We start from the raw sequence: 144,179 nt of genomic DNA, 5'->3' as shown, positions 1-144,179 counted from the left end.
ATGTTAATAATTGAGAAATTTATGAACTCAAACAGAATTAATGCTTCTGAATTATTTGTAGGTGTCTTGTCAAGGACTTTGTTCATGAATTTCTGCTAAACTGGATGATACTTCGTTTCACCTTTCAATATACATTGTCTTGATGAATATGATAATGTCAATTATTTGTGGATGGCAGTTAAGAGATAGGTGTCTTGTTGGGGATAGTTTTGGTGAAGCATTTCAGATTTTAGATGCTACTGTACGGTGGGCACCTTGCTTCTTGATAAAACATGAAGGGATCATGACTTCGACCATACCTTCTGTTAGGTTTAGATAGTAAAACAAGTCGGGATTAATTGCCTTAATATGTTATGTCCCCATGAACGTACATTGCAAGGTGAATTAGCCTTATAAGCAAAAATGGCGTGAACACGTTTCCAATCATACGTGGATGCTATTTAGAGGTTAGATGTCCATTATAGAGGGAAGATAGATCATTCTCATTATGGCACGTCCTCCACTATGGAGTTATGAATCGAATCAGGGGTTCAATCCCTTTATGAACTCGTGTTTCAGTTCAAAGTATAATTCAAATTGTTGACAGAAGTCTTCGAACTCCACTGGCTACAGAAACAGAGTGGAAATTAAATTGTGAATCATACTAGAGTATATCTCATTTCTATACAGGGTGTTCAGCCACCCCTGGGAAAAATTTTAATAGAGGATTCTAGAGGCCAAAATAAGACGAAAATCAAGAATACCAATTTGTTGATGGAGGCTTCGTTAAAAAGTATAATTAAATTCAAAAATTTCAAATCGTTCTAAAAAAATTATTTTTAGCTAGAGGGATCAATTACAATCATTTTTGGTCAACAGACATACCCCCGAAATTCTACTCAGTTTCGAGAAAAAAATTCCTTACCGAAAATATAATTTCTGGCCAGAAATGTCTGCCCGAATTTTTATGCGAATCTTTAAAACGTCATAACTTCTGAACGGATTGGACGATTTTAATGTTTAAAAAAGCAAACTACGCGTATTTTAGTATAGAAGACTTACAAATTGTAAAAATATTCGAAAAATTGGTCCTTGACCCCGCAAAATGGGAAAAACCCCATAAAAATAGTTCAATTTTCAAACAGCCATAACTTCTACAATTGTGAATATATTTCAATGAAATTTTTTTCTGAAGTAGAGCTCATGGGTACCTACAAAAAGTATTACACAACTTTTCTGTAGGGCGTCAAACAAAATTACTAAAAATGAAAAATGAATTTTTAAGAAAAATCGACAGGGGGATAGGTGCCTAAATTTTTCGGCGAATAAAAAAAATTTCAAATCGTTCTAAAAAAATTATTTCTAGGTTCTGGGGTTAAGTACAACCATTTTTGGTGAATACACATACCCCCGAAATCCTACGCACTTTCGAAAAAAAAATTCAGTATGGTCGGAACTTCAAACGTTAATAACTGTTTAACGAAGCCTTCATCAACAAATTGGTATTCTTGATTTTCGTCTTATTTTGGCCTCTAGAATCCCCCATTAAAATTTTTCCCAGGGGTGGCCGAACACCCTGTATATTTTAGACACTATACCTTGTGTCATTATTACACTTAACCGTATCACCCTAACTTGAGGGAATACGTTTCAATCATTCGTGAATGCCAGTTAAAGGATCTCATTCAGGACACCTACGTTCATGCATTTTGGGACTATTAGTCTACTTTTGAACAGTGGGTGCCATGCACCTGAATAGAAGCTTGAAAGGATCTCAGCACCTCTTCGATTACACCTCCCTTTATGGCAGAACCTCGCCCTTTCACTTTGCTTCTTCTTCAATATATCATGTCTCCGTGAATAGCCATTGTACGACGCATAAAGTTGTTCAGTTAAAAGTAAAATTATTAACAAGAATAGTATCAGCAAACACAGTGTGTATAAATTTCAGTCATTTGGGAATACTAAAAGTATAAGTGTCTTTGTTGAACTTGCATTACATATACTAATGATTACAGATAAACCCTCTGTATCTTGTCCATAACCGACCCTCCAATCCGTTTCGTTTCGCTGAAAAGTATTATCATAACGCAAAACTGACCGAAAGTGGAGATTGGAAAGGAAATTGGTCGCGCCAACTAATTTCGTTATCTTGAAGACTGTAGCCGACAGCGACGAGTTGTGAAGCTGCCTGTATGGAGTACACGCGCGCACACGTTTCCATCGTGGCTGTATATTTCAGGACCGCGGGCACGGTTACAGTGCACCGTGCAATATGCACACCGTAGAGAGCAGCTATAGTGCTCGAAGCCTCGGAGTGGCGGCAGGGAGAGGGAAGAGAGGGTGGCCAAAGCAGAAGGGGTGGGTTTTAGACCCAGGTATAGTAGACTGCTGGACTAACTGTGGCTCGTGTTACGGTCCGGGCACTGTCAAACTTAGCGTGCCCACGCTATCGTCCAGAAAGTTTGGAAGCTGTTCGAGGAGCCGATAATCAGCTGGAAATCTACGGGGCGCGAGCCCTTTTCAAACGTCGCGCGTGAAAATGGAATTCCCGTACCGAATATCTGTATTTATCGAAGAGAACTTTTAAGCGTTCTACAATTTTGTAAACTTTCTCAAAAAATAGTTTCTACGGAATCGTGAATAACCCGTTCGAGCGGTTCGAAAAGTCCTGTATCATTTTGCAATCTGAGACTACGTTTTCGAGATACAGGCACTTTTATCAAGCGCCATTTGTAATCCAGTCAGCTGTTCTGATGGCGCCCTCTCACTTCAAAACTTGAAATGTTCGTATCTCGAAAACAAAGGCTCCAATTACGAAACGGCAAAGGACTAATCGATTTCTTTCAAATGAATCATTTTTATTACGTTTACTTTTAGATTTATTGCAGATACTTAAAATCTAATATAAATTAAGAGAAAAGAATTACATTGATTATGAGCGGATAGCAGATTTGAGAAAGATTGAAACCGTTCTGTACTTGAAACAGATTTAAAGAAAAATTGTTTCGTTCGAACTTTCTGACCGTAGTGTATATTCTGTCCAGGGTTTGGCAGGGTGGTGGATGACGACGCGGGTAGGGGGTAGCGAAGGACGAGAGGGCGGAACGAAGCTGGTGGGAGTACACTCTGACCAAAATGTTAATTATTTAACCTCCAGGAAACTCAGCTAACGAGCCAGTGTACGAAATAAGGGATGGGGCGGAGGGGGTTAGAGGCCGCCGGACGAGAAGATTGTGCACGTACCCTTCGGAAAGAGGTGACGGGGGCTTGGGAACTTCCAATTAACAGCAGAGGGAAAGGTGTTTTGAAAAGAGCAGCTTGCAGTGAACGGGGACACCTTGTTACCGGGTTGGAGAACACTTCTTAAGAATAAAGGTTCGATTAGTGGCTTGGGTGGGGGCAAGGGGTAGCAAATACGAACTCGGAAAATGTTCCACGGAACGCAGCGAGCAATGCAGGGTAGATGATGGACGTCGTATTTGTTGTATTCTTCATCTTGATACGATCGAACATGTTTTTACAGTGTATAACTTGTTTTTAAGGGTTGATTTCGATGTCAAATAGAATATTTCGTATAACCACAATCCCTGAATATTTTCAAAATTATTGATTATACACACAGACAACACACGAAGGTCAACTTTGTTTTTTCACGATATTGAAATCAAAAATCCTTTAAACTAACGATTTTTTGCCTTCGAAAATATTTAACATCGATTTATTCAAAACTGTCGCTACATTTTCTACCACCAGTTCGATAACACCCTGTGTATTCTGTAAAATTTATTTTCCTGACCAAAAAAATAAAATAAAACACAAACAATCGTATACCTTTTCGTTTAAATAAGACCAATTCTACCACTCTCATTCGCGTGGGATGATCAAGTGCCCGGCAAAAACGCGAAAGTCGTAGTTTTAATTACTTGGCCAAAAGCTCGGCGAGCGCATCAAGAGTAACGAGACAGCTTCAACAATATGATAACACGATTGTTTCGTTCACCCTTCGCCCGTTCCCTGTCCTCGTCCTTCTCTTTCTCGTCCACCATCTCTCAGCCGGGGTAGCAAAAGGGCGGGTCATCCCCTTGAGCGAAAATAGGGTAAATCGAGGAGCTGAAAATTAGTGCGTGGACGATTTTATTGGAGGTACGGGCGCGTAATGAAGATTTTATAAGCGAGGGGGTGGCTCAATTATCGGTTATTTAACGTCTTCGCGGGCTGAAAGGGACTGGTCCTGTAATTGTTTCGCGTTATCGACCGAGTATCGGGAGCCTCTGGTCGATTCGGATCGGATGTGGATTCGTAATTAGGCAAGCGAGTATCAGACACGACCGATCGCCCGGACCCTTCGACGTCATGGAAATTAGGGTGATGCAGATAGCGCCGGGATTCGCTAATTCTTCCCCGGACCGCTCTCTTTAACGCGTTTTCTCCGTTCGACGAAATACTGGAGAATCGTGCAGTCATCGAATCGTAAATTTTTGATAATTGACCGAGTAGTAAAAATATTTTTTGTTAGCGGTTGCTTAGTATCACCGCCGTATTGTTAAGAATATAGCTGTTTGGTATTTTTTAAAAGCTGTTAAGTATTCTCTTCCAAGCAGTGTTTGACTGCCACGGGTCACGTGGCTTCTAGGATCAAGGAGCTTCCACCATTTGTGTAACAGGATTCACTAATTAAAGTAGTTGGAGGATTACGGTAAATGACTCCGTCAATTAGTACCGTGTCCCATAGTTTGGGAGCTGCACATACTGTTTAAATTAGATGTTCGTTGAATATCTTAGTCCATTCGATTATAAAATGTCCGTGACGACGATTTCAATATCATTCGACGTATTATCATAATATTAAAATTGTTGATCAGGTTTGATCGTAACTTTAGTTGATCCTGCACTTGTTTAAAGGAACTCTGCTAACGTCAAATCTCAATCTTCTAGGTAGGATCTTCTAGGTAACTATCTTCAGCAGACTACAGACTTTAACCCTTAAGTAGATTATTGAAGGCTGTTGCGGCCCTCCTAATTATTTGAAAATGTATGTAATCCTCCATTAGTTCATTACTTTTTAAATGCTTTAAGGGAAAGTTGATTTCCATTAACCAATTCGATAAAAATCAACATTAAATAAAATAATTCAGTTGAGATTCAGAGTCCAAGGGTTAATACCTCTATCGACGCCATTTCTTATTACATCTATCCTGCTACTGTTTCTAGCATACTATAGATAGGGTCACCTCTTCACAATCGCAACTTCCAGGTGACTCCTCGTACCCGATATTAAATATCCAATGTATCCATTGTATAATTACTCTGCAACCACCACCATGGATCTGTAAAGAGGATTCAGTACCCCTGCCAACTTCAAATCGTTATCTTGCACAACAAGATCTCGTCTAAACATCGGGTCTCCTATTAATCACGCAACACGGTTGCCTCCTTGTTTTCTAAAATCACGAGACAAGAAAGCAACCCCCCGGACGTCGGGCTCCATCAAACAGTGGGCGAGTTAGGGCATCGAAGCGTAACGCCGGCCGAGATCTAGATTAACTAACCCTCTGGAAACGTAGCTGCGAACGGTTCGTCGACCGTGGAGGATTCTTAGCCGGAAGTTGGCCGTCCCGTTCCGCGAGTATCGACTGTTCCGTACAACAGGTTCTCGATATCGCGCGCCTAGGCGCCTTGGGTATCGCGAGTCGATGTCCTCGAAGGTCTCTGGACTTAAGTCCGTGGACGAAGGAGGAGCGCAGAAGGTCCTCCGCGATACCATGAATCCACCTAGAGGTCGGGAGCGGCCATTTTACCCGTTCTCTCACCCTCCTCGCTGACTGCCTCTCTATCCCCCCCCCCCCGTCGCCCCTCGGGTTCTACACCCCGCACAGCCCACTAACGGCCCCCAGAGCGTAGTGGTACGAAGGGGGAGATCCACGGGGTGGCTGAGGTGGGCTGAACGAGGGTGAAGGCCTGCAAGCTATGGTATATGTGTATATACGCCTGTACATACGCCCGTGTACATATGTACGCATAGTATATATGGCATATAGATATACCTGGTCTGCCCTCCAGTACCGGAAACAGCTTCGTCCCGAGCTCAACCAACGGCATGGTAGCCAACATGGCGAACCCCAGCGGTGCTCATGTTTTCGTGCGAACGATGCTCACCAAAGCTACCGCCGCGACCTCTTGAACTTATCGGACTGCGCCACGATGGAGAGGCTCAAGGCGCCCGGGATACAAACGGCGCACCGTTGTTAGCCGTTAATGGCGACTAAGGAACGCTGGTAACCGAGGGGATCGTTAGAATTTAGGATCTTTGGGAACGTCAGAGCAAACACTTTGGCACATGGAAAGCTACGTCAGGTAGAGGTTTGTCAGGTATAGTTTGATGCCAAGGTGTGACAGGTGTAATTGTATGTTACTTGGGAAAAGGATTGTTGAGCACTGATATGACCTAGCAAAAGGTTTGGGACATATAGATCTTAGGAAATGGATTATGAGACATATACTACAGTTGTATAGCAGAGTCTAGTATTGCTCAGGAAACGCTTCCTCAAACATAGAATGATGTCACTTAAATATATATTTGCTATTTAGAACCTATCTTGGACGTTCCAAATTTTATTGCACATTTTTGTTCGGCATTAAATTTGATAATCTATAATTTAATACAGTCATAACGCGAATGTTCTATCGTAATATTTATAATAATGAAAACAGGGTTCTTTCAAGCTACTTTAGACGTCCCCATAATTAATATGGCGCGCTATTCGTGCTTCCGTGCTTACAAAGTAAATAAGACCAACGCAACTTCGTCGCTTGTAACACGACGGGCTGTTTACAATATCCTTGTTACAACAGAGGGCATAAACGTGGAAACATTTTTTGAGTAGCACAACCCGTTCCTTTCAAACGAGGCGTGATTTTATTTTCAGTTCACGTAACTGCTCGATAGACTAAGGTGAATCCAGCGGTGCTCAGGTTTCCTTTTTCGTTCGCTTGGATGTCCTCTGATATTCGAATTTTCAAAACGATTTCAATTACTTTGAAATCTTATTGTTAAATAATATTATATATGAAATATTATTGTTTACAACATTCTAAATAATGATTTATATTTAGTTACATTATCCCCACAAGTTCCTAACGATCCAAAATGGAGTATTGCAGTGAAAATTGAAGAATCGATAGTCCAAAATACAAAATTTTAATAATCGAGTCAATGCTTTACATTTACCAAAGTAATCTCATTTTGAAAATTTTCGGGTGTCCTTTTTATAAAGAATATTCACGATATTCGATGCATTTTGTATCATATACGGACGACGTCCTTTTAATACGAACTTATTTTTATTAAAACTGGTATATATGTCTACGGGGAAGCTTTAATTCTATAAATATTGTAGGGTGCTCGAAACTTTTGAGCGTCGGTATACGTAAAAGCGGGAAAATTTTTTCGCGAACCTAATAGAATGGTCGTGATACTACGGCAATATTCGCTGTCGGGCGTTCTCGTTTGCGCGAAATGTACTCGGAGCTTTCAGTGCGTTGGTACATTATTTTTGGGCAGCGTACAGGTAATAGTGTATTACGGCGTATCATGGCCATGTTAAAATATGATACGTTGCGCCGTGATATATTAAATCTGCCTCGGAGTCCAGCGGCGTTCATATTTTCATCCGGCTGGCGACCTCATGAACTTTCTTACCCGCATTCAGCGCTGAACCGGAAGCCAGGCTCCGAGCACTGTGCCGGATATAACCGTTATGAAAGGGGACAGGGAATACCTTAAAAAGGATATTCGACAGAATCATCGACGTTTTAACCCGCCTTTGAATAGAAATACACTTTTAATCAATCCCTATAAATAAACGAAGGAGGATGGAAATAATATAAATTCACACCAAACGTGATAAATTACACTTAAAAGCAAACTAAGACACACAGTGTATACGTGTGTGACGTGCCTTATATCGAGGAAAAAAGAATTAATAAATGGGGTGAATAAAGTAGCTGCTACGAAGAAAATATTTGATAAATGAGTCGTAAAGCTATACCTGGGAAGGAACTAATATATCCGACTGTTATTTCCAATTAATATGACTAGGTATGTGAATGTGAGTGCAAGAGGCTAATTAATTGTAATATCCTCGTAAATCTTGAAACACGATTACTTACTAACTGGTAATGATTCTTAGTAGAAAAACTACAGTTAAACAGAACACAAGGTATGTCTGCGCATGGTCTCGAGATGCTGCTTGAGGAGATCATCAAGGAACTACTTGGAGAACCCAAAGAGAGGGTCGAAACGATTAACAATTAAAGTTTGAAGGAAAATTCGCTACGATTATTGCATTTTGTTTATTAATCTTGCATGTTTATAGAATTTCGTGTATATCTCGACTCGTTCTTCGAGTCTTTTTCTTAATTTAAATAATAAATTATTATTATTTAAAATAATTTTCATCCATAGTACCGAGAATAGCTTCGAAATTGCGTCGGAGGGTGAAAAAAATTGTATAAAATTGCTTTCGCGAGGGATTGAGATATCGAAAAAATAAAAAATGACAACTACAACCGACGCTGCTGAATCGTAGCGAATAATTTCCTGGTAGAGCCCCCGGGTCGCTCTACTTCGGAGACCCTCTTCGGGATTAAATTGCATAAATATAGGTGCACGTATTATGAAATGCCCTGTATGACCATAATCACGAGCCAGTGTGTACCAACAGATGTGTGCATCTGTACGTGCTCTTGCACACGATGCAGATAATGTGTACAAGGCACGCCATTCGTGGGTGTGACGGGACGGCGGTGTTCCACTCTACCTCCTGGTAGTCATACTTTGGCCTCTAGCGTATTCCGCGTGTATAAAACGACGACCAATCAAGAGATTAATAAGGAGGGTACTGCACACACGGACGTTCCCTCCATTTTGCGTAAATTGTCTCTTCGTTAAACGCGTCGGAACGCTGTAAGCGAGAAGGGTGGCGGGTGGAGGATGGTTGGCATTAATTTTTCTTTTCGGCTGGTCTTCCACGGCCGGCTGTAAACGCTTTGAAACCCCTGTCGCTCGACAAACACGCGACATAGGTGCGGTTACATGCTAGGTTCTAACTTCATTTCGGCTAATTTGAACATGATGGCTCAGCTGCGGAGACACAACGAGTCAATTAGCGAGGAAATAACTGCGAATCGCGCGGAGTGGAACACGTAACGCGACCGAGGACTACCTGCGGTGGATCTCTTTCGCGACGCGCAGTAGTCCCCGCGTTCAAGCGTCGAATCCCGCCCCGGATTCAAGCAACGGAACAGTCTCCCCGCTGTTTCTCTCCGTTCGACGCCGATTTACTCGTTGATTCGTGCTGATAATTCTTCTAGTTTCTCGAGTTTGACTAGAACTACTATAATTGTGAGAAAATATGTCAAAGAATTTGGTATCTTTTGAAGTATCTTTGATTATACGAGTTTGAGTAGCTTCGTTGGCCAAAGTTCTCTCCGCGCTTAATCATGCTGTTGTCTTTGTAGGAATTGGAAAAGCTCTGAGCTACGTACAGAGGGGAAGCTCTACACACAGTCGCAAGATACGAACTTTGTAGTCCCGTGTACGCGTATGAGAACGGTGGATAAGTGAGTGTTTGAGCTCGTGTGCTGGAAGATAGGTACTTTCCGCGTCCGGTAGTGTCGGTAAAGGCAAAAGAGAGCTTTTCCAGAAGAAATTGTCTACTGGAGATACGTGAAACGAAGATAGCGATGGGTAGAAACGATCGCGGAAAGTGAATTCAAGTTCTTTTACGCGTGCAAAATACCAAGGACATTTCAAGGTCGTCTGTTCTTATTTACATTTTGACAAATATTCACACACTTTCTTACGAAACAGGTACTCCACAAAATATGTGTTTTAATTTTTCGCTGGTGCTAATTTTGTTTTATGTAACTTTTTAAAGGAATAGTCTCTTTGTGTACCTTCGAAGGAGAGAGTCGAGCTCAAAGGGTTAAAGTTAGGCGACTCGTCAGAGTGCAAGATATAAAGAGATCCAAAGTAAAATTGAAAACGATACACTTTGCAACATTCACGGGTCCCCGTAATACGCGTAAACGTTGCTCCCATCTTTGGGCTCAAGTAGCAAACGCAAACATCGGAGCCACGGCTGCGCGAGAGAGTCTTCAAAGGGAAACGACACATTCGGTCGTTGAACACGTACAGAGGAAGCTTCTACCTTTCACCGAAGACACGGAACCAGGATAACTAGGAACAGGGAGGATCTCGTTCGAGTCGCAGGCCTGTTCCTGGGAAGCTCGAGTAAAGGAGAAGCTTTTGCCTTCGACCCCACGTAGAGAGGCAGACTCGGAGATTCGGAGGGGTTGAGAACGAGCAACCCTCAGGATTCGACCTGGACCAACCCCTCTGCAAAATATCCTCTGGACCAAGGCTGTCTGCAACCATATATAACCGACGTTTCCGTCTTTCTCTATCTCTATCCATCTCTCTCTCTTTCTCTTTGCTTCCGCGTATACGGGTGCGTACATACGTTTACCGAACCATTCCAAACGTTGCCGTAACTTCGCACCGTTCCACAGTAGAGGGGCCACGTACATACGTGTACGGACGCGTAAAGTTTGCGAAATCGTTTGTTCCGTTCTTTGTGTACGCGCGTGTCTCTGCTAGAGCTCGGGCCGTGCACGCATAATGGTCCTTTACCCATCCGTTTATTAGGAACGCTGGCAAAGCGTGCTCACCGGATCCTGATCTTTTCAAACGCGCGAGCAAACCGATCCCTTTCGATTACATGCACTCGTTGGGAATTAACAATATTTTTCTATTTTTTTGCAATCGATGGAAAAGTACTTTTCTTTCAGATTCTAGGTATCCAATTGTTCTTTAAATCTCGGCAGACTCCAGTCGAAGTTATTGTATTTTTTTTTTTAGAGTTGCGAAGCTTTGAAAATTATTAATTTTTAATTGTTACTTCGAGTGACCACTGGTTTTTTTACCAGAGTGTACATAAATGGAGAAGCAGTTCTCTGGTAACGCTGATCACCTAATCAATGAGGAACCTGACAGTGGAAAGATCCGTTGGCTGACAGAGTGACTTTCGTGATTCTCGACAGAGAAGTTTATCACCATTCATACCGAAGTTACTGTTGGAAATGTTTCTGATTTCGTTGAATAGCAGACGGCTACTTGTGTGTATTTGTCGGTTAATAATTATTGCATGACACGCAAAACATCAAGAGGCAATGGACGGTACCGAATAAAATAAATGGATTGTAAAAAAAGAGTATTTATCGCGTATTTCTATTTTCAGCTGTTTGGGTATCGGTATCGTTCGGATGTGGACGCTTTCGCGAAAATAAAAGTCGAATCTAGAAACAGGTAAACGTGAAAGTAAATAAAAAGAATTACTAAAAGCGCAACGCCGTCCTCGAGTAACCCTTTGTCCCGCGCAAAAAGGGAAGAAAAACAAGCGAAGCCATATATTACTTTCTCGCGACGTATTCAATCTGCAGAAAGCCTCGCTGGACCGAACCAGCTTATTGTTCGTAAGTCGCGTAATGGGCGCGAGCAGGGAGGGAAAAAGGATACGCAGGGATAGGGTTGAACAGGGCGAGACGAGAGAGTTGGTGTTTCGTCATGGAGACAAAGAATTGCGTCGCGAACGGGAAGGACCACGCGACCACCCTAAAAACCAGATTGCGCATCGATTCCAGACGGCCTTGAAAATAACCGAGTCATGCTGACCCATTTTCCCCTCCCAAGACTATAGAATAAATCTACCTAAATCGAGATCCCTATAGTACTTCTGTTTCTGTGACCAAAAGATTTATCAAATGGATAAATCCTTATTTATTACGCATATTATTGAGATTAGTAAAAAAGAATGGACTTTCTACGGTAGTTAAAAATCAAAAATTTTTTGAAATTTGCTGATTTGACAATTTGGATTCTTCTTTAAATCGACAGAGTCGGTTTATAAAATATTATAAATCAAAAATTAAACTACTTAAAATTATTTTGAGTATCGTTCACATTCATGTCGTGTTTGGACTCGTTTTAATCAGGAGAACTTCACAAATCTATTGATAATATAATTATAAAGATAAAATGGAAACAGTGAGAATTCTAACTTTTGCAGTCATTCGTCGTAGTGATGTGTACTTTTAAAGTACTTGAACTCGACGGTCGCAGCTCGGAATAATATTTTTTTGCCGCTTACTCTCTCTGTACCTATTCCTCTTCCTTGTCGAGGGACTCGAGACTCGAGCTCCAGACAATTCCTGGAATAAAATCGCTACTTGCTTCGCGAGCATTTCGACACCGACTCTCGATTTACTTAACCTTGGAATGGCACATCGGGGTCTTTCAGGTTTCGCGTGATTTTCGCACATTTTGAGAGCATACAAAATTCTGTAAAAATTCACTGAAACACGTTTGAGTATGCAGTGTAGATACACGAAATTCGAACGTGTAAAAAATGTTAAAGAACCCTTTTACCGTCGAAAATTAGTACTCAATGGCGTATAGTGAATAATAAAAAACAAGACAAAGCTTTCAAAAATTTGCTAAAATAAGTAAGAGACAAGTAATCATTAAATACATAAAATATTTCCGGTTAACTTATATCAATACCAAGTTTTTCTTGCAGGATAACGCTGACCTCAGAAAATAAATTTTCCGTGATATTCCCCTGGTGAGAACCATAGAGGTGGCAAAGAATCAAACATCAATGGCTCCGAAACTTTGGTAGAACTCTGGCAGTTTCGGTTTAAGTTGAATAAAACCTAACCGAGACATGGTGACCCATTTTTCCGGCTCCCGTCGCGACTGTTAATTTGGCACTCCGCGTAGAGTAACGCGCCGGAAGTGATTCTGCATGCCAACTTAAACGGAAGAACGAGACACGGACGCACAGAATCCCGCGAATCGTTAGTTCATACGCGTTTATGCATACGAGCACGCGCGCGTGTGCGTGAGCCAGAGGAAGGAAAGTTCAGAGAATTTATCGCTCGTTACCTTGTCCATACGCGGAAAATAGGAAACTCAGCGCGGTTCGATCGAAACGCGAAGTATACTCAGCACTATGGTGTGCGATAAATCGTCCGTTTGGTACCAATTAGCTGATTACGTTCCCGTCGAGTACAAATGAGCCGGGGGTTAATAAATTCAGGAACTGTGTCACAGACATTGTCGCCTTGGCGAGGATTTGAAGGTCGGTTAAAATTAAGAATGCAATACTGTGGTGTAGCAGTCCAGGGTTAAAGAGATTCGAGGCGATATTTTACTTACTTTGCCCGCCATCAGGTTTCTGTTTGGAAGGGCTTCATAGTTGACAAAACACTTCTCAGTTCTTTGGGACACCATTGTGAATTAAACGTCATAATCTGAAATGAATGAATTTGTAATCTTAAAAATTGAAAAACAAAGGGTAAATGTAAAGATAAAAGTACAGGATGATAAAAATTTCTCTTGTGCAGTATATTAGTAACGAATAGTGATCCGTAATAAATTTAAATTATTTTGTTCTTCCAACATTTCTAAGTCTGAAACTTTAAAGGGATGGTTTCACCCTGTAAACATGAGTTATAGCGGGTGAAAAAAATTCGTGTTGTTCATTCTTGGCTGATCTACAATCCTGTAAAGTTTCATCAAAATCGTAGGGAGGGGGAAGTAGTTCGTGGATGTTCCTTGTGAGTATTATGCCAGTAATACTGTAAGGTAAATAACAGCTCCTCGCGTAAAGTCTGTCGCCATTCTTCCCACACGTCAGCCCCTACAAAATACACCCTTGGCGGACGACAGTTTGGCTCGGCCCAACGTCGTTAATCTGCAGTAGTTCGCATATACGTGCATTGCAAGATCGAGAAATTGCCTAATCGTGAAAGGTTTTGTAAACTAAAAAATCGTAAACTAAAAATTTCTTATTCGGTAGACGTCGGTCCTCTTCCGATATCGCCTTTTCGTAATTTGAAATTTTCCACCGCGAAGGTCGGGTTTCAATTTTTAAAAGAGACCCTAGTCGCTCGGGGCTAAATCTAGGGCAAGCGTTTCCAAAATTTTCCTCGCCGCGGAACGCTTTTCATACCACAGCATATTTACGAAATGCTTACAACCTTTCGTAGTTATTTGGGTTTCAAAGCGAATGTTTTATTTTAAAAGACGGACTCGAAAGAAAAATGTACGTAAAAACAATTACTTATTTGCAACAGGAGTCATATCGAAAACACTGCAGAAAAGTTTAGAACTATTAAACATATTAATAGACACGTATATAATAATGCAGCAATCCTTGATGTGAAATGGACAAGGTAGATGTAGACGGTCAATACCGAGAACTAAACCTCCTCGAGACAGCAAGGATAATAATAATAATACAAATTTTAGTTCAAAATGTTTGGATATATAGAGACGTGAATGATGGATTTTTCAATGATGGAGTTTCTGTACTGTGAGGGTTAATTTACATTTTCTAAGATGGATGATAGTGAGGATAGTGTATGTTTGAGAGCGTAAAACGCGTTATGACAGAAAAAGGGATATTTCCCCGACGGGTTGTCGATGCGTTAATAGTTTGGTATTAGCCCGAATTCTCCAATTTCTGTGGCCACGGTACCGATAGTCGAAACCCGGTTTCCGTCGTAACTTTGACGTCGCAGCGACAGTTTTTCCGCGCTTTCGCCCCCCGTATCCAACCCTCCGGTTCTCGTCTTCTCCCCAACAGAGGACGACGTGGATTTTGAATTCGCCAGCAGGTGGAGCACCGAAGCCCGCAGCAATCGTACCGCGGAATTATTTAGAACAGTGGATACTAGCCACGTTGTAGTTAGGTGGGTTGCGGTGTCCAGGACTACCACCCCGTATCCAACCTACCTTTGCCACCCCACACCACCGACAGAGGCCGGTGTTCAACCACCCTCTCCCCTCGTAGCCGCCCTTCTGCCCCCATGCCAGCCAACCATCCACCCTCCTCTGCCCCCTTCTGCCCTTCGCCAACCGCTGAGCGTACTCCACCTCTAGCCCGGCTTAGTTCAAAGCAGCCCACCACCCTGCTACTCTTCCCGCAGCCCCTCGACACACCTAGCCTCTCTCTAGCCACCCATCTACCAACCACCCCCTCGCAGTAGCTCGACGTACCCTTGCGTGCCTGCCTGCCTGCCTGCCTGCCTCCCTGCCTGCCTGCCTGCCTGCCTGCCTGCCTGCCTGCCTGCCTGCCTGCCAGCCAGCCATCCACCTAACCCAACCACCCATCCCACCTACCCTACAGCCCCTACTACGCCAACCACCTACACTCTGCTCCCTTTACGCCCCATCCCACGGCGCACCGGCTTGCCCGCTACGCCGCAACCACCCCCGAACAGAAAACACAGCTGAGCCAACGTGCTCTCGGGCTGAAATGCCTTCCACCTTTCAGAGGGAAGAGTGTCTTGCCTCGGTCCCCCCTGCCTCCCGCCGCTACGCCTCCGCATCGTCCTCGTCCTCATCCTCCGCTTCTCCCTTTCTCGTTTCTCCGCCAGCTCTCACCCACCCCACCCCACCCCCTTTTCTGCACACCCTACCGCCCAGCCACCCCAGGAACCCTCGTGTTCTTCTCTGCCACTGACGTCGCCTCTCCGTTCCGCGATACATAGTGAAACACATAACTGATAAAATAATTGAAGGCACCGTGTAACCACCGACGACGAACTTTCGCCTCCCGACCCCCCTTTCGCGGCTACCTTGTCTTCAAACCGTGTTGGTCGCTGTTCGGGGAATATTTTCGCCGGCGTAGTTGATGGAACGAATACTCGGATCTGCTTAACCCTCCGTTAACACGGGTGTCGTGTTCTTGGTCCTCGTGCATTTATTAACCCCTTGACGTACGATTCAATTTCAAATAATTTTTCGAACTATTTAATTTTGTTTAAATCTGTTCGTACAATGGCCACGAAAAATAATTGATTTGTTTCGTGAATACCTCGCGAATGTAAAAATTTGTTGATTTTAATATGTAAGACGGGATGACGAGTGAGTAGCCTCGTGATCGTGAAGCTTGACGTCAAGAACCTATAACGAGCCTGGGTGGCGTAGCCTGTGGTGGGCTAAAGTTGTTTGGAAGAACGAATAAAATCGAATTTCAGTCATAAACTGACTTTAAAGATTATTAACTATTGCCTAATGTATAGTAACTTAACACTAAATGGTATTTTCAATTTTTCTATAGTGAGGTAATTTCGTACTTCATAGGCCCTCTAAATTTTCTCTCAAATTTAGTAAAATAAAAACATATTATATTTATTCAAGAACGATCCTAAATATTCTGCTTCAACAATCACCGAGGACTTCTTGTCATTTATGTTGTTTATTCTTTCGTACCTGGATTCGATACAAAATATTTAAGAGAATAGTCGAATGTTTGAGATATCTCAGTTAGATTCTTATTAATTTGATGAAATAATTAAATTCTATTAACGTGAAGGGTCTCGTTTACGTTCGGACCATCTTCGTGGTGCGCTCACGGTTGCATCTTATATTCGTAGCACCCGGTATTCGAGTCCCTTTTCCTACCGTTGCATTTCGTCAAAGTGATGGGGGTGGGGAGGTCGGATCAGAAGTTCCTCGAGTGTCATCGAGTGGTCGTCGATAGCGGACCGTTAAAGGGATGTTTATTTGATTATCAGAACGATTGCTTTCTTAATTAGCCGTGAGGTTTGCTCGCCTCCCTCCCCTCCCTCCCCGTTCAGCCCGTTTGTCGTTAACTCGAGTGGAAAATCCGGAGGACACTTGCATCTAGATGGTGGCCCGTATTTCTTTGTCGCCCGCCCATTTATCATTCAATGAATAATTCTCGGATTTCCTGACGAAGGTCGTGCGATTCCGCTTGGAACCGGTGACCGCTACAGCGGACAGGTACCCAGGAAACTCTGGAGTCATCCGCTGGGTCGATTATACTGGGTGTTCTAGTTCTTTTCGAATTGAATCCTTGGAAAAATATATATATGCAAAATGGAACCCTTGGAAATATAGATACGCCCAAATTAACCTTCTATTCTCGTCGTCGTCAAACTCTATTATTTGGATTTAAAACGGTGTGGCTTAGAGAAAAGTTTATAGCAATATTTTGTGACTGAATTTTTAAGAATTAGATTTGTAAGATTTTTAATTAGCAATTTTTGGACCCCTCTCATTATTCCACAGATGTAACCAAAAATACTTTGGCAACGTTAAACTGAAAAATATTGGTGTTATTAAATGTATCAGAAATTTTATTAATACGAGGAAAATTATTAATAGTATCAAAAGAAAACAACCCTTCTTTCGCTTAGTATAAAATATTGTACTTTTATTCTTCCCCCCATGGTAACGGTGAACCTTTTTCAGTAGCGCGAAGATAGAACCATTTTCTTAAGCATTTAGAATTAAAAATAAATAAAAACAATTCGATTATCCGTTTCTAGTAACGAGCATTTCATATCTCGATCCTCGTTTTTGTCCTTTATTGTAATACGAGGGAAAATTGGTACATTTCGCCAAATAAAAATTGATTTATAATATCATCGATTAAAATTTTCAATTATTTCTGTTCCAGTAAAATGCTAAAGTCGGTGGTTACAAGCGCCAGGGATAAATTTAATTCGAACAATATACTTTTATCTACGCGGAGTGTAAAGAAATATTTTTCCTTTTCAAGCTATTACAAACTTTCCAAGCGTAGCGTTGTTGACCTCCGTTATGGGAGCTTCCCACAGAACATTGACCCATTAAAATTCAGACACCCAGTATACGCTCCGCACACGTTTCCCAGCCGAGGTATTGTCTACTCTTTTCACCGCCACCGGACGCAAAGGTAAAAGGGGCATTTCGCGAGTCGCCTCTGCACCCGGTGATTACATTCCCATTTTTTTCCTGGCTCTTACTGACCCCCCGATCCCCCACCCCCTCTCTCCCTCCCGTCATCCACCCCCGGTGCGTTATCTTTATTATTACCAGCAGCGTTTTTATTTACTTCTCTTTCTCTCTTTCGCCGTGGCTGCATCAGGTGTTCCACACCCCAAGGTTCCTTATTATTTTATGCAAACACATCGTTTCTACCGCGTCTCTGTTTCACGCCAGCGGCGTTAAAACACGCGCGTTTTCACGATCTCGGAGGGCCGTCGCGTTAATAATCACTCATTTGCGTAATTAAGTAAAGAGCGCCCTGTAAACGGGGCGCAACGGCGACCCCCCTGTGGATTCAATGTTCCCGCGTGCCATGGGACCGCCATTTTCTTACATAATAATTCCACAGCCTGAAAGGTGTCAACCGCGACACGCGACCGCAAATACACCAGCGATTCGATCGCCATCGATCGCGGAGACACCACCACCGACTCAGTAGCGGATTAACCTTCAACGAGACCCTAGACCAGGGATTCTCAACGGTAACCAATCACTACCCTCCCCCCCAAAAACGCAAAAAATGTGAAAAAATAATTTGCCAACTGCACCACGAAAAATATTGGCGAAATTATTCGTAGAAAATTCGAGATCTGTGTGTTTGTGTATTCTGGCCACTTGCACTCTGTGTTGCAAGGGTTATCATGAATTAGAAATATCGATATTTTAGAGACTAATCGATGCACGATACTTTTTAGAGATCCAGAGATCAGGCTAACGAGTTCTTTCGATGTTCTGGTAATTACGAAGATCGTCGAGTTGCGACGAAGATTCTAATCGGGCGAGTTTATTCCCCGCGTAAGTTTCCGTGCGAGCAGGAAGTTACGACGACTGCACCACTTTTGGTACTCGTTCAACCGTTGATCCGCTCGAAGGACTCGAACGTCTCCGGGACTTTTAATGATCTCGAAACCCTTAAGATCCATTAACACGCTGACGGAAATGGTAATCCAGCATTAATGGAAAACGGATATAAACCAGATAGCCACTGGACCCTTTACTGAAACTAATGAAATGTAGGACTAACAATAATCCTTTCTATTACTCGATATGTAGAGCGATAAAAGATGTCTTATTCTGAAAATAATACAATTTTCAAAATGTTTCGCACTTTTTGATTATATACAGAATACTTGGAAGAGGTATCTACGGGTTGAAAATAAATTGCAGTGAACAATTCTTTTATACGGAATTGTCATAAAATAAATTATTGAATTTTGGTATGTTTATTTTTATTAATAGAATTAATGAAATGGGAGCTTTGTAAAGGATTGTCCCTGAAATATAATAATTCGTATCTTACGTATTTCTTATATTTTTGCATATGAAGTGAATTCTGTAGTCTTTTAAAAATTAAAATGTCCCATAAATACATAAACATCCGCAGTCTACTAATAGAAATTGCTCTGTTCAATAAATTTACTAAAAAGGAAATCGAAATGTTCGAATATTAATTCGAGTCACTATCTGGCTCACGAAACGGGGGTAGTTTTGATCTATCTCTGGTGTTAACCTAATATTAGGTTACCATATTTACTAAAATGTAATCGAAAATGACTTTTGGACGCCTTAATATATGAATAAAATGTTCCCAAATCGTAATGTTCGAATATTAACTCGAGTAACTGTATGGCTCACGAAATGAAGGTAGTTTTGAATTATTTCTGGTTTCATTCTAATAATAGGTTGCCCTATTTACCAAAAAATCCTCCGAAGTGAGTTCTGGGTGCTTTAATATATTAGCAAAATGTTCCAAAATCGTAATATTCGAATATTAACTCGAGTCACTGTCTGGCTCACGAAATGGGGGTAGTTTCGATCTATTTTTGATTTGAACCAAATTGCTGAATCTACCAAAAAATGATCCAAAGTGAGTTTTGGGTGCTTTAATACACGAAAAAAATGTTCCAAAATCGTAATGTTCGAATATTAATTCTAGTCACTATAGTTCACGAGATGAAAGTAGTTTCGACCTATCTCTGGTTTGAGCCGAGTAAAAAAACCTAGGAAAAAGATGATCGGAAGTGAGTTTCGGTTGCGTGGGCGGGCAAAAGACGTAGAAATCGAGTAACAGAAGCGTGCGCGCGCAGTCACGCATACGAAATCGCGCGCGAACTCCCGTGGTGCGTGGCGGTGGAGGGACGAAGACAACGGGGGCCGAAGCGAGGGCTACAATATTCTCTATGTATTAGCCACGTATCCGGCACATAGGCTACCCGAGTACATGGAAGTAATGTTTGTAAGGTGTAATACATAGGCACCAAGCGTACATACAGTTGCGCCCGTTTACCTTGCCGTTCGCACACGTGCACCGACGCCACATCCACGAGCGTCCTGGCGCTTTGCGGGGGTAGTTGAGTGGGAAACCGGGCTGCCAGGGGTTCGAAGGGATGGGCAGAGGGTCCCAACGCGGCTGACACACAAACAACGGAGCCACCGTACCCCCCTACGCCTCCACTTACCCGTCCACCAGCCCTATCCTACGTTCTTCATCCGCCCACCTTCGACTCTGGCCAGGCTAGACCGTTCTGTGAAACTCATCCCCGTCGGATACAGCTGAATTACGCACTGCGAAAGGACGAAAGGGCGACGGGAAAATTATGAAGGAAACACGTAAAACGTTCCACGACGGTGAAAAGTCGGGCCAAGCGATTCCGAAGTTGTTGCTGTCGGGGGTGGATTTCACTTTTAGGGGCGACGGAGAGCGAAAGTTCGCGGAGGTCGATCGGTCCTCGATCGATCCTGGGGCTCCGTTGGGGGCCGAAGTTTGATGCATCGCCGGCTGGATGGTGTTTGGCAATAATTGTTCTAGGATATCGAGCGGTTAAGTAACTTTTATAAACGTTTGGAGACGCGCAGATATTTCTGTTAACCTTTCGTTGGTCGCTAGGTTGACACGTGTCAGCCATACCTATATTTCTCTGCTCGTAGTTCCGAAGCGATTCGAGTTCGCGACGCCTTTGGTAACTTCTCGAACGGTAGCGTAACAGGAAATATTTTATGTCGTTTCCCGTAAGCAGGCGGCGTTTAGTTTTCTAACCTTTGCGGAAAAGTTTTCCTCGGGGTGGCAACTGTCTTTGCTATTGAAGGATTTACACACCTACGTGAAGCTATTTAGAACAGGGTCACGAGGAAGGCTATGCACGCGGAAGGGTTCGAGAGAAAACTAGCAGAAAATTGTGTTCCGTGTGTGGAAAATTGGTATGCGTTGATCGTTTAGAAGGGGGTTGCTAAATTGCTGGGAAAATTCATTTGGAAAGTATTTTACATTATTTGGGAATAATGTTTTCATCAAAATGTGCGCTGAAGAATTGTAAAATTAAAGAATGAGTTTTTTTATCCTGTTCTTTCAAGTTAAATATTTTATTCCTCGCGTGTTCTATCTATGGATTAATAATATTTATTATTCCGAGGGAGATTCGGAAACCTAAGGCTGCCAGTATCGATTATTTACCGTGCCTTAAAATTTCCTTTGGCAAAGAACAGGGAAAAACATTCGTCTGTTTCTTTATAATTTTCGAAACGCTTCGCATGCCACTCTAATTCCACCCCGGCGCTGGGGTGCGTAATTCAACTGTACCTAACGCTGGCAAGGGGTAGTTTCTCGTCGTACGTGTGTACAGGGTAGCGATATGGGGTGAACTGACGAGCAAAGATATTAAAACAAGTGCAAAGTGCTTTCTCCGATTGGTGAACATTATATTTTTATTACGCTGCAATGTCCCCATAAATTATAATCATTGAAGTTATCGTGTGCACCATAAATTATTATATAAATACTCCATAAATTATTTTCACTTAACCACTTCAAATAAACTCATCTGTAACTCCTAAATATTAGAAATAATTTGAATGATAAAAATACAAAATATAATGAGAATTTAAAGTGAACTCTGTCGAATCAAATAGTGGATACAATAAAAATAGTAATTTAATTGTACTTCTTGCATTTATCTATATTCATAAAATATTTTTAAAAATCGTAAAGCTTATGGAATAAGCATAGATCAAATTTGCATATTTGAAACGAGCAAAAAAGTATATATTAATGAACAGGAGAAATCAAGAGGGTTGGTGCGTTATCTGAAAATTTTCTTATCGAAGCAACCATGTTCCCTTTTTAATAGTTCGGACAATGGAGGCTCTACTGTATTTATCCTCAACTCTTGAAGCATCAATTCAACTATTCAGGAACCATCGTTCTCATAATTCTCCGTTTCACCCACCTCCGCGATTCCGCGATTGCTCCAAAGCGCGTAACTCAAACGCACATAGTGGTTTGAGATGGCACTGAATCGACGGGTTCATGATGGGCTCTGATAACCTCTCAGCGAAACGTATTTCGAAATATACCAGCGAAAGCTTGGAAATACCGCTCCAACGTATTTTCCAAACTCAAGTGCCTTCATCCTGACGTTTAAAAATGATTCAAACTCGAATTTCATCAAGCTACATCGTTAGGCTGTGAATTCGAGCGACGATAGACCTCGAATTTCCTCAAACATAAATGAATGTTCTTTTACAATAATCCCGCAAACATTCGAAAAATTAATTAATTTCATCCTGGTGGCCGATTCTTCCAAATTAACCCAAATTAGGTACCGAATTATTGATTGTTTTCTTTTTAATGCAACATGTCGTTCGGAAATATTTTATTAAAGGGAAAAAATAATTTTTTAATTAGAACGTGTTCTACGAACGAAAAAAGTGATAAATAATTCATATTTTAATTGATAGAATTATTGAAATTAGAGGGTTGTCCTAACCCCTAAATATAATAATTCGTATTTTGCTTTAAGGGGGGAGACTCATGTAAAATGGTAAAACGAGTGATATTTGACAAATTTTACAGCATAAGGGTTTGATAAAACTTTTCGTCACTTTCCACGTATATTCTTTAACATTTCAAGATAAAAATATTGTTTTTTAGTTACGTTTCATCGACTTTGGATGAAATAATAAATGTTATTCCTTATGTGCAGCCTAGTATTGTTTTTCTTTGATCTAGAATAAAAAATCGAACGACATTTTATTCATGATAGTACTAGTCTAGTGATAAATAATATTACTGTAAGTATTTACAAAAACATTGTCTGCCAACCAGAAACGAAACAGTTGGAGTACTTGTGGGTCGTCTGTGATAAAGAATATTGGACTCGAACAATAAAAAATGGATAAAAGTAACTAAATTGCAGAGTGAGCAATTTGTCGATCGATGGATCGAAGACGTCGAAAGACGTTCCAGTTCTGCGGGGACACCCTGTACACGGAAATAAGTCGACGACGTCGCAGAAACAAGTCTGAGCGACGGAAAAGCAATACCATACGTCGCGAGGGTCATTCGGGCTCCGGTCGCAGGAACTCGCCCGGCACCATCGTGCTTTTCATATTTAGCTCATGAAGCAGCATTTTGATCAAGATCAACTTGCCCTTCCCGCCCAGGCACGAAACGTATCGTTATTCTTCTCGTTTGTTTCCATCGTGAGCCGCCCCCTCCCCCTCGAGCCCCCGGGTCTCCTCGTCCCGGGAAGAAGGGGTGGGCAGAGAGGTGGAGGCAGCAGCCGCGAGGGTGGATTTCACATGGATTTCGCACGTTTCAATGAAACAAGGCACGCTGATGTCAACCTACCTGCGTTGGTTGGGTTCAACGCACCTCTAAAGCAACCACACCTCTACCCACCCTCGTGGAACGTTCACCACCTTCCCCTCTATTTCACCCTCGTCGACCGACCTCGCCACCTACCTACACTGCCTACCCTACCTACCCACCCTCGAGCGACCTCCATCCCTGTGAACCCTCTAACCACTCCACAGCCGACCCTATCTGCTGGCGTACCCGCGCGCGGTTCTACATACCGTCCATGTAGCCCCATGTGCTCGGTTACATGCTCGTCTGGTATATAGGCGAGTATGGTATCAAAATGGACGCGAGCTACAGTGGTAGATATAGTGGTAGATACAGCGGTAGATATAGATACGCGTACGCGGCGACGGGAAGGCGAACACAGACGCGTCGACGAGAACCCCTCGTGTGTCCTGGTTCGCTAGTATGCGTGACAGCACGGCTTCGGTATCCGTTATAACGCGGCTGGACGCATATGTGCGTGGGCGAATATGCGTACGTTGGTGAATGCACACGCGGTCCCGCTTACGCACGACACGCAGCGCCGCGTAGTGTGCGCGACCACAGATACGAAGAGGGGTAGCAACCGGGTATCGTCGACTGGGCTGATTGTAAACGCAGAATTAGGCTTCGGCCTACCGTGGGAACACGGGTTCGCGCTGATAATCACAGGTAACGATGCATCGCCATGAAATTGGGCTCCTGTCCAGGACTCCGGCAGCCCTAAAGGGACTTTGAAATATGGTCACGGTTGGTCGGATACATGACACAGCCTCAACCGAGTTCCTAGTGCTTCGCCCGCTACGCCGTGCGCGCCTGGTCGTTCTCGATAATCCGCCACCTACGAATATAGGTCGTCGCCGTCGTCGCGCCAGCGTCCGTGTGTCACGATCTCTCTCTTTGTCTTTGTATGCGTGTCCAGGCGTCTGTGTGCACGCGCGTGTGTGTGTGTCTGTGTGTCGCGGAAATTTTAATGGGCAGCGGGGTGCGAGCTTAGGGCGCGTCGCGCTCCTGAACGCGTACGCTCGGGGTAGCTATCTGGGATCACGCGTTTTTTGTTGACGATCCACCTACGCTCGCGCGGTTGGGATCCTTGGATCCTCTATTATACAGGGTGTTCGGTCACCCCGGGGAAAAATTTTCATAGGAGATTCTAGAGGCCAAAGTAAGACGAAAATCAAAGATATCAATTTCTTGATTGAGGCTTCGTTAAAAAGTTACTAAAAAATTTCAAATCATTCTGAAAAAATTATTTTTGGTTGTGCGGGCCAATTACAAGCATTTTTGGTGCATAGACATACCCCCGAAATCCTACAGACTTTCGAGAAAAAAATTCAGTACCGAAAATATATTTACTTAATGCAATGGAAATAAATGTTTGTTCGTTCTCTTATAGAAAACTACGGTACATTTTCAAAACTCTAGTCGAGTAAATATTTTACAATTCTTATTAGAAATTACAAATCATTTTGACCACTTTCTACAATTCACATAATTTCCAAATGGAATTACTCACAACTTTACAGTTATCCGAATTCATTTCCATCGAGTATTTTAAAAAATTCTAACTTCGAAGCTCCAACGTGTTAATATATTTTTGCAAGATTTCGTAACACTTGGGAAAAAGAGGGAGGACGATTGCATCCAATCTCTGGGTTGACACATAGTCTTGAAGCGAACCCAGACAGCTAATTACCTCGATAATTCCACGGCTCTGTCAAGGACTATCATCAATTCTTCTCAACTGGCAATTATTACGAGGTATCAGGGACGCAGTTTCCCAGTAATTTTTTCGAATCAGAGGCGCAGCTCGCGCCTGTATAAAACACACGCAGTCTCCGTGCGTTCGGCTAAGCAAATTTATTTCCCTGTTTCTGTTAAACCGGGCCGGGACCACATTTCGCTCCGCTCGTAACTGTACACGCGTTCGCAAATACCGTGCGACAATATTTAAAATTTTATCATTCATATTTTATCCGGACAACTGAGCAGGCACAGCCAGCGCAAACATTGTTGGCCGCTGCGTATTGACCGAGCGAGCAGCCGAATACTTTCGTAAATGTTTTAAAGCCTCCGCGGCGATCAATTGTCTTTCAAACGACAGCGATGAAGCATGCCTTTCGACGACCATATTGTATCCAAAATGCAGATAAACACCAGTAATAGTGTTCGTGAAATACTAGACGTCTATAAAAAATTCTGGTCGGTTTTTAATTAAATTCATTCGACCGTGGAAATCTGTACTGCGCAAAGATCGTAAGTTGTCGAGTGCCCACAAACTTGGAAGAGCAAATAGCTCCGCCAAATCTCATCAACTGGTTAATTTGATTGTACAGAATAAAGAAACAATCTACAGAAGATATACTCAAGAATTTAGAAACAAAGATGTTAATGTTAAAGGTCTGTGTTGCTAATTTATTAGATAACGTGCTTAATAGTGGAAGATTGGTTCGCAGAGAATATTGTTTTATTTTATTTGGCCCAATAATCGAAAAAGTTGAGCACCACTGCCTTACACCATCGATCGGGCAGGATATGAATTTCATTCCAAAAAAAATGACACCGGTTTCGAGGCGATAAAATCATCGACGAACTTTTCAACTTTATCCATCGTTTGGGTGCTCGTATTTGACTAAAGCTGCATCGAACTGAATAAATAACAATTTTATGCTCTTAGACCGACGTCTGGTGAATAAAACGAAAGTAGCAAAGGCCCCACAGTCTGAAAGGTTGACCGTTTCCTTGGGCGAAGAAGACATACGAGGGTTGTCGCGGAGCAGGATGACCGACAGGTTGAGATGGCCAGAATTTTATTTGAATAATAGATAACCAATAAGAACGACGTACGACAATTTATTCGTGACGTTTCTGCTTGTTGCTCCGGACGAAAGTAGCAGACATCGGGTAATAAAGAATTTAACACTTTGCGTTTTTGATAATTCGATAAGACTAAGCCAGTTGTAACTTAACATGTGGATTAGAAATCCGATTAAGTTAGTTGTTCAATATCAGAGAATGGCAAAGGACTCTGAAGTTTGAGTTCTCCATAATAAATGCAGAATTGTAATTTCGATGAAGATCCAACCAGGTCAATTGTGACTCAATACCTTCTGTTAAGTCTACGTTAATATTACCCAGCGTATTAATTCACACAAGCATAACAGACAACAGTTATCGACGAAGAATTTAATACTCTCCGACGTTGACATTGAAAGAGAAATTGCAGTATTGGCAAATGCCATACTAGGTCATCTGTGACCTACTCGTTCCTCATCAACTCGACAGAATTACCCGAACGAAGGACCTCCGAACACCTATGTTTCGCATACTCATTCTAGTTTTCTCATAGTATACGTACAATGAATTTTTCAAACTTCACTTCTACTCCTAGTATTTGTTTACTGAGAAAAATATGTAGTCTGTCTTGTCTATCAGGATTGTTCATCTCACCGATTGAACGATCTATATATTTTTTTGTAAAAACTCGGACAAAATTTGGAGAAAATCTTGAATGGCCACTGTCTTAAAATAGTACTAAAAATAGTTAAACTTTGCATACATGCAATTCCGAAGCTATTAATGTTTTATCCATAATTGAGTCGCTGTTAGAAGCGGCAAAGCCTCCCCTTTAAAATGGCTTTTGAATTATGTCGATCCGACTTCGCGTTTTTGAGATATCGTAATTTATATGAAAGGGTAATTTTTTAAAACTTCTGCTATGGCTCTTTCCGTGTTACGGCAGACTGCTAACACGTATTGAAATTACTAAAACTTTAATTACGTATAGTTTCGAAACTACTAGTGTTTTATCCATAATTGAGCCACTGTTAGAGGCGGCAAAGCCTCCCCTTTGAAATGGTTTTTGGTTTTTGACGATCCGACTTTCCGTTTTGGAGATATCGTAATTTATGTAAAAGGTCATTTTTTAATTTAAACTATCTCTGTCTCCGTCTAACGCGTCGCGTCGGACCTCTCTCTCGCGCGTGAGTCGAGACAGTCTCGTGACCAGGAAGTCGTAGTAGTTCCAAGAATTTACTACGCACTGTTTACTATTCATGCGCGCGATCATTGACCTCGCGTCGAAAAGTAAACAAACGCTTCGAACCCTTATATCTCCGGATCTAGTCACCGCATCGACTTGAAATTAAAATCGCCATATCTCCGGAACTAGTTACGCTATCGACTCGTACAAACGCTCATTTTAAAGGGCATTTCATCCTCTATCCGATGAGCATAACTACTTTTATAATTTATGCTGTCTTCTATGTTTATTTTACAATTTACTTCGACGCTACACACCCAAAGAAGTTTCAACAATTCCTATTGATTATACGACTGGTATGCGATGAAAGTGTATTACTTATGAAACATAATTAGTGTTCAAGAGCGTTTTATCTCCTATCCGATGAAAAATAAAAAATTGTGACGCAGTTTTTGTACTTTGTACAGAGTTTTAAAATGCATGCTTTAAGAAAAAATATGCTACACAAAAGAGACAGATAGCTTACGAATAAACTTCAAAACAGAACATTCTATGCATATAATTCAAACGTTACGAGTACAGTGCCTTGATGAAAGAGAAAAAGAAAGGTCGTTTGACCGATCGTAGTGTTAAACTACAGATCGACCGCCTCCGCATTTAACGATCGCCCCGAACGTCTCCGAAGATCGAATACGTGGCACTGTAACCGACTCGAGAGCGTTTTTAACACCGCTCGGAGGACAAAAGCGCAACACCCGGGCACATTTTCGGAAGAGCCGTTTCAATCAGAAACCTAATATTATTTTCCAATTTCGAGCCAATCGATCCAGCGGTCTGGTTGAAATTCCCTTTGCCACACGCACCCAATCTGCACACACCCACTATTCACACGATAAATCGATACCCACCGCGTGCGCGCGGCCGCACACATTCCGCGCGATACGCAACTAATTACCGATGCCGTTATTGTAAATGTAACCGTTTGCAACTATGCGCGGGGCTCTTTTAAATGTCGAATAAACGTACGAAATATCGGATAGGCGGCCGCGTGGCCCGCGCGGGGGTTTTCAATTCGCGGGCAATAAGGGTGGCAGTGTTCGGGACGAGAGGGAACAGGTTTTCGATCGGAAACAGGTGCAACACGTAGGAAACTCCGGGGCTTAAACAAATCGTGGAATTATTAAAATTTTTTTTTAGGACCACCATCACTTTGGAAGGTTTTCATATTTAACGTGATTTTCTTACGCTTTGAATAATGTAAGAGTATATAGGACGTTGGAAATTTTCATATTTTAATTAATTTTTTTGTTACAAAGGAGACGTTGGCTGAAATAATTAATTGTTATCCCTTTCTTCGAGACATTCACTCCCTTTTCAATTCGACCAAATTAATAATCCGAAAGTCAATATCCAACGCAACTAAACGTGTTTTCGCAAGCTCCTTCGTTAGAAAATAGGGGTGGGGGGGTAGAATTTCCGTGGTTCAGGAAGCACCGTCTCGGCGTCGAAGTTTCCCCGGACTTCGTTAGCCGAGATTACATGACTCGCGGCCCCTGAAGGGGATTAAAAAATTAACAGGTGTACGCGATGCATCTATGTTCAACTGTTACAAGCTCCGTACTTTATCTTGCCATCCGTGCGACGACACCTTCGTGCTAGGTGTGTCGGAGGTAACTCCCTTTTCCCGGCAGCGAGGGTTCCGTTAATCTAGATTCCGTGGGGTGAGGCACTAGCTCGAGGGGCGTAGGAGGCCGAGGGGGAGGGGGGGGGGGGAGGGGTGGATCGACGTGAAGAAGAGAGGCACAGAAGGTGGAACGACGACCAGGAGGAAGCGCGAAGAAGAGGACCCAGCGGATCGAAAGAGGAACCAAGAGAAACGCGAAGTTGTCGGAGGGTGGAAAGAATGTGGCGAACGGTCACAGGAGTAACAGAGACGGTGTAGGCGATGGGGTGGGCGGTGGGTGGTCTAGGGTAAGGCAGAGGGAACGAAAGGGGTTCCCAGGACTGGGGGTTCTTGATAAAGGTGGGGTCGGTAGATCCGTTGATGAAGGTTCAGGCCAGAGGGTTGCTCCGGCTCTTCTACTCTGATGGCTCCAGGGGGTGGTAGGCGAGAAGAGGGCGGCAAAGTCGGTGGCAGGGTAGGGCATAGAGGTGGAAGAAGACCGAGGGTGGGTCCAGTGCGGTCCAAGAAGCACTGACTCATCCTGGAGTTATGCCCCTGACGGTCAAGGAAGATATACAACGACGATGTATTTTCGCTGAGACCCTCTTTCTCTCTTTCGCCGTGGCTTTTGCATCGGCCTATCTCGCCCCCGCGCCGTTCGACCTCTCAAAGGGATGAAGACGGAAAAGGAACAGGGTCGATGCAGCCACTGTTCGATAACAAGGACGAAGGCGCCAGCGTGTGGGCGAAGGGGAGGTCGAAAGTGTCAAAATTAATAAGGACCGTCGTGCCCCATTAGCGGTCACAATGCGGCATTCTTCGTGGATTGGTTATTCCGGAGCAATTAGAGGAAATTTTCTTCGCGGTTGGACATTCGGGCCAATCAATCCGACGGACTAATTATAGGAGAACGTTCTAGAGTCTCGGGCAAACAAATTTATACCGGCTTCGGCTCCTTAAATAGCTTTTATATTAATTATTTCGCATAAAATGTTTTCCGATCCTATCGAAACGAATATTTCGATCCACGAATCGTTGCTACTTTATTCATTTTGACCCTGTTTTGATTCTAAATTTCGTGATTTCTGCCCAAAATTATCGTCTATCTTTAGAAGTATACTCGTCATTATCAACGTTGCTACTATTCATAAAAAGTTACATTTTATATTTCAAAGTTCAAGGAACATTCTTAATAAACGAATATCAAAGACCTAGGTTCAAGTTTAAATTCAGCAATTAAAATTTTTGGATTAAAGTATTTACGTTAAATTATATTTGATATAAGATTGAAAACTTTACAATATTTTATTATTCAAGATTTATGTTTAATCGTAGGAAATTCCACGTAGAGTTCGTGTCTATTATCTGTACAGTTTCTACTTGACTTGGGGTCGTTGCAGAAAATGTAGGTCAACATTTTAGGTCTTCGTGGCTCGAACTTCGAAAGGGTGAAAGGAGAACGAACGATCGCGATGTTTCTATCATCCGTGTAATGTTTTCGAGTGTCTTAATTAGGCGATGACAGCGTGGATAAATGATGCACATTGCGCAAAGATTGCCCGGGTAAACTTCCCCCACGGATTTTTTAATCTTCTTAGTTCCTTGCTTCGGCTCTTCGGGTAATTAGCGTCAGGGTGAAACTTTAAAGAATGATTAGGCACACCGAGCCACCTTCGGGGATTTCAACGGAGCGAAGGGTTGAAACGGCCGCAGAGAGGACGCTGGTCGTTGGTAATTTAAGGAAACGTTCGGAATAGACACGCGTCTTCTATCTCTCAACCCTTTGAGGCACAAACTTTTAGAATAAAAAAAGTCCCAAGTCGCATAGAAATCATATTCAATCGTATGCGTATGTTAAACAAATAAGAAAATTTCAATAAATAATAATTCGAATACAAAGCCTGAAATTCAATTTCATAATTCCAATACTTTATCTTATTTTGGCATGCTAAGGCATCGCCTAAAATATTAGCCACCTGTAGGTAAACACCAGAAATGAGTAAAATTCTTCTTGTTTTTTAAATCTATTTAAGACCGCACTAATGTCACAAATTATTAGCAACCACGTTTATGTAAATTTATTCACGATCATATTTGCTTTCGTAAATTTATATAAGTTACAAAACAAATAATTGTTATCAAATAAAAATTTCGAAGGTACAAATAAAATGCACATATATAAGCTGTTGTCCATCCGTTCCTCGTTAAATAAACGTTAAAATTACAATGACAGAAGTAAATATTTCACAATGTAAAGATAAAAAATACGATGGAATGAACGAACGAATACGTTGGTCTTATTAGTTATCTGTTATTCGAAACAAATTTTACCCATCGTAAACGTTTTATACTAGGCAGGAATATATTATTTTATACTAAAGGAAAGTTTGAGCCACGAAGATATTATTTTAGAGAAAGGTTGTGCACAATTGTTTTAAATTTGTATGCACTCGAATTATATCGAAACACTGTAGCAAATTATCGAGAACCAACGCCAATGATTCCTACAAAAGGTGTAATTCCTCATCGTTGGAAAAAATCCATATTTCTTCGATGACGAAGACATCAGTTGGCCGAAAGGAAGGACAGAAAACATTTCCACCCTCCCTGAGTGTACTCACGGAGAAATGGTACGAGCATTCCATCTTGAGCTAAAACCGTGCTGCACGTCAGAGCGTTGTGCGTCTGTATGTGTAGGTGAGGGCTATAGGGTGGCAGGGTGTTTGGAAGACGAAGAGGACCACGGAGTTTCGGAACACCGCATCACTCTGCTCTGTTGCCAACCCAGGGAAGGGTATGAACCGCGACTCTAGTTTAAGAACACTCTTCAAAAATGGTGCAATAAACATCTATGGTGACTAAAATGTCACATAAAATCCAAAAGATTCGCTTGATCGGTTAGGAAGACGTTTGAAAAAATCGTATGTACTAATAATTAGAATTTTTATCGAATATATTGCAAAGGAAATCGAAAAGTCCTGTACCATTTTGCAATCTGAGACTTTGTTTCCGAGGTATAAGCAATTGAAGTTTACTGGTGTGACTCTCTACGCGCGCCATTTGTATTTCAGTCAGCTGTTCGGGCGACGCCATAAGTCAATGGCGTTCTCACACTTGAAAAGTTTAACTGCGTGTATCTCGAAAACAAAACGATGAATTGCAAACTGGTAAAAAGATTTTTCAATTTCCTTTTTGAACAAAGAATTTGTACATTTCAGTTTCTCTGTTTTGAAATACCCTAAAAACGGGGGGCCTGTATATAAGACTAAACCGTGATTTCAAAGAATCCAAAGTCCTTCGTTCGAATTTTACAAGTCCAGAACTCGACAAGTTCCAATTGAGTCGTCAATGTCCTACGGAATCGAACTTCGAAGAAGCAATCGAAAGGTGTAGCTAAAAAATGTCTATAAATCAGATGGTATCGGAACAAAAGGAACTAATGGATAGGTCTCGTCCAGCGATCAGAAAACAGGCCAACGCGCCACGGTGATCAAAGGCCTGCGGGGGGTGGTAATAAGGGCAGCCCACCCTCGTCCCATCACACTGGCTACGAAGGCGCGAACCGTTTATTAATAACGAAGAAAAGCTAATATCTCTCCGACGCCACCCGCCCCTCTATCCGTGCAACTCGGAATTCCGGTCGCAACTTCGTTTCTTGCACGTGTGTGCGTCAGGGTTATATCCGTCGCTACCCTCGGCCGTCTCTCGGGCGCCTTTCCACCCCCGAACGCTCGCCCCTCGAGAAGGTCGGACGAAGGGGTGGATATCTCGGCGTCCTGTCCGTAATATCCCTAGCCCTCCTGCTTCCAGCTCCCAACCCCCCCAAGCCCCGTCTCTCCCACCCCCTGGCCTAAGAGCCATGAGCCAGCCCACGTTCACCCCCGGGGCCAGAGAGTTAGGAGGGTTGCCTGGCGCCCTTCTACCACCCCCTCTGTCAGCCCCTCGCCTCCTTCTCACCCCCTTGACGGCACATAAAGTGCGGACGGTTAGGGGCCGATGGTTCCAGGAGGCGGTTGGGTCAGAATGGAAACGGACCGCAAGTGTACGAATATCTGCACGCGTGTGTTAAGACGAAAGAGAGTGTGGGGGTCTGATTTCGTCGAATACTGGCTGCCCTCCTACAACGCGGTTTCGTTCTTTCAAAAGAAATCCCGCCCAAAGGTGAGATTGCCTATTAGCTGACGTACAGAGCCCCTCGGTAATCATAGTACAACCGTGGGGGTAGTTTTTATTTGTGTAAAAATAAATTGAATTTATTTTTTTGGAAATAATATTCGGAAGCGAGTGTCTTCGATATGAAAGTTTCAGAATAATCGATACCAATTTTCGATCGGCAAATCTAAAACTTTTGCATCGGTAGTTGAATTCGTCCGCTTCTTCTTTCCGCCATGCTACTCGCGAAGCGAGGACAGTTAGGGTTTCGCTATAAGGGGTAGTTGGGTCAAAATGAAAACCGACCGCAAGTGTACGGACATTTCTACGCGTTCGTGTTCCCCCCTTTCTCGTGTCTGCGAAACGGGCTATTGCCGTAAACGTAACCAGAAATACGCCCTGAGACAGCGGCGAGCGTCCTTTGTCGCAGGGCAAACGATTAAATTGCACGTCTTGCGGGAACTGCTGATGTACAATATCACTGATGTCCTCGCCAGGCTCTAGCCTTTGTCGTGCTAATGAAAAAAGGTTTTGGGATCGTTCCTCTATGTTTCCGCTGGTAGAACGATTCTACCGAAAAGGTGCGTCTTTGTGCCCAGTTTCATATTTACCTACCCCAAGACAACTTCGATACATTTTCCGTAATCAAGGTTCAAATTACCATACATTCTCGAAAACGTATCTTTAATACAAAAGACGCTAAAGTACTAGTGAAGTTTGAAGAAGTTTGAAGAAAGCCTATACTGAATTGGACATTGAATTTTGCGTTAACAACAAGCACCGTAGCCCTGTGCAAACGCTGTTGAAGACATAGTCACGAACATAATGGAACCTGGAAGCTCTCGTACCCTAACGCATCGAAGAGTGTCGCGTTACGTTTGCGGAGAGATGATTATCGATAGAAGTAAATAAAAACGCGGGACCTTATCCGTCAGAGGATTGTCTGACGTGTCCGTCCATAAGTATCCAATATCAATAATTACAGGGGTATGTTTATCGTCCCGCAAGAAGGGGAAATTGAATCTCGTTCGGCGCGGTTCCCTTTCGTTTCTCGTTGTAGCCTGGGCATTGCATCTAAGGGGATTATGAGTCCAAGGGGCTTGCTGGCGATGCATTGTCCCTGACGTGCATGTCAACTGGAAAGAACGATCGAGTCCGAAGGTTCTGGACACATCTGGCTTAGCGAGCAGCCTACTGTTTGGAGAAAGTATCGTGGGTTTGAAAGGATCTCTTGGGGGTTTGAATTAGACTCCCGCGGCAAGAATGACCCGAGAGAAAATATCCTTACGTCAACTAGAGTCTAATAGGTCCCCCGTATCTGTTCCTTTATGGCTCGAATAACGACGAGGAGGCTAGTTGTTCCGAGTTCAATAACCCCTAGTGGTGTGTCCGGATACTTTGCTCGTGGTCTTTGAACCTGGGATTTTATAGACTCGCCAGTCTGGGCAATCCTGCGTTGAACAGATATTCACGGTAGGCACGAGAGATGTTAGTGGATCGTGGATTGTTTGACCAAGTGAGAACGAGAATTCTTATGGTAAATGTGGAGATTCCAACTGCAAGAAGCTCTAACCGTAGTAAATCGGTTTGAAGTCTGTTTGATATCTACATGTTTGACATTGTTTGGCAGTAGATTGTAATTTAAGAACCGAAATCGATGGTGTCGACTGGATATCGTTCCCTTCACTAATCAAATCTGTATCAACGTTCATTCTATTCAAAGACCACGTATTTGATACTGTTTGAGCCTAGATTACATTTCACCGACCATCGATATTATTGTTTCGATGTCATTCGTATTAATAATCAATGCAATGATTCCTCTATAGAGGAGTATCGCTTTATCTCCGAGCACAATACCTTAAGAACCTCGGATGGATATCGGTTTGACACCGTTTGACGCTAGATTGTAGTTCTCAGGACGATATAAAAAATGTTACCACGGTATTCCTACGATAGTTGCTCAAACGTCGTCGAGCCAAACAACGGAGCACACGCTCAGCCAAGTAACAAACCACCCACCCCCGTCTCTTTTAATCACCCCCGAGAACCAAGTGATCCCATTGACGAGCGTCCGTGGCCAAAGCAAGATATCCACGACGATACGCTGGTACCCAATATCAGTAATTCATCCGTGGCAGTTTCACGAAGTTTCTCGGGTCACCCTCCGTCCATAAAGCGTTTCTCTCGTCTCCATCCCGTAGAAGGAACGAGCGGAGGGAATAGTGCGCGAGGCCGTGGCGCGCGGGGGTGTGTCGGGAAAGCTTGAACTAGGAGAAGGACAGAGGCATAGACACGCCGGATGTGCCGGTACGAGAGAACGAACAGGAGACTGGAAGCGGGACAGGACGAGAGGGAGACGGAGGATGAACAGGCGCATCCCCTCGTGCCGATCCATACGCACCCCAATATCGCCCCCGGGCCGTGCAATCACGGCATACAGAGAATGGGATGAGATCCAGCCTGAAGAGAGAGGGGGGAGGCGGTGGTCGAAAGGGGATGGCGTGGATCGAGCTCGAGGGGGTAGGGGGCGGGAGGAGGAGGCGAGGCTCGCCCATCCAACCCCCCCGTTGCCAACCCCCGACCCCGGTGCCGCCAATTGTGCGTCGTTGACAGGCCTGCATCGGGGAAAAACTTATTGTTGCGCGCGGAAAACCAAAGAGAACGCTTTCCCCGAGGGAGACCCCCAGCGCCAAAGTTGCGGATTAAATGCCCCGCGATAGGGGTGAGTACGACTACCCGACTTCCTTCCACGTTCCTTTTCGTATCGCGTGACTCTTCCTCCCGCCACTTGATGCACTATTTATGTCCGAATTATTTCGCTGAAAAGAACGATCGGCTTTGCGGGCATCGTTCTCGCGGGTATTGGGGGGTGGCGACCGGGATGAGTAACGACCACAGACTTTCTGTTCTTTTACGCTTTGACGTCGTGTATAAACGGTGGTTATTGGAAACGAAATTTTGGTGGATTGGATTTAGACTTTTGACCTACTTCTGCAGTTCGTTCACTGTCCGCTGACCCACGTATGGGTCATGTCTTTTTAACTTTTTTTTTCTTAACAACAATCTTTTATCGATCGCTCAAAATATAAAAATGGTGAGGGTTTCGTTTGATTTGAATCGTTTCGCGATAGACACTGTTATTAAAATTTAGAACGACACGCACCGAATCCTATATCCGATTAAATTGTTGAAAATATAAGTGCAATAAAACGTACCTTTTGTCGCACGACAAAGGGCGAAATAATTTGAAACATTATTGAGCCTCGAATTTCTGCGAATTTGGTCGAATTTCGACGCGAAATATCGAGCCCGACCAGCGGCCGAATTATCCCCGCGAAATTAAATCTTCCACGGTGAAAAATACAATGTTCGCTGCGCATTTTTACAAAGGAGTGCTGCGAACCGTACAGTGATCCAAGGCAGACGTCACAGAAGAAAAATTTCTCACGTAAAAACAAACGAAATGTTTGTTTCGTTGATTATCACTCGACTCTGGCCCATACTTAAGCAAGGTTTCTACTTTTGTGGCACGAAAAATAGGTAGTTCGTGGAAAATGAAGACAATTGAAACTATTTCGTAACAAAATTAAAAAAACTTACTAATTTGTTGAAATTTCAGTAATGCAAATTAATTTTCATTTTAAAATGAATCCCTTTATCTTCTTTGAGGGAACAAATTCTAGCGAGCAGATTTTTATTCAGAGTGAATGAAAAGAAAAGCAATTGAAAAAATTCACTTTTGGCGGCCATTCGAAGTACGCAACTACTTCTTAACAAAGACTAATATAATAATAATCAAAATGTATAACGAAAAAAATCATAAAATCGAATTTGATTTGACTTCGTTTTCCACCATGACTTCTTTTGGAATTATTTGAAAATTATTAATTTTAGATTCGTACTGTTCTCTGACACTCCAACCGATTATTATATTCAATTAGAATACTATTAATGGGACGCGTTAAAAAGGAATTATGACGCATTCGTCCCTGTTAATTTATCGTCTTTTTCGGAATTCTGTACCATTGTGCTCCGCCTTCGACCCTCCTTCAGTTCTCGCGGCGCATCGGCACAAAAGCAGATGTCAAACTTGGTAAATTGAATGAAACTCCACGGAGCGACATTAGGAGGTGGTGTTTCAAGGAAATTTAGTACTTATCTTTTACATGAAACGTACACCCTTCGTTGAGCATACCTACGGCGCAGAAACGTCGACGGAAGGCGAACAGCGTGGAATGAAATTGAGTACGTCGACGTCAACGATGGAAGCTTCTTCTCTGGGATTTATAACGGTTGATCCCGCGGAGTTTTACAAGGGTAGTGAACAAGAACGGGAGCCCGCGGGTGGCACGATGCATTTTTGAGTTTTTCATCTATCTTTGGCATCCGACCCCCGTTCTGGTCTAGGGTTATACGTTTCTTTTTCAATTTTTTAATGAAACAATTATGGGAGATAGCTTTCCGAGATGAACGTGAATTTTAAAGCACACTGTAAACTAACACGCGTAGACGTGGCATTTTAACATCACCTACACGATCAAAATCATTCAAATTGCACGTAAGACATTCTTTATATCACCACAATTGTATATACAGAGTCTTTTTAAACATTGGAACAAATTCCTTGTAAGAAAAGAAATCGAAAAGTCCTTTACCATTTTTCAATCTGCTGCTTCGTTCTCGAGATACAAGCAACTAAGTTTTTCAGCGTGAGTGCGAACGTGGCGCCACGCAATCAGCTGACTGGAATCAAAATGGCGCGTCAGGAATGACGTCACTAAACTTTAACTGCTTATATCTCGGAAACAAAACCTCAGATTGCAAAATGGTAAAGGACTTTCCTATTTCTTTTTGCACGAGAAATTCTTATACTTCTATGCCGCAAATTTAACTATTTGTATTTGTTATCTTCCACGGATAAATAAATTTCATCTAATATAAAAACAAGCAAGAATATTTTAGATGATTCATTTACAAAAACGATCATTTATTATATAATTGGGTGAACTTGCCTAACTACTCCGTTAATGATTAAAGAAAATCGAAGAAGGAAATTCCATAGTTCTATTTACCGCGCTGTCATAACAATCTAATGGTTGTAGCACCGCGTTGATTATTCCGCTTTAGAATGCCGACCAGTTACCATAAAAGCAACTGTAAAATGTTGCCAAGCTTCTCTCTGTCCATTTGCCGGAGATTTGTTTGTCGTGTCAATAGCTTTATTGGGTAAATGTTGCGCCCGGCGCAGTATCATACGTCAGGTAAATACATATCTCCTTGCGCTTCCCGGAAGCTGTTATTCCTCGAGTTTGCAGCAATGTGCTCGTGTAATAGCAAACTTGAATTACGAGGGATCGAGCACTCGCTACGTATTCTTCGAGAACAGGTCGTTCTTGAAATTTTACTGGCGAGGCGAAAGCGAGAAATATCTATACGATTTTGTAGAACTTACAGAACTTACAGAAGTATTCTACCTTAGAACACAATTTTTTAGTGGTTCTTTGGAATTTTTTAGGGAAGACGATACAATATTTTTGTATCAAGTTTAACCACGAATATTTAAGTCTATATTTAAAGAATATTCACAATTTTTATCATAGAAAAATATTTAATATTTCAGAAGTTACGATAATCTTAATAAAGAATACCTCCATGGCTATATTATAGTTATATAATAAATAGAACCGGCTACTCGAATTAGAAAATTATTTTAAGTAATATGAATTGGTCTAGGTTAGGTCTAAGTATTCTTTCGCGTTACTTCAAATTAGATGGAAGTGCGATCGCGAATTTCGGAAATAATTGAGCTCGGTTCTCTCAGTATTTCTTTCCTGAGCTTCCGAGTTATTTATTTGGGCCAATCGAACAGTTAAATGTCCAGTGAATTTTTAATGGAAGATGTTAAAATAGTTGACTGGTCTGATATTGTAAATTGGCAAAATATAAGAGTCTAAGACCTTCCTAAAGAAAGTAAGACATTAATCCACACTGACGTTTCTCTGTAAGAAAATACACTAACCAAAATAGAAGTTGAAATTTTACAACAATTTAAAATTTTTAATATTAAATCTTCACAAATCAATACGCGTAAACGCAATGGCCATTTGATTGACCTAAACGTGACTGAATCAGAATGATTCCAATGGTCAGGGTTTAATGAAATTAATAAAATAAACGAGTCGAACCTTTTCACCTGCCCATAGATGCTCCACCTGTATCGAAGTCTGGGCGCATTTAAATCGATTCAATTTTTCCGGAATATCAAAACAACGTTAAATGAATGTAGCATCTGTTCTTGCTGCTGCTACGTGTTGTTTTCATAGAATCAGTCGAAACATACCATATAAATTAATTTCATTCAATTACCTTTTATTTGGAGCAGCTTTTTTAATAGTCGTTTATTGTATCGGTTTGTTTCTTTGATTGAAATGCAATTTCGTTCAAATATGAAATTACAACATTCTTGGTAAAGTTTGTATATAATAGATCCTCTACCAAAGATTATCATTGATCAATGTCATTTAATAGTTTTCGAGATGTGTTCTCCACCCTTGACTCTGGAAGCCAGTTTTTACAGCTTTGATAAGTCAACGAAGCAAGTATGCGTTGAATATTTTAGCAATTGCACGATGTTTCATCAAAATCGTTCATTACCACTTCGAGTAGTTCCCTCGTGAATAAGGTTTAGCACGTAAGAAGTAATTTCTTTGGCGAATCACCGTTACAAAAACCTACCCCTGTCTGGGAACGGAGTTTTTCAAGCAATAGAATGTCGAGCGGAGAATTCTAGTTACGATTTAAAACATCTCCCCCCCCCCCCCCCCCCACCGTAGAACGACGGACTGCATCGCTCGAGTTTCCCTGCCATTTTGATTTCATCGTCAGCTAATAATCTCTTCAGCGTTCCACCCCTAGCGAAGCCAGGTGAAACCAGCTGGCGCGGAGGCGCTGTAATTATGAATATAAATCGGCGGGCAATGGTGGTAGTAGCACGAGGGGGTGGATAGCGTGCTGACGAGGGGCGACGCGAGACGAAAAGCAGTGAGGCCCAGGGTGGCGCGGCAGGGGATGAAAATGACGCCGGTGAATCCGACGTTCGCCGTCTTTTAATTTTAATTAAGGGTAGGTACTGGGCCCCTGCTGACGGGGATCCATGGAAAAAACAGTCGTGAGCCATTGCAGAGAAGGGTTGAGTAGCGTTTCTTATTTTTCTTCGATTCCCCGACGGAGGAATATTCTTTGCGATGTTGTCGAGGGTTAGAACAATCGTAGAGCTTGGCAGAACAGTTCTCTTAACCGTCTGAGGACCGAATTTGTCTGAGAACTCTGTTAACATGTCGACTGCCGGAATATTTTCGCGAAATGTAAAACTGAAAAACTCTTGGCAATTTTAATGTTCTCAATTTAAGTCGGACTGTTCTTTTAGCGTACATAATAGCCTTCATAATGGATCTATTTCAATTAATTTCTGTAAAATCTATTTTCTACATTCACCTTTTGTTCTTTTTATAGTTGCGATAATAAAGCAATCGAATACTCGACTATTCTAATATTTTGTGATTAAGTACTGTACTGGGTATTCGAATACAATTCGACTATAATATTCAAATACTCGCATGTCCGGATAATGATACTCAAACACGTTCAAACACCAGTTTCTATAGATTTATCTCGAAAACTGGGCCACGACCCATCGATTCTCGAAATAAATAATAATCAACGGTATCATCGTGTCTGTAAGAATCCTCGAGAAGGAGATACGGTTCGAAGCAATCAATGTTTAACGACGTTGCGTCGCGGTGAATCGCGAACAGCCCCCGAACGACAGCTTCTCCTTCGCCTATACAAATCCGTCAGGTATTCGTTATTCGAACACTCGAACCGGTGAAAATTCGATAGCATTGTGAACCGTCGCGTCGTCGTGTTTCTAAACCCGTCCGGGAATCCGCGTTTCACTTTCTCTGGGTGACGTTGTCAATCGATCGGTGCTCCACTTTTTTTTCCCTTCCCGTTTCCACCACCGCGGCTGGTTCGAATTGCCAGATAAATTTTCAGCCTCGAATGCCCGAACGTCGTCTCTGGCCGCCTTTCGACATTAAGCCGCGCTCGCAGCGGCCATTATCGCTAACGCGGCTGCAGTGTTGGACGGTGTTCAGCTTCTGGGATCGTCGCTGGTCATTGCAACCCCGCTGAAGGAGCAAACCGGGGGTCGAATGCACCCTCCGCAATGACAAACCCCTTGGCTCGAGCAGGTCGATATGCAGTACGTGCACACGGAGCGCTGTGCTGCTCGCACGAGCAAAATTTGAACGCTGGAAACTAGGGCTGAGAATGGTCGTCGAAGTTTTCTGGACTCGAATATTCCAACACTGCGATAATTCGACCGATCGGCGAACGTAATTTAAATATTGCTCGGATACTCGACTCGGAGGAATATTTTATCCAGCGGTCGAGTGCCTACATACTAGGTACAACCGAGTAAAATACTACTTTGAACAACGAACAATCTATTTTAACGTGCATCCTGCCTGTGACTACGAGAATAAAATATTTTATTTGGTTCGAGTATTTAAAATATTATTTAAAAATGATATTTTAGTTCGGAGAATATCAGGAATATTTTAGACTTCATTTTGAAATATTTTGTATCAAGTTTGGAAACTACTTTTGCAAGAAAAAAGATAGATTTACGTACATGTTATTTAAGGAGACCGAATGGCCTTTATTTTCGAAATTCTCAATATTTTCCGCGCGAACGAACGTACCCAGAATTTTGTTACATCGATTGGTCAGCATTTCTGAACAGCATTTCCGCGATTTTGTTGTTTCGCAAACGAATTGTAAATAAATTTAACAAGCACAGATATAAGCTGGGAAATGGTTCTATCACGAACGGACCAGGTCATTTTAGCGATTGAAAATTTTACTTTTAATTTATGGTTCCAACACGAAATTGCGTTCCCTGCACATTTTCTGGTATTGATTTTTTGCCCTTTAATATTTTCTACCGTACTACGCTGACGTGATATCGCCAGTGTAACGCCTGTAGAATATTACACTTTTTTACACACGAGCAAGGACGCACGGTATTAGATCTTATCAAGCTGTTAAACGTTTCTCATCGCCGTTGTTTCGTTTTTTAATTGGAAAGAGATATAAACTGTCACAGACCCATGAATAATGATTGCAATTATATTTCTACTCTCTCTGTTATGCTTAGTAATAGTTTCTAGAAATTTTTAATGTTGTACGTGCACCTTAGAGCAGTGCTTCTCAACTTTATTCTGCTCGAGACTCCCCTCCAAGTTTTCTTTATATTTATACCCCCCCCCCCTCTATTAATTTAACAGGAAGAATTGCTGTACATTAAATTCTATTATTTTAAAGACTAATATACACTAGGCCAGGAAACATTTATTTTACTACTAGCGCCACCAATGAAGATTGTATCACATCGTTTCTCCACTAGTGGCGCTAACAGTAGGCAGAACTATTTCTTTGGTCCACTGTACTTTAATACTTTCATTTGCAAAATGCATACGTTTCCTTCAGAAAAATAAACTTGACTTTCAAACGTTCATAGTTCCTCCACCTAGAATCAAATTTATCAGACGATATCTTGTAGAATTTAGTACCACAAACAGATATTCCTGAAGACATTCTCACCTCTAAATCGTAATGTTACATTCTGTATATCCAAAATGAATATTAACATTCACTATTTTATCTAATTTGCCCATAAAAAATTGGACGTTCTTAGAAAAATGAAGTTGACTTTTAGATATCCTTGCAATCTAGATCACCAAGCGTCTTTTTCGAAGAAAAAAAGAATTCATTCGTTCGGTTTCGTAACACATAACTCACGCGACCAGTAAATTCGAATTTCGAAATCCGCGTTTGTGCAATGGCGACAGGAGGCGAGCCCAAGCTCGGCCCGTCGAAAAATTTGTCGATCGTTTCGAAAATATTGCTCGACGCGATGATATTGATCCGGCAGCCACGCGTGTGACGCAAAATGCTCGCATACTTTTCGCGGAACCAGAAACGCTCGCCCCTCGATCCGTTCGTTTCCCGGTACACCGGGTACATGCGTGGCGCACGTAGATGAATTCACACGTGCGAGAGTCAGCGGTCGGGCGTAATTCAGATCATCTTTTGTGGGCTTGTGGCACACGTGTGCGTATTCGACGGGCAACGTGTGCGAGCGCGGGTGTGTTTGCCGTTGCGTGAGCGAACGGACGTGTGCTGGAACGGGAGGATAGGGATGGCTCCACTATCCAAAGGGGTTCTCAATCCTTTTCCGCCGGATAATCGAGGAAGAGAGAGTCGATTCCGGTCGATTTCATTCGATTAAAGCGGCTGTTAGGACGTTCTTAAGCTGAGTGTACGAAATATGTACAAATCTAGGCGACAAAATCGACTCCAAGTAACTTGCAATAGTCGAGAATATTGTAACAAGTGAGATTGCAAAAAATATTGTTTTTCGGGATAGATTTTCGACAGATTTAAAATTTGAACCTCGATTTGGAATGAAAAAAATTGACTTGCAGTTGCATGTATTTCTTTCTTATTTTTCTCAGATTCATATGGTAGTTGATCAGACGAAAATGCAAACTGGAAGTCTCTAAGGGTACAGTACCATATACAACAACGCCCGCTTTCAAGTGATTTCCACAAATGGAATATTTAAATACCGCATGAGTCTTCAATTAAGTAGCGTACGTTGCCTTTAATTTTGCGCAAATAAAATTCTTACAAACGATTGATTTTTGCGTTTCCACTAACCTACTTCATCTACAAGAGTAATTCAAAATGCGCTGGGGTAGTATCTGCAATAAGGGTATGGATTCCATTCATTGCATAGTCCTTGACTGTTCAGAACCGTGTTATTATCCCCATTTAATGAACTGGAAGTCAAGGATGTCGACTGTTTTGCATCTATACAATGTGAAACAATAATTTTGCCCAATATTACCCCAAAATACAATACACCTACGACTCGTGTCAAAACGAACAAAAAATAATACATTTATTACAGAGGAATGGTAAGCTGAATGAATCGAGTAAACACAATTTTCTTTGAGAGGTTATTCATTCTTGTGATATTTTAAATATATCAATTATGGCTACCGCAACATTATTTTCTAGCTATCCCCAGAATATTTACATTCGACTGACGCTGAAGTAAATGCTCAAAATCAGTGTATATCAAAATGGAGGCTACAGCCCAAGAGAGGGTGCAAACAAGGGCCAAATATTATTTGATTTACGGGGGAGTAAATTTCAATCTTCCTTGTAAAATTAATGCCCACTCCTATCAATGTGAACGGTCGCGCGGGACCTGTGTATCGAATGGCCCGAAAGTGGGTCAAAAATCGTATTTATTTATTCAAAGTGCGCGGGCATCGAGCGAGCAAAAAACCATCGGTGGGAAGCGTTTTGATTCACGTGCGTGTAATGGGACTGTTCGCAATCAAGATTCATAATCGGCACATGTATCGTTGCGCAGTTTCGATCGGTCATCAGTCAGGCTGACAGTCGACGAGATGTCGATGCGGTTCCCCGCGTAATAAAACACACAGATCCGCCGACATTTCGCAGTTTAGTTGCCGCAACGTTTTTCAGGTTGATTTTGTACGCGAGGCGGCCGTGCACGTGATAACACATCGCGGTGCCGAGTATTACAAATAATAACGATCCAGGCGCGGACGCGCATACGGTGAACGCGAATGCACGCCGAAGTAATAAATCTGAAACGTCAAACGACCACTATCGTCGGTATTATAAATTATTTGTCTCCCCCGCGCGATTATTTACGACGGTAACAATAACTCCTTGTTTAGTACGCGTATCGTATTACTTCCAAGACTCGAAAACGACATCGAAGGGAAACAATTGTTTTCGATTAACGCGCCAACGAATTCATCCGGCGAATTTTATTCGAGAATTACGAATAAAAGTTGTGGATTCGCTCGTAAATACGATTCCAAACGAAATTCATCGCGAAAGTGGGTTCGCGAATGAAATTTTACTGATATTATTGTTCATTTTTTAGTGTTCTCCAAAGTATGGAAATTTGAAAATATAGCATCGATATGCAGTATTGACGCCCGTACAAAGAAAGTAACCACTAGACTAGTCAAAATGTTCAACAGGTTAGATTTTCATTGGAACTAGCGCCAAACGCAAGACAAATCATGACCATTCGCGTGTTTGCTTCGTACATCTGTACAGGACAGTGCCAAGACAGAAGCAAAACGAGTTATTGGGGTGCAAACAAGCGTTCTTAAAAGAAAAACTCGATCAACTTCATGGAGTACTTCAAAATGTACTTCTTATTACATTGCTGTCTTGATATTCGATATTACAAAATTTCTGTCGCCAAAGTCATCATATTCCATTGTTACCCTAGGCACGGTTCTGGATGTAACTTCTAAAAATGTCCTTTGAAGAATGAAAAATCATCTCGAGCCGTAAACGATTTAAAAAGACAGTTATTCGAGGGTAACTCAACCCTCGAAAAAGCGATATCCGTGTCTAAAATCACTATCTATTTAATTCAACTGAAACATTCGTGCTCGCGGTGTCGAATTCCACGTCGTCGCTCTTACAAAATCACTAGGCAGAAATAATCACTTTCCCGCTGTTCAAGCGTCCAGCAGATAACAATCTCGATGCCAGTATAATGGATGGTATTACACGAAATTAAATACCCGAGATAGACTTTTAACAAAACTCATATTCCGAAGAATTACAATGGTTCATGCAGGATGCAGCGGTCGATTGGACAGGATTTAAATTAAAAGTAGCGATACAGTGATCAGTGGCGTATCTAGAAGGGCTCAACGGGTAGGAGTAACAAAAAATCACGGAAAAAGTTTTAATTTTAAATAGAAACGTCGAGCACTACGTATCACGAACATTTTTACAATTATATTCTTAGAATGGATAATTTAGTTCTCATTTTTCGTAAATACAATTGTTTCCAATACGTATCTCTATCGTATTGAAATATAGTTGAACAGTGTATCCATGCACTCTAATAAAAGATAAATTAATAGTCAGAAAGCATCACCGTGCTTGAAACCGAGAGAACTGGAATATCGAAACCAGATACTTCGACAGTTCCCCACACTGCGGCCATTCCAAGTTGGGAATCTCACACTCCCGACATCGAATCAGGATGGCCCTGGTCTCGCATTATAATATGTACTTCGAAATATTTCGATAGCATTCAAATTTATTCGAATCACATTTTTTCGATCACGGTCTTCGAATCATTGCTGTGAAACGTCTTAGATTTTTTATTAACTATTTCGTGCATTTTTTATGCTCCTATTGTTATCCTTTCAAATGTCTATGCATTGTGGATGTCAACATGTTCACAATTTTTAATATTCCTTACGAATTTCATCATTACGAAGTTAATCTGAGAAGGATGAAAGACACGAATTTGTGGGATAACCTATAACACTAGCGTGGGTCATAAAGGACCCAAAGTCGGCCGCTCGTGGCGTTGTCAATCGATCGATCATACGAGGGTTAATCCTCTCGTTTCTACCGTCGACTCTAATTACAGTCCATGTGAGGACCTGTGGATACAAATGCCGATCATAGTTCGCATCCATGTAATGAGCCGTGAATACTAATGTTGATTATAGTTTACACTCGTGTAAGGAATACACAGAGTCCGTTTGATCCAACTCCTTGCCATCTACTTTGTTTAAGTATAAGAAAGACGTCCACAAATATCTTGTTTTCACTAGCTTTGTACAACTGTTGACACACTTATGGGATTCTTCGAATATTCCACGAAGTCGGTTAACATTACATTCAACAACGACACATAGAAAACCATTTTATACAGCTACACACGTTACACTATACGGCCAAGCGCATATCCACTTGCCTCTCAGTACACAGACTCGTCTATTGCAATATTTATGTACACAAACTTTGAACGCGTAACAATATCGAATACTTGTTTCGCTCACTCGTTACAAGTCATCATGAAACATAATCCGTCACGAAGTGCATAAGGAATTGCGACGCTTAAAATACCACGGCGTGAGCCTATAATCTCTTCATCCGTAGACCGCAAACACATAATCTATTCTCGTCCTTTTAGAAGGAAGGCAAGCTTTTCCTCTCGGGGTCTTTCCTTCCGAATAGAATCTATTTTTTATCACGAAACCCTTCCAGTATCGTGAACGCGAAAACCTGGATACCCGGGGTCCGAGCAAGTTGTTTTCGCCAGGCCTGCTCCTTGGACGAACAACAAAGCGATCCAATCGTGAGTTGGGGGGATACAATCGTGAGCTGTCGCGCGTAATTCCGAGTGGAACACCAAGAGGGAATAATCTTGGTGGCACGGCTGGCAGGAGGCTTGGACGAGGGGGGGCGAGGCGGTTTTTCTCCGGGGCAGCTCCGGCGTTGACCGCAATCAGCGGTCCTCGGGCGGCGTAGTACAGATGCGTGCGGGCGTATGCCCGGCGTGCACGCGGGGGGCCTGGCGTCGGTCAAGTGTGACGACGACGCAGCCCGCCGCCGCCGCCGCCGCCACCGCCGCCGGCTCACGGTGCTTCTGACCGCAGCGCTCGGGTGCCCGCCTCGACGGACGCGTGTGTCGGCCGGCCACGCACACGCACAGGTGCGTGGACGCATCTCATTATGGAGGAACGGGCAGGCCGCAAACACGGGCACGTCGGTGTGGTCGCGCACACACGAACCACGCGGCAATAGCAGCGTCCGCCCATGCCGCGGCATTCACGGACACTGGTACACAGCCGCGCTATAAATACTTATAATCGAGCACGGGCACACAGAGACGCGCGCGTAGAGAGCCAGGCGCGCGCACACACGTGCACGGGCGTGCACGGTGACACACTCAGGGGCCCTCCAGCAGCGCCGGTTTCCCCATTATCCACTCGCCCACTCGCCCGCCAACAGACAGAATACTCGCATGATGACTATTCAGGGAAACTAGGGGATCGGTACGGGGGACAGGGGTTGGCGGCGTACAGGCACCGGGGGTACATCGGAGTGAGAGAAAGGTGGGAGGGGGGGGGCCGGTACGAGAGGGGTGTACACGGCAGCGTAGGTGGGCAACCCGAGGGGTTGAGATGAGTAGGGGGTGGTATAAATTATACCGTTCAATCGATTTGCTGTCAGAAGACCCTCCACTGGCAGCGAGGAAGCTCGGTGTGCTGCTGTTGCTGTTGCTGCTACCGTTGCGCTACCTCTGTCGCTGTTGCTATCGCGCAGCGACGTCGCCGATGTTGCTGCTTGGGGGTGCGTTTAAGCGAACGAACAGACACGAAGGGGCGCACGTGCGTGCACCAAGGGGGATGATGTGCATCGATGGTTGCAGGGGGCCACTGCGAGAATGGGGTTGCCGGCGAGCACAGGATACGTGGCTGATTCCGAGGGGTTAAGGCTCCCTAGGAAGGGTTCATCTCGCGGTACGACGAAAGGGTTGCTCGAGGGAGAGGCCAGCGGGAACGTCGAGGTGGTGCGTCGATGCTCGAGGAGTCGCCGGTTTACTTTGGGGCCGCGATTAACCTTTTGATGCATCCGCAACCCGTTGACCGATATATCGCTGCACCGTTTGTTTACGAGGCGCAAGAGCCGCGGTGAAGGAACGGCTAGATGTCTCGTTCAACGTCGCCGTTTCTCAATATTCCTTTATATTTTGTCTGAATGGTTCTTTCAATCGAAGGTTCTACGGGCTCGAATAGCTCGCTTGATAAGGGGTGCATTTCCCCTTATTTGTCGTCTTGACAGGATATCAGGATTATACTCGCTTCAGCAGCGTTTTCTATGTATCGAACGTCGGATACGTGCACGTTTGCCAACGTGTATTGTTCTTTTGGTGCCGTACGCTTTGTTGGAAAAGGAATTGACGACTTTCTCGTACAAAATTTGATCTTCGTAAAGATACTTCGTAAGTTAAAAACATTCGAGATAGAACCCGGTTGCGTGGCCCACCCTGTACGAACAACCCGTCGAGAATCGAGACGTTCGCGCATCGTGGAAACTGGCGCCAAACGGATTCAAATCGGAACGCAAACAGACAGCGAGGCCAGGCGGGCCAGAAGCGAAAAACAATTTCAATGAATCGCCACGAAAAGCGCGGGAGAGTTAATCGAACGGGTAGCTCGCAGGAGAGAGGTGGTCGGGCAAAGGGAGGGGATGACGCGTTGCAGGCTAGCGTGAAGGGAAGTAAAAGTTTCGCGGCAACTTTCGTAATGCACGCCGGATAGTTATACAAAATTGAACGTCGGGGCGCCTAGGAAGGCAACAACGCAACACTCCGGGCAATGTGCCGTGTCTGGCGTCGAGAGCGTAGGCGGGGGTCGGTAGCAGCGGAGGTAGGAAAGGCGCTAGTAGCTAGAATGCGGTGGAGCGAGGAGACGGTGCAGGTGGTTGGGGCAGAGTCGAAATGCGGGAGTGTGAGTCCAGAAAAGAGGGTTAGGTCTCTGAGTCCTCGGTAACTCACCCTCCGCTCCGTAGAGCATCGCCAGAACTCCGGTTGTCTCCTCTGTCTCCTTTCCTCGCCCGTGGTTCTTGCGATCTGCCTGCGATCCTCTCCGTCCGACGTTCTCTTTGCTCCCCCCTCTCGATCCACACCCTTACGAGCACTCACCCCCTTCGTTCACCGCCCCTAGTCCGACACCGTACGTTCCTGCACCCGTTCCTCGCTTCAGGGACGCACGACGTGGCCGTAAAATTCCAAAATCCAGAGAAGCTCGCTCGGTCGCTCCTCTTTTCGCGGGCTTTTCTTCCTCCTCCGTGTCTTTCCTTCTCCGCCTTCGCCTCGTTCCTTCTTTTCGTGAAAGCGGACCGGAGCAAAAGTTTTGCACGAAACTCTCCTCCCATCCCCCGCGGGGTTAAGTGTCCCCTCGCGAAGATTCCGGGCATTTTTGAGAGTCCGGAGTAACGACGAGTAGGAAATAGTAAAGAGACGTCGATGAAAGTACGGATGTAATTACCCCGGAAGATTAATAATTTTGATAGACCGTGGAAGTTCCCGAACCAGAACGCGACCTGGCGAAAGGAACTTCTTCGAGTTCACCTTTGTTCCATTAAGGGGGAATGTCTCGAGACGAAAGAAATTATGATATTTGGAAGATTCTTCTATAAATGTTTCGTGCGTGCATTAAAAGCACGTACTTTGATGACCGTGCAGTTTATCGTATTACTATTTAGAATTTTTAACTTTAGACGTTACGGAGAAATTTAATCACCTCATTTCACAACCACTTTTCGCTTTTTTCGCCTTCCTCGTAAAGGGTAAAAACATTTGTAGCGGCAATTGTTGCCAAATGAACGCGCGCTCATAATTTACCACGGTATTCAATGTAAGATACTTAAAATTTAGTGGGGCACATTGTAACCCACTATACCATAGTTAAATAGGTCTCTATTCTTCAATCAGCTCGCATAGTAACGTAACTAGCAAGCATTGTGAATTTATATTTTCCTATAGACACAAAGAAAAAGCTACTCTCTAACACCGAGCTTCCGTGGGGCCAGAAAAGAACTTGACCTGTTCGCCGCTAGGGTAAGGTGTACTCTATATCCATTTCACCAGGGCGAACAATAGACCTTAACACAAAGAGCAACCCCAAGCCAAATATCCCTTTGCATTAATTTCTGACGTCCCACTCATCCGTATAATTGGCGTCCATTACAAAACACGGTGTCATTGGAAAGCGCAAAGATATCTGTGGCACGCGTAAAAGTATTAGGTCATCTCAAACTATTCTCTCAATGCATAAATATAGTTTTAAATATTCCATTAAAGTCCACTCTGATCTAGAGATATTTCAGTGGTTGTATCAAAGACTCGTACGAGAGAAATATAAACTTTTGAATATCGATTATAATTGTGGTTTAGAAAATCGATATTCTACTAGAAATAGAAACAAAACTTGTATATTTGTATCGCGTGGATATTTTTCTATCGTCCAACTGTTTCGTTAAAGTATATGCTCCATATCGACTAAACCATCGCGCGACAGAAAGTCGATAGTATGCAGGTAACGAAAAAAGAACAGGTACCAAAGTTCCAAGCGCCGTGAAAAGAAGTAAAAGTAAGTAAAGTGAAGAAGGTTTCGCGAAACGCGACGATAATTAAGGCGGCCCTATCGACCTCGAAAGTATACTTCTCGGCCCCTGGCTACTACGCCATAGAGGCAGGTCTGTTATCCTCTTTCTCCTCCGTTCTCTTCGTTACCCTCCTCCCTGTGGACTGAAATTCTGCTGCTTGCCACCTTTCCTCCTTCCACGTCGTGTACCATCGTTTCTCCTCGCCGTCGCCACCTCCCGCATCCACCCACACCGACGTTATACCCGACCTAAGGGTTGAAACCACCCTCCATTTCCAGTGGCATCCAAGGCAGAGGCAAGCAGACTCTGGCTGGCAGACTGGCAGGCTTGCAGGGGATGTGCACGTCACCGTCTTACACTATCGTCCCGAACAAACACCCCGTTTCGATCCCCGCGCCTGCCAGCCACCCTACTGGCGCAACTCCGCACCGCCATCGCCTCCTTTCCCGTCGTTCCCGTCTCTCATCCTCCGACTACGCTCCACGGTGGCCCAACCTTCGAGCATCTCTCGCGGAGCAACGACGTTCTACGTACGCGTCACGGGACGCGTAGGTCGTCTCCGGGGCGATCTGCAATCTCTCGGCAGAACGGGCGTGGAATGGAAAATAAAGACGAGAAAGGAACGAACGAAAGAAACGGGAGAGAACGAGAAGGCGGTGCGAGAAGAAACGTCTCGCGCGGCCGTAGTTTAAACGCGAAGAAGAATCTCGAGGTACCTGAAGGATAAGGCATGTTTCCAAGGCTCGAGTAAAATCGCCGAGAGAACTCTCGCTGGCTGCTTTTCCCGCCCTCTCTGTTTCACCCTCGCCCCCGTGTCTGCAGCCACCTCGTTTGCCCTCTGCACATCCGCTCTCCTACGCGTATCGATTCTTACGTAAGCGATGTTTTCTCGAGGTGGATCGCCGTGCCACGTGGGGACGAACGGACAGGATCCGGAGGAACGAACGAGGAACGGGGGAGGGGGATACGGCTGACCTAGGCAGAACCGGGATTCGGGGAAAAACTAGGATCGTGTTCTACCTTGAAGAAACGTCCGTTCAACGGCTGCAAAAGAGAGGATTGTTGTTTTTTCGGCCAACTAGACGAACCTGACGATTTCCGGGGATTTAAGGGAATCGAACGTGCCCGTGGAAGAAGTTTGTAAAGGAAATAGAAATGTCAGTCGATGGGACGTATCGTTTGATTGAGCCACTCCACTAGGGAACCTACTAATTTTTCACTACAAATTAACCCTCTTAGATTCTAGAGTCGGTTGCCCTAATATGGAATACTTTTTTTTATACAGATGTTTCACTTTGCAAAACTTTTATAAAAACTTAAATATTAGGAATTTATAGGAAATTTTATACTCTTTTGACTGATAACATATTCCATATTAGGGCAACTGACCCTACCATCTGCATTCGTTTTGTGGATAACTCAAAAGATGATGTGAAAAATAATTCACATTCTTCACGAATATCGGAAATAACCAAAGGTATTGCTTGTACGGAATTATTAACTGAGAGTACCGAGAGGGCGGATTTAAATCTCATAAACTACTGGACAGATGATCCGATCGGTAGTTACGGGAGATTACTACAATTCATTAGGTAGGACAACAGACAATTAACCGTAAGACACGAGGGTGGACGGGTAAGCCAAATGTAACGTAAAATTCGATTTCACCCTCGGTAATCCCGTTAGCGCCGCAACAAATTTGCGAACGATAGGTCAGGGCCAGTTTTCAAGTTTCTGGGAATCGGGCGTCCCGGCGCGAAATGTTTTTCGATCGATTTCCTGGCCGTCGCGATCGAATTAACGTTCGTCGCCCCCGCCGAGACTCCGAAGTCAAACGGGTTCACCTAATTTACGTCGCCCATCGCGGCTCACCGACCCTCTCAGAAATATTAGCTCCGCGTATAACAAAGGCCAACCCCTCTGTACGGTGAAATCGGTTGATCTTCCGTCCGAGAATCCGAAAAGCCGCGCGTCGACAGTGTGTAGGGTGGATTTTAATTCCCTTGACCCCCGCCATTCCCTTACAAATCCATAAATACGCTTAACCGTACGCCAAATACCTAATTTTCCCTCTTACCACCTTTCCCTCGCTCGAAACAACGAACCAAATACTGGGCGAGACATTAACATAATTATCTAAAATTCTACACTTAAGTTTACTATTAGAAAACAATTGTCCTTTGGTTGGTACGCAATTGAGGAACCCAACTCATTTACACTGTTATTAAATATAATAATTTCGTAAACGCCGCTCATTATTTTCAAAAAGTATGCTATATTAGATTCGAATGAAGGATGCATGAAACTAATTTGAATAGCAGGACCAACGAGTCTAGAATTTTTATTGTAATCGAAACCGAATTCCGTCTAAAAATTTACCCCTTGCGGGCTCATTCAGCCCTTCTTTTCATCCCCTCGCGCGCGGACACGAGAACAAGAGGCTGAAGAGGGTAGAAGGGGGGGTTAGTGTGCGACACAAGGGGAAAGGAAAGAGCTACCTTCGTGCCATTTGCCACCTTGTTCCTCGTATTTATGCTAGCACGAAGATCCGACGTGTTTGCACGAGCTTTAAATCCTCCACCCGCCCAGCGTTCTGCATCCTTGCGGAACACTTACACCTTCGACCTACGGCTTTTCACCTACAGGGACCGGGGGATAACGCATTCACGCACTGCACGCTCGCTGTGATTTACCGGCGAGAAGTTCTCGCGCGGAGACTCGCTCCAGGCATTGGAAGTTAATTGCGTGGAAATTAATTGAGATCGTCGCGGAAACCGCTAGTCACTAAATTTTCTAGGAGCACGTACTTGCGAGCGATCGAGCCGTGTGATCGGGACATATGCAGGCTACGTCGATAGTAATTACGCGTGAAAACATGTTTTTTTTCTACCCTCCCCACTTGTCCCGGTACTTTACGGTCAAATTAACCCGTTCGACTCGTATTTTTTGATTACTCGAGCTAAATAACTTTTTCGTATTTTTTTCTATTGAATTACGAATTTTATTTATGGGGTAAACTGATGGAATTGTTTAAAGTTTCGTATTGGAGATAAGAAAACGAATTCATTGAAAACATCTTAAATGACAATATACTTTACGCATAAATAAAAATTCTTTATTAGAATTTACTATATTAGTAGCTGGGTATTTAAATTTTTTGGTAATAAAACACAAATTTACTTTTCCTTAATATTTTGTTCGAAATGGCTGAGAAAATTATTTTTTCAAATTTATTTATAGATAATTAAATTCATCGTTAAGAATGGCATAAAAGTAGAAATTTGTTAAATTTCATTTTGAAAAATACTGGTAGCTAATTTTTATGTGAATACCCCTCCTTTAACAGTAAAAAGTTATTCCATTATCCTTTCGTTCATATTTCATATTTTTATTTTAATTCTTTATTCAAACATTTATGAATCTGTATTTTTCTTATTTCGTCACATAGTGCATACCGTTAGAATTTGCATAATATATGTAATTGTCAAAGAAATTTTAATTACGCCAGAATCCCGGGCTGAAAAATTTGCGTTTTTGCAAATTTTTATAAACCCGTGTATGTAATTTTATCGATTGTCGATTTATTTCCTAGAAATTCATATATTAGACTTATATTTCACAAGTTGAAATTTGTATATATATTATTATATATTCCATCATATTTGATATAAAAATTACATGAAATTATGTACAAAATAATAATATCTCACGTAAATTTAATATTATTAAATATTAATAATATTTAATATATATAAAGAACTTTCTATCAAGATTGAGTAAATTAAAATTAAAGTAAAAGAGCAAAATCCAATATGTACATTCATTAAAATGATTTATAGGTTATCAGTAAATGAGAACATATCGATATATATTTGTCGAAATTAAATCAGAAAATAAACTACACAGATACACATATTACAATAAGAAATTCGAAAGTGCAGCTCTCTTACATTATATAAAATGACCAATTGCAGAAATTAACCAAATAATTACAGAGAATGAATAATTAATCATATTCGGTACCTTGTATCACTGGCCAGTTCATAGCGAATTACAGACTATCGTAGAGATTTCTTCTATCGACGATTCTACCTGCTTCCACACACAGAAATAACAAAACAAGTCACAATTTTATATTCACAACATAAAATATACTTTTGATAGAAATTCGATCAAGAATCACCAATGAGACAAGACGACATAGCTTGGCAAACGATGCACTTTTCCCACTGCACTTCATTAAGCCTTTCGCCGCGTGTGACGCTGTAGTCGATTACCGAAACCATATAATTCAGAAGAATCGTAACATATCCTGCATTAAAATATAAAATCATGTTGTCCACAGTGTGTTATTAAAATTTTCGCATTCAATATTGTTAATTTATGTTTTACATATTTTGTAATTTCTAAGAACATAAAATTGTACAATGTTGCGCATGTGGTCCAGCCATCGACGCTGCGTGCGAATTATCGACGCTGGATCGCGAGCACAGTCGCAAGCTTGATTCCAAAGGTAAAAGTTATTTGTGGATTATCAAGTCAATAATAGTGTCATAACTACAAAAGCTCGCGATACAACACACCAAATTAAGGTAATTTCTGTATAAATGAAGTAAACGCCACAGCCAGTTAATTGTATCCTTCGAAATATCGATTTAACCTAATCTAACCTCTGTTTCAGCATCGTGGCGTGGCTGTGATTTCGGTTGCAACTGGACGCCACGTGGCGACGAAAGTGTTCTTTTGTGCAAGAAATAATGGTAGAATTGTTTTGTGTGCAGTAATTATGAGTTTACCACCGTTAACAATGAACTGAGAAGACCACATAGTAGAAAGATCGAAACATCCAAGAAATGGGTAAGTAATTTATTGCGTTTAAAATCGTACGAGAAATTCTGTAACCTAACTTTCTGTTGTCGCATTCAGAATATGATTTCCATGATATGCTTACTGTAATTACTGGTTATTGTCGTACATTTTAATAAAACTGGATTCGAAATCTCTTTTATGAACAGAAATAGAAATCAGATATTCCGAAAAAATATTCTGTATTCACTTATCGTAATTATAACGTAATTTCAAAGCTTGATTGTGCACGGAACAATAATTAAACATATTAAAAACGTTCAGTTAGTTTGATTTATAAATGATCTCATCTACCATAGGAACGAAAGTGAATTTGTTGGTTATGAGAGCGTTAAAATCGTGACGCTTTGTTCTGTAATTGACGCTATTAAATCATAATCGTAGTTAATGTTGTAATAATTTTAACTTTAAATTGTAGTTTAATTGTTTACAGCCTGTGTTTCGTATTTCATATTTGATTTTACGAACTATTTGCAATTATTTTAATACTCTGTCTTTAAACCATTTGAAATGCAAACTAATCTATACAAAAATTAACTTTTTACGTCATATTCGTACATTTGTTAAACATTAGAATACAGAATTACATCTGGTGATTAGTAAATACAGCAATTAGATTAACGATCGAACATTTTTCGTTCGCGCGACGAAACTGAAAGACTGATTTGCATTTTTAGGACTCTTTTTAACTATTTCGTGGCTTTTGAAATCTGTTGCAATTACGAAAATCGCGTCGCCATCTACGATGTAATTTATGCAGCAAATGAGGGGCGACTGCTGCGATGCTGCAGTTACGGAAATATTATGGCTGAACGTAACCGCGTGTGTCAAGTGTCGCTCATAGCGTTAAATTTTAATTAAGCACAAAAATTATCTCGTAACGATTACGACTAATATCGACGCAACTATTTTGAACATTTTTTTTTAAATCTATTCTTCCGTTCTCTTTGTTCGAGTCACGGTAGCTATCGATTTTTGAAATATTAATTTCTTGCCGTTGCCTGAAATTCGCGAGATAATATTTACCGCTGAAAAACGGGATGAAAAAGTACAAATATAAACATTTAATAAAAAAAAAAAAATAAATAAATGACATAGTTTCGCGTTGAATATAAGCGACGGCTGAAAAAATTAGGCTTCTAACTGTGTTTCAGTTGTTTGCCATGGTTCTCGGTATCATCGAAATTACGAGAGTGGGATTGAATTATTAATTCCTGAAAAAGTACTCCGCAATTTTAACCGTAGCGAAAGTACATAGGAAAGATAATTCGAATCCACCCTCCAATCGCAATCCCCGTTGAAACACGAACCGTGACTACTCCCCTTTACGCGCGATCACTTTAATCCTCGCTCTACGATCGCCTGTCTCCGGGAAAGGCAAAGAAGTTTCTTTTACGAAACTCTCGTTAGTCTGGATTCGCGACAAACGCCGAACAGGCGATGCGATATACTTTTGCTCTTCGAGTCAGTTTCCCTCTCCGTCGGAGTCATCCCCCACGTATCCGGCTTTCCCCTGAAATCTCGAGCCCGTGATCGTTGTCACGTACAGGAACACCCCTACCGAAACGTCCTTAATGCAGTTGACGACTTTATGGATATTCGTCTATATTGGCTTTCTGTTCTCAAAGAAGCTCGAAAACGCAGTAAAAGTATCTTTACATTTTGGAAAGATTAAAAAATCTTGCGTGACCAAGAACGGTGGTTTTGTCTAGACAATTATAATTTATTTGCACGCTGACATTCGAGGAAAATTTATTATTTGTATCAGTCTAAGAAATATGTAATAATTTCGTATTTATTCTATTTAATTTGCCAATTATGAGGGTTTCTTTGCAACTCAAGTTTAATGCTTGAACTAATAAGTAATAGATTAAGAGAGATTATTAGTCGAAGTACGGCAGATGTAGAATTACGATAAAGCGAACGGTATTTGAATAAAGCAATGTAGAATTTGGAACTCTGTACAGTATGCATTCTGTTTTAGGCTGTCATAAGCTCAGTACCCGAGCAGAGACAACTTAAGGAGGTATGTGAAATGTAATCGCTGTTATCTCTCCAGCTGGCTGGACTTCGTACACATTGGACACAAGGACGAGAAACAGCGAGAGGTAATGCAGAAAACTTTGTGACAACCTGACAGGGAGAAGGTATGTACATATGTATAACAATCTGACCGAATGTATTGCACCTAGAAATGTTTATGTGTAACGGATCGCTTTTAAATCTGCTCAAATTCTCGCAAAGATAATTATAATAATAATAACTAAAAATTATAAAGACCACAATGGTTCAATACTTAGTAAGAATGATGATTTAAGATATATATATTGAAATATTTCTTTTTAGTTAAAGATATACCATGTACTAATTTTATAATCATGGATATCTTGTTTTATATTTGGACAATCTCCATATTTTCTATTTGTATTTTACTCCTTTTTAAACTAAAATACTCAAATAGTATTGGAACACTCATGAATTCAAGTAGTATTCGAATAATGTCAGAGTTAATGTACATTTAAATAATATTTGAGTTATATTTATCAAATATTTGACCCCCTCAAGTTTTTAAATACTTGAATACACAAAAAGTTAAGCTACAGCATGATTTTCCCACCACTGTGGTAAATTTCCATCATGCTGATTTCCTTTCATTCCATCCAAACATGTTAAGATATCACGTTTTTCCAAACTGCCATTGGTTTATTTATATACATATATTGCAAAATTTCCCAACTAGTTCTCTCTATTCTACTCTCTTATGAATTGCTTTTTCCTCGCCGCTCCCTCACATATTCCAGCAGAGTGTAAAACGTTTCTGATGGTTGAGCAGTTCTTTGATGATGAGGCAATGTCAGTGGATAAACTTTGAGCACTTACAAATAATCGTTTTGCGTTGCTCCTATTGCAATATTCCACTTCTCTATCATAGTGAGTACATAGTTCTGGCAGGTCTGATCGTGGCTTTAGTTTCAATACTGTTAGTTCTACTTTTATTTCTCTGACTGTTATTAAATAGAACTGAAGAGAATTGATTCTAATTTAAATTTAACAACTTCGTTTTGAAGTACTCCGAGCCCAAAAATATCCGTTTTGCAAAATTCTACACGTTTGGGGGTGTATAATTTTCGCGTTAGAACAAGCACTGGATAAAATATAGCATTGTTTGCAAAGGTAACGCACAGATATATTGTAATTTTCACTATAAATTGGCCGAAATTGACTCGTAATCGAGAACGATACAATGAACGTGTAAAGGGGCAGCCACGTTTCCGCAAAAAAGACGTCTGTGTAGGCATTAGAAAGCGCGTAAGAAACGGGGGGCAACAAACAATGCGGAACCTTGCGAAAAGTTTCGCACTTGTAAAAGCGCACCGGGGACGGGCTGCGAAAAGGAGATCGAACTTCTCCTCCGACTCCGACCGCCATCTTTAATAATTTCACACTTCAGAAAAATGAACAGACTATTCATAATCCTTTCCCTTGGCGGGGAGGGGGAAGAGTCCGTCCTGACGCCGAAAACCCGCCAAAAGCGATCTTCCAGCTCCCCTCTGGCCCTCGGTTCGTCTCACCCCTTGCGGAACGCAGCCGGGTGCTCATTCATTTAATTTCAGTCATTGCTGGCAGTCGCACCCCTGTCGTGCGACCGACAAAAAATAATTAGTGAAGCCTTACACCCCACCCGGTCTCCTCGCCCGCCTCGCTTCGTCCCCCCACCCCCACCCCCGTTAACCACCCTGCAACCCCCTATCCGACTTCATCCTTCCTCGGTTACGACGACTATGACGGCGACGACAACGACGACGGCGACTCGACGCCCCCTTTCAACCCCACGTGTACGTACCTTGCGCTCGAATCCTCTCTCACCCTCCCCCTTCTATTTCTCTCTCGCTACCTCTCTCTCTTCTCTCCCTGTTCCTCCTGTTACCCTGCCAACCCGAGCCCATCCCCTCGCCTCTCGGTCTCTAACTTCGCTACCCTCGTTCTCTCCTCCTGCACCACCGCCGTCCTCCTTCGCCTCCTCTCTTGAGCCACCCTCCTGAGCAGCCGCCACCGCGCCGTTCTACCGCCAAAACCCTAGCTCAGTCAGCCACCCCCGGCGCGCTCTATCTCCCTCTCCCTCGTCCCCTTTCTCTTTCACCGTAACCCACCGCACGCCCCCCCCCGTGCCGCTCACCCTCGACGTGGCCTCGGGCGGGATGATTCAGGCGCCAGTAGGGCGCACCCACCTTGGGCACGGTGTGTGTGTATGTGCGCCAGTATGTAGGTGTGCGTGTACGTGTGTGTGTGTACGCGTGGGGTGAGTTGGAACGGATGAAGGCAGAGGTGAGGGCGGTGGACGTGGGCAGAGTGAGCGAGAGAGGAAGGGAAACGGGGTGGAATCAGTGACGGTGGAGGAGGGAGGGGGTGAGAACAGAGAACAGAGAGTGTATCGGGGACCTGGAGGGTCGGATAGCTGTGGGAGGGAAGGGGGGGGGAGAGCGCGCAGTTCAGAGGGAGAACTGCCAGAAGGTGGATGGAGATAGAGTGCGCCAGAAGGTGGAAGGGGGGAGAGATACGCGCACACGGAGGGTGGTTTTCCTCGGCTGAGATATAGGCACCGCCGACGCCGCGGTGGGTTATATCCTGGGCTAAGTAATACAAGGAAAAGTGCTACGTGAAGCCTTCCTCCGGAGAGAGCCCTTCGCTCTTTCTCTCCTTCTCTATTTTTTCCCTTTTCCCGCGCTGGCTCCGCGCACGGGATCGTTCCTCATCTCTCTCGCGTCTGTCTGTCTCCGTTACGCTACGCGGGGGCGAGATTCTCTGTTCGCCAACCGTCTTTTCTCTCCGTTGGCGCGCTTTACGGTGCCGCAGTCTCGGCAGCACAGGTGCACGTCGCGATGCATTCTCGAGGGGAACGCGTTACGCGGATACGGGGCAGCTTTGTTGCGCCGATGAACAACGCTGCTACCCCCGCCGACGCGAGAATGAGTATGAAATGAATTACCGTTGGATGCTCGTTAACGGATACTTCGGCGAATTACGTCGCCCGGGTGCACGGTGGGACGGATTTCCTAAAATGCGATCGAAACACGTCAATTTGTCATCCCCTCGCGCTAACGAACGTTCGAATAATTAAAAAAAATACTTTCCAGTTTCTACAAAACGGAATTACATATTAAGGGATTTGTTATTGACTCGATTTAACTTGACTAGATATATTTGAATGAAACTTACACAATATATTTTTACTTTTTTAATTTTAACGTACACGAGCTTTATTTAACACGCAAACTGTTTCCTTCATAGTTGTGAAATTCTGATTTTTCATGAATAATAATACAAAGTGTGCTTCTAAAATTAACGATATTAGTAAATAAAGAAATTACAAATACGATAACGCAAAAATTCAAACAGAAGCCTTGTAGTAAAATGCAAAATAACAAAATTCAGACTTTTGTTTACATGGACGCCACTCGAGGGCTAAACACTAGCCAGATTTAAATGAAATGAATATCGCTACTAACACACTGACGTCTCTCATTATTTTAATATCTTATATCTCAGAAATATTCTGTAGATGACTCGAGCGACGATCGAAACGATCGAATAAAATAGAAATTTTGGAAAAGCGTTGACAAGAATGAGTATAAATAAATAACGTACGTCGGTTTCATCCGAATAAAATGTTGCCCGTCTCTGGCGAGGGTCGACGCGTGGAATAATTATGGAATAAATTATAGTTGGGTGCTCGTTAACGGATACTTTAGCGAATTACGTTACGCGGATGGCATGCGCGAGTCTCGTTTCCGCGGGAAAGACGCCCGCACGCGCAAAAACTGTTGGGGGATAATTGTTTCGATCCTTTCGTGCCTCCGCGCGGTGTTCTTACATTTCCGTGCTTCTCTCGGCTTCGATACTGTTGCGCGCTGATTTACGGGGTGTCTCGAAGTTACTAATAGGGCAAAAAGTCGCGTAGATACCCGGAGCGTACGAACTTCGCTGGTTAATAGAACTCGCGGAGGGAAACAAAAACGGCCAGCAAGTAATGCAGTTGGCAAGACCTGGTATAGAAATGAATATATGATATTACAATATCATATACAGGGTGTTCGGCCACCCCTGTGAAAAATTTTAATAGAGGATTTTAGCGGCCAAACTAAGACGAAAATCAAGAATACCAATTTGTTGATGGAGGCTTCGTTAAAAAGTATAATTGAATTCAAAAATTTCAAATCGTTCTGGAAAAATTATTTTCGGTTGCGGGGGTCAATTACAATCATTTTTGGTGAATAGACATACCCCCGAAATACTGCGCATTTTCGAGAAAAAAATTCAGTACGGTCGGAACTTTAAACGTTAATAACTGTTTAACGAAGCCTTCATCAACAAATTGGTACTCTTCATTTTCGTCTTATTTTGGCCTCTAGAATCCCACATTAAAATTTTTCCCAGGGGTGGCCGAACACTCTGTATATTATTGCAGAATTAAGCTCCCTCATTTTAATCGTTCTATGTAATCGATTTCTTCTGTTTCTACAGAAAGATTTTTTTACAATTTTTTTTCTGTTGGATTAACACAATATTCCAGCTGAAAATTGTGATTATTAGTTGCGTTTTTAATATTTTTAATGTCAAAATATATGTTACATATATTTATCAGTTTTTGGAAACTTCATTTTGTGCAAATGGAAGTACCTAAACACCAGAATTTTCAATGAATATTCATAAACAAACTTCCCAGAGAGCACGCAAACTTGTCACGAGATTAATAGATGCCATCGAATAAATGTCAAGTTGAATTTTGTTGTATTTCAACAAAATAATTTGCCCCCGGGAAAGCTTAATAAAAGTGAATCGCGTTAATGTTAAATTAATTATATAAATAAATTACGCGTCCAATAGAATCAATATCCATTTGTGTCGTAATTAATAAAATTACCAGTCATTTTGTAGTATATTCAATCATATAAAAATAAATTAACTAAAAAGCTGGATGAAATTGAAATTAATTTTCAGATACATGCTTGGTCAAAATTCTTTACTTTCTTTATCAAAGTATTGTTTAAACGTTGCCCGATCTATCAAGCAATCTAATTACGCGTCAAACGCGAATAACTTGGAGAAAGAAAACATTTATACCGAAAGCGGAAGCGAATGAAACAATGTTCTGTGTTTGATATTTTTTCATGGAAAATAACAATGGGGGAGAAGATTATAAAAATACTGAACGCCCTTCAAGAATGGTGTAGTTTGCGCGTCAGCTTGAATCCCCATACGCATTATCACCGAAGACGGGGTTATTCCGTGGAAAGCAAAATCCAGGGGAAAAATGCGAAGGAACCAGCTGAGGTAGTGGAAAGTCGAGATGGTAACTTGAGAGTGGATGGCGCATAGATATAGGTTTCCCTGCCCGTGGCGAGAAAAATGTGAAGCAGAGAGGTTTGCGTAGAGTCGTGTTCGTACAACTACGTGAAACTCGAATAAACGTGTTTTAAGGGGGACAACCACTATTTTTTATCGAAATTCGACAATTTTTTTCACTGTTTTCAAAAGTTCAACTATCGAAAAATATATTCCCCGAGGTTTATTTAAAAATTTTCGGGAAATAAAATAATTGTGAAATATTCACGAGAGTATGACGGAATGTTCAAACGAGTTCAAACGCGATGTTCGAGATAGTTTTCAAAATTTTTCGATATACAATGCCCTTATTTACTAGACATTTTAGTAGTACGTTTTCGCTTTTCTATTTGATTTCCTCCTGACCTCTTTTTATGATTTTATAAATGAAGCAAAAGAAAATTTTGTTCTGCAGAAAAGAGTAGCGATAAAATTAAATTTAATCAAAAAATGAATTTGAAAAGCTGCAATTTGGTTTGGACTGAAATTCTTATTCGCGGAATATGTTATGTTCTCCTTTAATACGATAAGAGGAAAATTTAATATTACTTTCCCGTTATCATAATACAATCTCTAAAACACTAGGTTTTGTGGCTCTATATATTTGTTGCTCGTACTTCGCGATATTGCGTGGTTAGGGCAAAAGTTGGGTGAACATTTTTTACAACAATGGCGCAGCTACGAGTCTAGTATACAGGGTGTTCGGCCACCCCTGGGAAAAATTTTAATGGGGGATTCTAGAGGCCAAAATAAGACGAAAATCAAGAATATTTGTTGATGAAGGCTTCGTTAAACAGTTATTAACGTCTAAAGTTCCGCCGAACACCCTGTATACTAATAAGAGTAAAAAGCTAAATTAAAGCAGAATTTTGAGTTCAAGATGCTTCTGCGACGAGTAATTGGTAATTGTAGTATGCAGAAAACCTTTCTTTTTGGTTAGAGCGCAATTGAAAACTCGAATTTACAATGAAATGCTACGAATATCGAGGATACATGTTAAAAATTGTTTTTAACATTAAAAATTAGTATTTTCTCCAGCAGCTTTAATAATATCTCCCACAAATTTCATCAAAGATTTTAAGGCACATTATTTCTTGCTCGATGGCGTCTTCCTAACATATTCCAAACACGTTCGATGGGATTTAGGTTTGAAATCCGTAATGGCCAAACCTTTCGTCGCATTTCAGTCTCCAAAAAAGTTCGAATCACAATGTACATTGAAATCAGTGAGTAACATTTCGCGTGGTTCCCTTGTATAGTTGCTGTTTCGTAACAAGAAATTGTACGTGTTGCGACACGACCTTTTTTTGCTACATTGCGTCTTCTAGAAGCGGTAGAGCGTCAGTGAGGAAGATTCTATCTGCGCAGACGAAGTTGGAAAGAACTTACGAACGTGAAAGAGTATGGCTTCGTCTCTTAATAAATATGGTTTCCTCGGGAGCGTAGCATTGCAAATGCTTTAACACATGTAAGGCATAAATAAGAGCCACAAAGGTTGCCCGATGTATCTCTGTTACAATCAGTTGAATCCGTAAACTTTTTTCGTATAAAGAAAATTCAATTGTTTCTACATACCACATTACTATACAAAATTAAATTCTATAAAACATAATCCTGGTCGATTGAATTAGAACTACCACAATATAGAAATCATTCAATTTGCAATCTATTGCAATCACTTGTATATGTACATTTTTGGTGTAAAAGAATATTTAATTAATTTTGTACATTATCTGTGTATAATATAATGTATAAGATTTATTTCTATTTATTTTTATTTGACATTATTGTCGACTGTATAAATAACTATCTTGACTGACAAATTTGTGAAAAGAACCTAATTATGATAACTTAATATTTTTATAGACCGCAATGTATTTTCTTTGTTACTATACTTTTGCACGTTGCAAACGGATAAGTATTTTATAAAGTATAATGCACCTGTTTATTTCCACGGATAAAAAGATTGTTTAAGCAGATATTGCTCGAAGTTAGCACCGCGTTTAGAATTCGCGGTACGTCGCCCGCCATTTCTTGAAGTTTAAAGTAAATTCTCCGTGCTTGTCAAAACGTACAACATTATATAGATCATCCCCCACTGCGCCAGCGGGCGAAGCGAAATTAGCAAAAGTGAAAAGTAAAGACACCCTCTGGTGTCGCTAATGCCGCGGTCCAAGGGCGAGCATTCCTTCGCACAAGGGGTAGCCAAGATAAATTACATAACAATATAAGTAGGCGTCGAGAGTACGAGCCTGGAGGGGTGAAAAACCCCCTCCGTTGAAGGAAGAATAAAGCACCGTGCAAACAGTCCTCGTGGAATCCACTCGCCCCTGACGAAACTTGCTTCGAAAAAAAGGTCGCCGTTTGTTTAAAACGTATATTATCCGTGACAGTTTAGAAATGCTTCGAGCTACTTGCAAGAAAGCATTTTAAACGATCATTAGTCTGTAGAATATTTATAAAAAATATTATGAAAATTCGAATAGGGGCGATGTGCTTTTATTTGAAATAAAATACGCGATCTCACGTGATCTCGACGAGCAGGTACTAAACGTTTTTGGTTTCATGTTATTATTATATGAATGCAAATTTATGCATTCAAAAAATTCAAATACGCGACCAAAATTTCTCCCTAATTTGATCACGCTTCTTGCCTTGTGCACGTAACAATGGAAGCTCGTTCCTATACATTCCTAATCAGCGAAGGGTCCAAAACTAAAGAATTAAAAATTTTTTAAAATCTTTTCCAAAGTAAATTTCAATTATTTATCAAAATAAATAGTAACATTTAAAACACCCTGCATATTCGAGATCTATTTCAGCATATTTCAAAGTTATAGAAAATGAAAATTTCTCGTTTCAAGTAATTTCAATCGTCATTTAGAACCAGTTCGTTCGACACTTTTGTGCATTAGTGAAACTTAACTGAAGGTAAACTAAAGTTAAACGAAAGGTGTGTATAACAAGGTGTACGCTCTAATGAAGACATTCACCTAACATTCCCGGACAAAGACTATCGTTTCACGAATATTTTCGTTCCCGTGGCTAAAAAATTCCCACCCTCGTAGACACGTAAATGCAAAGCAGGGTCGCGACTGGGAACGGTGGCAAGGCAAGGAGGAATCCTTGGGAAATAAATGCGTGACAAATACCCGCGACGTTTTAACAACGCCGGGGCGTTCGCGAGAAGCAAAGGACCATTCATTTCAGCCGCATTGTTTCGGTTAATGCGTGACATGTGGTTGAAAAAACACAGTAAAACTCCAACGGCGCACCAAGTGCCGACCCCTTTATCGCCCGGAGAGGGGTTAGCGATTCATCCCTTCATTATTCGGGAATTAGTAACCCCATTTCGTTTCCCTTCCCCTCCGCCTCCGCCCGTTTCCTCGCCCACCCTTGCTGCCGACTACGCTGCTCCCTGACCCTGTTATCTCGCTGGCCGCGTCTGCCTTTTCTATCGCTGCATTGTGCCAAGTAACACGAAAGGGACGTTAAACTGATTTTTACCCCGTTGAAGTTCACCTCCGGCCGACGTCATCCTTGACACGTATCTCACTTTCTTAATTTCCAAAGGGTCTAGCCTCCAGTAGGATCGATAAAAGATTTTACGGTTTAACTCTAACATCGATAATCGGAAGTCACGGCGATCGGTCCAAACGAACTGAATTTTATTCGAATATTTCATTTTTATACGATTGTAATACCTTAAACGATTTTATAAAAATTTAGATTTAATAAAACTGTACAGAGGAAGTATTTTGTAATCGTTGACTTTTCGTTAATTTGTAACGTCAACGATTTCTCAAAGGGGGAGATCGAGTTTAGAGTTCACCAAAGATCGGTGGACGAGGAATAGTGGTTGAAACTAGTAATTCACAGTAATCTGGTATAAATGCAAGTTTATTAAAAAATAATTGAGTTCTTGTTGATTGTCCCTATAGGAAATCTGTTGTCGTCGCGTGTTCGATTCTACGTATTATGTAGTCACTGGAACTCGAATATACAAGTACAAAGACGGTGTCTGATTGCAATAATAAGTATTTTGACGACGCGATTCTTCCAAACTGCGAGTATTACTCACCTGAGCGTAGGAGTAACTTAATGACGGACTCGAGGGTGATAGGCCTGAGAGTTCGTTAACATTACGCGGACGTGCTCGATCCAGAAGACTAAAGAATACAGAGCAGAGAGGTGCCTCCCTAAAGATAGCGAGTCTCGTTTCTAACCTTTAGTATATGATAATCTGGGAGAATATTTCATATTCGCGGTACTTGAATCTGAGCAAGTGCTCATGGATTGCAAGAGAGTCTTATAATTTGAAGAATTATTAAGTACTTTAAATTAACACGATTGATTTTAAGTCAGCAAGAATTACAATTCAAAATTTGAAGTTATACGCGTGACTCTGACCACTAAAAACTCTAATATGATTTAACGCTCTATTAGGCTCAGCTGTTCAGATCAGAGTGTCGATCGATGGATCGACGTCGTGGTCCTTTGGTGGGTTCCCAGTTGGTGGGGATCGACGCTTGCGCATCTACAGGGTGTCCCGTAAATAGTGTAAGAGCCGGAAATGTGGGGTAGCTGAGACGATTCTGAACAACAATTTCCTTTGCAAAAATGTCGGATGGAGCTTCGTTTTTGAATTATTAACGAAAAACACTGACGAATCACGGCGCGTGCCTGCCGCGCGCTCAGGGCCGTCCGAACTAAGAGAGCCACCGTGTCGGGTAGGTAGCAAGATGTGCATCGGAGATACGTCGAGGAACGAATACAAATAATTAAAAATACTACCACCGCAACTGTTACCTCTGCGGATTGAATAAATCAGCCAGCTAAATCGAATTTATTAATTATTTGTATTCGCTGTTTCCAAGGAAGAAGGAATAAAATGTGGGAAGATGCTCTCGGAATTTTTAGGAAATTAATTCTTCGCACCTGAGTAACGCTTCTCGCCAGAGTGTATTAAAATTAAAATAAGAATTATTTTCAGAAAATTAAAATAAATACGGTAAGAACCATTTGTAATCGTTTGTTATTAAAAACTGTACTGGAAAAGCAGGCTGGATTTGTGCGTACCGAAACATTCTTCGCATGCAAGGGGTTAATAGAGAATTAATTGAAATTCGCCTTACCCATTTACTTGCAAGTTGCAATAGGGCCGGTTAGTGCACCCCTGTCGATCACGGAAAGGTCGAAGACCCCAATAAAAATCAGCTGATGGGACGGCCCGGTCACTGCACTCGCTTCTTACCCCGAAAACACTTCACAGCACGGTCACTAGCACTTTTCACTTTTACATTTTCGGGGTAAGAAGCGGGTGCAGTGACCGGGCCGTCCCATCAGCTGATTTTTATTGGGGTCTTCGACCTTTCCATGATTGACAGGGGTGCACTAACCGGCCCTATTGCAACTTGCAAGTAAATGGGTAAGGCGAATTTCAATTAATTCTCTATTAACCCCTTGCATGCGAAGAATGTTTCGGTACGCACAAATCCAGCCTGCTTTTCCAGTACAGTTTTTAATAACAAACGATTACAAATGGTTCTTACCGTATTTATTTTAATTTTCTGAAAATAATTCTTATTTTAATTTTAATACACTCTGGCGAGAAGCGTTACTCAGGTGCGAAGAATTAATTTCCTAAAAATTCCGAGAGCATCTTCCCACATTTTATTCCTTCTTCCTTGGAAACAGCGAATACAATTAATTAATAAATTCGATTTAGCTGGCTGATTTATTCAATCCGCAGAGGTAACAGTTGCGGTGGTAGTATTTTTAATTATTTGTATTCGTTCCTCGACGTATCTCCGATGCACATCTTGCTACCTACCCGACACGGTGGCTCTCTTAGTTCGGACGGCCCTGAGCGCGCGGCAGGCACGCGCCGTGATTCGTCAGTGTTTTTCGTTAATAATTCAAAAACGAAGCTCCATCCGACATTTTTGCAAAGGAAATTGTTGTTCAGAATCGTCTCAGCTACCCCACATTTCCGGCTCTTACACTATTTACGGGACACCCTGTATATACTATCGCGGTGAAGATGTTCTATCCGCGCTATCTCTTGGACTAGACATATCGGTAAACTAGAAACCTACAGGGAATATGTAACAATACCTGAAACAATTTTATAGAAATTTAAGTTTAGTAAGACTGTACAGGAAATATTTAATTTTGGTATCGGGCTTGTTTCTTCATAAAATTAATTTAAAATCGTTTGGACACATTTGAGGGCACTTCAAGTGTCTCACAAATTAAAACCTTGGAGCTAGTTCCATTCTCTGTCTGTTTATTTGCATCATTCATATTTGTATATATTTTATATCCTTTATTAGATTCTAAATTCTCTTAAAAAGTTTCTAAATACAATTGAACAATAAGTCGTCATCAAAAAATGAATAGAAACTTTATTACCGTCTGTTTAATTTCACAACTAGATTGCAGGCTAAAGTATTCTAAACGCTTTAGAATACCAAAAAGGATACGTTATCAAGTTTAACGAGCACGCATTAGAAATGATAGCGACAAAGATAACCACACGCAGGCAGCAGCAGAGAATCCCTGCCACCTCCAATTTGTATATTAAACACCGCCCAAATTCAATTCCCGTAAATCTGCGATCTCTTTGTTACAGGACCCTTCAGAGTCCCTAATTGTCCCTCAATTAAACGCCCAATTATTTACACACAGTATCAATTTAAATGACAAACGAGGCCTTCGAGCGTTCTCGGAACCGCGTCTTCCGGCCAGAAGCTTTCAGCGAGCTTAACCGACCAGCTCAGAGGGTTAATTTCGAATTCGATGCTACATTCTTTGTTCCACGGCGCTTAATCGACTCGAAGTCAAACGTTCTTACAAGGAAAGAGATCCGAGCGTAGCTCTGATTTTTTTATGATCTTTTGCTTGATTATAGAGCTTTGTAAACCGTAGCCAATGGGTACTTGATTTTGGGTGAAGATGGTTAATAGTTCAGGAGATATTTAATATTAAAATTACGGTTACCCGTGATTTTTCCTGCAAATTCCAATTTGTGTTGTTCCTTTCTACTTTTGCATCTATTTGCTAAATTATATGTACCGAAATGTCGCTATTTTAATATTATTTAAAAAGAAATTTTGTTCCCAGAACTTAGAAAGCAAGACAGAGAACTATTTGTAACTTATTTGTCAAGATTATGACGATTAGTAATATTATTTTATAAAGTAATGCATTAACTGTTTGCAAAGAACTCGATTTTAAAATATACTTTACAGGTTTATAAGTGTAGCATAAATTTTCAAAAGAAAATGAATAATTACATTATTTACCGATAGCTTTCGATTATATCCACTCGGTTTCAAAGTCCTATCATAATTAAATATTCGACTACTTACTCTTTCGAACAATATTCAAATTATATTTGTATATGAGGAGTAGAACGTTGAGATATTCGAGGAACAAATAATTCGTGTAGAAGTCCCAGCCCAGATACAAACTGTACAGCTCCGGAGTACCCAAATACCCCTATTATCGAACACCGGTGAACATTTTGGTTATTGACACAAGGGTTAAAGTTGCATCATCCGCCCCCTGAGAAGGCGTCTATCCGGTGCGGAGGCCGGCGTCAAAGACGCGCGTCACCTAAACCCGAGAAGCATCGCGCCGATCAGCGAGATCAACGTCACGCCGAGGCACGACCGAAATTATTTATTTAGATTTAAACAAGCCAGCCGCGGAGCCTGGCGCACATAGCGTACATACGTACCCCACCGTACATAGAGGCAGAGAGAAAGGCCGACACCTCGGCGCCGAACTCACCCTCCTGAGACTCTGCAGACTCACCTCCATCCCCCTTCCATGCACCCTTTCAACCACCCCGCGGGCGAAGCATCCCAATGGCAGCCCCCGTTTCGCAAACCTACACCCTCCACATCCTCCCAACCTCCTTTCTCCTCTCCTCTCCTCTCCCTATCTCTTCTCTCATTCGCTCTCACCCTCTGTCTATCTCTATCCGGGTCTCTTTCTCCCTCTATCTCGTCCATAGCTCCTGCAGCCCGTCTTTCTCGTTCTCCGTGCTACTCGTCTCGACCCGACCATCCGCCCGTCCAACCACCCACCTACCAACCTACAACTCCTACGTACCGAGCGACCCTCGAGCTATCTCCAAAATCATCCCTTACATTCTAGAGCTCGGCGCGCTATCCTCCATAGAGGATAGAAGCGAGTGGAGTCGGACGTCGTCGTCGACGAGGCTGAAAGGGGGAGCCGGCGCGGGTAGGAGGGTAGCTTGAAACGAGGGTAGACACTAGCCGGGATATAGGTAGGTATACTGGATACTACGGGAAAATAAGAGATCTTCCCGCACGACTCGCGATACGAATTACAATGGCCGGCGGGGGTGGCGGCGACCTCTCCGCCCCCGGACAGCTTCGCTAGCCACGGTTATGCTTTCTTACGCTGTTTGAGCCCGTGTCGCGATATTCCAAATTTAAAATCTCGAAACACTGGCGGGGGAGAATTTCCTACCCATACTTTCCCGCCTCAACCCCTCGTTCTACGATCTTTAGTATCGTTGTTCAAAGCAAAAATCAAAATATTGTAATATCTAATTCAATTTTAATATTGATAGATTCCCTTTCCAAACCCTAGTTCTACGACTTTTAGTACCATTTCTCGTTGACAATTCAAATAATCCCTACACTGAAGCTGAATCGAAAAAATATTGTAACATTTACTCAAAATCTAAGTTACAAGAATACTTCCCCTTTTCAACCCCTCGTCGTACGAATGTTTACTGTCATTTAACCCCACTGTTCAAATAATTGCTACACTGAAGCTTCTCAAACTAACAGTCGAATCATTTGGAGAAGTCGTATGGATCGCGTTATATTTTTTTTTCAATCGTGTCATCAAATGATCGCGATCGACTCCGTCCTCGGCGATCGCTCGTAATGGAGTTGCACGATACACGGCAGCCCGGATATTTGTTAATAACTAGATTTACACCCGGCGAGTGCATTAGCTTTGAGCTTGAGGTCGGAGTTTGTGCACGGAACTTCCGTCTGATTCCGTGCTACGGAATATACAGGGTGGTCGACAATTCTCCGGACGAAATTGAACCGAACTGGTCTAGGAGGCTCAAGGAGAGACCTTTTGTTTTCTTCATTTATAAATGGGGTTTTCAAAAGGAAAACTATGTACTCAATTTTAGCTACATTTTGGAAAATAATATTTAAAGTCAATTTTCTCTGCTTTCTATTCAATTGAATCGAAGAGTTTGCTTTCTGAGAGGCTCGTATAACAATACTTACGTATAGGTAAAGCGGAGAAGGCAAAAACAACGCCCTAACAAAATGGCCGCGCTTCTACCCCTCCAGTGTTCTCGACTTACTCTCTTCCTTTCGTAATTTGTGAAATCAATAATAATTCTCTCAAAATATACTTCATCCACGAGGTATACCAAGTTTTTCGAAGTTTATCATTTTTAGAACAACAATTTTTAACATTTTACATCCCTTAAACTGTGTCTGTTCGATACGTTAAATTTATGATTGACGTGTTTGTATCAGTTGATTTGAATCTAAATGTACATGATCCTAAAATTGAACTTTCTTTTTAAATAAATAAAAAGGGTAAAAATAAATTTGCAATAAATTCGTCACCGCGAACTGTAATAAATCTTCTATTCTTTGCTCCGTAGATCAAGTTTCTTTTCCGCTTTAAAAAGACAGTATGAATTTACAGTGATAAATTCACTGCCTGATACTATCAGCGCCATTTTCGAAGTTCGATTTGTCACGATCCACGCGATGGCGGATCGATGTCGTCGCTTAAACACCGTTGAAGCCTAATATGTAGATATCCGCGGTGACGAACGAATCGAGCCCAGGCATTGTCGAACGGGCGGACAATTTACTTTTTTTTTTTTCCTACCCGGAGGAAGCCTGACACGGAGATCACGAGGAGCTCCCCGAAGAACAATGGACGTCACGCACGGCTCGCGAGGCGGGCCGGGCGAGGGGAAAATGTTAAATCGCCGTTCGATCGAGTTACGCCACTTAAGCCCCGATAATATGGTCACCGGTCGGGGACGCCTTAATCAGCGAGTCAAACCGTTGAAAACGAAAGTCGAGAGGCCCGAACGCGGGAAATAAATGGCGGAACGCGACCAGAGACGAGCAAAATTTTATTATTAAAATAAAACGAGCGTACAACAATTTATTCTCAATCCTTATTCGATCAGAATGGTTCAATCTTTATTTAATTCTTTGTGATAGTTGGACGATGTTTTATCCAATATGGCAATCAATTAGAAAACAACCAAAGATTAATTAGAAGGTTCAAAACACAAATTTTTTTAATGAATCATGAAATATTAAACGATAGTACAGAATACAGTTAGTGATTGTAAGAGTGTGGCTCGATTTTGTCGTGTTTGACAGGATATTATAAGGCGAAGGGTTGATTTGAAACACGTTCGTTAATCGTTTTCTTGCTCACATCCGATGAAACGAATGAAAAATATTTGCAGTTCGGTCATTAGCCAAGAAATGATTTTTGTTTAACTGCCCGGTCCACTGTGCGTCAAAATGGCTGCCGCGTGTAAGAACGCGTACGCGTACCGTGAGGAAAGTGTAGCCATTCGTTGAAATCTCCGGTCTAGTTTCGGCGCATCTTAACGCATCACAGGTCGCGCGACCAATCGATACGCTTATTACCGTTATAAATTTCGTATTGTTAATCCAACAAATACGAAGCTCAGAAAACCACGATTTTCTGATCATTACTTAAACTATATTATTATTAAGGGTTGTACGTACTAAGTATCATCATACTTAGTCGATATTGTTGGTCAAATATGTCGAGTTGTTTCTACATATTTTCATTTTTTTATTATTGGAGGATAATATCATACCGACAAAAATATAGGACGTGTGCTAACAGCGCAACGAAACAAGAAATTTGTCCGCCTCTATTACTCTAAATTAAACAGATCAATAATACGTTAAAACCTGAACGACATTTAAATTGGAAACGATTACCAGAAATGGGTTAAATCCTCCTGAATTATTCAAATATATTTTAATTAATTATACCGTTGTAATAAGGTAATATTTCGAGGAACAAGGATTAACATTAAACCCGAATAAAATAATAACATTTACCTTTGCGCATTCCAAGTCAATATATTAAGAGAAACTTGTCAAATTATGACAGCTAATCGGATAAATTCCATATAAAAAATATCACTTGACAACGAGAAATGTATTCCTTTTATTCGTATTATTTTGGAAAATTAATCTAATTATACATTATTTATAATACTAATTGCTCATACCGCGGCGGAAAAACGGGCAAGAGAACTATATCCGTTCGTTGAAATCTCCACCAAATTTCAATAATTATTCTCGATGGATCGTATTGCAAGCATCGAGAACGAGGCAGCATTACAACCGCAAACTTTCCAAATTACGCAATAGCTTTTAGAATCCGTACTCTACCCATTCATAATCATCTCGATACTTAATATCGTCGAGTAAACAGTATATTAACACCACTTCAATGCGAACATCTGCGAGTCTAATATCGACAAAAAAATATTTAAACGTTCAAAGAACGGCTGAAAATACTATCAAAAATAGGTTGCACAATTGCTTGATATAAAGAAACATGTCACGATGAGGGGATGTGAAATATACTGTGTGGAATTGTGTTAATGCAAACGCAAGGGTTTCAGAAGCACTACAAATGTCTGATTATGTAAGGAACCAAGGAACAATCACCACAGTGACACGTTCTTTGACTCATCAGACTTTAGTTTAACACTACACTTCAACATTCAGAATCAAGGAATAACGAACATAATAACAAGAAGTTATTAAATGACATCACCTTGATCGAGTATGTTTGCTTGCAAAGCCGTATTTTCTTGGGTCTTCCTTTGAGTCAATTTTTGTCAACCCATAACCAAACCTCAACATGATGAGTGTTCTGCGTAACAACACCAAGTGCACCCTAGTGAAAAGCCTATAATCACACATAATCCAATGATCAAAATCCAAGGATCTCGTCAGAGTCACCCTTCACGCTACGGATCATGGAAGACACCTCGACTCCAGAAGTATAATCGACCGTCAGGTCACATTTTCTCCGGACCGAGTCTATTTATCATTAGAAAACCGGTCCAGGGGCGTGACCCGTCCAGCAAACCTCAACATCCAGAACCGAGAAGTAACCAGGAAAGTCAGTGTCCCGTGTTTCAATAAAAAAATCTTCGGACGCCAAGGGAGCGGAGACACCAGTGGCCGCGCGGTTGTAAACGGGAAGGAAGAGGAAAGATACTCCGGGTTTCTTAGAATCCTCGTTATTCCAGATGAGCGAAGCTGGCCGTAGACGGGGAAAGCCACGAAATATCCGAAGAAAAACACGTTTCCAGGGCCGAATCGATAGCAACAATGCCATGGCAAAAGCTCGGGGTCTCGCAAGAGGACGAGGGGGGCACCGGGACGCGGGGACGAGGGAGGGGGCTTCACGGCCGTGCTAGAGGGTAGAGGGAGTCAACGAACGAGGGTGAGAGGACGAACAAGACGAGAGAGAAAGCGAGTGCCTGGGGAACGGTAACAGACAGAAAGAGAGAGGGCGGAGAGAGCATGGTACGGAGGCAGCCTTATTGGAATCGCGGAGAGGGAGGTTTTCCTAAGGGCAGAGGGAGAAGCACGAAGAAGACAGGTGGCGCGGGGGAGAGTAGAATAAAGGGTACCGGGGGGGAGAAGAGACAGAGAGAAAGGGGGTCTTAGAGAGAGAGACGGGTGCACCAGTTGATGGAACGAGGCCGCTACAACGCTGGCAACAGCCAGATGGGTAAAGGCTGCATTACCTATGGTGCCTCGAAGAAACGATCCTTACTGAGAGAGCAGGTAACTTGCCTCCGCTTTCTCCTTCGTTAAAGGGGACTCGATGATTCCGTCCTCTTTGTTCGTGATATTAAAGTACGCCGAGGCGCCGGGACGACCGACTCACACCCCCCCTAGCCCGTAGAGCCAGAAGTGTCAATTGCGTTCATTGTTCGTTCATAGACCGGAGGATCGGTCTATCTTTCTACGGTCTTCCTCATTTTCCTTGCGAACGGCTATTGCCAACGACGAACGTACCTCGTTTCGATGCCAATCCTATTTCACACGGTCGCCAGGACGGGGTCAGCAAGCGTAACTCACGCTTTTTAATGTGCTTTTGCGCGATTATGAGCCTGGGGGCACCGAAGCTAACGATACAAGGCTCTGGACGTGGAAAATCAGGTTTAAAAACTTTCAAAAATTCAGTCCTTAACTTTTAATAATAAAAATGGAATTTTTTACAAGGGTGGTTTGTGTCGTTAACTTTGGTATTTCAAGCATTGTCACTGTGCTAAGGTCCATCGCAAAGTGACTGACTCGTTTGGAGTCCTCTCCATGGTAGCCCATATGTTATCCAACACCCTTTATGGATGAAATATCACCATAGGCGAGAGACTCTTTTCGGTGAGGTTTCAGCGCTTCGGACTGTTCGAAGGAACCTAAGTGGCAGTCGTAACAAGATGGTGGATCCTTTGAGGAGGCTTGTTACGTCTGTGACAGCTTCTAAAGGTGCTCCTCCACTGGAAGGCAAACAGCGACCAGAATGCTCCAGTGGGGAGCACCTTAATCGATACGGTGTTTTTCCTGATTTATTCCCATTTTCGTCGCTTGAAAGCGAACATTATTCTTATTCTCTATTCTCTACTCTCAAGTTGTCACAGGCGCGTGATCGAGCCGTGACGACACGAGAGTTAAAAAAATAATAGAAAACTGTACAACAGTGATTGTCGCATATATTCCTAGCACGATTTCTCAACGATAATATTAAAACTTTTCATTATATGGAGGCTCCCAACTCAGTAGACTATACTAGTCCAAAAATCAATAACTAACCGTGAAAGTAGGGGTAGAAAAGCGAAAGAGAAATTGTTCAGATTTTGTGATCTCATATATTTTCCCATCTGGTTCGTGTGCAATTTTAATATAATAAAATAATAATTAATAATAGTTATAAGGATAACTGTCACAGTAATCATAATAATAATAGCAATATTATTCGTAATAATATAGTCGCGCGTTTTACCCTTAACAACTAATTGCGCTATGTTACAACGATTTATGTACAAAATAATAGGGTTTGGTGCTATTCGATACACTCTCGAGCGTATTCAACATCTGCGGCTACTTTCACAACGATTATCAAACTTCTAGTAGTACAAACACGTCCGTGTGATCACACCCTTAAGGCCTACTATGTACCTTGTTGTCCTCGAGGTTCACCGGCTAACGACATGCTATATGATACACGAAAAACTACCTCTAGGCTTAATATCATACACAAGGCTATACTACACGGTCAAATACGAAAAAGTTTAGCGTCGAACGAGTTCCACGAGATGATCACGGCCACGTGACCCACCCCCGTTCACGACGATAGCTCGAACATCGACAAAACAATTCGGTCAGGTTTCGAGGATATGGTCGTCGCGAGAGTTTTACCCCCTCGCGATGCCTTTGGTATAATAACATTCGTATTAAACGAGGTCCCGCTTATTTGGAAACGCTGTTCGTCGTCGAACGATAACGTACTACTCGCAAAACCGGTATCGTCGTATCGAAGTAAAAAATCAATTCCGCAGTCAGGGTTAAGCGTAATTGTGCGCACAGCGATCGCGACGCAGAAGTAACAAAGTTCCGGGAAGTTTCGTAAAGTACGGTAATTCCCGCTCTCGAACAAGAAAATCCAGGACCAGTTCGCTTGAAAGCGGGGCGAGTTGCGATTCTCGTCTACAACCGAGAACGATTCCGTCGCTCGAAAGCGAGTATTCCTGCGTATTCGGAAGAAATAAGTCGGCCAGCCCCATTCGTTACAGTGGTCACCGTTTTCAAGAAAAAATTGAAACCACGAAATTCACTTGAAAGCGGGCTAGGTGGTAACTTTTCTCTGAAACTTAGGCCGAATCGGGGGTAAAAATTGTTACTTGAAAACGGGTATCGTGGTCATTCGGTACAATAGTATCTACTTTCGCGGAACAAAATCAAAAACAGATTATTTTGGTCCTTGAATCCGGGGTAAAAATTCTACCTTAAAAGCGGGGACTACGGTTCAACGAGCTGAACAAGGCTCCTCGATTTATGCAATCCTAGTCTCAGTTTTTTTTAACAATAAAAGATGACGTTCTTAAGTTAGTGCTTCAGTCGAGGATCTTGTTAACCTTGATGAACTATTTTTCTAAACATAGTTCCGAAAATTATTTGTTCCCTGGGTATCGCGTCGTCGTTTGGAAAAATAAAAATTCTCTGACTGGTCTGTCAATGAAGGGCGAGCTACGATCTTATCCGATCGTTAAATATTCAGAAGCTGTCCTGGCGCAACAATCGCCTCTGTCAAACTCGCCGCCCGTTTCGGAGACCGCCTCGCGACCGAATCTCTAAATATCGAACGTTCGCGTTTCGAGGACCGGTGCTCGGTTTGCGGTCGCGATGGCTCCTCTCTGGAAATCGGTGACGTGCGACGGGCGACCCATATTTTGACAGACTCACGAATAATTCGTCTCGTTTCGCCGTCTATATCGGGAGCGCGGAACGATCCGATCCGACGTGGCCGGTTAACTGACGTTGACGCCAGGACGCCGCTGAAGTAATTGATCTTATCCGGTTTAATAGATGATCGCGTTACCCGATAATTCGAATGGCAGCTCGGATCGGATATTGGCCGCGTTAGCGTTGCCTTCCAAGACCGTGGACGAGTTTTGTAGTCGAGTCTGCAGTCGAATTTCATCATCCTCCGGTAGACTCGAACAGCTAGCTCCAAGGATAGTTCGGGGGAGGAATAATTTATTAAATATCAAAAATTAAACGTACAAACGGTTTAAATAATTCCGGTGATCCGTCGTCGCAAAATTTAACCGGATAAACAGTAGAAATCACGTCCGATCCGTTGCGAGCAACAGATTTCGAGCACCGGTGCCCATCGGTACGTCTACTCCGCTCGATTCAACGAGTCCCACAAAAAGCAGACGCACATTTTCAAAACAGGAGTCAACAATCTTTTGGTCCTCCTAGCAGAGAAACGTTCTTCTTTCACGTGTGGTGTTCGCCGGTCTGCACAGACACCTCCGAACCCATCAGTATACCGTTCGACAATACGTTGGTCATGGAAGGCAGAACGAGGGGGCTTGGGATCGTCATGGACGGTCTCAGCCTCTCCGTGAGGGCCAGCATCACTTGGCAGTGCAGGTGCTGAATGGTGGCCAGTAGATTGAGATTGGTGTCGATCAGGCCGGTAGCTGGCGAATATCTGTCCCTCTCGACGGCGTCGATGTCGTCCGCGGGCAGGATGGTGATCTTCTGCTCGAGTTCGGACTCCTTGAGCGCGGCAGCCTTGTTTTTCTCCGCCTGCAGTAGCCTCTGCTGGTGCTTCAGGTACGAAGTAGTGATGGGAAGACTATAGTCTATGGGCGTGTTCTTGGGATCGAGTCCAGGGCTCCACGGCCTTGGCAACGGCTGGCTGGGTTGAGGGGATGGCGTACGGCCCTCTGGCAACATCCTTTTCCTCTTCGACGATGCCGAACTTCTCGAGCTCGCTCGATCGGACTCCGGGGTTCGCCTGGACTCCGGCAGAGTTTCCGTGCTCGGTAAAAAACTCCCCGCTACGGGCTCCTTCTTCAGCAGATTCGTGATACTCAAGGGATTGTACTTCTCCTCCTTCTCCTTATCGGTTTTGTCTATCGAGACGACGCTCCCCTTGTGATGCTTTTGATGCCTGTAGCTGTACAGACCCTTGCTGTCACCGGTTTGATGTCCCTCGCGCGGCTTAGAACTACTTTGCACCGACGTCGTCGACGTCGTCGTGAGGGCGGCGCCCGGGTTGGGGCTCAGCAGCGTCGTCGTCGTCGTCGTTATCGGCGTCGTCGACGTAGACTGCGCCTGGGTGGATAAATTCGTCGGGCTCGGGGTCCGCGGGCGTCGTTGGCATTCCGTGCACCCCAACAGAAATCGCGTTACCGCCTCGCGTGGGAGAAAGGCGTACGTTTCCGTGATCTGGAACAAAACATGATCCACTCGTTAGAATAACAATTCGTTTACCAGTCCGTTCTTTGTTTCGATGATTTTCCCTACCCTCGTTGAATATCTATTCGCTCGCTACTACCACGAGTACACCTTATATCCAATGTATTTTTTCGGCCCATTTTTCTGGGGCTCTAGAAACATCAAAATCCTTCAAACTGCCCAGAAATTATCTGTTACCCCAGTCTATAGTCGCTGTATGTAGTTGTTATCTATCTAAAGTATAATAGAGTAATTTGAGACCAAGTTATAAAAAGTTAGCTTTTTAGTTAGCTGAAAATTAAAATCTGACTCCTAACGGGCTTAAACAATCTCAGGCAAAATATTTCTGAACATTTTCAATATCCCCTAGAATTCCCATTGGACCTAATCTAACTTAACCCAGTCCGCAACATTACGATTGTTCCGTTGATGACTATCGAGCCAAGCCAAAATCTTTTCAAACATTTTCCATATGCCCGGGAATTCCCAATTTGACCCAAATCACGATTCCCACATTAATAGAAATGACTGCCGAGTCTCGACGATCGAGGAGTTCTTTCTGGAAGGATTAGGAAGCTCGGGGTGCGAGACTCGTAGCAAACAGCATGAGTGACCCCTTTTCTTCCTCTGTCAAACGTCAGCGTCACGTGGAGCCGTTTCACGCGGAACGCCCACTGGGGAAAATTCATGAGCAGTAACGGAACTTTGATGTCTTTGCGAGAAGGTATTTAGCCGGAGGGATGTTCTCTGCCTCTTAATAGGAAACGTTTCTCTCTAAGGAGGTGGAGGAGCGGCATAACTTAATCAGGGATGGGAGCCTCCTAGCCGAGAAAGGCAAAGGTTGATGTAGGTATATGTGTATATACACGTCACCGTTTGCGTGTATGTGTGTGCGTGTGTATAGCTGCAAGGTACGGTGAGGTAATTTGATAAGATTTACTTGAGGCTTGCCTGCGAGACGAAGAAAAGAGCTGTAGGTAAGAAACTGAGATAATGGCTTTTGGATCAACGTGACATAGTGGCAAAACTTGTACGAGCCGCGAACGACATTCTTGTTCCCGAGTTTGACGGAGGTTCGAGATTCTCTGATTGAGAAACGTTGATATTCTGGACGATAATAAACGCTAAAAAGATGTACCATTTCCATTCAATACCACGCGAAACTGATCGAAAACAGAGGTTCCCCATTTTTGTTAACACTCTGTATAAGCAACGCAATCTATTTGTACAGTAAGCAACGTCAATCAGTTCATCGACCCAGTTGGAATCGTTGCGGTGGGGTCTAAAGTTTTCTATTACCTTCCCGCTTTAGGAAACTGATACCCCAAGAACCAAAGTATCAATTAACCGCAACTCGGCACCCTCTTGTGTGCGACGCAACCCTCACATTTCACGAGCGCCTTGCGCTACCCTACACCCTAAACTTCACGAAGACTTCACGCACCCGGTCGCCCTAAACATGTCAAATCTCCATTCACACCAACAACCAAAATTTTACAAAGCCGTCACTAATGCAAGCGTTGTCGAAAGCGCAAAGAAGAGTTCGTCCAGTTGATGGTTTAGGTAAGATCTCACATTCAGAGAATACCAACGTTATCCAATCAGTGGAATACAACGAAGTCAGTAGCACAAACGAAACTTCTCTAAGCTACAATAATGTGACTTCTCAAGATCCCCAACTTTTATACGATATGAGCTTGCTCCTCAGCTGAAGAAACAAAGTCCAAGTCTCAGAAAATGTCCTCCTAAAGACGAGGCTCTGACTGGCCGGAAAACAGACCAGATATAAAGAGTCTTAACAGTGCTGGAGTTACTGTATCGAGCGAAGCGAGGGTAAAGTTTCATCTCCTTGAAAACTACCCGTCGTGTGATAACTTTGGGTACCAATACGTTATACAACAAATCCCCATTGCGCAACGTTTCGTGCAGCGCGGCGAGGAGGGTGGGTTGCTCCCGCGAACCGATGAATCGCGCCTTGTAACGTCGACTTAAACGTAAAACAGTTTCACGGTCGCGCGAGCGCCCGACTGTACGCGTGCGTGCGTGTGCGCGCCGCCTCGTGCGCGTGTGTGCGAGCGCACGAGTAAGCAGGCAATGCAACAAGTGTCCTGAAGTTTTGAATCACAAGCAGATCGCGTCGGTTGAGAGAGGAAGAGGACGACGCGGTTTGGGTGGGGGCGGTTGGCGGAAGAGCGTGGCGGGTGACGGGGAGCAGGAAGGTCGGCGGGGTTGCGAACGGGAGAAAGAGGAACGGACAAGCGGAGAAAGAAGGCGAAACCGATCGGGCCGCGAGGGGCGGAGGGCGTCGGAGAACAGATATGATACCCCGGAGAGAGCTTTACGCCAACGCGCGGCGGAACACGTGAGATGACGTGTGGTATCGAGTGTTCGACGCTTGAATGCCTCAATGCCTTCCCCCGGGAACGGTAAATATCATGTGTCGCAGCTGGCCATGCAAGAATTCGGCGTGCTGACGACACCAAACGAATTCGGGGTCATCGATGCGCCGATATATCTTCCCTGGGGAGCCCGTTCAATTGAATTCGGATGACACTAGATACGTTCTGGAACCATTGTTTTTTGGAGGATGCGTTATTGATGCCGGCGTATGGGAGCGTCGGAAGCTGGAATGCTGCGATACCAAGTCACGATATGCCTTTGCCCTTGAGACGAACTGACGTCCCAAGAGTTGAAACGAAATCATCTGACTGCTTAAGAAGGCATTTCTCGAATCGCATCTCACCCCCAATGTTAAGCTTTGTGGGAGCTTGCATCTCCATAGATGGAAACCCCTAAGTTGCCAAATCAAGAACAGGAACAAGGGACGGAGGAGAAGTTCCGAAGACTACGCTATAACAAGGGGGCATGAGGCTGGAGTGGGACTTCCTGACTTTGGTCGGGTCGAAAACTCCAATCGAGCTGATGTTCTCCTATATCTGGGCTATTATCTCGATAGTAGCCTGGTGCAGAGAATTTCAGCGAAGGTGGCTGGCCCACTCTGGTCAAATCCACTCAGCTCACCTCCACGTGGGGCCCCTGGGGCTCTGTACTGACTTGTTCGGTGCAGGGTGCGAAAGAGCGAGTGGTTGATGTCTGGTCAAAACTCAGTTTTGGCCAGAGAATTTCTTTACAGGTATAGTGTACTTATAGTGGTAGCTGAGCAACGAGTAACACGAATCATGGACAACGCTTATCAGGAAAATTAAACACACCTTTACAGCAATTTTGGTGCACTAAATGCACTGAAATAGCCCCCAAGCGCTCAATCGATAGATCAAAACCAAAGTGATTGTGATAAACAGTTGGTGAAGTGACACTTACTGCTCAGTATTTGTGAATTTGTGATTGTGGACAGTATGTGTATGTACTAGTTGGTGCTGTGTTAATGCTGTATAAGTTTATACACTATCCTACAAAATATGACATAGTGGTCTTCCCAGGTAAGTTATATTTCCTTAACCATGAATGAACTTGTTACTCGCACAAGGAATTGCCCTTCAACCAATTTTAAGGACAAATGGCATAACATTTACAAATGTGTCACGAGTGTGAGCTCGAAAAGCCTGGTATTCGGTGTATCGTATAGAAAAAGAAAATGATAACGGGTATAAGAACTTACCGTCCTATACGTCCTCTTCTGACCAGCATGCTTTCCCGGACGACCCTCAAGGTCGACATGAACAGCATGAATAATGTCGAAAAAGTTCTCCACAATCGCAACTTTCTTGTACACTCTTCCGGGTGGAACGGTCCCCTCAGCGCCATTTAATGCCTGAAATCAACATAAAATGCGATTTAAAATTGAATTCGGACCTTTAGCATTCAAGTTAAATACAGGAGAAAAGAATTAGGATATATCGTGTCTCTTTTAACTGCTTTTATTTGTCACTAATCAAAATTTCAACAGTGCCACCTAGATGACTGCATGAAACTACCCCGGGAGTCAAGAAGGATTCTACCCTTGCATCAGATGTTGCCAATTCTGTTACCATCAGTCGCTTGTGAAGGGCAGTGTCGGTAAGTCAGAAAACTTAAAATCTTTATCTTCTATCGGTAACGTAGACTTCTGTGAAGTTAGATACCAATCCTGTTTCAAACTTCCCGCGACCATTTTTACCCGCAAGCGTTACTGGATCAAACAAATTTAAAAAACTCAACAGATGGAAATGCCACATTTTCAAGCAGTGTATCTTACTGAAAAGCCAAAAATTCAAACGATTTTAACCATGTCAGAGTAAAAATATATTTAGTTTTTAATAAGCACCGTGTGTCAAGTTACGTGGCACAGAATCGAATTCGTATTTCCCCGACGATCTATTGCGTAAAGAGAACTACGACGTTGCTTCACAGCCATTTTCGCAAACCCCACGCCGTGTACGTTCTCGTCACGGCAGTTCGTCTCGATAAAAAAAATTCCAACTTCCCGGGAAACTCAATTAACTCCGGCGCGAATGCCGTCACGGTCCGTAGGCATGGCCGCGGTCAGATTGTTCGGACGAACTTTGCGACCTTAAGAAGTTGCGAGCGCATGCGCGACATTATTGTCTTTCCCTGAACACCTGTTGAAGGGTAAAGTTGAACTCGTGGGGGCTTACAACTCGGTTAAGTGGCTGCGGTCAGGCAGGATAACAATGCCGATATCTAGGTGACCACCGCCTTAAGATAATACGACCCGATCAAACGACCACGTCCCGTAATTAGACACAATGGAGGTGACGATATCGACCGTGTGTATCGTCGACGAACGGAAACCGATGATTTTATGAATACCAAAGTATCAGGGGAATTTTCAATGACTATCGTCAATAAATTTGTAAACTAGGAATGTATTATAAGAACTGAGTGAATTTATTACGATATACTGATATATACCCTAAAATTATACCGCCAATTAGGGGGGTGTAATCTTATTCCGCCTTCGACAAATTGAAACAAACCGAATTAAAAGTAACGATCGAAACGATCTCTCGAACGCGAGATAATCGTCAACGTTCTGGGAGTTCCGGGGTCAGGCGACATCCACCCCTCGAGATAACCGGTTCGATCGAAACAGGTGGAGATTAACCTACTTGAGGGTGTGTGTGTCTTCCCGTACGCTTACGTAAACGCGTTGGGGTGCGTTTCACGGTTGAATACGCCCAAGCATGAGCCCGGCATTCTGTCGCCTACGGATGGCTGTATCACGCAATGCGTATTGACATATAACGAGCATATAGTCTGACCGCATAGCTGTACGGGACGAGATCTATCTATACCCACGCCAAGTCTGAACATATATACCACTTTAAGGCTCCGTCCTGCGACAATAAGCATCTTAAACTAGTTTTCGTGTTTGGCTCCGATGCGACTACGGTCATAGTACTACAGTCACTCTTCATTTTCTGCTTGATGAGACTCAATGATGATCGGTAGCAGAGTCCGACTCGAGCTCGATTATTTTGGATGGTCATCCTTGCGCTACAAGCGTACAGTGCAGAACTCCGGCTAGTGTCCAATATTATAACAAAATACTGAACCAATTTTCGTAAAAGTATTTATGAATACAAAGAACCAAAGCTTGGTAAATCCTCTATCGTTAAAAGTCTGACCCCAATGATCGATCTCATAACCTCTCGGGTCTGAGTTTAAGCGCGTGAAACTGGAGATCCGTAATGATCACTGGCCATCCAGCCCGCTGTGCCGAATAAGGATCGATACCGGGGATGACATACGAGAATTCTTCCACAAGCTGGGCCACCTTTCGCTTGGAACGGCCTGTCGACAAATGGGACGCGGAATCCCGGACAAGGCGCGTGCGGTCGGCGCGGTTCGTTTGCTCGAGGCGGCCACCTTTTCCTCGACCCCTCGCACACTCGGTGCTCCGTTTCGAACGACCAAGCCGCGATAAATATTCATACTTGACGCGGCGACTTTTACTCCGTAAATAGATTAAACGAACTGGCGGAATCCCAGGATGTTTTCACGAACGACTACAAAAGATGGAGAGCTTGACCAAAAGATCCCAAACCCCTCGAGGATCCGACTGCCCCCAAAGGAGTCGGAGATAACGAAGAGTCGTATCAAAGAATATTATTGCGGGCAGAAAAGTGAACGAGTGCCCCATAGAACGTCACGTGCGTCGGTGCTAAACGCTCTCGAGGACCCAGCTTTTACGATATCGCGAAGGGAGATCGGTTTCGTCCATAGTCGGATCAAAACTTAATTCACTCAAAGCCATTTTTCTCTGTCGCAAGTGACGCCAGACAAGACTGCTCCGAAATTGTATTTTGGAATATGGAACAGGTTCGATGACACAGGATTCAGATGATCCCTGGAATTGCATAATGCAACGAGAGATGGAATTGGAACGGAAATACGTTTTTTGATACAGAATTCGCCCACAAAAGAGCAAACGGCTCTGCCTAAATTAGGTCAGCGACTTCCCCGAATTCGACTAATCCCGTCAGACTAAAATTTCGAGGAAAGTAAGAGAAATCACCCGTTCGAATCGATCCGACGAGCTTCCGTCGGATATTATTCTGAGTTGTAGTTCGTCCGGTGTCTGAAAAACCTCGAATAAACATGAAAAAAATTGACAGGTCGTCCCGCGAAATCACGAGAAAAATTAAGAGAAATTGCCCGGTCGTATCCATCCGGCAAGCTCCTGTCGGAAATTTTTACATGCCCCAACGGGGGCGAAACAAAAAGAACGTAGCACATAGTCGAACGTTCTTTCTCTTTCCTCATAATTCCGTTCCAATACGGTTTTGGAAAAGCCGGGTCGAAAGCGGGGGTGAAGAGGCAAGGGAGGAAGGAGAGGCGCGCCGGAAAATCTCCGGCGATGAGCTCCGGAATAGAAGCACGTCAGCGGTGCCATAAATCCGTATGAGGCACGGGACGGGCCAAGTTTGCGGCGCAACAAAATCCGGGTATAGCGGGTGTTTTAAAACCCCGCGGACCGCGAGTTTGCATTTTAAACGAACGACCGGGTCGCGGAGACGGACGGGGGTTAGAGAGGGAGGGAACGGCGGTGGAAAACAACACGGCAGCCACGCAAACGCGCCGGCGAATCGGATTAAAAAAATTCACGAGGGAGTTGCCGTTCCACGAGCGCCGAGGCGCGCGTGAACCGCGTGGGAGGGCGTCAGAGGAATCACGTACTGGGTGGTTCGCTTCGATTCTTCGTATCGTGACCACCACGAATTGAAATTTGATCAGACTAGAATTACGTAGGTCTATAACAAAAATTTTAAACAACTCTCATCGATTGTAAATGCCACAGTGTTGGGCAAGGGTTACTTGCAAGAGACCTTTCATTTTAATGTACCTTTGATTCCTTCTGATGTATGTAAAATATTAGGTGTAAATACTAGACAGTTTTTAAGGGACGAATAATTAAAGTTAAGCAAATTGTCAATAGTGGTAGAGAACAAACTGCGAGTAATCTAAAAATGTGTGGGATCAGACGAGAGGTCGGAAGACCTACTAGGGTTAACGAAGCAGCAGCAAGAAAGTTAGCGCCGAGTATCGTAACCGCGCCGCCTTTTCGGTAACTTTGAGTTGCGTAACGCGGTGCACTGGCGTCAAGTGCCTTCTCAGCTCGTACATGTGCATGTGCATGTATCGATGCCTGCTACGACTGGCGACGTGCGACGCTGGTAGTTCTCTAGCAGCTGTTCTTATTGCGTCTGCTCTAATGAGGATTCTAAAGGGAACTGATGAGATTGGTCACGAAAAATGCGTAGCAGTGAACTATTTAAGCGAGGAATTAGTGCTGTATCTAAAGGAATCTGTTGGAACACGGTCAAATTAAGTGGCAATCGCGACACCTCTGATCTACGTATGGAATACCTTTTCACTCACGTGAAAGTGTAAATATGTGTGTTTCTTCGTACGAGTTTGGGAATATTACGTTAAACGTATCCCGCTACTTCCTGCATCGAACGTCGAAGTGTAAACTCGTTTATAACAAGTGATTTACAATGAAGTGTTCAGTGATTTTGCGTTAACATTTAATCCTGTGAATATGGAGAACTCGAAGATCCTGATGTTTGTATCAAGACGTTGGCTAATTTTGTTGCAAACCGAGCTTGAAAATGTCTCGGTTTTGAAGATACCGAACGACAAGGCCTGGTGCAAAACTCAAAGCAGCCGTTGCACGATCGCATGCCAAGCTCGCCTACTCCTCGGTGACGCAACGGGGCGGTCGCTGACGTCAAAAATCGGGAAACGGTCTGAAAATAGTCGCGTCGTCGGGACGCGTCGCGGGCTGTCCTGGCACGCGGACGTGGACGGGGTTTCTGGCCGACGCGAGACGGGATCTAACGGCTCGCAGTCATTGAAACAGTCCCGAGGTGGCGGCGTGTCATTGCATAACAACGATACTAGGAAGCGTCGCGAAAGTGGCACGGTATCATTGCGGCCAGCCGTTAAATATTCTCAACGAGGTCGGATTACTTCCATTACGCGAAGGAACGACAACTAGGCGGCCAGGAACGAGCCCGCGGAGTACTCGGAACTGGTTTCGCCGACTCGGGACCTACGCGCCGCGCATCGGAACGCGTACACCTCAATCTATTCGGGGTCCGGCTATCAACGTTTGTTTTTCGGGGCTCCTTTCTTCTGGTCGACGGCCGCTCGCAGCCCCGTGTGATTGGGTTAGTTTTGGTTTGTTGGGACAGGACACTGCGAGAGCCGGGCCACCCAGTAGCCATTTAGATAAATGACCCGGCCCCTGTTGAGTGCTGCGGGATGCCGGTAGGGAGAGACAGAGAAGCCGAACGCGAGGGAGAAACGAACAGTGTGCGAGAGAAACGGATGTAGGTGACGCACAGGGAAAGAGAGAAAGACTGACACGGTTGTAAACAGAGGAGGTGGCCGCGAGTCGGCAGAGGGAAGAGAGACGATAGCAGGAACACCGAGGTCATACTCGTCGCAGACATAAAAAGTGTTTGGGTTTCGGTGACGGAACAAAGAGTCTCTCAGCCGCGGATCCTCCTTTCACGTTCTCGTTTATTTGACGAACCTCCACCCCACCCACCCCGGCAGCCGCCGATATTTGTTGATCTTGCCTCGGAATCCACCGACGTCTGCCGCCGATAACTCCCAGATTCTTTCCCGGAAATTCAGCAAGACGATCGTCGGTTGAAAGCATCCGTTAACGTCGCTCGTGAAAGACTGCCTTTTCGACTGCCGGAGGAGAACTCGTTTACCGATTTTTTCGACCAGCTCGTACTCGACGATCTTATTTCGCGCGGCGATGTTTCTTTTACGCACTGATCGGGAGAAGGGGGGGGGGGGGGAAGTCCGAAGTATCGACTTTCCTCCAGGCTCGAGGCACTTACGGACCCCTCGGACGCGAGAACGTCCGCAAACCGCTGGAACTACAAGTAGGAATTTTCTCGTAAACCGGCCCCGTTACGAGGAAAGGCTCTCCGCGTTATTCGTGAGATTGCTTTCTTCGTTAATCAGATGATTTTTAGTAAAAAACACCTCGGGTTCAAGACCCGATTTGAAAACCATACCGGATAGATGTCTTTAAGAGTGTTTCTAGGAAATACCAAGAAGGAATTAACGTAACCATTGTTCTTTGAACGTAGCCTGAGTCATCGGTCTCATCGATCGATAAATTGTTATTCTCCACTGACCTATTCGGCTATCAAATGCTCACTAAGAATTACACCGTAACTCGATCAAAAACCTCGAGACGACCCGAATTCTCCCAGGCGATCGTTCCAGCGTCTTTTCGACATCTGGTGCTAATTCGGTGCAGGTTTCCAGCATTTTTCGAGAGTCCGTCTCACGAGTAACTCTTGTTTTATTTATAGCTGAACGCGCTTCGTTACCTTTCCGTCCGATTATCGATCCCTGAGACGCTAGATACTCGACATACTTCGCCGCTCTCTCTTTCCGTCTCCCGCTCTCTCGTACGCGATCCCTCTCTCTCTCTTTCTTTCCGTTACTTACGGCATTACTTAACATTTTACCTCGTCGCTCGAAACAAAAAAAGAAGTTGGAATTCTTTTCTGTCGTCCAACCCGTGGTACACGATCCGTCCTCTCGCAGACCACGCTAAGAAAACACGATAAAAAGAGACGCTCGCGCCAGGGTCGAATTTACCGTCGGTTCCCATGGATTTTTTGCGCGTCGCGTTCATTCGAGCTGCAAATCGCATGGTTTTATCGAGAGCAAGGCTATCGTGGTCGACACCTCCTCACGCCGGGTACTTAGGAAACCCCGGACGACGCGGAACCCTCTGCAGGAGCCGCGTGTCTCGTTTTTCCCCCCATCAGTGACCCTAAGTGACTCTGTCCCCGTCTCCACTCCTGTTATCCATCGCTCGAACCCTAGTAATTCTCAGATCGCTAACGACTAGGCGCGAATCGATAAAGGACCGTTCGCTCTACTCGCGGCAGGCAAGGCAGCGACCTGGAATCCAACGTCCCGTGACCGGAAACCGATCGTGTCGGCTGTACTGGCCAGCCAATCATCCGAAAAGCCGCGTCCGGCATGTCTGCAACGCCGATCCCGGAAAACCGGAACCTCCAGCTACTCCCACTACACCGGACTGCCCCGCCCTACGTCCGCGCCGGTATCAAGATACCACATGAACGTATTCCGGCCTGTCCGCGTTCATTATCGACGCGTCGGACGTTTTACGGCACTTCTACTCCCGCTACGGATTGATTTCGAGATTTACAGCCGCCGAGGATTTCAACAACCGGCCGGCGTACGTTCTTGGGACGGATCGCCCTCGATCGGTCCGATTCAAAAATGGGTGTCGATGCCGAACATTTTCAGAGACTTCGTTCCTAGTGACTGCTCATTTTTGTAGAAAGAGGTTTAGTCCAATCTGTGAACGCTGAGTTACGTCATTTCCAGATGTTTAGTCTTGGAACTTGTATTGTGGACCGTGTAGTACGTAGAAAATAACGTTACCAGATACTAACTTGACTAGTCCTGGATTAAATATTACCCAACCCACCCATAATAATTGCCTAGAATGTGATGGAGTCGGAGGCTTTGAACTACTAGACCAAACAACGAAGGATTTATCATTTCTTTGAAGTTTCTACTCATACATATTCAGAATAAATTAAAGGCACAGACACCAACACGCCCGGTCCCGAAGTCAGTATTACCCAATCGCCAAAAACAAATACCCAAAGTGTGCTAAAGACTACGTGGCTACAAAACAAAGAATTTGCCAACTCTTCGAGGTTTCTATTCGTACGAATTCAAGATAAGTTGCTGGCGTGAAGTCTGTCTAGACAAGTCCAGGAATCGGTGTTACGCAATCGGCTACAATAATCACCTGCAGCGCATTGGCTCAAAAACTTACGAGTACCGGATTACAACACGCAAGAATTCCCCTAAACGTAAGAAGAGAAGTGTATCGAATTATCGAATGCTCGTTTCCGATTGAATAACGTCAATTATACTATTCTCCAAACTTCTATAAGAACGCGCGACGTGGAGTGTCGCCTATGGGCGACATGATGCAACGTCGTCGACAGAAACTCAAGGCAGAAAGGTCCACGGGGCAGACAGAAAAGCCTGAGCTTGGTGTCCCCCACGTGCGTGATCAGTACCGGGCGACGTAACGGCAGCAGTGTATTTACAGTGTGTTCGTCCTTGGCGAACCACGGACACCGACACCGCGTCGCACACGCACGCTCCAAGAAGGGAGCCTGATCCGCCGTCGAAGAGACCCGACAGCGAAACTAAACCGAATAAATTATTACGCAGGCTCCTCCGTCGTCGTCGCCGTCTCTCACCCTCCCTCGCTCGAGGATGGATGCCCCCCTGCAGTTAACCGTCGAGCGCGGGCCGCCCTCCGGGCACAAAGATTCATATCTGACTCGAAGCCTTGCAAGTCTTCCCTCAGCCACGGCTTCGAACGGGACCCCTGAGCCCGGAGCGGGACGGGATTCGGACAACACTTGTCCCGTCCACGATCCGGACAAAACTTCGGCATCCTCTGACTCCCTCTCCCGAGCTAAGCGTCCCTCTCGCTCTTCCGCCCGTACCGGGTGTCCCGTTCCCTCGTGGCGGGTCGAAGTCGCCTGCGGTGCCCGAGAGAGCCCACAGGGGGAAGAGAAGGACGGACGCATACGCGCGGCCAATGAGACCGACGGAGACGGCGTCTGCGTCAAACTGGAAGCCGGCAGAGATACGGTGGGACCCGCGAGCGACAGAGAGGGAAGAAACGCGTGGGACGAGGAGGTACCCAGCCGATCGCGCGGTGTTGGAGTCAACGGTGGGAAGAGTAAGGGTGAGATTGAGGAGTAGGAGCAGGGGGAAGAGGAATCTCCGGAGATTCCACGCATGGAGAGCCGTGGAGCGGGCCAGACCAGGCTTGTTGGTTGCACGGAAGGCAGCTGCCAGCCGGCTTACCGCCGGCGCGCATTATACCAGACGAGGACGAGAGAGAGAGAGAGGAAAAGGCGAGATAGAGCACCAGGCGGGAAGAACGGGAACGAAGAAAGAGGTAGCGCGTGCAGTCAGCCTCTGGAGGAGGGGAACGAGACGAAGACTGCCGGCTATCCCGTAAAGATCAGCGCTAAAAAGTACACGATAGAGCCGCGGCCGAGCTGAACGACTGGCCGCAGGAAAAAAAAACGTGGAATCACCGACGGCTGACCGGCGTACCGCGGCTAACAGCCACCGAACCCTGACAAAACCCGGTAGCGTTTTCCGTCTGATTTCGGACCGATATTAAACCTTAACCCACACCGATAAACCTTAGAACTCGCTTTATTTTTTGCGCTCGTGGAGAGGGCATTTGTGGCTTGGACATTTACGAGTCCATAGTCCATGTACGAAGACATAGACATGTAATATTTTTCGTTTAGGATCTGCTAGTACGGCATATCGATAGTGCTTAACAAACCCTCTACTTTACTTAGGTTGTTCGAGTTAGTGACATAAATCTATAAAGTTCTAGTGAATCGAATCAAACTGGTCAACAGTTGGCAGCGTAGAGAATTCGAAGTATAGCTAAGATAGAGCTTAGAAAATATGTCTCGTGGTTCTAGAGTACCGGCAAGGGAAGAGCGAGAGCGGTGCCCCGGGATTTAATTTCCGATCGACGCGAGAGCAAACGCAATTTTGTTGCTCGAGGCGATTAAGCGGGGAGGGTTTCGATCTTGCCAAAGAGGAAAGACAAGATTGCTCAAACGAGCGATCCGCGGCAGTCGGCAGGGTCATCCCGTAGCGGAAAAGGTCGCGAACTCTTAAACCAATTCTGGCAAGGAACGGTTCACGATCTTGGACGAGTACCAGGAACGGCTGAGAAAGAGAAAACGTGGATTCCACGATTTCTTCTACGACGAAGTTTCTGGGATCCACTGTCGAAACCTCGTCAAGGGAAACTTACAGATTTCTAATCCTTTGCGTGCTCAATGTCCTTCTTAGTAAATTTGCTATGTTTTTGGGGCATGCCTAATCGGGTCGAAGGATAATGTATCGTGAATGAAGTCACAGGTGTGGCAATTTATACGTTTAATATTAATACTAACGTTTTTATAATATTCTTCGTGTATCTCATGTATCTAAAGTAGTTAGTGAATGTGTTTTCGTAGTTGTATCGATAAGGCTTTTATTACAGCCATTCAGGGTCTCTCTTTTCCTTTCACTAGGTTTTAATCACAGTCATTTGATATAATTACGGTCTTCTCTTGTTCAAAAAAAAAATTTTAGATTATCGATGTTCTATTTATGGATGCAAAAAGATGCGAATGATCTGTGGCTAAAACTCAGCTTCAAAACATATTGCGCTTTCTCGCTAAAATTTTATTTAGCCTTCTACGAGGCAAATGAGTGCTTATACTTCCATTTTCATCCCCGATGCGATGACAAATCTCATGAATTGTATAAGAAAAATCGTGGTGGAACACGCTTTCCTATAAATATAACGCTGTCGCGTTCAAAGCAGCTGCTAGAGGAAAGAACCTCTTCGAAATCTCAAAGACCTTCACCCCAGGAAAAGGGGTCACCTGTTGGCCAGCGACAAATTTTTCCAAATTTGTCGTAACCGTCGACAACGACGTCGTGCGTTTTCCCTTTGGTGATGAGAACGGTCGAGACTGAAAGTAGCGAACTAGTGACGGGTTCAAACATACCACAAGTAAAATCAATAACTCTAGTGGAGCAAGTTCTAGTGGACTCATCATGCGAGTCATTTTCAATCGCATAAGTGAACGGTTGTCATCCTCACTACTGAAAAGGAACACCCCTTGACATATCATAAAGCTCGACACGAAGCGAACTTCCAGGAACTAAAAAGTAACCATGCTTTCGTAACTGTAAGGCTTCGGTCCCGTGTTTCTTTCGGTTATCCAAGCATCGTTATAGCTATCGTATAACTTTGTTCGTAAAGCAAATATGATTCGAGACGCTTGATCAATATGGGCGCGAGGTGAACTCGAATCTATCGCTAGAGGAAACGTCACTGCGCTAGGAAACTGACCGCGCCTCTGTCCTCCGTAAATTTTTCCTCCCTCGCGCGCGTGTACCGCCGCGTATTTCCCTGCTCGGTAAAAAAAGACTTCCATTGTGGGACGAGCTCGCGTTTCCACCCTCGTACGGTGACATGGGAAGTCAGGGGTCACGGGGTTTACCCCCGCGCGCGATCCACAGTCAACACGAACGGCGTAAGCCCACCCCTGTTCCGGCCCGGTTTGTCCTGTCCACCCCGCCGCCCCCTACACTCCCGGTGTCTCTCCGATCTCTCTGTCTGGCTGGCGTGTCGGATTTCTGTTTGCGTTACCGTGTCACGCATCGAACCCCGTCGCTTCGAATTCACCGACGCCACCACCCCTTCGACACCGCCGCCCCCGCGCGCTTCTATTTCGATCGCGCGCCGCTCGTGTAATCTGGACCCTCTCAAGTGTGATTCCGGCTGATCCCGCCTTCGACTACGTGAATTATTAGACGGGCATTTAGGATCTGCGCGGATCGATCGTGCACTCTTTTTCGTCTAGATATAGGTCCGTGAATGATGAACGGGTTGCCGGCTGCTAGGACCGCGATAAAACTCGTTCCTTGCAAGAGTTCCGGGAAATCCTTGTTGGCGGGGACGCTGGCCGTGCTGCCGTTTTATTTATTTACTCGTGACAGAATTATTTCTATTTGAAATAATTATAAATTATAGCTATGGTGCTCTAAAAGGCATGGAATGTTATGCAACCAGGTGATAATGGTTCTTTGGAATCGCGTCACCTGGAACCCAAAACGCAGACGCTTCCCGTTCCTCTTCGAGGCTAATCCAAACGCGAACAACGTGCAACCGGGACTCCCCGGCGAATACATTCCGATCCTTGGGCAAAATTCTAGGAATTTCAGCCTGCACCGAGGCAGTTCGAGGAGACATCAAAAAACGACTTCATTTTGCTCCGACGTGGTTGCGTATTTTGAATAATGTGTTTTCCCGTTTCCGTGGAATCCATTGCGCGCCTCGATCTAACGCAATCAGCCCTCTCTAGATACCTAATAGCACGAAAGAACTTAACAGTCTGCGTTGATGATTGTGAAAGAGGAATCCTATTATTAGTACCAGACTAGGTCAGTTGCAGCTCACTGTTAGGATTAAGTTTGGGTCAACATTCACAGTGTACTCATTCAGATAACAATAATACTATAGGAATTTAAGATGATTGCTCCTAACTGAAGGGTGGATTAATGCATGAGAGAAGACTTCATGTCGATCAGTAAAAGCAACATTAGGAGTTCTGACGAGTATGACCCAGGGCTCCATCTAGAAGCAAACATCTCGGCTCCCGACGGTAGACATGAGATACTGACAAGGAATTTGACACTTCTATTGATAAGTATTAGATTAGAGCAATTGTAACTCAGTGTTTGGATTAAGACTAGGATTCGTCAGTGTATTGATGCAGATAAAAGTAGTAGGGTATGCAAAGATGGGTAAGGTTAGATTAACACGTGCCTGTGAAACGAGATGAGGTATCAACCTACAAATGACGCTTTCTGTGGATCTCTATGGTAGCGACTTTAGGATATCTGTTGAATAGAACCCGTATTGCTTCGAAGGGCGAACATTGCAACACGATATGGTTGCTAGGCCGTCTTCAACACACCTCTCTCTACTTTTATCGAGCAAAGGTGCAGCCCTAGCATCGAATCGTGGATAAAACGATACGAGAGACACGACGGGAAACGGTTGCGTTTGAACCCCGGGCATAAAGCGCGAGCCCAGGGTGTTGCACGTGGTTTGAAAACCCCGATGGCCGCGCGGCCTGGAAAATGTAAAAGGCGCTGCAGCGGCCGGCAATACGCGCGTTTCCTCCTCAAAGGTTTCATCGCGCTATCCATCCAGTCGTTCATCCGTTCCACTCTGGCCCATCCCACTTCGGGATCCATCGCGTTTATCCTCGCGCGTTCTTCGTCCGCCGCTCTTATCCCGAACGCTTTGTTTTGCTCGCTTCCCACCGATTTGTTCCGGCCACTCTCGCGCCTGCGAGCTCCATTTCCAGAACTTTCAGACCCCGGCTAGCTCGCCCCAGACGCAGGATTCCGCTTGAGCTTTTTGCGTGACTTTAAACTTGGCCCTCCGATTGCTGCTCGATGATCGCGCGCGGTCGCAGTTACCTCAGCTTCACACGAGATTCCTTATAAAATTTATAACGCCTCGTGTATCTTTGCAAAAGAATCCCAGTTACCTCGATGCGTAGTCAATTTTCAGTTAATATCAGTTAACAAATATTATTAATCTACCGTATATAAACGACAGATAAATATAAAAAAGGGCGTGACCCGGTAACGCGACAGCGACGCGTTACAGCGTCGAAAAGTTATTCGTTGTCAGAAATAAAATACCGCCGGAGTCCGGTTCCCGACTTCCCCATGCCAGGCCTCTCTTTCTTGCGTCACCAGACGCAAGTGTCGTTCCACGAACCGGCACGCGTTCCTTCCAAGAGCGCGTTAGACGGTAGCCGCTGCTCCCGACGGGTGTAGAAAAGCCCCGCGCGCCGTCGGCAATTTTTCACGCGCGAACGAAAACACTCGAGCGGGGCGAGCGTGGAAGATCACGCGCGACGCCAGAGGGAGAGGAAAAAAACGCGCGCATACCTGGAACGATAACCTACAAACGCGAGCGCGGGGCAACGACGACAACGACGACGACGACAGGCGAGCGGCCCGGAGATCGCACGCGGCACACGCTCGCTGCTCGTTCGGTCGAACGAGATCAACGCGACGTAATGAACGGGGATTTCTCTCGTCGGACTTCGCCACGCCAGAGGGGAGGAGGAGGAGGGGGAGGGGGGGGGGAGAATGTCTCACGTGCAACAGAGAGAGAGCGAGCCCGGGTGGGCAGGGTGGCGGGAACGTGGGAAGGAAGGGAAAAAGGAGGAAGACGAAGCGAGAGCCGGGCGGAATTAATCTCTCACCGCGGCTCGAGGAAGCGGCGAGCGCGGTCTCAGAAAAAGGAACGCGTTAAAGCACTTTCCGGGCGCACGCGATTTTCAGCCGGCAAAAGAACGAGCGACACTCTCGCGCGCGCGCTCGCTCGCTAGCGTTTGAATGGAATTGTTCTGATGGAGGCGCGGGAATAAGCGCGCGACGGAGAAAATTGATACGCCGGAAAGGCGTCCCAGGAGGAATTTCCTCCGTATTTTCTGAACATCGCGGAGATAGCGTTTCCCTTCTTGCATTTTTTGCACTCGTTCCGCTTACCCGACCAAATCGATAAGTGTTCGAACAGTACGGCGGATTCAATTCGCGGACCCCGATTTCGTGATTCCCAGACACAAATTTCTCCGCAAGAATTAACCAACTCGATAAACCGATACTGCCTCACCTTATAGATCCCCATCGAGATTTTGTTCCCCAGGCCACAACTGTCGTACGTAACAAAGAAGTTCTCGTGAAGGAATTATGTCAGACGTTTCAGTCGACCCTCAAAGACCCGCGACCGAGTAAAAATTACTCGACACTGTCCACGTTTCCCTAGAACATGGTACTACATTAGCTATACTTAGCCCCGCGGAGATGCCTCGTCAGCCGTCGCTGAGGTCTGAGCACGCTCCGATAAAGAACACTTATTCTCCAGACGACGTAACAGTATTTCGTACAATAATCTGTACAACTATCGTTGATAGGACAGTTTAAACAATGATGGCAAAGTGTATGGGGTTATTGTATAATCTGTCGTAGGACGCGGTGTAGATTGGGAGTACGACACCGTCGTGAGACTATCATTGTAATTCGACGTACGACTATCATATAATAAATCGCAACGTTTATGCCCCCTAATAGCCAGACATAAAGAAACGGTTCGAGTCTTCTTTCCCCTGTCTCCGTAGTGTAATTCGTGACAGTCGTGTTTGGTAGCCAATAGCAAACGAGTAGCGATGGAACAATGAAAACCAGGATCGAAACAGAGAAAGGCGGACGAGTCTAAAAAATGCATGAAGCCTCATCCGGCGTTCTCCTGAATTGAACCGTCGCGACGCGGCAGCGTTCGAATTACGGTATCGGTGTCCCGATTTCACGACGGGATCCGAAAGCGACAGAGGCTATGCGGTGTTTCAGGTACGGTCGAAATTCTGCGGCTACATTGGTCGAGTCGCTAAGATCCGGCGCAGCATCCTCGCCGAGCAATCAGCCGCATCGATACGGTAATCGCTAGCTCTGTAGTTGTTGCTAGGTACCACGGTCTCTGATTGCATGTGGGAATATTAATCTCCGCGGACCGTGGGGCGGGTTTACATCGATGCATGCCAGTAACGACGTGCTGCCAGATGGATTTTAAATGCATCTCACCCCCCTCTTTCACCGGCGTTAACATTATCTGGCTCGCGCAATTTATGCGCGTGTCGTTCGCGGGTAAAATGTACGAAGCGAAGCTTTTGAGATCCGCCACGTACCGATTCGGGTGTGAGTTCAGCGACGACTCTTCGCTGTCAATGGTAGACAACACACCTAACCACGAAATCTCTCTCGTAATATAAGAATTTACTGTCGACGGTTGGATAGCGAGAACTCGAGCTTTAAATGAGTTTTATAGACGAAGAGTTCTAGTACTACTAGAGGTGTTTAACGTTCGGTTCAAGATTTTTAGAACAGATAACGCGTGTGCTAGCTTCGCAAACGCAATAGGGTAAACCTCTGTGCTAAGTTCCTCAAAGTCGTCTTACCAAAAGGCATTTAAACCTACTCACTTCGTGACGTATGTCTGGATCCGTCGGGAAAATGTTTTGTGTCTTTAAGTGATACCGGGCCTACATCAATACATCAAAGCCCACTCTAAACAATTAATCCTATGACATCTGATAGCTACGTGACTTCCACGCTTAAGCGACCGTCCGTGAGGATGCATGGTTTATGCCATACTAGTCCCATTCGGTCTCCGATCCAAGCACAAACCTTTTTAAACTTAAATAGCAGCGGGCTACCCTTCGAAACATTCGTGAAAGACTTTAATAGTAGTTCTCACAAGAGAAAATACTATCGAGGTCTTGGCTGCCATTTTTTGTGCCGCAACACCACGGTCATTGTATAACCTCAGGACCTAATCGCCAGGATGTTCTTTTTACTGTTATATACCGAGTATGTCTCATCATGCTTACGCATCAATAGCGATATCCTCTTTTCAGAAGAACTGCAAAACATGCCAAAGTTCCTTAATAATCTCATCATTTACCCCTGACTCACACCCGAACCTTGACCACGTAGATAACCCTATCTTCGTTAGTACCCTGCCTTTCGTACATTCCACGTCTCGTTCAGAGGTCGTCACGATTACCAAAAAGGAACACACCCAGTCGACTTCTCTGTAAATCCACTTTTATAGGGCATTTTTCTCATAATTAAACGCATCTTATTAGTCCCTTTGGATCTCCGCGCGGACCGTAGGCCGGGAGTGCCGCGCGTAGCGACACACGGCCTGCTGGACAGCGGAACCGACATCGGTTCTCTATTCCGGATTCGACATCGATCGCACGGTACAAGGACACGCACACGAGCGGCCCCGCTCATGAAAAAATAATTCTCCACGGTTCCGCGGCCTGTTCAATTACGGTCGCGGCCGTATCAGGCAGTTTGCACGGTGGCTTCCTGGCCGGACAGCCGGTCGCAGCTGCTGCCGACGACGTTGTCGTCGGCGCTGTTGCTGTTACCGCCGCTGCCGGTCGGCGAGACGGTGTTGGTGTCGATGTCGAGGATAGTGGTGGTGGTGGTGACGCTGCTGGCGGCGTAGCTGCTACTGCTAGGCGGCACGATATCGGACATAACGTGCATGTGGGAGTATGTCATTACCGTGACGCCTAGGCAGCGCGACGTGGCGCATTGTGTTCGAGGCCGGCGGAGAGGAAAGAAGGAGGATGAGGAGGACTCGACGCGGCGAAGAGGTGCAAGAGGAGGGCGTCGGCATCGAGGGGACACGTACGATGCGCGTGCGCGCGAGCGTGTGTGCGTGCGCCTCATTAACCAGACGTTTGCGTTCGGCTGCCGAGGGAGGAGGAAGCAGAGCCGGAGCCGGAGGAGGAACAGGCGGCGGAGGCCAGGCAGGGTCGAGCACGAGGCTGTGCCGGGCCAGGCAAAGCCAGGCTGCGCCACGCCGCGCCGGGCCAAGCTGCAACCTCTGTTTCCCCTTCCCAGCCCGGTCGTTGTTATCTCCCTCGCGCGCTATTTCTGTGTCGCTCTCGCGTATACGCCCTCCGCCTCCTCACTCTGTCACTCTCTCTCTTTCTCTCCCGCCCGGCTGCGTCTCTTCCACCGTTCTTTCTCCGTCCGTTCGCGTCTCTCTCGCTCTGCCTCTCACCCGGCTTGGCACCGTATCGCCGGCACGGGGAATCAACACACCAGTCGGCCGATTGCGGGCTGCTAAACGCCCGAAGCCACGATCCCGCAAGCGGCGACGTTTATACCGGGTGACCCCGAGGGCCGCGTTCGTTGCACCGTGTGCAGTCTCCGTCGCCCGAATCGATCATTCGGAAACCGTTCCAGTCGATCAGCCCACCTTGAGCGCCGACGGGCTTCTCGACGTTCCGCCCGTTTTCCCGAGGGAACTTGTCGATGACGGAGTCGAAGGCTAAAGAGATTTCGGTATGGTAACCCACGGCTTTCGCGACGAGAAGTAAAGACCGATTCCCGCTGTAACGTCAGTATCAAGTTGGTCGCAAATATTCTTTTGTAAATACCACGGAATATTTGCCGTTACCTTGATATACTCGACGATGACGCTACCTGTAGTGGGAATCAGCCTTAACTCGCATCGGTGGACTTGTCCTATGACACACCTCGCAGAAATGTATGCGAATAAAAGGATTAAAGATCTAGGTGTAATAAGATCCCAAAGGGATGTATCTGCGTAAGGAAGCGAGACTGACACCATTATTTGAGCCTGTCTTTCCGCCATCTATGTATCTTCGTCGTTTATAAATTATACATTCCTAAACAGTTGCCTAAGCATACAGGCGTAACGAGACTATTGCTAAACCTATAGGCTAGCTATCAAGTGTAATTTGACTTTGCTTAAAAAAAATAAGACTATAAAAGAATGTCAAAAACTGATGGCGAGTTCATCTGGACACTTGATAGGAGGAGGAACCGGACCAACATTTCAGGCACCTGGGATATTATTTAATGTTGAAATTCAAGCAAGAGGACCGTACACTGAGAAACTATCAACATAAAGTACAAAGGCTGATGACGGTACTCAATACTAGGTATTGAGTATCAACATAGTGAGGATAATCTTCGGTCTCGATTAGTAGATAACTAAACGTCGACATGCAACAATGACAAAGAAGGATCCTAGGGATCTCATCTAAATTGGGCAGTGTTTCCAGTGCCCCGTACTTACGGAAAACCCGTCGTCATAGTATTTAGATTTAGAATTACAAGTATCGAAGCGAACTTGCCGGCTGTGGAAGTCGAGGAAACGAACTGGCAAAGCGGGTAAAAGGTGAAAAAGAATTCAGGAGTCCATTCCACGGTGGCCGTGCAATGGATTCACGGATCGTTGCATTACGCGCCCACGTTAAAGAGCGCGGTACGAGCAATTCCAAGGCGGGTCCCGCTCTAACCTTTTACATCCGCTCCGGTCCGGTGCGCGCGATCTCCGTCGCGCATACGGAGAGACGGCGCCGTGTACCCACACGTCCACGGACGCGCGAGCGCGCGCGTTCGGTGATCGTTGTCGCGCTCGTCGGGCTCCCACAGCCACCTCAAGTTTTACGATCGCGCCGCTGCCGCGGTGGAAGTTTGAAATTTCGCACGTCGGGGTGGCCCCGAAGGGGCGCGCGGTGTACGGCGGCAGCCGCCGGGGAAGCCGGTGGAGTAGTTGGCCGGAGGAAAGCCAGCCGTGGCGGGGCGAGGAGGCGGCAACTGACGTCAGCGAGTACGGAAAAGTTAGGAAGATAAGAGAGCGGAGGCGCGATGCGGGCGCCCGAACGAACGCGTCTAGCCTCGGCCAACACCGCCCCCGGTGTCGTCTGTCTCGTGATTGCGCGGGGTTAATTCGGTTGAGAGGAACGTACCGAGCATCGAGGTGTTGTCTCGGACAAAGAAAAAATGTGAAACGCGTCGGGTCAGAGTACGGGGCTGCAACTAACGTCCGCGCCAATAACGTAACCGTCGGATGTCGTCTAATACTGACCCTCCATTTTTTGCGGAATTTCTCTTACGACGATATCCAATAATTTTCCAAGTTCGCCAGCTTATTGCTGGTAATTGATGATCGTATAAACGATGAGGCCACTGTTCGACGACTCCGGTAAGATCCTCGAGGGAGTGGTCTGAGCCAGAAGGCTGGGCAGAGACCATCGCCCGTATCTATAACGCGGTTATCGGTTGTCAACTTCAACTATTGATAAGGAATAAGACTAGAAAAGGGCGAAGAAGCCTGTTTCGTGATTGCGCGGGGTTAATTCGGTTAAGATACACATACCAGGCGCTAAGGTGCTGTCTGGGACAAAGAGATGAAACGTGTAGCGCGGGGGATGAATCCAATTACACGCAAACCTCGCACCTACGACCCATTACGTCTCGCTATCTCCGTCTCCCGGTGGTTTTTTTCACCCGTGGCTTTTTTGTCCTCGCCCGGGTCCATACGGCTTCTTTTTCCGACGCGATGGGTTCTTTTTCTGTCCTTTTCTCCTCCGTTTCCGGTCGTCTCGGTTTAGTTGTATTCTAACTCGCTTACACGCACGCGGATTTGCGGTACGCCCCGATTAGCCGACCCCCTTCCCGCGACCCGGCACAATTCCCCGCACACTTGTCCCTTTTTCTCCACGGTCTGGCCGCTTCGTTCTATCCCCCCCTCCCTCCTATCTTCGTCCCGCTCGCTCCCGTGTTTCTCCGTTTCCCTCTCGCCAAACGGTCGGGCCGAGAGCGCGCTTAACCGTCGCTCGTATTTCAGCGTCTGTTGGCCGACCTCACACCACGTCGGCGGGGCAACAAATTCCGCGACCCTCCAATTACCCCAGGGCCGAGTTTCGTCCGCTCGTTTTTAGATTTAAATGTCCGTGCGCCGGCTTCTTTCGCGGCGCCACCGTGCCACCGCTCTCTCTCGGCGTCGGACGCCTGTTGAAAATCGATGATTCCGTCCCCCCCGCTCGCTGCGCCGCTCGTTTTTTCGCCCGTCCCGATCGGCGAGAAACGAAACGGCCGCGAGAGTGGCTTCGATTACTCGAAGCCGAGTTTTACGCGGCGCGCGCCCTCTCCGTCTCTCTGCCCCCCCCCCTTCACCCCCTCTGGCTCTCTACTTTTTTTTTTGTTCCGCGCGCGCGAAAATGCTGTTTCCTCGAAGTCGACGGCGGAAAGTTTTACGGCTGGTTCTGAAGCTTTCTGGAATTTTCGGATCACTGCAGCGGCAATGCTTCCGAGGCTCGTTTATCACGAGCACGTTTCGCGTGATAATTTAAACTTCCGTTAATAAATGCGATTCTCGAATACGATTATCGTCCGTTTAATAACATGGGTTTCTTAATATTCGTTGTAAGATCAGGTCTGGAATTCCCAGCGATCGTGAATGATAGTTTTGATACGCGATCAACTGGTTGCTGAAGGCCACTGGTGGTGGGTACCTCCACCGTACTGTTTTAGTTATTTTCACTGTATCATTTGGCTATCCTTACCATAAAATATAGCCACTAGACCATAACGGTACACTATCTCCGTGACACTTGCGGATCTTTTCTCCGAACATCGAGAGCAATTAAGACAATTGTGAGAACTGGTGACACAAAACTCGTAATTTTCTGCTTTGGTAACTCGTTTGTGACACCGCCAATCGCGTGTCAAAGGTAACACTTCCGCCAACAGTCCCCAAGAAACGGCGTGGACTACAGTTGTGGAACAGGCTCTCGCGATGCTTACGAGAACGAGCCGCTGTATTTGGCTTTCGGGTACCACGTAACAATTTCTTTTCTCGTGTACGTATGCCCTCCATCTCTCCGACAAACACGCGAGTTGGCGAGCAGATTCGCGTGACTCGTAGTGGGAAAATGGCCTCGTGCGTCCGACTGTATTTGACCCGACCGTAACAACGACGAACCCTGGCATCATCGCGTCAGGACGTAAGCGACAGCGAAGACGAACGGAATTTTTTTCGAAACTCGCGCCTTAATGGTTCGCGCGCAGACCGCGGAGTGACTATCGCGCGGCCGATCGGAGCGAAACCGAGAATGAAGTGCCGACTCACGGCACGCTATCTGCCGGGACAATCGATATCGTTGTCGAGGGAGATAATTCCAGGCAGAAGGTAGCCGCATATAGTGGCGATAACTATCCCAGCTGCCATTCATAGTGCCGACGATATTATCGGCTATACCCAGAGATGCCAGACGGAGCCCAGGGTGCACCGGAGACACCTCATTCCACTTTCTCACACTATGCCAGATCACGCGTACGTGAGCTCATAGAGTTTCGGAGAGTCGACAAAGGCAAACTGACACATGCCCTCTTTCTCGATTCTTCGAAGCTGCTGTCTCGTGGGAGTCGAGAGAGAAAGGCTCACATTTGCCTTCTCGTAACGTGTATAGCAATCGTGAAAAAGTTAAATGAAACTAACAATTTTTCGATCTACTATCTTCAAGACCTCTGCTGACCATTGCTGACCACTGCTAATACTTCTGACAAAGTAAAAAGATTCCTACTTGCGGATTTCAGTTGTGCATTCGAAATTACTTCGGACAGCTTCGGAGAATCGAAAAAGAGAGCATGTGTCAGTTTACCTTTGTCGGCTCTCCCAAACTGTACGAGCTCACGTACGCGTGATCTGGCGTAGTGTGAGAAAGTGGAATGAGGTGTCTCCGGTGCACCCGGGGCTCGGTCTGGCATCTCTGGCTATACCTCAGATCATCGTGGCGCGGCGCCCGATAACGCCTCCCGTTAACCAGCGACTCAGAATATCCAGCAGAGGCAGCTAGACGACTATATTCGACGTGAAATCGATCGGCGGAAGCAATGTTTAATTTATCCGCCGTTACAAAACGTTCGAAAGTGACGACATCGCAGACCGTGTCGCTTCCATTTCGGATCGCGTGCATACAAATCGACCCCACAAATTTCAAACTTTTATCAATATCTCGCCATCCGACCGATGGATGTTTACAAGTACCCTTTGTTCGTATAATACGAGCAGCGACATCGTTCCGCGAAAATGAAGGCTTTAGGGTCCAGCGAATACATCTTCCGAGAAAACTGTATCCACGGTGTATTGAAACGCAGCCAATTTTCTGGGGAACAAAATGCGCTCTTCGGATTCATAGAATTCTTGAAAATCGTACGCATCTGTATCTTTTCAAGCTGGCGACCAAGCCTGGATATAAATTTCCAAATTCTCTGAATTCACAGTTCTCTAATGGAATAGAATTATCCGTGCTCTGATAAATGTAAACAAAGAAAATTCCTTAATTCTATGCATGAGAAGATCCGTAGATGTCCCATCACCGCAAAGTGACGTCTAGACGATGTCAATCTTACTTTGGTCCAAATCTCAACGATCAGTCTTTGATTCCTTAAATCTCGATTCGCCGAAGAACAACACGCTTACCGTGCACACGGTTAAATCCTAATTCGTGACAGTCACGTGAACGGCTGGCAAACAAATCGTAAACCTATTGAGGATGCCCATATAACGAATTCGAAGCTCTAGTTAACTACAATCAGTGGGATCTCCCTTTCGTCACGCGGAACGAACGTTCCCGCCTCTTCTCGACGCCAATAATAGATCCCTGTTGCGGTTCCACATTGATTTAACGAAATCATTGTCGTTTTTTCGGTTTTCTATTTTCGCGACTGGGGTTCCCCTTAACAGGGACTTAAGGATGCCCAGGTAGATACCAGGGATAAGAACAAAACGTATTGTTTTGCCCCCTCGAGAAGACCGCATGAAATTCTGAATGATACGCTGTGAAGCACTTTATCTTTTTCTGATAGAGAGAACAGGTTTGTAATGATACACGAAGTTAGCAAGCTAAGCTAATCGTGACTAGCATTCTACTTCCCAAACTCCTCGATTCCCACGCGAAATCAATTTATACTGCAATCATACTTACGAGGAACGATCCCTCGCTCTGAATTTTAATCTCAGAAACGTCAAAAACACAGTGGTCCAGAGTGCACCCAGTTGTATCGCTATAATGATCCCAATACTGGCTCAACGAAACATTCGTACCTTGATGCAGTTGAAGACTCTAGACGTCTCTAGATTCTAATTGTCCAACTGAGAACTCTAGACCTATTAATAGTAATCCAACTGGGGACCCACAAAAATTAGAGATCTAGTTATTCCCCAAACTGACTAGATCAACGAAGAGGCACAACTAGAGTCCAACTAGGAACTCCAGACTTACTGTAATCCAATTAAATGCCCACAACAACTTAGTGGGATAACTAAAAACTCATCAGAATCTAGTGGCTCAACTGGGGGATACACATCTGATACAACTAGGGACTCTAAATAAATTATATTCCCAATTTTGAACTTATCTTTAGAGCGTGGAAACGTAGGCCTTTTGATTGTACCGCGAATTGTGGGACTCTGCGCTAGAAATACAGGAATAACAGCGTCCAATGCGAGAGTATTCTCACCCCCACCCCTCCAGTTACCAAAGGGTGACCCGACACGCTTGAAACCGCAGAAATTTGGCCAGCGAGTTTGTTCCCGAAAATAAATCGAGTTAAAACAATAAAACGCGAGGCGTAGTCTAGCGAATCCACGGGTCTCGTTGCCGTATCTGGGCCACCGAAGCGATGGAGCAAGGGCGACCGTTTTCCAGGCTTGATTTTGATTTCCGCTCGTAAACACGACGCCGTTACGAGGAATTAGAGCAACATTCCCGCAATCGGGCCGCAAAACACAGCAGAAACGGCGCCGCAGCGCCGACTTTTAGCTCGTCACGTCCGCGGAAATGAAGAGTGGCGTTTTGAAGATATGATATCCGTGCTTGACGGAAGTGTCCAAACGTCTTGGGCTAGAAACTCTCGCGTTGGGCAAGGATGTCGCCTTCTTCGCGGCCATTCTACTTGCGATTTTCGAAAAATTAGTGCTGGAAAGTTTTTTTTATTTTAAATGATTCTACCTTCAAAAGTAAAACGAAAAAGTAGAATAATATTTTCCCCTACGAGGCATCGTTCTCCAGAATATTGTTACTGAAACTGTTTGGGGCGCGTGTGAAAATTCTGTCATGGATTATGATAGACGGAATATAAAAATAATTGTTAGGTGTATAATTCTCTTGTAATAAACCCTGTAACGTATAACTATAAATACTATAGAGCCGTATAAGAAGATTCGCCAAACTGAATCCACGCTGCACTCACGCATTTTCAAATTTGATTTGCTCAGAAACGAAGCTTCCTATAAAAAATTTCATCTCACATTTTCGACTTATTTTTGAACGTAGAATCATTGATTCGTCGATTATAGAATCTTTATTAATTAAATTTGTTACGGGACACGCTGCGCAAGACAGTCTTCTAGTTAAAAAAATCAGTATATTCGGAAGCGTTGCAACGACAAGATGTTGTCGTAGAAGCAATATTAAGCCTTGACACTGCAAATTGGTTTACCTAGAACGGCTTGTCAAGTCCAGACGAACTCTATGCAATTTCCATTATCTCGGTTGTAATTGAACAGACGCTCCACTTACTTTGAGTATTACGTTTTGTTTAACGACAAACACTCGTAGAAATTGAGAGATGCCTTAAATTTCGTTGACTGTTCGAGATAATTTTTAAACCGAACGCTACGTTCGACGACAGCTTCTCGATTATTATTCTGCAAAGTTTTACGCGAAAGTTCGCTCGCCTGGGTGGGTCTATGCCCCGGATCTGGCGTTACAATTAACCGTCCCGATGCCACCTGGAGGCAAGATTGGCGCAGAAATTGGCGCCTGAAAGCGTAGACTCGCGACGCTCGGAAAAACGGGAGAAAGAATACACTCGGCGCAAGATTAATCGGTTCCACGAATAAGGGACGCCGTGGCGTAAGATTGGCCGCGTCGACCGCAAATTTCTCCCGTGACCGCGAGCGCCAACGATTTGACCGTTCTCCGCGAAAAACAACGCTACGGCAGCCGTGGACAGGCGGACAACAAAAGAAAGCGATGGGAAACGCTGGAATGATAAAAGAGCGCGGCTGAGGTGAGGCTAATTAGCCGTGGATAACGGATACCGGCCGCGAGGAGTTTCACTCGGGCTCTCGGTTCCTCTCCTTCCCATTCCCCCGCCCTCCCCCCCTCGTCCGCCCCTCTCGCCCCGTACGCCGCCCTCTCCGTCTTTCCCTCCCTTTCTCTGGGCATTCACTCAGTCGCGGCGATCGTCGTCCCCCAGGAGAACGAGGGAAACGTGTTCCGGATACTCGACCGTACTTCTGCATCGATTGTCGACAGGGGTCCGCTCTTGGACAAATCGGAAGGCCTACAGACGCGGAATTAAGAATCGATCGACGCGACGGGAAGTGGTGCGTCCGACCATGGAAGATATCCGGGAATTTTCAGCGAACCCGGACACTCGATATCCGCGACATCTGATGCCGCGGACCAAATTCAACATTTCGACCGCGAGGGACACCCCCGATAAACTAGCCACTTTACGGCTGACAACCTCGTAAACTGGGATTTTGGGTAACAACACGCGCCCGACACCGCGGGGTTATTTTTAACCGCTAACCAGGTAATCCCAAGAATCGTCCCACGACTTACGTTCGCAGGCAGTCCGGTCTGACAATAGCACCCACGAAACGAATACACTAACAACCGCGCTAGGAAAATTAAAACTCCACTACGTCACACAACCCCTAGCTATTAAGAAACTTCTTTATTGCTACGAACCTTGTTTATCATCGTTGTTAAGCAGCATGCATTCGAACTGATCGTAGGTAATTTTTAAGTGCTACTCAGACGGTGTCCAAGAATTTCAGAACTGCGTTCGCAGGCTGACAATAACACTCGCTGCTCTTTAGTGCTGACAACCTCATAAACGGGGATTTGTGGGTAACTACACTCGCTTAGTACGACAGGAGTTATTTTTAAGCGCTAACCAGGTGATCCCAAGAACCCCAGAATTACATTCGCAGACTGTGCTGACAGTATCACAAAGAAAATGTGGATCCCATCGACCATACTATGATCTGAGCATGCGAAGGGGACCCGACCATCGTTTTCGCGCAGTTGGGACACGTAACGCTCCTTCTTCACTTAAATGGAATATGTAGAATTTTGTTTGCACGTACGTGGGAGTGTTTCCATGTAAAGTTACATAGAACACTATTGCTCTGGCTTCAAACCTTTGGGATACCTAGCACCTCGTTTCGACGTAAATCGAAACACGTAGAACTTCTTCTCCGGTTAGTCGATACACAGGTGGCTACGAGCTTGAGGTTTTGAAGCACGTGGTGCCGCATTCCTTGCGTTTACACCCGTTAACGCGATAAAAGCGAAAGACGATTTATGAACGGCGAAAAGACTAAGAAATTTTTTAACGAGAACAGCGCAAAGACATCGAGTATAAAGTTCTGCTTGTGGAGTAGTCGAACCTAAGAATCTGAGATTAGAAAACCCAGGACATAAAACACTATGCCTTACGGATCTCTGCCGGTGACGGGTGCATCCCTGTATCGTATAAAAATGTATGACAGCGAGGAAATGCTATTTTCCAGCTAGGAGAATTCCATGCACGAAGAGAACGAATTGCTGATGCTCGACGGAGTTCTGGTATCGATTACCGGGGGAGAGAGCACATACCTACGTTGGATCGAAAAATTCGCGTATGCAGAGCCGGACTTAAGAAAAGTCCCTTAGGATTGGAAATTTTCGCGAAATTTCGAGCATCACTGTGTCTGTTCAAAGAGTCGCGATGGAATTCCATGGAAATCTATGTTTTATTCAAATAGATTGTCCCTTACTTCGTATGTAATCACCGTGGAGAAATTTCGAGGCAATACAGCCGAAGACAAAACCGACAGCATCGTTAGAAAGTTGAAATTCATCGAATGCTTCGGTTCCAAAATTCACGGGAATTCCGAAAAAAAATCAAGTTCGTTATTTCAACTCGAACAACATTGGTACGGGTCCAACGTTTGAGTCGGGCCAACAATTCGCGCGGATCGAATGTTCCGAATAGTCTGTAGCGCAGGAGTCATCCAAAACATTCGACCGGGCAACAGGGCTTTTTTTTTTTTTTTTACTGCGTGTAGGCCGGTACCGCGCGGCTCTGCGTCGCGATCTAAACGCGCCGCTTTAAATCGTGGCGGTGTCAGCCGCGGCGAACAAGTGTCAACCGCACCCTGGAACGTAATCCAAACCCTTCCCCCCGTCCCGGGGTGGCCATCAGCGGCGGCGAAACGTGGATCGGGAGCGACGAGGGGAACATCGACCATACGCTCCGGGGATCCCGTTCGTAGAAGGAGTTTGGGAAGTTATTTGTAGGGAAGGGGGCCGTGGAAAGGGGTCGATACGTATCGCGATTTGCCGGGCGGCCGGGTTATCGGGCAGGAACGAGGGCTGAACGAAGGGGAAAAGCGGGAGATCTGGCCTGTCGCGGGTTGCGTGTAGGCACCTTGCCGCCTACGCCCACGTTACCGGACGCCTGGCAGATAGGGATCATCGAGGCGTGTTCTATCGGCTTCATCTCGGGCACCCTCTAACAACCTCGCGCTCTCAACTCGGGCTTGGTCTCCGTGTTCGGGCCGTGAACGACGAGCAAGCGGCAAGAGGGGCACGGGAGGACGAGGAAGAGGGAAGAAAGGGAAGAGAACGAGGACGGAAGACCCGTTGGCGCCATTGAAGCCCGAGATACGAGCCGAGGAGAACGCTTCTATGGCACGCCGGTACCCCGTGCACAGACGCGAGAGGGATTGGGGGGACGGGAAACACGAACGGGGTCTATTTTTGTCGGGTGGCGGCGGCGGTGGCGGGACAAAAAGCCTGCGGCTTCTACCCTGGTCCGCGGTGTCTCTCTTCCTCCCGACGTTTCCACGTTTTTTTCCCTTCGTCCTCTCTCGCTCCGCTCGCCCCCCTCCCCCCCTCTCGCCGCTCTTTTCACTCCATGCGCCTCTTTTTTTGCTGCCACGTCGCTTCTGCCGCGCTCCGTTCTCGTCGTTCCGCTCCGTCCCGCTCGCTCTGCCGCGCGAATCGCTACGGTGCTCTCCGTCGCCACGCTCCGTCCTCGTCGCTCCCTGCTAAACTAGCTGCTCCCGTCTTCGTTCTCTTCCCTCTTGCTGTCGCGCCCGTTCCGGCGACGGCGAAGCAATCGAGCACGCGAGCGACGAGGACGCACGACGCCCGTTGCCCGTGCGAGCAGGACGAGCTGGAAGAAAGAAGAGAAAGGAGGAAGCCCCGTCGCCAAAGCGAGACGGATAGAGGCGAGGAAGAACCTGGCCGAGCCGAGCACGACTGAGTCGCGTAGGGTCGGGCCGAGTCGTACCGAGTCGAGTCGAGTCGCGTCGAGTCGCGTCGAGTCGAGTCGAGTCGAGTCGAGTCGAGTAGAGCTGAAGAAGGACGGAGAAGCAGCCGGCGCGGCGATGGGTACGCCAAGGGCAAAGAGGCGGAAAGAGGAAGAGGAAAGGGAAGCCGCGCGCGTCAAAGAGGGAGTGGGACAGACTGCGGCATGGGCGCAGCGGGTTGGGGAAAAAGGCTGAGGCCGAGGCTCCCTTGGCGGCCCGCTACTAATTGCCGCCGGCCGCTCCTGGCTACGGGCCGCTGAGCATCGCGCCACGCACAACAGCCAGCACGGTTATGTTCCATGGGTTATAGCCGTGACTGGATAGCCGAGGCCTGAGCTCCGGCCGCCGCTCGAGTTACGCACTACTCCTTCGGCCCGACTTCGTTGTTGCAATTTTTCGATTCCGAGGACTTTATCAGGATTCCAGAGCCTCGATTCACGATACTTTCTTGGTAAAATAATTCCTTAAAATTGGGGAACTTCTCTCAAGGATTGACTAGCAGATCTATTAATTTCCATTGATATTCTACCATCACTAGCACCATTTCGTAATTGTGTGGTGATTCAACGTATCATAGTTGTATCATTCACCTCGACTCCTGTCCTTATTTAGACAACTTCTATCTAGACCTCTTTCTGAGACTATCCCGCAATTAGAATGGTCTAAGATACACTGCCTTGCCTCTGCTATTATTACGATTATAACAAGTTGAACAAGATCCCAGGACTCGAAGTGACATCACTTCTAGTCGTCCTTTCACAGACACGGGTCTGAACAGCATCAAATGAGATCCGCTAGGCCTAGAAAGTTATCTGATTGCCTAATCTCGTCTCTCCTAATCGTTTTTGTTTCGCTACCTTGGGTATCTTATTAAACTTGTTGAGCTATGCGCATGCAACCCTACTTTCAGGCTCCTTTGATGTGCCCAAATACCCCGGTGAATCGAATTGTCCCTACCAGCTAGCAAATTACGCGGACAGAACGACGTCATAGTATTAGCCACGTGGTGAAAGTAAAGAGCAAAGACACGAAGATTCTGTTGACGAAAGGCGGCGGGCGATAAGCGTCAACGAGTGAAATAATTTTCATTGAAGCAGCGATAGCCGCGGCGCGTAGAGCGATGACGAGGCGACGGCTTGCGCAAATAAATAGAGGCGATGTATAGGTGGTGCCGGTGGATATATAAATCGATCGTTACGCCGGTTAAATTCAAAACGGCCGTCGGCTACGTAAATAGGCGGGCGAAATAACATCGCGCGCGTTCGCACGCCCACGTTTTCTGAACGGTTCGCCTCGCAGACGGGGTCACGAAGCCAGGCAGGATCAATCACGCGACCCGAAGACGACCGAGACCGAAGTTTCCGGCGCGGTAATCGGGAAACGCGGCCCGCTAATTGGCCGCGCCGACGACTGCAAGTTATCAGCGCGAAGCGCGGCGATAAGCGGTGTGTCAAGTTGCACGATCGTCGCGTTAATTTGCGGCGTAAGGGTGTCGGGTTTAAGGCAGAGAAAGCCGCGACGGATTTCTGACGCGAGTCAGCAACCTTTTCCACGCATTTTTGTGAATTTAATCTGACGCGATTGGGATCCTGTCGACTCAACAACCATTATTTCCTACACTTTTTTAACGTACTTTGCACGTCCTGGTTGAGCTACTAAAGTGGCTAGATGTCCTAGTTGAGAACTGTTATTTACCAAATGTTTCTAGTGTACTTTAGGCGTCACAGGGATGAAAATTAGAATTTGACAAAGTTTTTGAACATATCTTAGGTGACATGGTACTTAACTGGACTACTAGTACGTGTGTTAGGCTCCAGAGCTCTCTATGTAAACTATTAGTATCCAGTAGGTCTAGAGTCCCTAATTGGAACATTAGTGCATGTCGGAATTTTCTAACCGTTCCACCATTTTAGGGTTGGATTTACAATTCTGTGATATACACAATACTTCAATTTATGCGTATATTTAACACATAATAGCTCGGTATTATAAATATATTTGAACTAAACGAACAAAGTGAACAAATTCGCTGGCAATTTAGCGGAACCCACCCTGCGTGTCATTTTTGTTACGTCGAGACGCCTTCGAATTCCGAGGTGTGCAGCGGCGATAGCGCTTAGAAACGCCAGAACTAACGGTAACGATAACGAGCTTTATCCAACCGCGGAACAGATATCAGCTCGTAAACTTCCAGCGGCGTTTCTGCTCGCTAGCGGAATTTTTGCAGAGGAAAGTCTCGCGTCGTTGACTTCCGAGCGCAACAAGAATTCGAAAGAAATGCAGCGTCTCCGCGGCTGTCATTCCGCTCGGACCGTTTTCTAGTTCCAGCCATTTTGCACGGAAGAAAGTAGTTGCGAACGTGGACGCGTCGGGAAACTCTAACGAAGACGTTTTTAATGCTAACAATCGAGGCGCACGGTTCTGCTGATTTTCAGCGTTTCCGCCATTTGCAAATTTTTTAATCCTCTATGATTTCGTTATTGATACTGTACAGTTATATTTGTCAAATGTATTTACAATTACTGCTAGCTATAGTTACAATTCTGACTACTGAATGGAATTGCCACCGACTGCTACTTCAATTCTGCCTAAATAGAATTGCATCGATTACAAGTTGAATTGTACTCTCCGCGTGAGAATGCTACTGACTTCAAGGAGAGTCATAATTGCCAGTTGCAATTACGACTACTGAATCGAATTATCACCGACTGCTACTACAATTCTGTCAAATGGAATTGCTATCGACTGCAATCGGAATGGCGATTACGTAACGTAACTGGAAACCGGTTACGATGGCGTTGCAATTAGCAACAATTACCAGTAATAAAGCCCGCAGGTTTCGCTACACACATGGCCGATTAAAAACGCTGGATACGTTTAATTGAAAAAATGATTCGCCGCGCGCGGAAAGTCCGAACGAGCCGCGGAATCGAAAGGACGACACGGGAACGTAAAAAATATCGACGCTATCCGTCCGGTAATGGTTTCCAACCCCTTGCCCTAATATATCCCGTATTCCGGATCTCGCCGAGCGCGCGCACCCCTTTCGGCCTCTCACCGCGGGCCAACGGCGGCGCACGATTATTATCACCGACCCTGCCCCGATAATGAAAGTACACGCACGTGCTGGTATTAGTGTCGAGAGCACCGGGGTTCGCCGCCTGGTTGCATTCAGGCCCGGACAGGGCTCGATGGGGTGGGGACACAATGAGGGTGGCTCCGAGCCGCTCGCTGTTTCGGCTACGCTGAGTCACGCACCGAGGAGAAACGCGTGAGGTCTCTCCGCGCGGCCTGTGGCCCTGGTAAGGCCAGGGGAGGGGAGGGGGGCAAGGGGCCGAGGGCAAGGGGGAGCTCGGAGGGCAGGATCGGGCTTTCGTGGAAGAATTTTTATTTTTAGTGCGACGACCCATGAAAAAGTCGAACCAGACATTTTCTAGCGCTCTTCGATCGGACGCTCGGAAAATTAATTTCGGAGTAATTTGCGAAGCACCTGGCGCGTCATCGTGCTAGAAAATTCTAACGTCGTTTCGCGACCATTTTTATCTTTGACGCGTATTTCTCATACCCCCGTATGCACGGCCCCTCTAACGATCATCCTCGACACTTGGTTGAATTCTATTTTGGAACGTCATTGGAAATATTGTAAATTATTGGACCGGGCGGAATGGTCGGTTTTATTAAATGAAATTCTATGTAATTCGACGAAACGCGACACGTGCTCGCATATTTTTTTAAGGAAACGAAAACAGAACGTGAGGAATGTCACCTATTTAGGGGCGAGTAGGTATTTTTGTCGAAGTCAACAATAAGTGCATCGTGGTATTGAATATTTAGATATTAATATTTATCGCTCTGTAAGCTTAATATTTATCCAGCAAATAATGACTCATTTATTCAGTAAATAATAATTTGTAAACAGAATTATATAAAACATTGAAAGTTCAATTAAACAAAATCAACGTAAATATTGTTCCGTTTGAATATTAAATGTCAATTGTAATTAAATGACAAGTTACTATGGTTATAAAAATTGAAAAGAATTAGCTCTTAACAGTAAATCGTCCGCTCTCAATTACCCTATGTCGAGAGTTTCGGCAGTTATCGGCCGCGCTCACGTTTACGTGAGTTCACAAATCCCTCCACGATCGATCGCTCTCACGTCTGCGTGAATTCACGAATCCAACCGTGACAGCTGCTTGCGTAGTTGAATTTATTGTCCAAAAATACACAAGAACCCTTTCGTAAAATCACTCCATTTAGTTTTTTATTAAAACGTGTATTTCACACGAATCTCCAACGGAGATGGGCAAAATTATTATCTAGACACAAATTTCGAATGGCAAATAAAGGATAAAACTATTTATCCGTCACTCGTTGGACAAAAACCTAGACACTAAATCTATATGAAAAAATTTACGGAAGTGAAATGAAAATTTCTCAAGCAAAATCATCAAAAATCAATTGTTTCTATTTCTATATTATAGTATCTGGTGGTGGGATTCTCGAATACGTTAGGAGTAAAAAGAAGTTGAATTTTATCAAAGCAATTTTATAGGAAAGTTATGAACTCGAGGAACCTCTCCCTGGGGGCTCAGTATTTCTAGGGTTAATTAAGTTCCCCGATATTTCTACCCTGAAAATCCTCTATTTTCCGATATATAGTTCAAGACATCGATTATTCTTCGAGGCCGTTTTTGTCGTCGAAATTTTTCCCCGTTAATGAAATTCCGCGACCTGTGCGCGGAAATAAAAGGTGACGAATTCAATGGCCGATTTCGCTGGTGGCACGGAACTGTTAACAGAGAATTCCGAGCGCTGGCCAAAAATCCGAGTGCACTAGGCTGCCCCGGTAGTTCTAGTGGTGCCGCATTATTTCCTGCTCTCCTGGAGGAGGTCAACTGTTTTATTGACTGAGGGTCGAGGTGCCCGGCCTCGGGACCACGGTTACGGTTAACTGAGCCAAGCCTCTGAAATCGTAGCAGGGAATTATCGGTTCAGTTAGCCGCTCCGCTCCGTTTCTTCTTTTTCTCCGTGTACAAGGACGCGGGGCTGGCTCCTTGCGTCGCTGAAACGACGTGGAAACGCGTCGAATCCTGGAACGACTCTCGCTAGGAAAAGACCCAACTGTTCAACATCGATTCCCATCGAGCTCTCATAAGACGGCAGCACACAGTTTTCTAATGTTTGATCCTCGATTCCGTCGACCACCTGTCATATACAGTTCGAGTACAGTCCGTGGCTTTTTCCAGTTTTTATGTCAAGCCACAACGAAGTTGGAGAACACGGAATTTTTAAATGATTTTTTTTCGAAAAACTGAAATAATATGGCCGCTGAATTAAAGTTTGATCCCCAGCAAATTGAAAACTGAGAGAAATCGTTTTCTATATTCGTTTCAGACGTGACCTTATCCGGCTCGAAAATCGTGGCTGTGGTAAAATTTTGCGGAATTATATTTACTGGAAAATGAAACGTTCGTATCGTTTTGTCGGCACTCATCATCGTTACCATTTTACGTCTCCCTCTATAGTGTTCGTTTCCGATTGAACACTTTTGTGGAATCAGTCTTTGAAATTTCATAGCTTTGCGTAAAATGACGCCGATGAATCTCAAATCGTTTAAAAAAAAAAGACGAGTTTTGCGAAAAACGACAAATCGTAAATCATTTGTAGAATCCTACAATTATTAATGTAAAAATTTGTCAAATTTAATATAGTACAGTCTAATGTCAATGCATCTGACAACTCGTAGTCCAAAGGGTTGTTTGACTATGTACCTTCGAGCAACCGTTTACGTGTTCAGGAACTTGCGTTGCAAAGGTACAGAAAATGAGGTTGATCAAGGACTCGCGAGCTTCCTTTAGAGAAGATTCAAGCATCCCTCCCCTCAGCTACGAGGTAGAATTTTGCAAAACGCTTTCTGTCTATTTTAAAACTGTTTCAATCGAAGAAAAGAAGTATTCAAAGGAAGTTTAATAATCTTCTAGAGTTAATTCTATTGACTATCCAAAATGCTGTCATGATTTTCCGTAAAAGAAAATATCGTTTGAAATTTGTTCTCATTGCAATACGTTTCTTGCAAGTTAGAAAACGAAAATACAGAGGCGTTCCAGTGGAAAAACAAACGACATGTCCCAGCGATTAGCCAACTCGCGGGGTGAAAAAGGGGAGGCGAAAATCGTCGATCGATCGTCACGGTAACAGATGCTACGATTGCGGTGTCGGATCGACCGCTTTCTATTGAAGCCGAAGCCGGCCGCAATCTTTTCCAAACGACACACAATGGGAGAAGGCCACGGCAACGAAAAGCGTGGAAGCCGCGTGAAAATGATCGTCCTCCCGACTGGGTTTTCCAACCCCAGAACGCATGGAACTCGCCTTTCCGTTGAAAACAAAACAAATACTCCGAGAAAACCATCAGACGATCGCGTAAAAATGTTATTCGAACAATAGACGAATAACCAACAAATTGTCTCAAGGAGCGAAGCCATTACTTGTTCCTTCATCTTAAATGGCCTGAAAACTCTATAAATCACAATATTATCGAAAAAAATAAAGATATTAGCAAATATTTACTTCGTAATGCCCGCAATTTAACTCGTTCGATCCGGAATCGACCCAGCAGCCCCTCGCCCGTGCCTCTCTCAATTTAATTTTTTCGATTCAACTTTTAACTACCAACGAACTGTATCTACCTGCAAAGCAAAAAAAAAAAAAAGAAAAAAAGCGCTCAGAAAAACGTATGAACGTCGGCTCCCTTTTAGAGCCGACCGTCGTCCCTAACAATTCCACCAATTTCCACCCAAAAAGCCAGCGCGACCGTTTCTCGAACCGGTCGCCGCGTTTTTCTGGCTCTTGTTCCGGCGCGCAGCCGAGCGTGCCTTTCCGACGGCGGCGGCGGTGGCACACCGTCGGTGAAACGCGTGCGTGCACGTACGTGATCGTCACGTACACGTACGCCCACACACGCAGAGAGCCCAGCACGCTCACGGGCCCGTACTTGTACGGGACCTTTAGCGGCTCGTGAGCCGCAGTCGGGACGATCAATGACAACCCGCCCTCCCCACTCCACCCTGCCCCATGTTCACGGAAGGCACGATAAACGCTCTCTCGCTCCGGATCACGGGTCTCCGAGAGAACGTTCCCCCATCCTCCTCCTCCTCCTCCTCCTCCTCCCTGCCTCCCCGCCGCCACCCCATCCCTACCCAACGACCCTGCCTACCGCACGCCCTCCCCCGCGTCCCGCGCCGGAACCCACTCAGCCCCACGGTGCCGCTCCGCCAGCGTCGTTCCTCGCTCTCAATCAAGATAGACGCGCGAGAGGCTTAGCACCGGGAGAGGAGGCGAGAGCGTCGGCAGAATTTCTCCGTGACTCGAGGGAGCCAGCGATAGAGGCTGGCGAGGGACGCGTTGGGGCAAAGGGGGCCACGGACCGAAGCCACAGGCGGCGGAACCGAGAAGGGAGACTTACTGCTTCGAGTCGCGGCTCGGGTCGGCGGGTGGGGGGACGGGTTCGGGTGGCTAGCGATGGGTAGATCCTCAGCAACGTTATCCCCCATAGGCCGGCTAACTTTTTCCGGAACGTGCTCGAACGGGACAACGCATTAACGGCTCCGGACGAGAATCTATTCTCGAACGACACGAGTTCATTGTTAACACGGCGGTTGGTCAAAAAATAAGGCTGGCTATTGCGTCAAATTTTTGTGAATTATACAACTACAGATGCATACCATTGGAATTGTAGGACTGTGGTTGATACATTACGTATTAAACAATAATTATAATTTTGGTTATTCGAGTTCGAAAGCGTTCTTTATTCATTCCCACTTGTGTACGGGGCCCTTGAATATTATTCTGGCTCGGGCCCCATGGATATAACGCATCAGCAATCACGAGTCTCGCGCGCGCGCGACTTTTCGAATGATTTTAACGCCGCACGAGCGCGCGATGGCTATCTGAGGGGAAGGAAATTGGCGGTATGGTAATCGTCGGGCAGTGGGGATTAATTACTGATCTCGTTTTCTTGATTATACAGCGTTTACTGGTCGCGTCGGCAGCGTTCTTTTTTTCTGACGCATCTTTCCTGATATAAGCGGAAAATATCTTTTCGTTCGTGGCGCGATCGAATCGACGGACTCGCGATAACGTTTATCGGTTCGTCTGAGACGGTTATCGAGATCGCCGTTTACTTCTGAGCAATTAATTTCAATACTAAGATCGGAGAACCCTTTCTTTCAATGGTATCTAATTTTCTATCATTTCTATAGCAGTATTATATATATACAATACAGGAAAAATAATTAGATTTCTTCTTTTAATATGCATTTAGATTCCATTCATTTTTTTGGTTTAATTAGAGGTAGTAGAACCTATAAAAAGTTCAGTTGCTTGAACATTTTACTACTAGAGCGCTCTATTATCAGAAGGTTCTCTTATCTAAACAGAGCATATCCTTACATCCTAATCCCCGCCTTATTAAGACGTTCCTGTACAACGATCAGATTTAATTCTGATTCTAACGATATAGAACGAAGATAGTTTCGTTGCTTCTACTTCTTTTTTAGGTATACTTAAAGTATCATTTAAATAGATACATTAAAGTGGGAAACAGCAAAAGTCAAAGTGGAAGTTAAATTACCATATATTTAATAATAATATTTCGTTTAAATTACTGTTATTGAAGCACTTTACTTAACAATTCAGAATGAGTCTTCTATACCTTTCGAAACCTTCAAGACTTGTTAACCCTTCATTCTTGCAAAAAAAAAGGGTTCACTTCGCTTCTTGAAACCGAAACATGATATATTGCCCCACAGCATCAAAAGGGGATCCTAATTACTATTTAAACGTTATATCCATCATCTTCCACGTCAGCGGAAAAATGGCGCAGAGAGCCAGATCACATAACACTCTCGACAAGTCCCAATAATTCAAATATTTGAAATCTATCTTGAAATTAATGGAGACTAAAATTATCAATAGACTGATTTGACAAGTTCTGCTCTAAACGAGTTGTGAAAATTGACTGAAATAAACGTTAGGTCTGTTACTGGGCGATAATGATTACGAATAGAATTAAAACATATTGAGAAAAACAGTTCGTTTATGCTCCATGTGCACATAAAATTCTATCTGTGAATCAAGTTTCATCTAAATACAACACTATCGGTTAGGTGATAATGTCTGCAAGCCTTGTTTCGTCTAGAACCAGAAACTTAATAGCATCAAAAGCATTGGTATAATCTTATCTTTCGTTGCTTCGTTCGTGTATCAAGTTTCGTCCAAATCGGAGATTGTCAAGTAGGTGATGTTCCCGGTAGGCCTTATTTTACCTAGAAACTACCGAGATTAGATCGAAGCAAAAATAAAGACTGCCCAACAATAGGAGGTACTGGACTCCGTAAGCTAGATTCATCTGTCCGCCATCTTTGATCAAAATTGGAGATTGTAAAATGGATAATGGCTTATTTTGTCTATAAACGGTTACCTAATAGTATCAGCTACAATTGTGCCTATCTATCAAAGTAGAAGCAAAGACCTTCCAGCAACAGGATGCACTGGACTGCAATATTCCACTTTATTCCGCGAGTGTTAATTGGCTGGTATTCCTTGCACGTCTTATTTTCTCTAGAAACAGCTACTTAATAACTTTCAGCTTCCACTGCCCTTGTATTGCTCAACAACAGAAGGTATTGGACTGCCTCCGTAAAATTCATTCAGCATTCCAAGCGTAACCACAGTCTCATCTTTCAATGCCTTATCCGTGTACAAAGTTTCATCAAAAGTGGGGTTTGTCAAACGAATAAGGTTCACTGTACGACTAAGTCTGACCAGAAACAGCAAAGTTATAACATCAGCTACGACTAATCCTGTCTTTCATAAAAATCTAAAATTGTCAATTGTCTGATACTCGTCGCGAAACATTGACTATTGATCTGCGTGGAAACGCTCAAAGTTCCAAGGCTGAGAGCCTTTAATCTCGTTATCAGAAGACCATGAACGGTTTTCCCCTGGCAACATCATCTCCAAGGAGTTATTAAAGTCGGAACAACCGGTCTTTTCATCTCTTTCGGATAATGGAAGATCAGGAACCGGAGGACTCTTCCTGAGTCGGTGTGTTCGATTGTAAGGGCGCTGTGGCTCTTGGGTCTTTCTTTCTGAATGGAGTCTCCCAGTGACGAGAGGTGGTCGGGTCGCAGTTTAAACCGATCGGTTGCGACTCGCAGCCATCGCTAAGGGTGGCCGGTATAGCGACGCGGGCAAAACGCGGCCGAGAGAAGGAACGGCGTCGCCGAGAGAAAGAGAAACGCCGCGCGTCGGGCAGAGAGCAGGCCGGTGTAGAGTCCGCGGCGTAGACAGAGAGCGGGGCATGCCCCGTCGTTGGCGAGAGAGGCCGAGCGGATGCCGGCGCAGCCTGTCTGTGCCTCTGCTTCGGAAAGTGACTAATGACTAGCCGGCCAGACCTACTCTTCTGCCACCCAACGAGAGAGAGAACGAGGAGCGCGCGCCGGCCGGCCGGGGAACAGATACCGGGGAGAGGTGAGCCGCTGTTATCTCGCAGCCCTTGACGACGGTCAACCGTGAAAAATGACTATCGCGACGAAGAAATATTTTACGGGGCGCCCGCGTTCGTTCCGGGCAGCGTCGTTACGCGCCGAGAGCGGGACGGAGAGGCATCGAGAGCGGCTCGGACGGAGCGAGATATCGAGAGATACCGAGAGATATCGGGAGCAAGCGAGAGAGGGCATATCGAGCTTGGCGCGAATCGAATGGAAGACGCCTGATCGATCTCCCGACCAGCACGCGGAACTGAATCCGGATCGGATGAACGAGGGAACCGAGCAACTTTATGCGCCTGCTCTTCCTTCCGTGGGAAGCGGGGCCAATCTCTCTCTCTTTCTCGCTCGCTCGCTCGCTCTAGCTCCCGCCCGCCCGCCAGCCTCACCTCCCCTCGTCCTCAGACCGCCGCCGTCGCTCGTTCTCCTCGTTACTTCCGCGCCTGGAATCCCACGCTTACGCCGCCACCGCGGACGTCAGAGGCGTAAATCCGAGAGAGCTTCCTGGGCTGCGAAGCGTCGCGGCGTCGTTAATGATAGCTCCGAGCCGCCGCTCTGCCTCTGTGCCGCGCGCTAGCTATGCCCGTGGCCTGAGAACGCTCCGTAGCCTCTCGGCTCGAGAACTTCGAGATGTTGAAATACCGTTGACTTATTCGCCGCGAACCGTTGAAAATATATATATATATATATAAAAAAGAGAAAAAAAATACTGTGAATTTTTCGTCCGCGCCGTCGATTCCCGCCGCAGCTTTTCCTCCGTATTTTCACATCCGCGAATGTTATCGAATGTAACAGCGGAGAAGCACCGTTGTCGGTCAAAAATTGACCTTGTGCTTTTTTTACATTTTTCGATGTTACGAGTAGCCCCGAGTACTAAGAGGGGAAAAAGAACGATTGCAACGTTTTAAATGTTGCACGGTAGCCGTTGGTTTACTTTATATTTTGCGAACGGTGTATTGGAAAATTATAAAATTTCATGTCGCGATTTGTGTATCGGGGACTTCTCGATACCCTTCAATTTTTGAAAAATTTAGATGACGGGAAGATATTGACACTGACGTTACCAAATTTGAAATGTCTGGTCTTAACACTTTGCCGACGGGCGAGTTCAGAGCAGTAATACTATCAGCGGCAAACGATATTATACGAATATTTATTTATGAAATCTACTAATTCCATTTTATTTTTAAACTTTCGTGTATAGGATATGTTTCACTACAATTTATAAAGAAATTGGCCTTAAATATTTCTTTGATACCGCTATTTTAGAATTGTTACCATTCTGCTTTTGTTCAGCTAAAAAACGTTACAAGGAAATTAAAATATTCGTGAAAAAATTGCGTTTCCTATGGAAATTATTGTTGTTTCGACTACGAGCTGCGATAAAATGACTTTTCATTCGAAATAAGGTTATTTTTTGAGTAAATAAACACATCGAATAAGAATAACATGCAGAACACATTTATAAGTGTTCGAGATGACCAAGAATTATCCCAAAATATTCAAGTATAGTATATAGTACGCTGTTTAAACTGGGCTTGTAAATTGCGCATTAGTACGTCTCCCGTCGGCAAAGTGTTAATGCCTACGCTGGGTCGAAATGATACAGTAAATAAATAAAAACCAATACTTTTGTTAAAATATCTATCGTATATCACGAAATGATTGACTCTGATAAATATCATATGCAAATGCTAATAAATTAGGTTATAGAGAGCCAACTGATCGAGTTAGGAACTAGGTGTGGGATTAATTTCGAATTTTTCTGTATTCAAAGACTTCGATAGTTCAAATACTTGATGGATGTAACTCGAATACTTGTGTGTTTCAATACTACTCAATTATTATTCAAATATTTGACTGTTCGAAGACTATTCGATACTTGAATGTTCAAATACTATTTGAATTATTGGAATTCGATTCGAATACTTGATCATTCGAATTCAATTCAACTTTCATTCAAATACTCGAGTATTGGAATTCTGACTGGATACTTGACTGTTCGAATTCTAATTGAATTATACTCGAGTATTCGACTACTCGAATTGAATTCGAATGTTCGACCATACGAATACTCGAGTATTCGAATACTTTGCGAGCATCGTCAACTTTATCAACTCATTGTTTCCACAACTAACTACAGTTTGTATACTAGATTGTTTTATTTAATTTCAATATATGTTCGCTATCTTCTAAGCTGAAAACGAACGATATCTGACAACGAAGGGACTCGAAAAAAGGAACAAAACTGAATAAAGAGTACGAATACTAGAATTTACTTTTCTTGTACGTAAGTTCGGAAAGCAGGACGCGTAAAGGAGCGTTTCCAGGCCGGAAAGCGTGGAACGTTTCGCGAAACGAAAGCCGACAGCGCAATAACGAACGATCTCCGCGATCCCCGAGAAAACCTCGAGTCGATTCCAATCGAAGTTCCGTTTCTTCCTTTCCGCGATGATTCCAGAGAAAGATCGAACTGTTCCACAAGCATGGATTACCATACACGCGTTCCTTCGGTTTGCCAGACAACTTATTATCGGTTATTTATCACTGGCGGGCCGTGACTGAAATTTTTCGTACGAGCCGCTCGGGATCCTCCGTTCCACTTGTGACGGGAGCCGAGCCACGAGCGGCGTGAGAAATGGAGGCGGCAACTACACACAGAGATCGAAGGCCGCGTTACGTCGGACCCGTGACCAGAGAAACTGCTGCGAGCTTGATAAAGCTACGAGATCTGGGTCGTAGCGAGCACCGCGGAACCGAGATGTCGGAAAAAATACGAGCAGAGGTCGGAAAACTGATCTATTGCTATTTTCATTTTTATTTATTGCAAAAATTCCTGAAACTGAAAGGCAACATGCCTACACACCATTTAACGAGGTATTCTACTGCAAATCCATGAAAAAATCCATTCTTTTTTTACACTTTCTCGAAGAACATGGTTTGAACAATGTTTGCACAAACCCAGATGTTCATACTGCGTATTTAATATTTCTTTAAGCCGTGAAAGTGATAAGAAAACAATAAAAAATTATTAATAAGGACCTACAAGTATCCTCTAAATAATTGAAAAATAAAATACTAACACTTTTAAATGTGGAAACATTCTGTATTGTAAATTTTCCAAACTAATTTGTACGTCCATATATCGTCTGAAAAATTGCCAAAAAATTATCTCCATTTCGTAGAACTTCCACGTCCCAAACTTGCGATACATTCTCAGACATCGCTGTGCTCGTTACGAGCTAGTAATATTTCGACACTAACTCTTGGCTTCTCTTCAGAGTATAATTTCTTGACCCACAATGTAAATACTAAAACGAACATTGTAGGAATATATATTGTTCGATAAATCATTTTCTGAAAACGATCCAGAAGCTAGATGCGAGACACCACAATCCACCGGTGGAATTCTTATTTTCCAAAACGTATTAAACGTAGAATAGAAAAGAGACTCGTGGAACTAACAGCACAGTTGCATTTTTACATCAAATAATATCTTTCCGTCGAACATTCGAACCGTAGAAATTGAAAGCCTGAATGGACCTTGAATTTCTAGTTCTATGACAACAATTAACCCATTGTCATCGTCAGACGTTTGAGAAACTATTGGAGCAGAATAGGTACTTACGTTTGTTAACAATTTTTTCAAACGGTCGTAGCATATCACAGGTATGGATAACATTTTTGTTGAAAGTAAATTAATGTAGTTCGCAGCATCTAGGTCAGATGTGTAAAATATGGTTTATAGAGCATTACTTCGATTCAAGATCTTCAAAGAAACTCTCGATATGCAGATAACGATAATTATCAACAAGTAGTATTATAAATTCAAAATTTAATAACAGGTAAAGAAAATATGGATATAGAGCAGAAGTTTGTTCGCCAGAGAAACTATGCAAGAATTCAATTTCAGTATCGTTAATTGTCTCTGTGCAATGTTCCGTGCCTCTAACAACGGTCCAATGATCTCATCTTTTCGCTCTAGTATGCTAAAAGGTTCGCTCTGTCTAGCAGTAAACAATAAAGTTTCAATACCAAACCTCGAATCAAGATTTCAAACTTCCATTCTTTCACCACTCAAAATATTAAACTCTGCGTACTCGTCGCAGACGTCTTAAGAAATCTCTTCCAACAATGAATATCGAATATTAATGTTTTCTCGTGGTAGCGATGGCGTCGAGTTTTAAATAGAGAAGTCAAGCAAAAGAGACCAGATGTCTTCCTCATAATTTACTTTAATCATCAAACCCGTCATTGCAAAAATAAACGTATCTACATCCGGGACTGGAGTAAGGAAAATAAACCACGCAGTTCTAGTCTACGATTTGGTATTACCGAATAAGAATTCGATAGCGAAAACGCAACTAATTTCCTAGACTAGGGTTGGGATTGGATTAATCGTCGAATCTTTCTGTATTCGAATATTCGAACACTTTGGTGATTCAAATACTCGACGAATACTATTCGAATACTTAACTATTTAAATTCTATTCAAATACTTGAATATTGGAATTCTTTTTGAATATTTTACTGTACGAATTCTATTTGAATTCTACTCGAATACTGAATTATTAGAATTCTATTCGACTACTTGAATTCTCGATATGTGACAATAGTGGAACTGATTTTGTTCCTTGAAATCGTAATCTAAGTTATTAAACAAAAATTCTATTGTTCAGTAAAGTGTCATAGTCTGATCACGCTCCATTCTCGTCAGCCAGTGTCTACTTTCAACATCTCCATGACCTCGTCCCTTTTTCGCGTCCAGAAGAACGGTCCCACGGTTTTCGTCCCGCGGATTGTAAAGCCTAATCGCCCTATGACGAAACGTTCCGCCATCGACGGTGAAAAATTACGGAAACGATGGGACTAGCCATAGAATTCACTATTGAAACCGACTTAAAATAAAGTCGGAACTCTAAAACGTCGCAGTTCGGTAAATAACAATTTATTCGAATGTTCTCTGACAAATGGCTCTGATTGAAATTTATATTCGCAACGCCAGGAATTAATTCCTGGCGAACTTGCGCGATCGAGCTCAATTTTCTCGAAAAAAAAAACAGGAAATCTCCAGCGTGTAATTAGACGTAATTAAGCAGCCACCTTATCCACGGACAGCGAACGCCTTTTCCTCCTCCGTGGTCTTCTTTTTCCTCCCCTTTTCGCGGCTCGTGAGCGATTCATTTTTCTAGCAGCCGCGTCCGAGATTTCTCGCGGCTTTTCTACTTGCCCGGCAAATAAATTTCCAACCCCGTAACCCCCCGCCGTTTCAGTAGCCAGGACCGCGTGAATCCGGTGAGAAATCGTCGGCGGTCGACAGGCGAGAACGTGTGGAGGAAACTCTGTCCATGGCTACCAGTGGTATCTCGATGTTTCCCCGTGTGGTTTGCGTGGACCGATTGATTGGTCTTATCAAACGACTCATGCAAAGGCGTTAACATTTCGCAAACAAATCAAATACAATTCCATTCTGGCCAGCTTGTTCAACCGAACGTGTGTGAAATCAATGGAAAGTGCACCCTGCCTGAGACGCGACTTTTGGTTTGAAATAATTTGAATAGTCTCCAAAATAGCAATTCTAACTCCTGATCTTCAAGTCTATTTATCATTTGATCGTTAAATGTAACTATAAAAGGCGCCATTAGACATAGACAAAACTGGTCGACGCTTATAATCGTCAAGAGGGATGACAAAGTGGCACCGAAGACACATTTATCTGAGTGTTTGTAACCAGCAATTTAGGAACGACGATGGTGACTGTAAACACCAACCGATGCACACTGAGCGTGTTTAGACGTGGTCAGAGTATATTCGGCGCGTCGTCGGACAAATGTGCGAACTCAATATGAAGTATTTTTAGCGCGGCGCGATTCGTAAATGTTTGGTTACCGGGCGTAGGGTTCGCGATTTTGAATTATTTACTTCGATTCGATCTGGTAATTTTAAGTAAAAATAAATGGCGTTCCATACCATTCAAAATTTCGTTCGATTCGCAGGGTGTTCAAGGATTCAAAGAGACTGGCTTCGATTTAATTCGAATCAATACTATTCGGTTTGAGTCAATTCGAGTCAAGTTTTAAGTTAGTTTGAATTGCTTCGACAAGTATTCGATTCATTCGATGACTAAGAACTTTCTATTGAATTAACATCGAGAGACCACGTCACAGGGTATTCCCAGTTCTAGAGCTGGTATCCGCATGGTATCCGTGCCAAGCAAGAATCGCGAAAAAGCCAATAATCCACTGAGACAGACTCACCTTGTTGTGCGGTAGCTGCGTGGGCACGTAGAGCGGAGGATCCAATCCGGGGCTCGTCACTGCGTGACGACCGATAATCCTGTCCGCCGGTTTCGCGTCGTATCCTTCCGGCTGACCGATGTGGAATCCCTTGCTCTTCACCCAGAACCGAAACTTACTGTTCTCGGCACTGTTCACTTCCTCGCCCCTCAGTGTTCTCAATATGCGCGCGTACTTTTTTATGGTGATCGTTTTGGTTTTGGCCAGATCGCCGTACGTTTTGATCACCCACGGCTGGTAAGCGTTGAACATCCCGTCGTTTTGGAACTTCTTGGGCAGACTAGCGCCATCCGGTTGGCCCTTCTGCATTCCGTACTCGGTCCCGTTCACGCCGGAAGACATGCCGGGGAACGGCATAGGCACGCTCTTAGAGTCCATCGCGTTGCCCGCGTTCCCGTTAGCGGAGACGTAACCCGAGCTCAGGCTCCCGGACCCGTTCGAGCTCAACGATCCCCCGGTCATATTCGAGATATCGAGATACGACACCGACGAGCTTTTTCCCAGATTGGTCGCGGTACCGACGAACGTCGCCATCGACGAGGACATGTAAGGTATCGGGGTAGGCATGCTGAGGCCACCGGGACAGAGGCCGGCGGTCGAACCGGGCGGCATGTTCAGTCCGGGCACCGACGCGTACGTGGACATGTCTGGCATGTTCGACGCTGTCGTCCAGGTGGGCAGTACGCCGTTGCTGGCCGTTGTTTCCGCCGATGACGCCTTCGCCTGCGCGCTCGACCTCGACACCGAGCGTCCCTTCGAGGATGGACTGACGTCCGGCGACGACGAGGACGCCCCCGACGAGGAGGCCGCTTTCGTGGCGTTTGTCGACGTCCCGCGGGACTTCTTCGTGGGTGGCTCGTCCCGCGCCGCGTGCATCGAGTTCAAATTGCCGTGGGACGGGCTGTTGTTGTTCTCGGACCTGGAACGCTTGCTGGACCCGGTGGATTGGCCCGACGGGGTCGGCGAATTGTTCACCTGCACTCTGCGTCGGAGTCCCATTGTCGCGCTGGCCATTATTCCACGGGTGTGTTTAGGACGCGAGCCGGTTAGCCGGTTCCCCTGACGATCGATTTTGCACCACTGTCACTAGTTCACCGATTCCCGTCGTCGTCGATCACCAAGACCGTCGACCATCGACAGCATTATCGTGCCAACGTCCGCACGTACACTGACGCGGGGACCAAGACACTTCGAGGCACACACGAACGAACTCGGGGTTCGCGATGCAACCGACAGGGCCCTGTCGTCGTCGCTTCCGGAGCTGAGGGCGGAAAATCGGCCAACTCTCTTTGCGGAGGAGTCTGCAAAAGAAAAAAGACCAGGGGGATGTGACAAGTGGGATTAGCTATGCGCGATTAAGCGGCGGAAACGTTTAAACGAGGGCGCCGCTAATGGACTAGCCGCCAAGTAGGTGGAAACCGTGGCGCGGCAGGGGGCGGGGTAGGGGCTGAATAATACGTAGCTGAAATTCACCTACGAAATTGGTTTCTCTTGCTTGCACACGACGCGCTCGCGACCGCCTTTCTCCGCCTTGGAGAATTCTTTCCGCGTGAAATAACGTTCTCGAGCCGGGACGCGCGTTATGCAACCCCGTCGGCAAAAGATTTGGCGATCCGAAAAGGTTCGGTCGATGCTCCAGGTGAGGAGCTGTTATGGTCGGGATTGACTAATGTAACCAGAAACGTTTCGCCATTTTTTGATATGGAAAATTGACTCGTTGTTCTCGGAGGACTTAAACTTATTTTACTTGGGCAAATTAGACTGGATTTGTTGGGGTTTGGACCTGTGAGAATACTTTTATGTTCAAACATTGAGCAACCTTGTTTCAAACAGACCAAAACTCTTTCAAACATTGGTCTATCAGGATCAAACTTTAGTATATCTACCATGACCAAGTCTTACTATGTCTATGAGGATTAGACACCAAAATGAATCCTCAGTTCATCTATTAAGTATATAGGGTGTTCGGCCACCGCTGGGAAAAAATTTTAATGAGAGATTCTATAGAAAGTGCGTAGAATTTCGGGGGTATGTCTATCCACAAAAAATGATTGTAACTGGCCCCAGCAACTAAAAACAATTCTTTTAGAATGATTTGAAATTTTTGGAACATATCTGTACTTGTATTGGCCCGACGCCGCATCTATACGTGTCGATACTACTTTTATCACTTTCAATTCTCCACAGATTTGCAATACAAACACACAATTGTATTATTCCAGAAACATAAACCGAACAAAAGGATAGTATTCACGTAACGCACACTTACGTGATTTTATTATCTTATTATTTTTCTGGATTTTAAACTAAACGTATACCAAAGTGGAATCCAACGACGGTGACCCAAAAAGGTTCCGAAATATCTCTTTCGAAGAGTCTACGGGCATGGTACGTGTATCGAGGCGTTTCGTAAAAGTGCAATTCGCACGATCGTCCCAGACACGTCGGATGATCGCATCAGGAGGGTGGAAGAGGGGCGAGGGGTTGTAATCGCGGGCCGTGCGTTTACCCGCGACCACAGCTACAAATTTCCCCGTCAGCCGACTATTCGAGTCCGTGCATGCGGTGCCGCTAATGGATTTTCGTAAGACAGGTGTTAGAACGGCGGCGCGACATAGATGGTATGCAATTAGACACGAGCGCGACTCGGACGGCGCGGCGAATTAGGAAACCGGTTATTTAACCAGCCACGAACTTCCTTCGCGTGTCGAGTGCTCGCCATTTTGATGTATCGTCCGGGAAAATAGCGCGGCCACGTGGTATTTCGGGAATTATTCGACTACTTTTACTTATTCGATCGATAACATATTACAAAAAATTAGTAACACACTGAAAAACTAATCTGAACTATGAATTTTTTTTTTCGTTGTAAGAATGTTCCTCGATACGGTTTAACCTATACGTGCACGCTCAGTTTCGATGTTATTTTCAACATTATAGCATGGAAATAACCACCGAAATTGTGAATGAATATTCATAATCAAATTTCTCGTGGGTCACTAGAAGTTTGAATTTTTGCACATTTTAGTTATTATGCTACGTCCAAATATTCCGTGTAATCGAAACCATGCGACCACGAGCGAATCTTATTGGTAAACATAAATAAAGCGAAATACGTTCGCGGAACTTCCACGGTAATGTAAAAAATATTTCACTCGAGCGAGTCGTGGTTCCAGGGGACGCGCAACGAGCGTTTTAATTGTGTTAAACGATTTTTCCAGCGACGGAACCCGGGCGATGAAAAAAAAAAAAACGAACGTGCTGGGACACGAAAATGGAGAAACGTACTTTCAGCGTCCCCTCCGGAATATACCCGCGCGTGGGCTCCCTTTGCCGTTACGCCCCATGATTCCAGCCCTATCTGAGATCAAACTAACCCCCGCCCGTTATGATCGAGACGAGACACCCCCCTGATCGAGGGATGGAAGCGTCGAACACGTTGAACGCGATAGTACCGTCGACGTTAAATTTTCCAACCCGCAGTTGGCGGCGCCCTGATACCGTTTTGGATAAAGATTCGGGGATTTCAATAATTTTAGCAGATATGCAGATTTCAAGAATAGTGCAAATACCGTTGATGATGTTTGGCTCGAACAAATATTGGTTGCACGTTTTCATCGGCGAGTAATTTTGAAACATGTTGAACTCGTAACTTCTCATTTGCACACATTGACGTCTTGCAACGTCTCAGAGTACTTTCAATGATGTATAGTTTCAGAGTTAGGCTCTATTCTTCCACTTCATTGTTTCTAAAATCCTCAAATCCAATTGGTTTGCCTATGTTCGATAGCATATATCAACATTCAAAGTCTAATAGAGTACCAAGAATATTTATAGGTTCACATTTGAACTCTAATGGAGTATTTCAGGTTTATAGCAACGTCCAATTATAGTAGAGCACCAGTTCATTCCTGAATCAATGGTGTAGCTCTATCAGAGTACCACTAGTACTGTATTTTTAAGTTGATCCAACGTTAAAAAGTTATTAACAATTAAATTAAAAAATTTCAAATCGTTCTGGAAAAATTATTTTTGGTTGCAGGGGTCAATTACAATAATTTTTTGTGAATAGACCTACCCCCGAAATCCTACCCATTTTCTAGAAAAAAATTCAGTACAGGCGGAACTTCAAACGTTAATAACTTTTTAACAAAATCTCCATCAACAAATTAGTATTCTTGATTTTCATCTTATTTTGAACTCTAGAATCTTTCATTAAAATCTTTCCCAGGAGTGGCCGAACACCCTGTATAAGTGTTCAAATTCTAATACAGTGTCAAGTTCATTCCTAGTAGAGTAGTACTACTCAATTATAGAAAAGTAATAATCCATTTCTACTGCCTAATAGAGTAACGGGCTTTTCGTTCGTCAATGTTCAAACTGTTCTAGAATGCCAGTTAATTTGGAAATTTCTATTAGAATACTGTTTCACGTTTATAGAGGCATTCAATTATAGCAGTTTAATTGTCCCGTATTTGCATCGTTGTTTAAGCTCTACTGAAGTACCAATTAATTTCTAAATTGTCGATCAAACTCCAGTAAAGAGACAGCTAACTTCTAAATCCGTATCCAACCGCAGTATCTTTCGAACGGCTCCATCGTAACGTTCTTCTCGTTTTCATTCCTATCGGGTCGACCACTGCGTAAACTCTATCTTAAGTTCGGTGTAATCCCATCCGCTATATTTCGAACGAAGCGTACGCGAAATAGAAATTACCTCGCGCAATCCACATAACCCGACATCGAGCGCGAAGAAACACGTTCGAGGCTCGCACTAAATCTCGCCCCACGAAAACGTAGTTCTCGGAACGCTCTCTGCCCCTGCAACGAAACCGCATTTCGCTTTCATAATTATCGCGGCCGATACGACAACCGTAACGAACGGGGGATACGTACAGATAACCTGTGTCAGATAATCGCAAAGCAAACCCAAGAGCGAATACTAATTCAATAAGACCGATCGAACTATCCGAGGCGATAGCACCGGATCGTATAATGAACTCGCCGCAACGTATCCGCACTCCTTCAGATAACGGACACGGAGCTCGTGGGACAACGATACCGCGGCCCCATATCGCTAACCCACGCTGTAAGCTTCGTGGAAAAACTTTGCCCAAACGAATCGAACGCTGTTGCTACTTGGAACCCATTTTTTTCACTGACACAAAATTATTCTTATAGCTGCATCATTTGTTATAGATCTATAGTAGATCTATGCCTATATTAGGCTTGCTATAAATCTGAATTCACTCTCGACTCAAGATTCGAACACCCGAGTCACTCGACTTAACTCAAGACTCGGGCACTCGAGTCACTCGACTTGACTCAAGACTCGGGCACTCGAGTCACTCGACTTGACTCAAGACTCGGGCACTCGAGTCACTCGACTTAACTCAAGACTCGGGCACTCGAGTCACTCGACTTAACTCAAGACTCGGGCACTCGAGTCACTCGACTTGACTCAAGACTCGGGCACTCGAGTCACTCGACTCGAGTCACTTAACCCAACTCAAGACAAGTCTATTCTAGGTCTGAGATAACTCAGTGTTTATTTTGTATTTCGAAATAAGAATGATCACCTTGCGGTTTGGTTGAAGATAGCAGAGATTCGATGCAATTGCGTCTAGGCGTTGAACGTAGGCGAGAGAGTAAATGAAAAATGAAACCGCGATACAAGCGGCGACGATTTTCGAAGCTCGTCGCCGCGAGTCCCGCCAGTTACGAAGGATTAGAATCCAAGGGAACGATAACGAAGCAAGTCCAAGAAGGGAACCGATGGAATGAGGCCGATAGCCTCGGCGCAATATAACCGCGCTCCTTTAGGTGGCAGAAACGAGGTCTTTAGCGCGGCGGCTTAAGACGCCGCACAGCTTACTGTAAATTATCTTCTGCGTCGTTATCAAAGATTGCGCGCGCGTCCAAGAATGAAAATTGAGGGAGAATTGTTGCGAATCGAGGCCTTGCGTCCTCCTTCTTTTTTTTGCAAAATCTCAGAGACAATAGGCTCCTTTCTCCTTCTGCAATCTCTGACTTGCGATAGATCGGGATTAGATCTATGCTGAGTCCAGGGTACGCTCATACCAGATCAGTGTGAAATGTCTACTAGTTCAGGTTAAGTCTGAATAGATCCAGATCGGGGTTAGCTCAGTGCTAAGTCTTTGATTCGATCTGGGTCAGATCTCTGTTAAGTCTGAGATAGGTTAGGCTAGATCTACGACTACGTGTATATTAGATCTGTCTCATATTTATGCCAGATCTATACTAGGAATGTGTCCAGTCCATGCTAGGCCTATTCTAGGTCTGGATTGACAATCAACGAAGGCCTGATATTTTTCAGTTTCCTTGCTGATGGTTATTTATTTACTCTAATGCACCGATAAACTAGCATTTGGTCCGTCGAATGGATCCTGTATCCTTCGTGGAGACCTTCCCAGTGAACGTTGTCGTAGTCAGAAGAACATCGATGACTCGAAAGTAAAGAGAACAATGGCGGGACCATCCGAGAGGGAAGTGACCATGGTAGCAGCCTTGATACCCTCCCAGATAATCAGATACTTCTAATCAGCCGCTCGTCTAGGAAAAACTAGAACTCTGAAATGACCTCGCATGCCGCGGAATTCAGATGTCGCATAGGAATGGACGTTGGAATGTCGTCGCTATAGAACAGCATGAGCTTGTGGTCGCAGGTAAAATTGGACCGTCCGTACGAGCCAAGCGACGAATGCCTGATGATGTTGACGACTCGAGGTTGAGAAAATTGACAGTCCAGGACCTTGCATCGAATTTCCTGAAAATTCAGCTTCCGCGGAAAAACAAGCTTCCATGCTCCGAACACTGGTTACCCACGGAACGTAAATTCTACCAAGTTCTTACGCAAGTGCCAATCTTACTCCGACTCCGCTTCCTGTACCCGAGAACGCCGCACGCTTTATTTTCTCCTCACCAAAAAGGAAAAAAAAAGAAAAAGTTGAGACTAATTTTTCTCGGATGGCAACTCTCATCGATTTTCACGAATTTTCCCGCAGCCCTCCGTCGTAGTCGCTTCCAGCTATCTCGATCTTAAGGTACGCGAATTTTTCAGGCAACGCGTCTCGACTCGTTTTCTCCTCAACCGAGTTTGATCAATTTTCGCAGCAACTTTATCCCCGAACGGAATTCCTATCTATTTCCTCGAGACGACCCGATTTCCCACGATCGGTTCCATCTTCTCAGGAATCTCTCTCCGACTTCTACATTAATCGCCGACCCTATTGCGTGCGCGAACTGCAGCGTCGTACCAATCGAGTGGACGTTTAGGTTTCGAAGGCGTTTTGGATACTTTGAAAGAGAGATCGATGGCCACCATATCGAAACACAGAGAAAATTAGTGCCAGTCTCTGAGAGCAATAGAGAGTACAGAAGTATCAAAGTGATATTTTGGTCTAATTTAGAGAGTTAATTACCGTACACCTTCATTGTATTTAATTAAGTGAGATCCTTTCATCTAGCCTGCCTGTTCGCCAAGCTACGAGGAAATAACTCGACCTAATCTTCCACGACCCAGCTCGCTATCGCAGGAATCATGCATTAATCGCGAGTCATTACTAAAGAAGAACAAATGAATAATTAACGTGTAGGCTTAATGAATATTACAAGGGTGTATCTTGAGGTACTGCTGATGCAGCGCAAGATAAGGGGATGGTAAACAAAAAGGAATGAATTTAGTTAAAATCATTGGGTTCGTGGAGATTTCAGATGACTACAAAAGTGTAGAAGTTCCTCTGCTCGTTCGATTATTTAAATTAAAAATGGTGGAAAATGTACAGAACTTCGGATTTTAAAGATATGGCGAGAGAAGTGGGAGTCCGGAGAGATTGTTGGAACGTGCATGGCCTTTTGGGTGCAAGGAGACCAGCAACATGGATGCCTGAGAATTTTAAAAGCGAAACGTCATTGAGGAGAAGGTTATCCTATCACAATATATAGGGAATAACTGAAAGGCACGGCCAAAGTTTGGGGGGAACATTCCTCGCGCTCGACGGATGAATTATATTCTTCCTAATGGCGGCCATTTTGGATATGACTACTAAGACCCATTGTTAAGCAAACAGTAACAGTTTCCAGAGGGTAGAAAGAATATTCTATCGAACCAGTTAGAAAATACATTTAATATTCTCGATCGAGGGAGTCGTTTCGTCTGCCCTGGCCACCCCTACGTTTGACACGGGAGGGCAACAAACGGGAGTTTTTCCACTCCCCGTTTTAGTTGCCCGACGACGAAAACTCTCGAGCAATTTTCTCGGTTGACCGCGACCCGCACACGACGGCCTCAATGCGCAATCGATTACCATGGTCGAAGCTCGTGGCGGCCGATACCGGATACAATAACCTGGGCGCAATAGCCAGCCGTGCTCCTTTAGGTGTCAGAAACGGGGTCCTCTGGTCGGCGGCTCGCTACGTCCTGGCTTAAAGCCGCACACAAGTCACGTACCGGCATGGGACCACCAAGTATTATGGCGCGTCCTCTACCCTGACCAACCCTCTCTCCCAGCCTTCTCTGGAGGCCCGTCGTACACATATTACCGGGCAGCGTATAATGTGGGCGCCGCTTGCACACCGAGCGGCCCGGTGTCACGCTACGTGCTTCCTGCCCGCAGGCCGTGGTGTGACAAAAGGCCTTATGTCCGCCCGCTCGTGGAACACTCGTGATCGCAATGTGTAATCAAGCTCGCATGGCCACTGTATTACCACGTACACCTACCGTGGCCCGCGGCCATCCTGTACGTGCACGAGCCACACGCGCGCGCGGGCCACCGCCGCCGCTTTCGGCCGGCCGTTTCCCGCGCAGGACGCGACCCCCCTTTCCACGATCGGTTTCGCAACCGAGACTCCGGGGCTATCGGCGCTCACTTTTCTACTCGATTCGTCTCACCCGTTCCACGCGTCCACGGATCCTAGCCTAACCTCTACTCGACCCGGGTCTCCGGGGAAGCACAGCATTTTTAAGGACTCCTCTCGCTTTACCGCTCCCAAAAACGGATCACCTTTCACAATTTTTTACGCGCAAACTACACGACGAATCTTCCTCAAATTTTGCACATACTTCTATCCATTACTTAACAATGTCGGAGAATTTTTATCGCTCCGACGGACCTTGCATATGCCTACGGAAAATTAAACAACAAGGGAGCAGCTTGGAGCATTTCTCAGGGCATTCTGGTGCCCTGGAAAATAGGTTCTATTTGAGAATTTTTTCCGAACAAACTATGCGAAGGATCTTCCTCAAATTTTGCACATACTTCTATCCATTACTTAACAATGTCGGAGAATTTTTATCGCTCCGACGGACCTTGCATATGCCTACGGAAAATTAAACAACAAGGGAGCAGCTTGGAGCATTTCTCAGGGCATTCTGGTGCCCTGGAAAATAGGTTCTATTTGAGAATTTTTTCCGAACAAACTATGCGAAGGATCTTCCTCAAATTTTGCACATACTTCTATCCATTACTTAACAATGTCGGAGAATTTTTATCGCTCCGACGGACCTTGCATATGCCTACGGAAAATTAAACAACAAGGGAGCAGCTTGGAGCATTTCTCAGGGCATTCTGGTGCCCTGGAAAATAGGTTCTATTTGAGAATTTTTTCCGAATAAACTACACGACGAATCTTCCTCAAATTTTACACATACTTCTATCCATTACTTAACAATATCGGAGAATTTTTATTGCTCTGGTGGACTTTGCGTACGCCTTCAGAAAATTAAGCAACTAGGAGCATGTCTCAGGGCATCTCTTGTTCTAGTGCCCGGTTAATGAACGGTTCCTGAAGATCGTAAATGAAATGTTCTAACCAGGACCTATCATATTTGAGAATTTCCGAGCTTCGTTTAGAAAGGGGAAAATGGATTTTCAGTTATTTTTTTATCCACCCAATTAAATGCGAGCCGAGGACGAGGCATACAGTCGTGAACGAAAAAGACCAATGGCCCTGGACGAAGCAGTTGGCGCGCGTTGCACTTTTGGCAGTTGTCGACCCGCGCGTTGGGACGCAGCCTGCCACGAGTAACGTGTTTACCTAGACTATTGATCAAAGGGAGCGAGATCTTTGTTCGACGGAGGTGTGCGGGCGCTGGAAAACTTTGGGTCGGGGAGTGTCGGGAATTTTTGTCGAGTTTCAGGCGGATAGGTTCGGATGACGAGTGGGAGGGGTCGTGGGGCGGAAGGGAGGGCGCAGTACGCGTCAGGAAATTTTCAGAACGACTCGACTACCCAACGACAGGCTTTACGAGTTTACAAAATTTTCCTGTATTCGATCGTTCGAATACTTCGGCGAGTCGAATTCTCGACGAATATTATTCGAATACTGTTTGAATAGTTGAATATTTTATACGTTGATCGAAGTACTTAAATTTTTATACTCAAAATTCTAAATTCATAGGTATCAATATAACGTGTTATTTTCAATTTATACCTGACCTCTGACAGAGATAAACTACTGAATAAAAACGGAAAACTAGAATTTTCTATGTCGACTAGTGTCATCTACTGAAATATTTTAATTTCGTTTAAAAAAAAAAACTGTGTACACAACTATTGTCTGAAAGATGCAGAGTGCCCATGACAAAAAATACAAAATTCAAATTCATTTGTACAGTTTTACTGTGAAAATCAACAAAGAGGATATTGAATCAGAAATATTCTACTTTTCATTGCATCGATATTGGTTTACGAGTTCAATAAATATTTTCTATGTAAAATGTTCAAATTTCAAAAACTAAAAGTAAAACGGAATTTGAAGTCCTATAACAATGCTAATTTCTCAAATTTCACAACAATCTTTTCAAAATAATTCTTTCAAGGCTTGAATCTTTAAAAAAAACTGAGAAAAACCAATTTTTTTTATCTAAAATTACTAAACTGTCCTCTTCTTAAGTGATTACAACAGAACGACGGACAGAAAAATAAGCTAACGTTTGAAAAGTTCGCTCAAAAACCAGTATGTCATTTTATCAAATGCTTATCTATTACCTGTTTTGAAATTTTATAATCTGCCTCAACTATGCTATCATTAAATATTAAAAAAATTTTAGAAATTCGTATTTTTACATTTCCTACGTTGGTTCGATGTCAAGCTTCGAATTTTTTATTCCATATGTTTGCATACCTTTGCCCATACCAGAAAATATTTATCAACAAAAAACAAAATTCTATACACTAAACGATAGCAACTAACAAAGCTTATTGATTTTCATATCGTAGATGGTTTGGTCGCTAAATTCTTTATTGTCCTACACAAATCAAATTTTTTTCATAAAATCTGATAAATCTATAGCTTATAATATACGTATATACTTTTAGATAATACATTTGTAAATTCCTTTTCATCTCAAACGGAGTAGCTCTACTCGAATGGCCCTAATTTTCACGAATATCAAAATTTCTTCGTAAAATTTAGTACGTTCACAGTTCAATATATGTACCGTTGGACGATACGTGAAAGTATTTAATAAAATTGCAAGACAATTTAAAAGAAGAAAGTTCAAACGCTGCCTTATTTTCCAGCCCGTCGCCCTGTCGTAACCCTTTAATTCGACGAGAAATCGTGGATTCTCTAACGGCCCCGAGCACAGAAAAATCGACGCGGGCAATTTCTGCGCCAGTCGGGTCTAATCCGCCGCGAACAGCCGCCTTTCGTGATACCCGTTAGACCGAGGAGAAAACGTCGAAGACTTCGGTCCCGAGTGGCGGTAAGTTGAATTCCCAAACGGGCGGGTGTGGCGACCGCCCCGCAACGAGCACCGAAACGGATGCCGCTATTTCCACACCACCACAACTGCCCCGGTGCTCCTGTGCGTCCGTTTCCAACTTTTTCCATTCATTTTTCTCCGTTATTTTTTGCCCCCCTCCCGCCGTGGACCGCGAGGAACGATTTTTTATCCCGGAGAAACGTTTCCGATAGAAACGGGAGAAATCTCGAAGAGGGCCAATTTTCTAAAGGAAACGCGGCAGAAAGAAATACCAAGGGAAATGGATAAAATTATATTCCGTTAGCGGACGACGGATAAAAACAGCGACTTATCCGTTACGCGAAACGAAATATCGTTTTATAATTCTGTCTCGTAACTTTTTATCGAGCCGATAACTCGTCGAGAGTTACGAGTACTCGAAACACGTATTCGAATAAGGATTTTGCTAAATCTCTGGGAGAAAAGTAAGCGTAACTTTCTCTAAAATTGGAATCGAATCGATCGAATTCCTCGCGGAAGCGTCGCGGAAAATCTTGAAAAAGTCTCTGATCGATCGCGACAGTCGAAGCGCGATTAAATCGATCGTAGCACTGTCACCGGAACGTCACAAAGAGAATTCCAACGATTTCCAAGCCCGAAATCGGCTGACAGCCACACTTCGGCTCGCGAAAGCGTAACATTCGGGCTCTGTCAGCGTCGATCGAACACTTTCCCGGACCAACTTGTGACACTTTTTTTTTTTGTACTAGAGAGTATATTTTGGGTTTTGGGGCAACTGGACGCTCGACACTGGAAACCGTTTCGATCCACGAGGCGAAAAAATGCGCGCACACACGGGGACACAAAAGAAATTCGAGTCCAATATTGCGTGGCATCGACGACGGTAGGAAGCAAGGAAAAAATCGTCGATCTCCATGTATTCGTGGAACGTCGACGATTTCGCGAGCTTCAATGAGCCGTAAAACGGAACGGAAAAAAAAAGCGCAGCCGCGGTAACGCACGTACAATTACCGCCGTCTTTTGAAATGCGGAGCTATCGGCGGGACGCTTGTCACGCACCGTAGGCGAGAGAAAAAAAAAATAGCACTCACTGTTTGCAGTCGTCGCGACGATCCCAGGGACTGGTTCACAACAAGAAAAGGAAATCCCAACGGTTGCACATTCGAAAATAAAAAAAAAAACCAAGCGTGCCCCGAGTTGAAATATAAAAATAAAAAACGCAAACACTGACTTGCGTAGACACGAATACTATCACCGACCTGTAGGAGAGCACCGGTAGCCAGCAGAATTCTGAATCCTCACGTATCCAGCGTGACGATCCGTGCGTGCCGCGTGTCCACGTTCCGAAAGTGTCACCTCCCTCTCCCGGTCGGCTTCAGGAGACGTGCACGAAGATCCGTGAAAGGAGGAAGAAGAGGCGAGAGATCGGGCGAGCCAGTCGCGGTCGGACGATGTCGGTGGCGCGCACTTCTACTCCGTGTTCCCTCTCTGTCTTCCCTTCCAACTCTTTCGTCTTCCTTTTTCTTTTCTTCTGGTTCCCTCGCAGAAACCACCAGCTAGCCGCGCGCACGTTCGACGTCGCGCGGCGGCAACGAGCCGAGTATAGGAAGAGAGCAGCGCGACGTGTCCGCGCGAGACGCGAAGGAAAGAGCGCGGGCGCTCCCGTGGAACGAAGGAGGAAAAGGGAGAGCACGGGCAGATGCCGAAGGAGCCAGCGCGCGGAGCGACGGCGGGCGGTGGGAGGAGGGAAACCGAGCGGCGGCGGCGGCGGCAGACTCGGTTGACTCGGTGGCCGAGCGGTATCTCACCCGCGAAAAGCGTCCCGCGATCAGGTGACAGCGGGAGTACACACCGGCGCTACCCGTGGAGCGAGAGAGAACGACTGGTAACGAAAGGAGCCGAACCAACGGGACGGATGGTGGGGGGCGCGTGGTGGGACGGCGGGAGGTTAAACACGCCGACGGGTCGGAGAGGGAGCACGCAGCCCGAGAAGGAGGCAATGCGTATGACTGACGGCACGAAGAGAAGCACGAGAAACTGGCCAAAGAAAAAGAAGACGAACACGGACGGCGAGGAACGAAGAGGAACGGCGTAACGGAGACGAGACAGCAAGGGAGATACGGCGGCGGTGTGCAGCGGGTACCCGTCGGGGTGGAATCGCGCGCGCGCGCGCGTCTCTTTTCTCGAAGGGGGACGTCGAGGGAGAGAAGGGCTCCCTGATCGCTTCTGAGTGCAAACGGTTCGGCGTGCGGTGGGACACTGGCAGGCGGGCTGAAACTGCTGTGGATAGCGGGTGGCGAGCGGTGCGATACTCCACGGGACGGGACGGGACGGGCCGAGAGCCGGGCCGGGACCCCCATCCACGGACGCACACAAGCGTGTCGCCCCTCGCGCGGCGACTCGACGCGCCGCGCCAGGCAGAGAGCGGGCCGCACACACAGCCGCGGCCTCGCACGGACAGTGAGTCAGGCAAGCGGGCAGACAGGCAGGCGAGCGAGGCAGCGCGTACGAGCCACGACACGTTACTACGCCAACGGCGCTGCCTGCCCTCGGCTGGATTCGGTCTCGCTCGGCCGGCGTTGGTCTGACTTCGCCGTCTTCGTCGGCCCGCCGTGCTTCGTCTTCCTCGCTCTCGGGCAACTCGTCTTTCGGCGCGGATCTCTCTCTCTCCCTCTTTCGCTTCCACTCCACTCCACTCCCCTTCGCCCCTCGCAGTCTCGTCTTTCTCCTCGCCCCCTCCCCCTCTCATAGCCGATTCTCCCTTCCGCAACCGCGCTCTCTCTCTTTTTATCCACGCTTCTTCTCCTTGTCTAGGATTCTCGTCTACCGCCTCTCTCTCTCTGTCTCTCTCGGGTGGTCCGTCGTCTCTCTCAGACGGTGTGCACCGCTCCCTCGGTCTCTTTTTCCGAGCGTCGGCTTCTCTTTGTCGCTGCGTCCTCGTCTGTCCCGTCCCT

The 144,179-nt window shown here is 44.7% G+C and overlaps 1 protein-coding gene across 2 annotated transcripts; it reads right to left on the bottom strand.

Annotated features, from left to right (window-relative positions):
* Positions 1-77,661: 77,661 nt before the first annotated feature.
* On the bottom strand, positions 77,662-143,684 carry LOC143344096 (uncharacterized). Of its 2 annotated transcripts, none has more exons than XM_076769771.1 (4): positions 142,485-143,684; positions 129,459-130,798; positions 84,371-84,523; positions 77,662-80,742 (listed from the first exon to the last, which is right to left on the bottom strand). In XM_076769771.1, exons 2-4 carry the CDS (start codon positions 130,509-130,511, stop codon positions 79,783-79,785), a joined length of 2,166 nt encoding a protein of 721 aa, XP_076625886.1. In that variant the 5' UTR covers positions 130,512-130,798; positions 142,485-143,684; the 3' UTR covers positions 77,662-79,782. The 2 variants fall into 2 exon arrangements, with proteins under 2 accessions (XP_076625886.1, XP_076625887.1); XM_076769772.1 differs by lacking the exon at positions 142,485-143,684 and adding an exon at positions 142,317-142,473.
* Between the last annotated feature and the right edge of the window lie 495 nt (positions 143,685-144,179).

This window comes from Colletes latitarsis, chromosome 7, assembly GCF_051014445.1.
Source record: "Colletes latitarsis isolate SP2378_abdomen chromosome 7, iyColLati1, whole genome shotgun sequence".
Lineage (NCBI taxonomy): Eukaryota > Metazoa > Arthropoda > Insecta > Hymenoptera > Colletidae > Colletes > Colletes latitarsis.
This window is presented reverse-complemented; position numbering and strand designations above follow the sequence as displayed.

Excerpts from the sequence above, each read along its gene's own strand:
- LOC143344096 (XM_076769771.1), bottom strand. The coding sequence starts at position 130,511 with ATGGCCAGCGCGACAATGGGACTCCGACGCAGAGTGCAGGTGAACAAT. Across the intron at positions 84,524-129,458 it reads CGCAGCTACCGCACAACAAG|GCATTAAATGGCGCTGAGGG; the intron begins GTGAGTCTGTCT and ends TGTTGATTTCAG. Across the intron at positions 80,743-84,370 it reads AGAAGAGGACGTATAGGACG|ATCACGGAAACGTACGCCTT; the intron begins GTAAGTTCTTAT and ends GTTTTGTTCCAG.